This window comes from Scomber japonicus, chromosome 18, assembly GCF_027409825.1.
Source record: "Scomber japonicus isolate fScoJap1 chromosome 18, fScoJap1.pri, whole genome shotgun sequence".
NCBI classification, from domain to species: Eukaryota; Metazoa; Chordata; class Actinopteri; order Scombriformes; family Scombridae; genus Scomber; species Scomber japonicus.
This window is the reverse complement of record NC_070595.1, coordinates 24,135,974-24,280,152: the sequence shown is the minus strand read 5'-3', so window position 1 is coordinate 24,280,152 and position 144,179 is coordinate 24,135,974. Positions and strand designations below refer to the sequence as shown.

The window sequence follows — 144,179 nt, the reverse complement described above, 5'->3', positions numbered from 1 at the left end:
ATGTTTTTGGACAGCCCAGGCAACCTTTAAAAACTAAAACTGAAACAACTTGCAGCAAAAACTCCCCAAAATGGAAGCAAATCTTTATATCTTCATTGTAATTAAATAGCAGTTTTTCATATTCATATAGGATTCAGGGGTGCTGGCCTCGGCTAATTGAGAACCAGCAATACTAAGCTACTTTCCCTTGGTGATGACATGTCAGTCACCCTGATTCAATTTTAGCCTTTTTGACAACAGATCAGAGGCTCTGTGCTGTAGCTGACTGTGTCTGTGCATGGTGCTAATCTCAGGATAATACTGCAATGCTGTTTTCTCTGGTCAGTAACACGGACCCTGATGGGTGTTTATAGGGGTATGAGGGTACGCATTGAAAAAGACAGAGTATTATGGAAGAGGAAGGGAGGGAGGGGGGAGGTGTTGCATTATATTTCTACAGCTTCAAACGTTCCTCCTCCTTCTTCATTCCCATAAACACATGTATTTATAGTTAATTTATAACAGAGAAGTTGTACATTTGCATAGAGTATGTATGCAATGTGTTTAAAGAGTGATGCAATATTTTTTTACAACCATCTTATGGGGGAATTACCTAAGATCACATGTTAAGGCACAAACCAGTTTTCAATTATGCAGTAAATTAATCCACATTAACCCATGGGAATAATTTCAGTGCTGTAACATCATATAACATATTACAACATTCATTCAAATTATTACTCTTCATAAAGCTAACAGCAGGTGTACCGATGTGTGTTTCAGGTTATAGACAGGCTGGAGACAGTCTGCTGCTCATAAACATTGAATGCCTTGGCTGGTACACTAATTGGAGAATTTGATCCACTTCACCAACAATCATTTTAACAGCTTATAAATGATCCTGTAATATATGAATTGTACACAAGAGATTTAGGTTTTATACTGTGCCACTCTGTGCACTGCGTATGTTTGCTACACACTGTCTTTCTACACTTGTGTGTGTAAATGTGTGTATGCATGTGCACAGTTCTTGTGCATATAAAAAATGGATGACAAAATGAACTGCGCAAATGTTGTTTTTTTCCTTTTTTCCTTTTAATCCTCTGTAAATAAAAACAATCCACCACAATCACAGCGCTGTGAGGCAATGTCCCTGTAGCCAGACAAGTCCTCTAAAATAGTCTTGCTTTTATGGAGCAGCCTCCCATTTCCCGTAAAGTCAAGGGGTGGGCTCTCTGTTCTCTCACCGCCCCTGAGCCCTGTCCTAAACGTCTACATGTCCCGCACCATCTAATTCACAGGCAAATTAGGGAGATGATTTATGAGAATCAAGGATCAAAAAAGTAGACAATGTGGAAGACTGAGTACACCACAAGTTTATTCAGAACATATGTTGTGAAGATGAGAGGGAAGAAAGATGGGGGAGGGGGGGCAGTTGATCAGAAAGTGTAAAAAAAAAACCCAAAGAAACCTCTTACACCCACGCTTCTCTTGGGATAACTCTGTGACAAGATAAACCATGGGAAGTGTCATTCCTGTTGAACATCTTTGCATTTATGCATTTATGCTGCCATGTCAGAAGACAATAACTAGAAATGGACAGCACATGGAACATTACAAGGAAGTTTGTGGATCAGTTCTCTGATAATCAACTCTGAGCTTCACCTTTAGGCAACGTTCAAACAGAAACTGTTGTGTCAACAGCCAAAGCCATTATGCACTTCACACATGCAGGCACAAAGTGTTTCTGCATGTGTGCTCTTGGGAGTCACTGCACAACATGCATATGAGATTCCTACTGACAGTTTGCAGATCAAAGATTTACAGCAAAGCCTGAGGGAAACTAGGGAATGAGGAACAACCTTAACGTAATCCTTACTGACCTGCTACTACAACAGCTTCCAAAACCTCGTTGTCCATACACTGTAATTCATATGAACATACATAAGTATCACAAGTAAAACTGCTGCCTCACAAAACAATTATGTGTCGGGGAGAAAACACAGCAAATAATCTGGAAACACTTGAGCTCTTTTTATACTCCTGACATTAAAAAACGAGTGTGGCCGAAGGCCAAACACACCCTGAGACGTTTTGGACTAATTGTTTCCTTCAGTCCCAAACACTCCGCCTTCAATCTATTCAAACCTCTCTTCCGTCCCTCCACAGTATGCAACCACTCCCCTCCACCTCTCTGCGTCTACTAATAGGTTTAAATAAAACCTGCAATTGGTTCAGTAAACCCCTCATTATGGTGTTTTAATAGAATGAATTTAGGATAGTGCAGGGTCAAGGGTCAATGGGAGGTCCATAACACACAGCAGCTGCCATGGGGGTTGGACTGTGATTAGAACCAGTGGAGTCAAACATCCCCAGGTCCTCGACCTCACTAAGTAGACAACCTGGAAAATACATTTGGCCACAGACCAAAATAGAAAACATCCAGCATCCAACTTCCAGAGGGGGTGGGATGAGAAGAGATGGGACAGAGAGGAGGAGTAGGTACATCCATCACTGAGAGTTCATTTTCATATATGTGTGAACCTTACTGGAAAAATCTTTTTTTTAAACCTAAAATGTAACAATACTGTTGCCAGGGCTGTAAAATATACCTTTTTTGTCGGAGTAGGATTTGTCTAATCTGTCTTATTTATTCATATTCCAACCTGTATCCATTCCTTACAGTTTCATTTGTTTTAGCTGTAAATTTTGCACTAATTACCTTCTTTCAGAGTGTGTGAAACCAAAGATAGAAGTGGTCTGGTTGATGTGGTGCAGGGGTGAAATATGGCTTGTTAGCAGCCCAGGAGCTTATTCCACATGTGGTTTAGCAGTGGTTGGGATAGTCTGGGTGAGAGGGAGGACATGCCAGTCTCCACAGTTCACCAAGTTTACACTGACTCAGAGTGCAATCAGTGAGATTATTTAACAGAATAAAGGCCTGCTGTTTGGGTTAGGGTTAGTGTGCTGTGGTGACTTTAGAGACATGGGCTTCCACAGTTGTTCCTCATGTGGAAAATTTTAAATAAATTCTATCAGGATTGTTGTGGTGCAGAATGTATACATCATGCACAAAAAAGGAGCGTTTGCATATGTAATAATTTCTTAACTTAAACTATTTTTTGGGGTGCAGAGCAGATCTTTTATGAACTCGACCTTGATCAACTTTTCATCAGGTTCACATTACTTTACCACACCTAAAACCATTTTCTACACTGTAAAACGCTGTGGTAATCTATGCCAATTTAAGTGAAGAAATGTGCCTGAGTGTATTAAAACACAGAAGCAGAGACCAAAGGGGGCAGGATTCCTGCGGGTGACTGTGTAATTTAATTTTGTATGCACATTAGAAGCCAGAAAGTATAATTTACATGTGGGGTAGAAGCGACTATGGCCCAGGAGAAATGGGCTAACAAACTCTGTTAAGGCCCTGCAAAAGAAAAGAAAATCTGAAATCTTTACCCTGGTCTTTCCTTTGAGATGCATTTTGCAAAAATAGGAAAATTAAAACCTTCCTTCATTCTTTGGGACACTTTAGGTTCATGCGCGGTTACCTCTCCTCTGTTGCTCCTTCCTTTTCTAATCAAGAGCCCAGAGCCCACAAACTCTGGCCAGAGTTCTCCCCACAATACAGGGAGGCATGAAGGGGGGAAGGCTGGAGTCTGTTTAAGTCTGTCTCCTCTCTCTGTCTCTTCCTCTTTACCAAGAAACCAAGACTGTCTCACAGCTTAGCAGAGCTTGACGGCAGCTGTCACTAATGTTGGGTTGATTTACCTTTGGTGCCATTCTAACTGAGATGAGATTATTGGTGAGAAGTAACTGCTGTAAGATATAACTTGTTGCTTATTTTGCCAATAAATTAAAACCAAATGAAGCACTTTTTAAAATTAAAACACGCTGGTTTGATTAATATTGATTTGTTTGTTTGTTTGTTTGTTCGTCTGTCGGCAAGATACCTCAACCCTGACGAAAGGATTTCCATAAAATTTGTTGGGGAGACAGGACGTGAGCCAGGAACAGTTGATTCAGGTTCAATTGAAAGCAGGGCTCTCCAGAATTAGATGGTTGTTTGGTGACATTAACAACAAAATATTTAATTGCAAATACAAAAATAACCTTAACTTTGTATGAGGAAAAACAACAGGTAAATGTTGTCAATCCAAAGCTATCTAATTAACAAAGTTGTTTAGGTTTCTTGTTGTAAACAGAATGTAATATAGTCATTTCACACATTGCGAAAAAGCTGTACAACTCTTCACATCCGATTCTTACATGCTGACACATGCCATAGACACACACATGCATACATGCTGTAAATACTTTTCCATGTGTGGAGTGCTAGAATGAAGCCGGTCCTGTCTGTTCACACACATACTCTCTCTCTCTCACACACACACACACACACGCACACACACACACACACACACACACACACACACACACACACACGCACAAACACGCATGCACACACACACACACAAATGCACTGAACTTGACCCAAGTGAGCGCGCTTTGACTGCAGCTGCTCAAAAGGAAGATGGCTCAGGACTGACCAAGGGAGCATTTTCATTTTTTTCATTTCTTCCTCTCTGATAAAAGGTAATATTTAAAAAATCATCAACATGAAGAGTCACTCAAATATCACTAAATAAAAACCACATTCTCTCACAGCCGCTTATTTTGTATTATATATTCATATGGACTGACACATGATCCTTTTACAGACATCACATACTGTAAAATATGATTTCATCCCGGCCCTTTAGCTTTTAATGTATTATTCATATCCCAATAAAAAAACACCAAAGAAAAACCAATGCAAGAGTCTTACCTTGCTGTGCAAACCATTACCTCTTTTGCAGAAAACTTTGTATGTACAAGCCACAGTTTCTATTATTTCCACATACTGCAAGCTCTCCTCTTCTCTCAGCCACCTGCAGTGTGCATCGAGCAAAGCAAACTGCCGTCCAGCACAAACATACCTTGTCTTTTCATAGGGAGGCCAGTGATAAAAATCATCCCACAATACATGGACACAAAGACACCTTTAACAAAGGCAGTGATTCAATCTACCCTCTTATCTCGTCTGCTTTTTATATCTTCGGTGTAATAAAAAGCCTGCTTCACTGATGGTGAGAAGTGATTTATAGATCACAAACAGACTGTTGGGACAAATTAATTTCCTCCTCTAAATTTGGAACCTTTATCAGAGCTATAATTGGGCCTGTGGAGTTTCATGGCTTTTTTTTTTTAATCGAAGTAAACACAACTTGTTGTCAGACACCTATACAACAGGAGTGAGATGAGATGACTACGGAGACATCATTATTTGTTTAGATTCAAATTCAGTGATTTACAGAAATCCACAGAGAGAGGAAGTATAAAATGTAGACAGCCATGATATGTTTAATATCACATGCTGGAATATGCTCAAAAATAGCATTGCTCGTGTTATTAGCAATATTTAATAAGGTTTCATACCCTCAAATAGAAAGGATTTTCTTATATGATATTGAGCACCATCAGTCCTGAAATGTGTGTTGTAATTTGCAGCCCCTACAGCAAATTTGTATGTAACAAACTTTGACACATTTGTCATTTTAAGGTGTACTGAATTAACATACATTGTTCAAATTTCATCTTGACTTACATTATATCTAGTTATCTGCGAGGCAGCTAAAATATCAATCTTCATTTAACTGCCTGCATGCCACAACTTTCTCTGTGGGTCTCTCGGGTAGCCTCAGATGTTTAACTGTAATCTTCATTGCAGTAAATCATACTCCTTTAAACAAATCAAAGAGATTATTGACATCTGGAAATTCTGCCTCTATATTAGACATTCAAGTGTCACATTAAAAAATGTTTCATAAAGAGTATAATTGTTTTAAATAGTCACGTTTTATCTCCTATAAAACACAACCCACTTTATGCTGCTATTTTGATCAGGTCTGCCTTGTAAAATATGTGTCTCAAGGGACTTCCTGGTTTAACAGGTTAAATAAAACATCTTATATAATTTGAAAAAACAATATGTACGACTTAACATGACAATAAACATTATTTTCTGTCATTAAAGATGCATAATATCAAAATGATTTCATATAGAAATAGAATTCTGTATATTCACAGGGCAGCAACACAGTGTTAAATATTACTAGTCATTACATTAGGTTATCATTTCACTTAATGTTATTAATTTAGGTAACTTTTGCATAGTACATTTTAGAGATTAAAGATGTCAACATTTGCTAATAATAATAATAATAATAATAATAATGATAATACATATTCATTAACATAAAATACGCTTTTTTCTGTTACATTTAAGTTTTCATGTCATTACATTTGCTAAAATGTGGCAGAATGTGTGTTTACCATCCAACGTGTGCAACCTTAGTAGAAACAGAACTGTGTCACCGGTGGAAAAAAAGAAAATCATTATAATAATGAAGCCCACATTAAAAACCTGAACCAATGGAGGGAAAGTGGTGATTTGTTCCAGCCAATCGCAGGCGGAAGGTGGAGTAACAATTTTAAAACTCCACTCAAGTTGCTGTAACGTGTAGTTTACAGCTCACATTGAGGACCACAACTTTGACGAACGCACCTCCCATGACAGCCTAGGAAAACAAGACAGACGAAGACAAACAAACAGGGAAGCAGAAAGAAAACAACGGAGTCTTACTGACTGAAATTGTTGGAGGAATTTACTGTGGCGCAACGTGCGTAAAGTGCGCACTGGCCACTTTGCTGCGCGCTTGACTTTATTGGTAACGTTTCATTTTTGTCTTTAATTGAAGATAACAGCTTTCTTCCCGGATTTTCATCTCCAAGGGACTGAACCAATAATGTTAAAAATGACAGAGGAGCATGACAAATGTGTCAACGACCAACCGTGCAGCCCATCGGGCACAAACAGCTCCATGTCCCAGGACGAGTCCGACTCCGATGCTCCGTCCTCACCTACAGGCTCCGACGGCCAAGTGTCTCTGCTCAGAGGTTTGGGCAAGAAGCTGGACTCCGAGGATGACGACCGGTTTCCAGCTTGCATACGGGACGCCGTCTCTCAGGTCCTTAAGGGATACGACTGGTCCTTGGTGCCCATGCCCGTAAGAGGAAACGGATCATTGAAGAATAAACCTCACGTCAAGAGACCCATGAATGCCTTCATGGTCTGGGCGCAAGCGGCCCGCAGGAAGCTGGCGGATCAGTATCCACACCTGCACAACGCCGAGCTGAGCAAGACGCTGGGGAAACTGTGGCGGTAAGGAAACATTTAATAGTATATAGAGAGAAATGCAAGGATAAAGACTGGGTAAATTCATTATATAGAGAAAATAATTATCAGGACACTAAGAGGTCATGTCCGTTGATAAATAATATTTAATGTTAACAGCTTTAGTAATAAATCAAATATCAATTTAATTCAATAAAAAAAGTTGTGGAATTAGTGGCTTTATAAGAAATACTATAAGAAACCATAAGAAATATTGTCATTTGCTTCTTACCTCTTTAAATAAGGGTCTAATAACTTGGCCAATAATCATTTATATGCATTTGTTTGGTTTTAATGTTTTTTTGTTTTTTTTTACTGTAGTTTGCTTTCAGAGAGTGAAAAGAGGCCATTTGTAGACGAAGCAGAGAGGCTTCGGGTTCAGCACAAGAAAGATCATCCAGACTACAAGTACCAGCCTCGGCGAAGGAAGAATGTAAAGCCGGGCCAGAGTGACTCAGACTCAGGAGCAGAGCTGGCTCATCACATCTATAAAGCCGAACCAGGGATGGGAGGACTTGCAGGCATGACTGATGGACACCACCACCCTGAGCATGCAGGTGTGTTATCACATTTTATATAAAAAATTATGTATCAAAGACAACTGTGTGGAAATGTGGGATATTTTTGAGCAATATTTTAGGAATGCATTTCTTTTAGGTTGTTGTGAGTTTTGTATTTGGAAAGATGAACACCCAAGCTCTATTTCTGACCCTTTTCAGGGCAGCCCCATGGTCCCCCTACACCTCCCACGACCCCCAAAACAGACCTACACCATGGGGTGAAGCAGGATCTGAAACACGAAGGCCGTCGCCTCGTTGACAGCAGCAGGCAAAACATTGACTTCAGCAACGTTGACATCTCTGAGCTCAGCACTGATGTCATCAGCAACATGGAGACCTTTGATGTGCATGAGTTTGACCAGTACCTCCCGCTTAATGGCCACGCCTCAGGCTCCTCTACCCTGCCCTCAGACCATAGCCATGGGCAGGCTCCAGCGGCTGGTGGCTCTTACACTTCCTCATACAGCCATGCAGGGGCCAATGGATCAGCGTGGAGCCGCAAGAACACCATGTCCACCTCCTCACCCTCCACCAGTGAGGCGGGCCAGCACCGGCTCCACATTAAAACAGAGCAACTGAGCCCCAGCCACTACAGCGAGCACTCCCACGGGTCACCCTCCCACTCTGATTACGGCTCCTACAATAGCCAGGCCTGTGTCACCTCAGCCACATCAGCTGCCTCGGCCGCAGCCTCTTTCTCCACCTCCCAGTGTGACTATACTGACCTCCAGAGCTCCAACTATTACAACCCTTACTCTGGCTATCCCTCCAGCCTCTACCAGTACCCTTACTTCCACTCATCCAGGCGGCCCTATGGCAGCCCGATCCTCAACAGCCTGTCCATGGCTCCTGCCCACAGCCCTACTGCTTCCAGCTGGGACCAGCCCGTCTACACCACACTGTCTAGACCTTGAGGGCACAAGAAACAGTCAGTTCGCACCAGAGACATATTCAGATTCATGCACTACTAATGATGGAAGTAAAGAGCAGGTGGAGAAGTGTGTAGAGGGTAGTAGGCTACCTGTGACCATTTGAACGTGAAACAAAACAAATGAAAAAAGTGCCTGCTGATTTTATACAAAGTTATATCGTTGCAATGAAAACACACTTGTACAGACTTTTTACATAGAGAGAAATTGTGTTGCTGGTGAGCCAAACTCCTCCATGAGGACATATCGCCTAAGCCTACATTCTGTACATCCCCCTTCTTGTCAGCTTAAGATTGCACGCGTGTGCACACTTGAGATAAAGCAAGGGCCCGTCGCTGAGTTGTGTAGGAGAGAAACAGTTCGGCCCACTTCAGTGGTGAAGCAGATAGAAAAGCAGATACATTGGAGAATGTACATGGGACCAATTGTGTGAATTTGCAGTAGAATTTACATTAATGGCCGCAGCTATATCACAGCACATTTGGCCATTTGCATCAGTGGCCCAGTCTTAAAGGAATGGCGCATATGAATCTTATAGTGTCATTTTGGCATATATGTATTTATGTTCATGCATTATTTGTTTCTTTTTTTGTTGTTGTTCTTAAGTAGATAAACACATGTAATGTGGGTTTGATTTTTTACAGTACTGTTTTGGCTTTTAATGAAAACAAGGTAAATGAAGTGAAGGACAGTACATTGCATCTGATATCATTCCGTTGAAGACCAATTTTCCTGAAACATCTCCATTCCAAGTTGCGAGCAAACAGTGCAACAGACTTGCACAGGACAGAACAGGTGTCTGAGAGCTATGCTTGGCAAATTGCGATTAGTCATGATCTAGGGTTAAAGGAAATGGGGTAAAATAACACCACACTCTCTGAGTGACATGTCAGCTGGACCTCCTGTATACGTCGTGGATGGACAACACATGGATGTGTGTACGCACACGCATCCGTGTGTGTGTGTCAGGGAGACAAAGTGTATACTGTATGTGAGACACTTCCTGTGGCAAGAGATACATATTCCATGACTTAATACATACCAAATAATACTTAAAAAAACTCTTCACTGATAATTACCTTTGAACATCATCCCTTACTCAATGAAGACTGTTAAGGTTTTAAAGAGGAAAGGAGTCAGTGTGTGAGTATTTGCCCGTATTTATCTCATCAGCCATCAAGTGCCAACTCACTGCTGCAGTCTCGCGCAAAATGTTTTTGTGCCTTCTAATGCTTATTGTCAGTATTTCAATATGAAATTGAATTATTAACAAAGTTAAGGCAGCACACAATCAGTAATCCATACCAGAAACTCTGACAGTTAACTTGCTCTTGATTATATCCTTAATTTGACATCAATCCTTAAAGTTGTGGTTTGTAATGTTCTGTGAGATGCTGTGCGAGGAACGTACAGAGCATTGTGCTCCAAGTTTTGTACACAGAACTGTGTTTTGTATATAACTATGGTGTATAATTTTCAGAAAGGCTGTGAAAATTATTGTTGTTCTATTAACTAGTTTCATTCACACATGCACAGCTAACCCATTCGCTGGCCGTTTAAAAAAAATAAAAGATACTTTTTCTTGATATTTGTCATTGTCATTCTTATTTACATCCACATTTAGATTCAACTTTGATTTTTCTTAAACACATTGGGAAATAACTGTGAAATGATAAATACATAGAATTAACTGAAGTGAGTGATGTCTTTTGCACTGGAGACAAGCTTTTCATATTAGCATCCTTGTACATCTGTACGGTGTGTTACAGCTGTGAGAGGAGACCAATGACACCTTTAGGGATTTATTCTCAGCTCTCGTCAGTCTCAACAGTTTTAAAGCAATTAAAGCTTCACAGTAACTTTATTTAGATACTGTTAAAATCAGGTGGTTGTGTAAGTCCATCAATTAATTTTACAAAATGCAAAATACATTTTAAATATTTGTTTGCTGTGGAGCTCATAATCTTTTCTTCTTGTCAGTGTTCTGAGAAATATTCAGCTGTTCAAAAGAAAATTTCATAGTTTTTACTACAGTCCTGGCACCTCTCTCAGAACATTTTGACCTTACAGAGCCTTGTATTGACACTTCATCTGTGGCTATAGTTGTATACCGAAAGGGGAGAGTTCAACTTTTTTCGTTAAACCACTGACAAGAGAGGAATGAGGAGAGATCTCCTCTGGTCCAGTGAGTAGAATGTTCAAGTTGGCCCTGGCATGCATGCCAAGCAGCCGTCCCTAACCAGCCCAGGGAGAAGCCAAGTGCCAGGGCCGCGCTGCTGAATTTTAATGATTCATTATGCTGTGGAGGGGCCCCATTGTGTCCCTTTATCCGGAGAGCTAGAAAGGAATTAATTGGACAGAAAATGGAAGGGCAAGGGGAACTGACAAGCCATTAAGAGGGTCCTGAATGGACGATTAGATGCACATGGGGGAGGATTCCCCCCCTCGCTGTCTCATATCACAGTGCTCCACAAACAAAAAACAACAAGAACAACAACCACAATAACCAGCAGACCAAACTGTAGAAATCATATCAGCGCACATAATCTGTAGATAATAAAAGAAGATAATACCATGGCAGATGGGATGTGGGTGGCTCAAGAACGACTTGTTTTTCTTCCCTCAAAGTCTTTTTTTTCACCAGTGTTTGCCAAATACTTTCAGGAGGAACTCTTGAGAAAGAACAGGAGTGAATAAAAGTGAGGCAAAAAGGCTCTTCAGGGTGCTTGGGTCCTGTTTCCCTGGAACTTGTCCACAGTTTCTGATTGGGCCTCTTGAAAGCCCTACTGTAAATAGCTAAAAAAAATGAACTGGAATGGTGGGATTTCAATGTGAGTTACATCAGCAGATTAAACTGAATGAAAGAACGAATGAATGAACGAAAGAAGGAACATTTTACTCTGCAGTTGCAAGTTAGACTATTACATGCAAATCAACAAAAACAGTTTTAAGATGTCCTGTGATTGCAGCATACAGCATCTACAGTATATTATTATGTAGATGCTTAGACACACATACACCCTCTCCCTCCACTCACACAAAAATGCTAAAAATGGAAATTTAATTTAACTTACAGTGATTCTAACACTGCCGTGCTGAGGCTATGCTACATTCCAGCTGTCACGCTTATTGTTGATGGAGGAAGGGCGCTATGGCCAAAAAGGGAGACGCGGTCTTGGACCCAGAGGACAGGAGGGGGAAACGAGATGAATCCGGTGAAACTGGTGCTTCCACCACCTGACCACATCCCATTGTTAGGACCAGGATAACTCGCCTGGTAATAGTCTCATCCTGTCTAATGAGCCTGGCTGACTCAGGGCATGTTTCGGGGAAAAAAAGAGGGAGCTGGGAACTGCGAAAACTCTGAGAATGCGAGGCTGATTTGCAAGGGAAATGAAGTGGACATAAAACATGGTTATTGCCTGCCACTGAAGCTGCCCAGCTCGATTCCACTTGATGCTCAAAATCTCCATAGTTCTCAGAATAAAGCTATGTAAAATGTAATTGACAGCATTTTACTTCGTCTACAAAAACAAAATGATAAAAATGAATAGAGGTTAAGCAGACCAAATGATATAGTTGTGTATTTTTTGGGTATTTTTTCTTTGATTGCTGTATGTTTATTCAATTTTCAGCAGGAGCAATTTTATTCAAGTTTATTTCACTGTGAAATATTTACATATAACTTTATGACTTGGACATTTTCATTGTTATTTATAAGTTAAATCAAAATGTCATGGATAAAAAAAAAGCTGTCTGACCCTCTTGTTTGCTACAGTATGTTACACTGCATCCAAAGCAAACATCTTCAACGTAATTTTAGTTGCTCCGCCCAAGCAAATGACTTCCTGAGGCTTATTTTGCCTGGTATCCCTGTTCTTCTTACTAAATAAAAGGAGTCTATTTTATTATTTGTGTCTCCTGTGTTTTCTAGCATGACCAGGCCAAGCAAAACAGGGTGGCAGACAGAACCAACATTCCCTTTTCCCAGTTCCACACGGATGGGCCTGCACAGAGAAGGAGGGAGGAAGCCACAGCGCCAACACTACGGCTGTTGAAATGCCACTAAATTGATGCTGGCTCCACCAAGGTCACCTATGTATGGCCCACCATTTACACTTCCTGTCAGGGCCTTATGCTAACTTCAACCAGTTTAGCTACTTTATGAAAAAAATTGAGGAAAATAAAGAAGGGAGCTTTATTCAACCGTGTCTGGCGGTAGAAATCCAAACCATAATGGTTTGGATTAAAATGTCTGTGAAGTTGCAGTTTGTTGTACTTCAAGGATTGCAATGTTTCATGGTAAATCAATAAATAAAGCTCTATGTGATCATAAAATCAAAAATTTGGTGCTTCAATCAGGCTGGAAAACAAATTCATTTAGAAGTAAATCTGTCCCAGTGGAGTAACTGATTATGTTTGTTTGCCAAAAAGATAATCAGACCTAGGTCTAAAACTATTTGCAAATAATTCTTAGTGTCTGTTTCAGCTTGCTTGGAGTGCCAGATGGGGAGGGATTACTGCACCAGGGGAAGTCAGACGGTGTCAGGTTACTTTTTCTACTTTTCTGATTAATGAAACTTTTCTGGTACTCATTATAAATTTCACATTTTGTGAAAACCACATTTTTAATACTCTAAAACTACAAACAAAAGACTGGATATCAATTTAAGATAATTTAAAATCTTCTATATATTCAATATATTATCAGAGCAAAGAATGAGGACTTTAAGCTCATCATTTTAAAGGACAGGAATACACAGTACGTGAACAACAAAGATTGGGTGTTTTTTTTTTAAGTAAAAAGGAAATAAAGAAAGAAAAACAGCAACAATTTGACATCTGGTCATGTTCTGTTCTCTGAACAGTTGTCGACAGTCTTTCACTTTCTTTTTTCATTTGTTCTCTCCTTTTCACTTTTTCTTGGCACATCTCAATTGTGAATAGGGTGGCAGCATAGCTGCTCATCTTCTTTCCACAGATTTAAGACTTGTTGATTAGTAACTATGGCTGTGTTTTCATTGTCACAGCTTTCTGCTTTTGTTGAACTGTGGCACACTTCCATCATCATGTACTTTCTTTGATCTTTACTTAAAGTTATCTCGTCTGAACTCTTTTCCTTTAAAACTTTGTGTCTCCCCTGTGTTTTAGTCACACTGAAAGGACTTTTAATGAGTGACATTGGTTATCAATATACTTTTCTATGATATGACATATTAAATATAAAGGATTTCTTGCCTTGCATGTAGGTTGAATACAATGTAAAAAAGCCATCAAACATTTTAAGTGCTCATTATCTATATCTATATCTATATCTATATAGACAAGTGGGGACTCGAAGGTTATTGAGACCCACAATCATTAATTTGAAAATGTTATGTCAATGAAGGACCTCTCCTCTGGCAGATGTAATTAATGATGAATTTGCATAATAGCCCCCACTGCAGCACCACCATACACACACTCATATTGTTACCCTGCCCCACAGCCCCACGCACCCACACAAGTTGCACTCCTCTGTCACTGATGAGACAGAGGAGAGCGAGACTCAGCCACCAGCATGTGGGATCCTGTAAGACCCTGGAATGTGGAGTGTGGGAGGAACATTTGCCACAAATTTTTCATGCTACTGATGCACAGAAGTAGTAAAGGTAGAGACAAAGCGAAAGAGAAGAATGAAAGAGAAAAAACAAAAAAATGAGGAAGAGTGAGAAAAGAAAGAGGATGAGGAAGACAGAAGGCTGGAAGAATTCAGGTAGGAAGTTATTAAGAAAAAAATAATCTTATTTCTCTTGTGTGTTGTGGAGCTGCTTGGCAGAAAGTGCGGCAGGGACAGCAGGACCATGAGTTTTAAATGTAGCTCACTGTTGGCAGAGTCGTGTGTGAGTGCACTCTGTGGGAGCACCAAATCTTGTCGCCCAGCACAACATGGCGACTCAGACAATAACAGCAGAGCCCATCAAAACCCATTTACCCTGGTGATGCGTATATACCCCACAAGCCTGCGGTTGGATTTTCTATACTCACTAGCTGAATTCTCACAATCCTATACTGTAGTACCATGAGGAATGCATTTTAAAACCATGTCTGGGATGCCACACTTTCTCTGGTTTCTGTGCTATACTAAAATGGACAGTACACCGCAACATATTAGGTGACCATTGCAATATTTGTTTAATACGCATATGATCAGCAACACATGTCCATCCTCTCACACTTGATATCTTTTGTGGTATGACAAAGAGCAGGGTAGATGGGGAAGGAGAAAAAATAGGGAAGAGTTTGTTCTCCCATGTGGTTTTGGCCTGTTCTGAGGGGCTTGGAGTCACGCCAGTCTATCCCTGGTCCAGCCTTTGATATGGATGGGGTTCATTATGTAACTGAATCTATTGTAAAAGAATAAAACAATGTGGGGCCAGAAGGAGAGGTGTGTTGTGTTGTGTGTTTGTGAGGACCACAGAGGACATAAAATTCAAGTGGCTGAAGAGGCATTAACACAACCCACTCTCACCTTATCACAGTCCTGACACTGTGAAACACTCTCAGAGCTGCACACTGTATCAACAGCAAAGATCTTTTAACAGGTTTCTCACTTTGCAGTTGCAGTGAAATGTGTTAAAGCATTTAGCAACAAATCTTTCAAGAATTCATTCACTTGTTTTTTTTCCTTTTTTTAGGTTTTCACTTATTTTTTGCATTAACACAATGGCAAATAATGAGTATAAAGAGTTTGAAGCCTGAGTTGAATTACAGGTATTGTTATCACCTCCCAAACTGCAAATGGATATCATCAAACAGATCCTGTCTGATGTATAAACCTGCTTACCGCCTCCCTGCTGTTTCCTCTTACACAACGCATATGTTTCAATATTTTAGACTCAACACTGACCCAAAGAACTTAATCAGTTGGGGTAAGTCAATAAGCAATCTCATCATCGCTGCAACAGACACAAACAGGAGTCAGACAACCATGACAATGTCATCTACCCCTGTCTTTCATACTGTCTTGCCCTTCTTTTTGTTGGTACTGCAGTCTCAGGGAGGGTGGGGAGCTGTCTGGTACTGAGCATGGATAGTGAAAGGAAGCTTTAGCCGTTTAGTGGTCTGCTGGGTTCATTATGGCTGAGCTATGGTGGGAGTAACAAACCTCAGCGTGGTTGCAGAGGTCACCCACTGCACAAAACTCTGGCGCCTCCAACCCAAAACTGGGTCCCTGACCGTCACTTGCTCCCACAGACATGGAGACAGAATGGGACATGTAGGCCCTGAACTGTGGCTTAAATGCATTGGAACAGTCTGATAACTGTCACTGCTGTGCTGGAGACCTGCAGTTTGATTTGACTGCAGCAGCTCAGTGCTGCTAAATGCAAATGCGTGCAGCAAGTTATATCTGGACGCTAAGGATGATTTGAATGAATGAAAATTAGAGCAGCGTGTTTGCTGTTTGAAGGCAAGATATTAGAGGGTAAAAGATAAAGCATACACAAACATTAAGGTCGCACAAGCTTGCTGTCAGTGTGCCATTCCAAATTTGGTGCTTTGCAATGTCAATGACGCAAGATGGAAGGGATGACTCAGCGTAGGTAAATGGTCAGAGGTGGAGTTTGTGTTTGGGAGGGTTAACCTTGACCACAAACAGCCAGTAATACAAGAGTGGGTAAAGACTGGAGTCTGTGGTTTACAACCCTCCTCTCTTTACTACCCTATTCCTTAAGGTAATGTTTGGCTTGGTCCTGCGCCATCATTTTCTTCCATGTTGAGAATCAACATGACAACAGTCAGTGCTCAGTGGCAATTATATTCATGATATTTTATAGAGAAACAACAACGATGTTTGACAGCACAATGTTGACTTTTCAGGAAGGCCAGGAATAAGCATTATGCTAGCACTCAGTAAGGACACCCACAGCCAGAACCCCAAAAAATAAACGCCTTGGTTTGGGTTCAAAGTCAACATAAACCGGAGATCAAATGTCTGCCTGTTTAAATAGTCATTAAGTAGCTTACTGGTTGTGTATTCATAAAAAAAATACTCAACAAAAAGATTCAATAAAGCAATTTAAATCTCACATCTGATGTATTATATGCTGGATGCTAAAATTCCCACATGACCAAAGATAAAAGTCTCCCTCATAAGTCAATTCTCAGTTCTTCAGCCAAGAGTCAAAAAGACCTGCTTTTCCCCCCAATGCTCTATTGTTCAAGTTGTCCTACAACTGACTTCCAGTGACATGCTGCAATCCAGCTAGCTGTATCACACTTCAGTGGATGAAAACACAAAGAAATCTTCATTTGTCTTAATGACACAGCCATGATGTCACGTGGTATGAAGTAATGGCAAAATTTAAAGGTCTGAGACAAACACACAAGAAAAAAGGACAAGAGAGAAGACCGAGCGGAGTCCTTTCATGCTGCAGGAAGGGTGACGTAGTGAACTCTTGCTTTTGCCAGTAAGACGAACCATTCACTGTAGCAGCTAATGAGCTTGAACTTTGGCCCCTTAGCTAAGGCAGGGAGCCTGCTGCTAGACTGCCCCTGGTACTGCCTAACTGTTCTTTATGATTTCATGAAGGAGGAGTGGGCTGGAGGGAAATGATGCAGAACTCTGTAGAGCAAGAGAGTATGTTGATACAGAGATGGATTTCATACTTTATTTCAGTGCATGACTTGCAGCCTGAAATCAAACAGAACTCCAACTATTTCTGTGCTGTTTCAGTAATCTGTGTAGAAAGAACATTTTGCACTAAGTTTGATGACTGAGCAAGCTTCTGTGTAACTAATTACCTGTGGATTTCTTTATTGTGTAAGAATCATTTCTCCTCTTTTCTTACATTAAATCACAGATGCCTAAGATTTTGCTCAAAGGAATGCATAGAAAACACACACACACAGCTAGACAGGTAGCTAGCATTTCACTTCCTGGCAGTGTTGAAAATGGGTAGGATGGTGTGCAGGGATTATATGATTGAACATGTAAAGTGATCTGTAGTTTGGGAGGATGGCGTTTTTTAATAAAACAGACCTTTCACTGCTTTGTGGTGTGATATCCCTGAGAAGAGGTGCTCTCATTGCTGCAGGTTACTGGAGGTTAGGAATCCGTAAAATAATGAATGAAATGCCTGGAACGGCCAGATTTTTAAAAAGCAAGTCTGAATGACGTTCTCTCATACAAACTTGTTCATAAAAAAACGAAAAAAGATCTTCAAACACTGGTATAACAATTGGGAAAAAATGAATAATTGCTACATTCTATTTAAAAAAAAAAAATCTGGGGTCCCATTATGGTGCTAAATGGCATACGTAACATGAACTGAATAGAGCTATGACTGGTGCTACAAAATGTCTACACTGAGAAATGTCCCTAGGAGAGATACACAAGCAGAGAAATGTTTGAAAAATAAGATGTTTCAACCTGAATTTGATAGATTGCTTTGACAGCAACACTTTTATTAAATATTACATAAATGGCAGCCATCCATTGGCCAACATACTCTCTACACCACCCCCCACACTCTAAAATAAAAACTTTCATAGCAATAAAGTTGATTGAATCTAATTTTAGTCGTCATTGTTTTTGTTTTGTAAGGTTCAGTGCCTTCATAAGCAGTTTGAGTTTTTTTAAGCTGACGTGTACAATCATTTTTAACAAATAAATCAGTTTTATGTTATTTTTCTGTTTTCTTATATATCTGAAAAAAGTGACTAACTCACCAGTGATCCTAGTTGTGCCCTGCATACTTGACTTTATTTATGCTGCTAGCTGCGGTCACTAAGGAATGTTAGGTTTCTCATTTTTCCATTAATGTTGACACTTACCTCTCTTTCTCGGCTTTGCTTTCTATCCCTCTTTACAATTAGATGGTGCATACACGTGTAAAGTATGTGTGTGTGCGTACATGCCTGCCTGCGCACATGTAGATGTAGCTGCTCTCCCAGGATGGGACTAATCCCGGGGTGGCAGGAGTTGAGGCGGGGGGACTGCACATGTGCAAATCTTTCAACTGCGGTTTGCGATGTTTAGTCTTGCTTCGTCAGCACTTCTTGAACGCAGTCCAGAAAAGCTTTCAATTGCCCCATAATTCTAGACTCCCTCTGCACCCTGAAGTCCAATCACCATCTCTGCCCAGAGGACTTCCCCATCACAAGATGAAAAAATAACAAAATGAATATAACAAAATCATCATCAAAATGTGATGTTGATTTGCTCCGAGGTAAAGAAGGAGCGCCTTTGGTCTCTAAGGTTTTTTACCCTGCAGGGACTTTCCAAATATCACTCATGATCTTTCATCACAAGGCAGGTTGGCACTGCCATCACTAAGGTATCACTTGCTTTTCATCCCCACTTCTCTACCGCCTCCCTCTCCCTCGTGTCCCCAATTCGCCTCTGAAATATCTCCAGGGGTTTCCCCAGAATTTGTGGGCTACAGTACATGCCTGTAAAAATACAGCCCACAGCCATGTAATAACATCAAACTGCATGTGAGTGGATGGGAAGGTGCATGAATGTCACATGCTTGTTTAATCAAATAGTTAAAGTTAATACATTTAGTTTAGCAATACAAATCTAATTTCAGTGAAGTTGCATCAATATTCTGTGCGCACTGGTCTGTTTTGCGTGCTACTTATACTTGACAGAACTTATACTTAAGCAGTAATAGTATTAAAAATAGCACAAACATTAGTTATTTTTGTTGTTTGTGTCTTCTTATATGTGTCTATGTATATGTGAATGAGATCACAGTAACTGTCCTCACTTTAATTGCTTCATTCAGCTATAATAACACTCAGTGGCCAAACACAGGACAACTGCTCAGCACAGTAATAACTTTTGCTTTCTTGGCTGTTGCAGCTGTCCAGTCACCCAGGTCTTCAGTTCATAACAACAGCTGAAGCTCAACCTCTTTCCTTACAACAACCTCCATGTCACGACTGGCAGCACAACCTTACGATCCCTGCAAAGCTCTCCTAAAATAGTTTTTTAAAATATTTTTTTCACCTTTTTATTTACATATTTTAAACAACCCTTCTATTTAAACTTCACGTCCATTTGCACCACGATATAAAACATACTAAAATTAGACATGTTGAGGCTTTATAAGCTTTATCCCAATTCCCAACTTTACCATCAAACCAACCCACTCAGCCCATTCACTTGAGCAATAAAAGGAAGTAGAAGCAAAGCCTCTTGTAACAGTTAAAAACACACAACTCCCAGTGTATCTCTTACCCCTTGTGACCCTCCTCTCGCGCACACACACTTCCTCTCTCTGGACAGAATAAAAGTGGAATCAAACAGAAAAAAACAGATCAACTTACAGCTCAAAGTGGGGAATTTGCGTGTCATCTTCACTTTCTCCTGGATAATATAAGACCCGCAGGTGGCTAAAACCGCCCTGGAAAAGGAGATTTCCCCAAAGAAGAGGCCATTTTCCACCTGTTCTCCCAGTTACCACAGAAACCAGTCACAGCTGAGTAATACGACCCTCTTAAACATAAAGCAAAGCTGTAAATCGTTTTGGTTCATGTGAACTTGTGGGTTAACACTGACAAAAATATATATGCTCATGGGAGTACATAGAATACTATAGATGATAAATGTACTTCCATAAAGCTGTCTTGTGCCGTTCAATAGACGTGTGAATTGACCGTAGAAACACATTGGGGTCTTTACCACAAGATGGCACTGTAGCACTTCAAATCAACTCATTTTTATCCTGGGATCTGTTGCACCACCAAGTGTTCAAAAGGACACAGTACAACCAACACAAGTTCCATTTCTGCCCCTGATACATTTCAGTGCACCTTTTATTGTGTTTTAATTCTTAAGTCTTATATGAGCCCACCAGTGCTTGTATGGAAAGTCTTCCAATAAGCCTGCCTTGTTCCTGGTCCATCTTACCAACATTACTGAAAACTACCATCACTTTTGTCATAATACAGATTGCAACTGAAGACCCATTTCCACCAGACCTAATAGAGCAGAGCTCATCATAGTGATTTTTTTTTTAGTTATCGACACTGACCAGGTCAACAGAAAAGCAAAGAAAAAAAACAACTTTCCATCTAAATAGTAATTGTAAGCCTTGCGATTTTTCCAACCACTTTTACAATCTGGTAACACATCACAATTAGGTATACAAATGCCTTAGAACCCAGAGAAAGTATTAACTAAGAGGTAAGAAGTGGTGCACTAAGACACAAGGATATGAGCAGCATGGTATGTAAATGACTGCAATTCACTCTGTCTTGAGGAGCATGGATTTTGTTTTATTTGCATCAACTAATTCAAGTTGCATAGGAGCACAAAACTTTGCTTAAAGAATCAAACAGCACTAGACATAGCAGAGAAATTAAGATGTTAACCGTGTGATTCATTGCAGTGGAAAAATCCCAAACCTAGGTGCATTAACCAAACAAAAACGGCATCCTTTAATTTCCAAGGTTCTGTAAATTATGTCAGCGATGATAGATGATGCCTCATTAAACTTTTATCTCATTAAATTGCTTCTACAATGAGCCACTTTGGAACCTGGCGAACTGTCTTGTTCGCACATCACTGCTTGCCTTAGCAAAATACGGCCTGTTTTATTCCACTAGACAATCCAGTTTAGATTTGAAGGCGTGTGGAAAATACACTGAAGCCCTGAAGAAGACACAATGTGAATGCCCCAATATATGACATAATAGGGACTTGGGCTGATTGATGTATGCTAAATGATAATGTATTATTTATGTAGAGGGGACCAGGGTTGGTAGTAACACTTTTTATTTAAGCATCAGTAACTCAGTGGTGGTTTGTACTAACTTTGATACCAAGTAGCAACCTCTAGGGCTTGAATCGCCATTTGAGGCTGACTTAAAATGCGAGTCATAGAAAATGCCCAACTTTACAGCAGATTTGAGATTTGAGATTCATCTACTGAGGAAAGGTTTCAATTCGACACCTGTTAAAAATCAACAAGAAAACAGTTAACACAACAGCATAGCGGCCTGATACAGAGCACCTGTGCTGTTGGAGCATGTGAGCTAAGATCTCTGGGAATTGTAGTCTTTAAAGGCTAGTTCTTCAAACATAGACAGTTCATAGATATGGCAGTATAAAGTACAAAATACATGATGGCATAAAACACCATAACCTATATGTATAGGTACAATATAATACAAAATATAGAAATATAACATATATGAACTTTTCTTTTTTCTGACCAATATTAAACATGGATGTTCAAAAGGTCAAGAATGCTCTTTCATGTTCAGATCAAAAAACATACACATAGAGTAATTTCCAAATGGTTGAAAGAATAAAATAAAACTAGGTGATGATTTTAGTAATTTTGGCAACACAATAATAAATGTGTTTGACCATATTTACTACACTATGGTTTTCATATCACTTCTTCTTTTCCTTTCACTTCACCCACTACTGTGGTTAAATTTGGAAAGTTGAAAGTGGCATGTTGGCAATCTCAATGACCCATTCTCATATCTATGTAACAGCTCTGTCACCAAGCCCTGGCACTAGACTGTTTGTTAGGCATCCATTTACACATGCAAATGTCTTGTTCCCATTAGGTAATGCAGGATTATGGTTGAGATCCACCTTCATAAATGCTGCTTGCTGATAGCTCTTTTTTTGGCTTCCTCTGTCATTGTGATTACAGTGTCTGGGTTTTGAGAAAGTGGGTTAATTTGACACAAGTTGGACTGGTGTAGAAGAAATGGCATTTTGTGTCGATAATACAATCACAGGACTAATATGATTTTTCCCTGGCAGTCAGTCAGCCATTAGTGTACATATACCAGATACATGATTGTGATGGCTGAAAAAGAATCAATTTAGACCATTGATTTAAATGTTTAAAACACTGGTTCATATCAGCATGCACACTTTGAACTGAAAGTCCTGGTCAATTAGATCAAAAAAGTATTGCTAAATTATTTCAAGTACAATATTGCCCCTACAGTGTTTTCATTATTGATTTTTTTCTCTCAGTTTTTAGTGGAGACATACAGAATTGGTGATAAATTACCTACTCAGCAGTCAATCTTGGAGCATGTATAAATATTAATGTGTGCCAAATATAGACATGAGTCCGCATAAAACAATTAGGCCTGCCTATTACCCTCATAAGTAAACAGAGATTTCATTTCCAAATTCATGAGCATATTTTATTAATGCCATTTCAGGCGAGGAAATGAATGATTGAAGCCAGATTTGCTTGCAGCGTTGAGAAGCTCGTTCATTTTGTAAATAATGGTGAAGATAATGGGCAGACTTCTTGAGTGCGAGATGAGTCACAAGTGCAGCCATTGGTTGCTCCATAATAATGAGCTAACGATGCAAAACAGATGTCTGTTATTTAAGGAGTGGAGTTTTCTGAAACTTGAAAAGAAAGTTTCAAGATCACAGAAAGAGAAGGGAAGGAAAATGAAGTCAAAATAAACTGTTTAGTTATGTTTATGCAGATATACATGAATGCAAAATTCAGTTTAGCTTTAGTGTTTGCTCATGTTAATGTTTATTATTTCTCTGACTGATTTCCCAAAAAAACATTGTAGTTCATACTGATGGATGAGCCAGAGGCAGTCCATGCGCTGCCAACAAATCCAAACAAACATGAAGCTGGTGTTGTGACTACCAGAAGAGTAAGTTAAATTATTGGCCCTGTGATGATGTGTTCTGAGTTTCATTGTTAGAGAAAAGAAGAACTCAGGGGGGAAGAGCTGAGGAAGAAGAGAAAGGAATGAGAAAAACATGGGGAATAACAGTTTGATCCATCACTTAGGCCACTATATACTGAAGGTAGTGCTTAGCAACAGCCTCCATCTGAGTCCCTGTTGTCATGGAGACAAGCACAGGATGCAGAAATTTGTGTATTTACAGTACAAGTAATCTGAATTCAAAGTCAACATTTGCAAAGAGACACACGTTACTGATTTTATAGTATGTAAATTTCAAACAATGCAACACAGCTACACTAATTATACAGTATGATGCTTCAAAATACTAAACCACAGCCTGCAATTTGTTAAAAAGATGAAAACAGCTGAACAATATGTGATCTTTACGGTTTGATGTACTAGTTAATTTGTTTGCTTATCAATCGAATCCAGTCGTCCAGCTGTCAGTTTTTCATTTTTTAAATCTTCATGGATGGATCCATTTCAAATGATTAGGACTGTATTTTTATGAAGTACCAGTCTTTTATCATCATGCATGTATGTATATATGCAAGGAACAAATGAGTTGTCCTGTACAAAAAAATCAACTGAGGAATTACACAAGAATCATACAAATTACATTTAAATTAGTTTTTTCATTATCCATATTCTGTCATCTGTTATTGCAAGTCAAGAGCCAACTCTCCTTACCCTTGAATGCATGGGTGTTAGAGACCAGTTACTTTTGTGACACAAATTGAGCAACAGTTCAAATCAATATTTCTTGTGATCTCACTTAGAATTAATAATAAAGCCACTAACACATATTTATGTTTTATATTTTTCCATACACTTAAAAAATAGTGCTCCACTGTTTGCTGTCAAGCTCATTGTCCTCTAAGATAGCATTGCCCCATTATTAGATTTATCAGATTTTGCTTCAGGTACATTATCTTTTTACATCATAACCCCCCAATATGAAGGAACATAGTGTACCAGACACACTGGTGCTGTGTCATTGTGTGATTATGATTATTATACAGAAGTTAACATAAAGTTACATAAACACTACTTGTGTCTGATGCAAAATGAGGCAAACTAGGAAAATGTGACATTGCCTGCTATCTGCACACCATGAAGAACATAAAAAATACAACCCTACGTCTCTAAGACTTTTCCAAGAAAAGAAAAATGATAGACCAAAGGTGTGTATTTAAGGGTTAATCATTTTTATAGTAAAGTTGATTTAGTTTATTTCTTTTCTGTTTGGGGAATTTACAGCATGTGTTTGGTGTGATTCAGGTGAGTCACATGTCACGATTATTGTATAATAGATCACCATACATTCAATTTCCCATTTGGGGGATGTGATCAGTGCTGGGAAACCAGATGGCACTTATATAACAATGAGGTTATGTCAGAGTTCACAGTGCAACACAGCACATGACACTCCAGGTGAAGAAAAACACTTCTCTACTGCAGCTGCTTTCTGTGATAACATGATGATGCTCATATTATGTGTAGTATGGCTGCAAGAACCTGTGTGCAAAAAAAAAATAAAAAAAAAAAATAAAAAATTAACTCTCAGAACACTTACTGAACGTAAGTGTTCTGAGAGTTAATATATATATATATTTTAAAGACAATAGATTCATTTTAAGTGTATATCACAAGTGAAGTTTATTTTATTTATTTCTTAAATATGAACAGGGATTTAATCTAGTAAAGCCATCTGGCCTTTCTTTTTATCTGGCCAAAGCTCAGACAACCTCATGCATTCACTATTGCTGCCTGTTGGATATCACTGAAGTTGCTCGGTTTGCCACGCTCTGCTTTTCAAAGAGATCTTGAATGAAGCAGAACATGACCTACTCATGGATGTCAAGAGAATAAGAGGTACTCAAAATGTTTTAATCAACATGTGACTGCAGCCTCCTGTAATTCGGACACCTGCCTTCACATGTGCACATAGACACTTGAAAGTGAGAGAAACATCTCATCTGCACCCAAAGGTGCAGATGAGATGTTCAACTGAATAAAATTCAGTGGATTTTTTTTTATCTATCCTGAAGGTATTGCAAGTTGTGTCTTACTTTGCTTACTTGAATGATTAAAGCCGAGATCAGGTCAGTGCTTTGGCCCATATTAATACCTGAACTTTAAGAAGCATCATTAATCCCTGCACATCATTTGGTATTGCCTACCAGTTAATCATAAACCCGCAACATAAACCTGCCACTGATAAGGCCACTAGATGGCACATTAATACAACACAGATGAGCAGCTGCAATTTTTTGTTTTATGTGAAGAAGGTCCTTCCAAACAGCTTCAATGCAGCAAAACACAAATGCTTTAAAGCACTTTAAGGCTAATATAACTTTCCTTTGTACATATTATGTTTTTTGTTGCTTTGATGATCTAAAATCTGTGCTTTTCATTTTTAGTTTGTAAGTAGACTCAGCAGTTTATTTGATTTCTGGTTCTTTCTTTTTTTTGTGCAGATGACACTTGTAACAGATATAGCATGTGTGGTCATTATTATTATGTATGTATGTATTTATTCTAGATATATATTTGTTAACTTTTCATGTTTTGAGCCTGAGGACCCTCTTGAAATTGAGATGGTGCATCTCAAGGGGTTTATCCTGTTATGAGATGTTGATTCGATATGATGATATAAAAGGATTGTCATCAGAATTGCATATCAGATTATGAGACATGACTCATTTAACTGTTGCTGTTCAGTTTCTATAGCTTATGGGGTATTTTGTATTTAACTGTGATCTATGCATTATTAGATAGCATAGGCATATATTATTGTCAGGGGTTAACAAATGCAATCAACTATGTAAAGATTCAAAATAAGGAGAAAACAACATGTTGACTGGTAGTTGTTGTCCTTCATGTATACCGTTGTGACCTTCATACAACTCAGCTAAAATCTCTGATGCATCAAGTTTTTGCCTTTTCTTGTTTGATAGAGCACCTTTTAAGAGATATGAGTCAGCTTATTTTGCTTTCTTTTCCAAGCACAGGACAGCATTAAGAGTTCGACTTCAGTAGTTTTATTTGTCTTAATTGGGCCTGTAGCAAAGTGAGTCACAGTGATGGACAGACTCCTGATGCTCAAACCAGCGAAACATGGAGCAATTGATTTCATTTTAGTTGCATTTTTTAAAATTATTTCTCCTGAATGGGCACAATTAAGAAGCTGGTGGACTACTGACTCCTCAACCTTCATCTACACTATCAGACTTGTGAGACACAGATTTAAAAATAATAATAATGGTCAAAGCAGCAGAGTATATATTTACTTTTAGTAACTAGTATGAGGCAAACTCATAAATACTAGATCCTACATTTCCAATAATGCAACTCAACAGCATGTTTTCATTAAAACCCTCATCTTTCAAACTCCAGGACTCCAGTTTGAAAAGCAGACTTTCTCTTAAAAAAGTATTGTCCAAGCCGAGATAGCCCTCATGATATAACTGTTACATCATTATGACATTATTAGGGTTATTTTCTCAGACTTGACCAGGCCAGCTGCTCCAGTCTCACAGAGCACATAAAAGATGTTTTTGCAGGCTAAGGAGGACTTACTATGGTGTTGATGGCACTCTGTTTAAGTCAGAGAGAGATGTCAATCCTTTAGCAAAATTCCAACTTTATTAATGAAGCACAATAAATTAAAATTGTTACAGCATTTGATGCTAAATGGAAAAAAAAACTGCCAAGAAATGAATGATCTTCAAGAAAACACTGAATTCTTAGAAGAAAGTGTCTCAATTATACTGCATAATATTGCATTTGATGGCTACTGTGTACTTGCTTCACAAATTTAGTGGTCTGGGAAGCTATGGTATTTATAAATGGAGGTCACATAAAAATAACTGGAGTATATCTGGTTCGTGTGTGCAGGTCCTCATACATGAATGCAGAGCAGAATTTAGAAAAGTGGAGTGTACATACAATACAGCTGGTTGAGGCTGGGGTTTTGTTTTGTTCCTTATCTGTTGTCACCACAGCATTTCCAATGTTCTCTTTCCACTCTATAGTTTTTTAATTTGATTATGCTCCTTCCAAAATAGCTCATAGTGTTACCTGTACCCCGATGACTGTAGCTGCGGGCCAAAAACAACTTAGAGCAGTCATATAATTAACTGTCGCTAAAAACAGCCACAAACTGAACCCGAAGAGACTTAGCACAATTTCAAAAGGGAACATGATCTTTTGCAACAAATGCATCACGTGTATAATGCTGTTTGGGGTGACACTATTATGCCTACTGAAATTACCAAAACAGAGGAAGGAATGAAGACTATGTAAGTAAAGAAAGATGTGTTGTTGTACATCATACAAAGTACATGTCTTCCATACAAATGTACAAGGATTGTTTTTCATTTTATTGAGAGGCTTTTGGACCAACTTGTTTGTATGAATGTTGAATGAAAGCTTAATATATGCAACACTGAATAAAAACCCTCAGTCAATATGTGAGTGCTGTTTACTTCTTCACAAACACCTTTGTACTAATGAGAGACAGTCAGTAGTTGCATAACAGCTGTGCTCTTGACAGATCTCAAAAGAAAAGTTGCATTCAGTGTAAAACGCTACCCGAGGGTCTTTTCAGTAGTGAAGAGTAATTCCTTTCCATCTAATGCCTCAGCAAAACAACTATGGTGAGGTGTTTTTAATCAGTTAGCTCTGCCAGAAACAAACAAGTGTCAGCGTTGGGGAGTGGTAGTAGAGGGTGTATCAGGGTTTGTGTGCTCTGATGGGACAGGAAGAAAAATACTAATGGTTTTAAGTGTGTAATGGAGGGAAAGGCAAACAGTTTGGCTTCATGTCTTGGCCTGTAAGCAGTCAGCTGATAGCATTACGAAACAGTGTGCAAGCTAGTTGTTTTTTTTAGTTGTTTTGGTAGAGTTGGTAGTATGAAAACACTAATATATGACAGTTTCTATGTGGTTAACATGGGTATAATGTGCAACCTAAAGAGTCATAGTGAGGGTTTTGCCTGCTTTAGTCCATTACCTACAATTAACCAACATTTTAGATTCCAACAGGTCCAATCAAATCATATGTCAGTCTGCTTTGAAAAACTCCACCACCAAGAATTAAGCACACCATATTGACGAGAGGCTAAGAGAAGCTAATGACAGTTATTTTGTTAGTAGTCAAAATGCTAAAGCAACAGTATTTTTGTTTAGGCCAAACAAAAAAGCTGAGTAGTCGAAAATAGAATAGATCTGAATGCTTTTCAATGTGCAGTGTGATGAATTACTTCCTCTAACCTCAGTGTTCCCTGTTTGGCACGTGATTCCTTTAAAATGGCATGCACATGTATTAACACCTTCCTTGCACGTGCAAGTCTGATTAGGACTTTCATTATTTTGTCCCACCTAAACATTGATCTCTTTTTTTTTCTTTCTCTACTGTCAATTAGACAACTTCTGTTCTTGTCAATGGTCTGAAATGCAACTTTCCTTCCAACAAACAGCAGGTCTCAGGCAGTGGCTTTATTTTGAAAGAGCACATTCAAACATTGTAAGATTCATTATATGTGTTAATGAGACTAACCTCATGGTAGGATTTATCCTATAGACTGGGTTCTTTGACCACAATTTTAGTGATAAATATAATTAATTGTGTGCGCAGTCTACAGAAACTTACTGGTACACCTGCAAGAGCAATAACTCACCTTCACCGGCCTAAGCAGAAGATGCTCATGTGACAGGGATACACACCCACACATACGGAGAGAGAGAGAGAGATGTGGATTTATTAGATGATATGAGTGTGACAGGCTTATACACATACATTTATGGTATCGTATGCACACACACCTCCAGTCCTGTGATTGATGACCACCAGCTCTGCACGTGTCTTATCTGGTTCCTCACGTGACACAGCTGTACCTGATGTTTACTGACTGCCTGAGCTAGTGACTTGACCCACCTTTATCCACTCACTGTGTTTGTGTGTGAGTGTCAGTGAATGCAGAACAATCAGTGATGCCTTCACGTGCTAATGTGTTTTACATGTACTGTACAGTACTGAGTGTGTCTTTGATTGAGAGTGATTTTTGAGTTCAGTTGTATTAGTATGTCACTGAGATCAGCATCCTCACGTGCCTGTGATGAATAGAACAGTCCCCACCACAGCTATATGATAACTTAGCACTATGCTAACAAGCTCTGAGAAAGACCCATTCATCCTAAGCCTTTAAGTAAGCACATTTTTGCCACATACGTCAAATTGCTGTAGAAAAGAATGTAGTCAAACAAAAAGGATTTCACCCCAGTTTTAGGTGCCTCAGAGCATTTAAATAGGCTACATGTTTTGCATATTTTCACCTTATAATAAGATGATTAAATAGACTATAAATACATTGTGGAAGGACTCAACGCAGTATATGGAGGAGATTTTGTTTTTAAAATACTGAAAAGAGATCTGAAACAAATCTTTTTTCTTTTTTTAATTACCTAGATTTTATGTCCTCACACACCCAAAAGATGTTTCCTCGCATGTCATGAACAACAGAAAATACAGATGATCGCATACAGACTACTTGTATTGTATGTAATGACCTGAGGCCCAATGAAAGAGTTTATTGTGATCATACATCACCCTACATGATCAGTCACGTTAATCTAAACAGAGCAGATTTTTTTTAAAGTAACATACCAGTTTAATCCAGTTTTTACCCACATTTTATATCCCCATGCATCCAAAATTTGTTACATAAACAAAGTCTTCTTGCTATGTTGACCACCCAGAAAAAGCTCTGGATAGTAGAATTGGATGAGAAACTGGTGGGAAAGTGCTAAGAAGCGGAAAGATGAAGATATAAGTATAGCAGTTCATTGTCATCATAATCCTCTGGCTGCCTGGATGATCACTTTAAACTCTTATGGTAAACAAGCAGGGTTTAAATCCAGGAACTAGTGCAGCAAAATGCTCAACGCCAACATTTTGACAGGAAGTATTCTCTCATGTCTCTCTATCTAAGTAATTAACTTTTCAATCACCTGTCAAAGGTGACAGCCTAAGGAGGAGCTGTTTTGTGACAGCTCTGAATCACCCGCTGAGAGCATGGATGCTGGGGATCTTAATGGGGACTTGGAGTGGAGGGGTTTGTTGTCAGCAAGTATTCTTCTTTCTCCATGTGGTTTCTCAACAAAGGCAGCAACAGTGAATTTCATTGTAAATTATGGCGACAAATTAAATTGGAAAACAGCACAAAGCTTACCAATTATAACTCACAAAATATGTCAATATGTTAAAATATGTTATCATATATATAAATATGTTTGAAAACTAATACATTCTGCCATTCTTGATGGGCATCTGGTTGTTATGAGCATTTTGTGTTTTCATGGGTTTTGTGAGATGTAATTTGTTTTCAGTGGTACAACTTGGAAAATACCATAATTATGAATCTGGGAAACAGGGTTCCTAACATTACCATTGAGCAAGTGGCACTGTACATGTGATACTGATGTATAAATAGCTAGTTATATAAAGAAATATTTAATGAGCAGGTAGCCTGCATGAGCAAGTGTGATTGAAATAATTTGTTCTATGACAACTGATGGGTTGTTTGATATCTATCTCCAAGTCCATGTGGTCTCCTCCTGGCGATGTTCCTAATTGGCTCTCGTCTGGAGAGGTTTCACTCTACCAGTTACCATGGATAATTTGCAGATATTGAGCACTGCATCAGGAGAAAAAACATGTGATGTTAGAGTCACTTTGAACTTAAATTTAGAAAAGACACACAATTATTTCAGGTATCATTTATTTTAAAAGGTTGTTGAGTTGTGGGTGCCAGCAGAACACAGACAGACTTTGTCTCTTTGTTTAAATTGTCAAATTAATTTCGCTTAATGATTTAAAAAAAATCTATTCTGTCAGCGGGTATGCTGTCTTTGAGAGTCAAATGTTTATTGTGTGAAATGGAGATCTGGGAGGTAATATAATTAACCTTAGGATGCAAGTTACCTGGAAATATAGGATGCTTCAGCAATGATTTGTGCCAAAAAAGCTTGTGTGATCAAAGTTCCGGACCCCTCACATTATAATTACAGTCACCAGACATCCCCTGGTAATACTGATGCTGCTGGGACAAGTATTAAGTCTAATTATCAGGTCTTATTCCTTAAAGAGGATAAGCATGAGCTTTGTTTCCTCCCAGTACAGGTGCACATGGCTTTGAGGGCATCTTGCTAGATTATCCATAGCATTTCCACCTTGAGTGCATGGAGCTGTTGTTACACCAAGATAAATAATCTTCAGACGGCTTTGAAATAATTAAATCAACTGAATATGACAATGCACTGCAACCACCCTCATCCTTTGCATCAATAAAAGCATTTTCTTTTTTTCTTTTGTAATCGGAGGGGCTTTTTGCTTCTGGTTTCTCTCATTCTGACTCTCTTTGGAAGATATATTATTATTCATGCATCATAGTAAGCAGTCACATGTCTTGTGGTTTAGCATAATTCATTCACTAAAAGCTCCAATAACTGGTTGATGTTTTTACATTTGTTAAAAAATTTGCCACTAAAGAGAGAACAATGGCTGAATGTAATTTCGCTATTTGATTAAATTGATAAAAGGTTTTTTAGACATTTTTTTGAAGATATCACAGAGACAAATGTGTAAATCTCATGTTTTTATGTCACTACTGTATGCCCATTATTATGTCTGTAAGTGTATTTGTGTGTATAACCAGCAAGTGTGTGCCTGTGTGTTAGTGTTTCTGTGTGTATCTCCATGTGGATGTCTCAATGTACCAGGCACGTGTCCCTGTGTGTGAGCTGGATCGACGTCAGCAGCTCAGTAGGCTGGTTACAATGTTTCTTCATGTGCTCAACAGTATGTTTTTACTGTGTGTGTGTGTGTGTGTGTGTGTGTGTGTATGTGAAGAACCCAGCCTGCTTCAAGGTCTCTCCTCCGGTTTTGTATTCCTCCACCTTGGGATGATGATGATTCAACAGCGCTACTACAAGCAAACCACCTATTGTAAATGCTGCAGGGGTGACTGAGAGTGGGTGTGTCACTAGAGGTTACATTTCCATGTGGTCAGCAATTATTGGGTTTTCAGCCAAGCTGGGTGGTGCAGATCCTCTTTCGGAACTGTCTCTAAATCAATATGACAAAGCATATAGTTTAAACCTGTGAACTTATAATACTGCTAAATGAACAAAAGTACAAACCAATGCACCATTATATATTTCTACATAAAATATGTATGTGGCCTATTGTGTGACAAATGGACAGCCTGTGTCGCAGATTGAGAGGATGAAAATTCAACATCTCTCTATAACCTACTTGCGATAACATGTGGAGTAGTCTGTGTATATTTGGTGTTGAATGTTCACAAACTAGGTTTAATGCTGCAATCCATTGCAATTCGGAAGTCGAAAGTTCCGAGTCAGTATTCACAACTAGCAATCAAAATGCGTCCCAGTGCATCTGCTCAGGAAAACATGGACACCCACAGCAAACTGACATTTGCCTAGCAAGTCTCTGAACTTCAGAAGCATTAACTGAGGAAAAAGGGTAGTACTGCATGCTTGCAAAGACTTCTGATAAGTAAAAATCAACTGAATGGAAATGGCAACTACAACATTGTTACAGCACGTTTTACAGCACACACACTACTTAAAATACAAACTGATGAAACAGTAATTCTGCTTGTACACAGTGTGTCATATTGCTGCGGTCAGGTTGGTGTCTGTCAGTAAACTCAGGCTAGATGGATGTTAAACTCAGGCTAGATGGATGTTAAACTCCAGCTAGATGGATGTTAAACTCAGGCTAGATGGATCTTAAACTCAGGCTAGATGGATCTTAAACTCAGGCTAGATGGATCTTGCCTAAGTTTTCAACTTGGAATTCCGACATGAATGACCGTTTCATTGAACTTTTTCAATGGAGTTTTTTTCTCTCCCCCAAGTACAATGGATTGCAGCATCAGTAGGCACATGACATCATATCCCCATTTGCACACACAGTGTATTTTCTTCAATTTCACTCAATGGTGCACATAATAAGTTAACAGCAGCAACAACAACATTCTTGACTTGAGTCTCAAAGTTTGTATGTTTTTAGAAGCTCTATGTTTAAGAAACTAGCATCAAAAATACAAACAGTTTCATAGTCACTCATAACTAGCTCAGCATAGATTGAATTGTTTTTCTATCACAAATAATTCACAGCACAATGGAAACTATATATAATCCATAATGGATAAACTATCCCAAGAACACTGATGAAACCTTTCTTAGAAATGCTTTGAACTCAAGCTATTGTATGTGAATCAATGTATTCATCAGTTGTCCCATCACTAAATGTTGCTCTGGTCTTGAGTTGAGTTTGATATGGTAATGACCTATTTAACAGATATAAATGAAGATGGAATTTTACAGAAGCAAAAAGGTAAACTAGACAAGCTGTGCCTTCATATTTTCTGACTAATGCTGACTTATTAGCAACAGTGACACAATGTGACAATACAGTGTGCTGTGTTGTTTAGGATGAAAGCATATCATATCTTTGTCTAATATATTTCTTCAGCCAAAACCTCTAAAACCAAATCTGCATGCTTGATTTTGTCTCATTAGAAAAAGTAGTCACTTGTTATTCTGTTATGTTTATTGGTTTATAGCAAACAACATCCAGTACCCATTGATAACAATTAGTCTCAAATTAAAGGAACATTGAATTCAGATATTGTTCCTGTTCTCCCCAGACCACATTTCTCCAATTTGTCAAGGGATTTGAACCAGCATCTTCCAACTCATTATTTGTTTGGGGTATTAGCTTCAATGCAATCCCATTCAGTCTGAGTAAGAGATGCACTGATTATGTGCTGTCATGTTCACAGAATTTCCTCACAGCTAAAGGAACATCCTGTCTGTTGTTCGCATGCTTCAGTCATTGTTTTTCTGTGGCCGTGCTCACTGTTTGCTCTGAGGGTCAAACTCATGAAAGAAAGAAGTTGGGAGAATTTGCTTCATGTTGTTCTCCATTGAGTCAGCTACACTCTTTTAGAGACCACAGGCAGAAATTGCTGTGGACTTTGAATTAAGCAGTTTGAACTCCCAATGTAAGTCCATCAATATTACAATGAATTGGGCAGCTCCTTCAGGGTACCAATGAGGTTTTAAAATTGGTGTATATCACTGTTCTAAACATAGTCTAAAATTAATGTTGAACTGTGGCCACAGAGACTTGTTGATGATGTTGCTTTAGTGCTGTAATATTTCAATATTTCACTACATGATCTTACTACTATTTACAACCTATGAGCATTGTTTGTGACATCACAACCAGGTTGAAGCCAATCATGATCCAGTATACAACTAACACAAGTGTGATGTGGAAACCTGAAGCCTCCGGTGCATAAACACTAAGAATGGAAACATTCTTGTTTTTGTATATCTCAAAACATGTCATAACTGGGTCCTTAAGTTTAAAAAAGTTTTGAAAATATCAACAGTAAGTACATATTTAAAACCTTAAAATCTATAATCAAGTCTCTGGCTCCAGCACCAACTGGACCACCTGGAGTGCCACCTAGTGGTACAGGTGGACCACCCACTTTGACTTGAATAAACTTTTGTTTGCATGGCTTTTACTTCACTTGGCAATTACTATAATTATGCCAGGGATACGATTACTATAATTATTATCATTGTACAAGTAAGGACTTCTGACACCACTGTTACCAATGTGATGATAAGCGAACATATTTAAACAAAGTAATCACATGTAATGAGACCAATAAACAATAACTGTTTTTATTACTACTAGCAATGAAAGGGAAATGAATTGAATGATGCCTGGGAACCAATGCATCAGCTTACTCTGCTAGGAAGATAATAATTATGAGGTATAATGAATGAATTAAAATATATATTTGAAAAGAATACCCAGCTGTGGGAGGAATAATGTCTGTGTATTTTCTGAAATTAGCTGTTTTTCTATTCCATGCCACCCACCACTAACTCATCTACACTTCAATAGGATTAGCCAGTGGGTATGAACACTGAAGCAGAGGAATAGCATGTTCTCATACAAAGATGTAAGGTTGTATTATCTGCACCATCAAACCCTCTTCCTCTTTCCTAATGGGAATGACAGAAACATCATTGTTCAAGATGTTACCTGTCCTTGCATATTGTTGATGGGGATTAAAAAGGGTCTTACTGTGCGGATAGGGGAAGTGGGTGCCCAAAGCAGTGAGTGGGAAAGAGAACATAGTTTTCCTGTCTAAATAAGGGAAAAAAGGATTCCGCCTGTGCTAAATGCAAACAAGAACAGTATGTGTGTGTGTGTGTGTGTGTGTGTGTGTTTGTATGTGTGTTTGTGTGTGCGTGTGTATCTCAGCTGTCCTGATAGGGAGACAGAAGAGGGAGAAAATACTCTGTTGGAAACAGGAATCAGCAAGGTGTAAAGATGTGTATAACTAGTATGCACGCACACATAGTCTGGCTGTATTTCACTTGCTGAGTCAGGAGAGAGAACAGATTGTTCAGTGTGTGTGTGTGTGTATGTGTGTGTGTGTGTGTGTGTGTGTGTGTCTGTGTGTGTGAGTGTTGGCCAGATCTAGGCGTCCTCTCCTCTTAACCTTTTCCACTACAGGTTCTACTTTTGGTTCAAGCTGTGCTAAGCGCCTGGGATAATGTTCTTCTCTTTTAATTATGCTTTGGCAGAGATGGCCTTAACATGAAGGTCTTGTGATACTTACGAAAGTCAGCACTTTTCTCATTCCCCGCTCTCTTTAGAGAACAAAATGTGATAGTTAAGGAGACAGTCACTGGGAACAATACATTCTGGTTTGATCTGAATAAAGAGATTTTTAGAGATTAGGCTTTATGTTTGTTATTTTTAATTTAATTTGTGTTTATTTCATTATTATTATTATTTGTGTTACAGTGCACACTGGTAATATTTGTTGGATAAATATTCTTTGACACCCCTATTGGGGAGGGGGACTTCACAGAATATGTTGGACATTCATGCCATACAGGGAATTTAAATTTGTTTCTTCACTTCTCTTCCACTTTGGCAGACACATGCAAGCAGTCATGCATATATACAGTACACTATCAATAATCTTATGCTTCTGATCTCTTTTTATTGGATCTGAAGAGTTCATGTTAAATGTTGAATGGATCTGAGTCAGCTGTTATATGCACTGTTATTATGCACTTTTCTAACAGAGTGGAGAACAAGGTGCATGATGCAAACAAACATTTCTGGCTTTAATCTAGAATATGCATACGACTACTAATCCTCTTCCACTTTGGTAAACTTTTCTGCATGCAGTTATTATGGGTCACTGGGTCCATCAACAACAAGTGCACCAGTGGAGGTCTCTATGAGGGCAGGTGCGTCCTTGTCTCTTGCTGTGCTGAGGGAATACATGTCTTGGATAATGGCCCTACCTCCCAGCTGCTGCCACTGTGGCTGAAACTCTGTGTTCAGGTCTGTCCAGTTCCAACCACTGCATTGTCCTATTTAGTCCTTGTTAATGTTAACAACAATACTAAACTGTTGTGTTCTTTTTAATATGAATAGCTTGGATGGTGAGTATTGTTTCTTGATGTGATGAGATAAAATGAGAACCTGGGACATGCTAGGAGGGGCTCAGAGTTCTTATCTTTTCTAATAAATTGCTAATAAATTGAGAAAAATGAAACACACAGAGTGCACATAGAGTTGTGACTTTAATCTTAAAGGGACATTTTCAACCAGTGTTGTATCATTACAATTTGGGTTGTATGTGTAAATGAACAATGTTTAATTTCCCTCCATGTTGCCTACACCCAAAGCTCCTCACTTATTTGCTTATTTATTCAGTTAATTTTGGAGATCAGCTTAAGACAAACTATGTCCATTTTCTGTAGCTGTGCCTTCAAGGACAGTAAAATACGGGTCTCCCAAAACACTCCCATCTACCATGTTATGCTAGTAATAGGGAAAGCAGACACTAAAATACCACACTACTAAATACTTTCAAATATCAGTATATATTTGACTGGCGCATTGCATTCTGGTTGTTGTAGGATTCCCCTTTAAGTATGATATGTGAAATCTACAGCCGTTCACTCACATTTTCTTTGCTCATAGGTCACCAATTACAGAAATAATTGTACATTTCTAATACATACGTGACCTAGTTTTAAGAAATCATATTCACAGTGGTAATTTTCCCTTTAAATCTAGAATACAAAAATCTCAAGATACCACCTTAATCCCTGGATTCAGATGTTTAATTCATATATTCACATATTCAAGAATACATCAGTACAGGTAAGTGTCTTCAATCAAGGCTTCTGTGGATTCAAGTGCTCACATGATCTGCAGATGTGCTAAAAACACAGTTTGTTTCTGGGGAGTGATAATACATATCATTATGATGATTAAAACAAGATAGCATTGCACGTATAGTGCTTAATTACAGCTCATTATAAACCCAGCGAGATAATTGTTATGGTACATCTTGTACGTACAAAAAAGAACACGTTTTGACTTCTGTCACATGCACACGGTGGACAGGCAGCGGGTAGATGGAAGACTGGTTAAATTAATTGATGCGTGTTCTGCCGTGAACATGAATGTGAATGAGTATACAGTAGAATTTGTAACACTTTGAAAATATTTCTCGCACCCTTTTTCTTTGTACATTGCCGCCAGCAAATAATATGTTTATATTTAGCCATGCTGTTGGTCAATTGGTCTGCCATTTTGTAGCCTACAGAAAGTAATGCATTGTGGGTATGCTGCCATGCTGACATTAGAATTTAGCTCAAAGCACAAGCCAGAGAGTCACTGGCATGGCTCTAGACTATTGTTATTGATTATTTTGGTTAACACGTGGTACAGATGTGCACAAAGTAATATATCAAAAGTGCACACATGCATAGATATAATGAAAAGTCACAGCTGTAATTTTCATTTCAAGTCTCATAGCTGTTTCAATTACAGCTGCTTTTACTCCATACAGTGGGATTTTTCCAGTAGGTGGCAACAGTTCCAGCGTGTAGAACTGGTCTGACAATAACAGAACAGCTCCCTTGTGGAGAACCTGCAGCCTGCTCTGTGTTAAAAAACATGACCGTATCATTCATTTGACGTGGGCTATGAGGGATATCCCACTAGTGCCCCCTTACAATCCACTAGTGCTCTCATTCAAACCAAAGGAATGCTGCCACATCCTTCATCCTATTGTATAGGGATGACAATAAACTTGACTTGGACTTGTATAGGTACAGTACATACAGAAGTGTCCATACACTCACCACACTCAGTAGCACACACACCAGCAGACCTTATTGACCTGTGTAGCCAATGCTCAAAATAAGAATATTTTCATATTGTCGCTGAGAGTGCTATTGAATTCTACAGTATAATGGTTGTTCTTGTATTGAATGGTTATGTAATCTTCATTACACCATGTCACCAATAAACAGACAAACAGAATGCCACAGCCTCTGGTCTTCTTTGATCTTCAAAGGCTCCGAGAAAATCTATGAAAAATGAAAGCGGGTGGAGGCATGCCACAGCTAGTTTTGATTAACCATTACAAGATAGCCACATTAATCCTGTTTAAGTGCAACATCAAACACTCTCTCTTTCTGTGTTTCACTGCATCCTGCCTGATCCACAAATATGCTTTTTCTGGCATTTCCAAGCAACACAAACGGTTGCCAATATCACACAAAAATGCCATATGTAGTTTTTGCCATGTCTTCTCCAGTTAGATTATATAACATCTGACACATTGTAAGTGGTAGCATGTGTCATTAAACCTTTACATCTATGAGCAGGGCCCACAGTGATTGTGGGAGGGAAATTCATTGCTGGATATGTTTATCTTCCTGTCCATTTATGTCTGACATACTAAGTGCTCTTAACCATAAACTTAACCATCTGATCATGCATATACATATACACATATGCATGTGAATGTGTCAACAAGGTGGTCACACTCAAATTTGAATCTGATTTCAAAATTCACCACCTGCCTTACAACATCAGGCCGCTTGTCAGCTTCTGTATCCAGTATGCTTTTAACAGAGGGTGTGCATTGTGTAAATTCACATAACATATTGAAGAAAGTTTTTCATGAAAAATGATTTTCCCATGCAGGAACATCTCAATTCAAAAAGAGAGGACAAGGTACTGTATCTCAGTAATGGATTCTTTAAGCATTATTTCACCAGAAAAACATTTCACAAATTACTTGACAGAGTATTGCGCAAGTACAATAGATATTCAGCTAAGGAGGAGATTGCTGCAAGTGTACATGAAACATATGCTAAATGTTCTGATTTTGTACACTTCTTAATTTCTGTTTCACAACTCAGATGTCAGATGGTTGACTTTGAGATACAACAATATTGCTAGTGGTGGCTGGCAATAGTATGCTTTATAGTTCTTAATAGAACATCTGAGAGAGTTAGTGAGAATTGAGCAACTGTGTAAATGCCTTCAATTCAAGACACCATGATTTGGGTACCCAAGGAGATGCTGACAAGAACATTTACATGGTTAAATAATAGAATAAGAATAAGAATAAGAATAAAAGTTATTGAATGCTTCATATATTTATAAATGACAGAACAACACCAGTGGGAGTAATACGAGTGCTGTAAGTGGCACACACTGCCTCCGAGCAATCAGCCCTCCAAACACTCAGTATCAGTATTACTGTATGTGAAATCAATACTTTCTCTGTTTGTCCTTATCTGGTTCTTGTCAAGACCCTGAATAAAAATAATCAAAACAAGATCTACTCATCTTTGCTTTCTACTTTATCTCGAAGATGCTTCAATCTGCTGGGGTTAAGAGAGCTTTGGATACTAAAATGGTTGAGCAGCGGTTAATTTTTCTTGTCTTTAAAGTATAAGCAGTTAAATCCTCCCCTTGGCAGCAACAACAAGATATTCTCAACGGTGTGGTTGGATACAGATCAGTACCTTTTGTATGCAGTAGCTAAGGCTTAAGTAGCCAGGTTCCTTGAGGTCAGAGAATCACTGGGTGCACAGAATTATTAGTCGAGCGGGGATGTTGATCACTATCATGATCCATAAACATGCTTGGTCAAATTAAGATATGAAGCATAGTCTGAACACAAAAGCTGCCATGACGCAGAGTGAACTGAGATGACTCATGGGTTCAGGTGAGAACTCAGGTAAGAGAGTGCACCGGAGTTCAGTATTTGCATGTTTGTATGAGTTCATACAGATCCATGTGTGCATGTGTACGTGTATTATCTACATTGCCTATATATGTTTGCACCAGTTCACCTCTGCATCCATTCTCACATTACAGAACATCAGTTCCTCCAGGTTCATCCCTGGAGTCATGGACTCTGACACACCACACTCAGAGCAGCTTGGACCAATTATACATAATTAGCACGGTGCAGTCGCTAGGCTAACAGGCAGCCATTATTGACCCATTTTGTCATTTAGTAAGCACACTGTGTGCTATGGCTGTTAGTAATGGTTGTTAGAGGTCCAAGAGTTCCAGTTACACAGTGAAACACAGATAGTAGCACACAGCCTTGTGTTCCCTCACTTTGTCACATGGTCCAACAACTTACTGAAATTACCGCAAGCCACATTTAGCAAGAACATAAGAAGACATTTTATCAATGATTTACAATCCCTTCCACGTTTTCCCTAAATTTGATTTTATGTGAACATACCTTCATTGGTGTTTATCTTGAGTCGTCCTTGAATTTAGATGCAAAACAAGGGCAGAGAAGCAGACAGGGATGGCCTTGTATTCTTATCACTTAGCTCACTGCCACTCACTCTTATCTTCATCCTGCCTTAAATATCGTGCAAACCCTTAAAACAATATCATCATTAGACTAAACAACTAGTTCCTAGATTAATAGTCTCTAAGTTTACTGTTAAAACCCTCAAATTACACTGCAAAGTATCACTTATCAGTAAAATCAGGCATACAAAGGGACCTATGTCTCCAGGAAAAAAACAATTGAAAATGATCTTACAGGGTATTTAAGAGCATTCATAATGATTGAGACTTTCACCTGAATTCAGCCAAAGAGACAATTTTGTGGAAACAGTTGGTTATGTACATCTATGTATGTGACATCTAAGTGTTGTTTTGATTAGAAAAAATATATCAAGGATAATTTGATAGAGAGTAGAAGTGAAAATCAACATCAGAAATGTCAAAAATTCAATATCACTGGCATGGTGGCATTATGATGTTACATAGTCATGTGAACCAATCAGGATTTCAGCAAGATCTTAATTGACAAAAGCTGTGGGATTGTTTGTTTATGTTTCCAGCCCACTGTCATTTTTAAAAATGTAATCTTTATTTAATCAGGTAGCCTCATTAAGACTGATATTTCTTTTTCAAGAGAGACCTGAGAACAAGCAATATTCATAATCAGGCAAGCACACAACCAAAAAACAATCAACAAGGAATTAATAAGAACAGTTGAAAGAGTCATAAAAACATCAGATAATACAGGTTTAAAATCTTCAAAGGGAATGAAAGACTCCAGTGTGAGGTCAGTTTGCAGTTCCCTACATAATACCTGAAACCAGTTCTGCTAAGATTAGTGCATATGAGATCTCCTGTATTGTGTACTGTACAACATTTAAATGAGAGAAGAGATGAGAGTTAGTTTGGAAGCTTCAACAGTAAAGCTATAAAGAAAATAGCAATGATGGGAGGGTTTAGCTGCTGAATTGGACAACATGACAGTATGTAGTATCTCCATAATCAACTACAGACATTAAAGCCAACTATACAGTAATTTTACAGTTTGAAAAATACAACTAAATCTGATTTAACCACATCTATGCACTCCTGATGAAGTTGGTTAGCAGAATTCCTGAGGGTTTGTGAGTTTTCATGTCCTTTGAGCTTGTATTCTCATTGTGAATATCACTTCATAAATTTTATATTTATCAAATTATCACCCTGCTGCCCCCTCAGGTACCTGTCCACACACTCCCATTGTTTGGTTTAATCATCTTTCTGCACAGCTCTTCTTAGTTTAGTCATTAGTTCTTTCCTATGAATATATAACTGATCACCCCTCCTTGTTTGTTTCTTAATGTTATTCTGTTGCTGCAGCAGCTTTGCCCTTTCTGTTCCAGTACAGTATGCCACCTCACCATCCATTCACAGTGGATGGTGAGGTGGCATACTGTACTGGAACAGTTTCTTTTCACTTTAAAATGTGAAAAACATGGGCATATTTTAGACAACACACACACATAAAGGCATAATGTCTTCTAAAAATAGACATCCCAAAGGATTGACTGTTTCTCTAACTAACTGAAGGTAAATTGAGAATTTGAGGACTGTTAAAATAAAGTGGAGTGCAGGACCTGCAGACAGATTTACACTTCGTAGAAGACTTTGCAGATTTTTGTGAATGCAGTCTGCAAATTTCAATCCCAGCTACTATTTACTCTGTATTCTAAGAACCTTTTAGTTTAGGTCATTATGTATCTTTAACGCTGACCTTAATGGAAAATATGAGCTTTTCTATAAACCAACCTTTATGCAGGCAGTGCAACCAAAATGAATGAATATAAAATGATTTATTGAATGACATTTGGCAGGACACCATTTGGATGGGGAAGGACAGCATGGGATAAGGAAGCAGTATTGCCTCACCGGAGACCTTACACTGCTGGTGGTACAAACGGGGGTACAAAGGTGAGGAAACATGCTGTGAACAGCAGGAGACAAGCTTTTCTTGCTGTGGACTAATTAGCTGAATAGCAACCAAGAGCCAAGAGGAAGTCTTACTGCAAGCATATACACACCTACCCGCAACAGTCACTGTGATAATCTTATAATGCTGAAAATATTTCAACATGTAATGTTGATTCGGTTCTTGACAAAAAGAATAAAGGTTTAACCACTTAACGCACGCTGTTCCTCCTACGGGACGGGACGGATGTTAGGAGGTAGCCACAAGTTCTTCTGGATGTTTTAAACAGCAACCCTTAAACATATATATTCATGCCGTACATCGTTGGAAAGCTTAGATTGTCCTGATTCATTCAAGACCACTCACGACTTATATGGTTGCTCACAGCCGTAATAGTATTAGCGATTAGCTCGGCTAGCCCCTGAGCTAAGTAAGAAAAGCTATAATGCTACATACCTTCAAAGCCTTCCCTTTATCCACAACGATCATCTTATGACTCAGCACTTTCTGTACAGCTCGCCAAGTATCCATTCTTGTGAAATATGAAATCCGTTTCCATAAAACCGGAATACTTTCCTCAATATGTCAACATGTATTTAGTCCAACACGTAATGTAATAACACAAATAACAAACCATATACGGTCCGTTTACGTCATTTCCTGACCTGCGCGTCCATCTCAGAGTACACGTGACTAGATGTTTACGACCGTGAGCCTCTTCTGCTTCTGACGACACCACACACAAACCAATCGGTGTTTAGTTAGAGTGTTTCCTTTCCAATGATACCAGACACATCTCTGAGTCTCAAACTATGTGGGATCTGTGCTGCTCACAACTTGAGCATGTCGTTTAGGCTAACAGCATAAAAAACAGGGGCGTGTGTTAAGTGGTTAAAGCTAACTTTGGTTTTCCCAATTGAAATTGATCTCCAATAGTATGTTACCTACTTCATCTAAGATTTGACTCAGATTTGAAACATGCAGCACCAAGGGCGCTGGATTTATTTCAGCCAAAACATTTTTATATGTTGCACGTAGGCAGACAGCTGTAGACTAAAGGCTGATTTATGCTCAATGTTAAATATGTAAATGGATATAGATGGAGCCATTTGTCCATCCCTTATGTTCATTTTGTCTGTATTTATACACATTTTCTGAAAGCTTGCAGATACAAACAAATCAGAGCAGTACCACTGGAAAACATGGTGGTAGTGTAGCTAATAATTCAAGGGAAGGGAGACATGACAAAGATATTGATCGTCCATTTCTCTCACCAGTAATATTAGGGAAAAGAATTCTCCATCTACATGTTGCCATGTATGTAATGGACACACAGACCATTGCCACCTACAGGGCTTCCTCCACTTTGGCCTCTTTCTTAACAGGTACATTAATGACCTCTTCCATCGTGGTCATGTTTGTTGTCAGACACTTTGAACTCTGAACTGCCCTCTAGTGGATACCAAGGTATAGGACACATGGAAGTATGTGGGTTGTAATGGTTACATTTTTTTTAAATGGATGTATTTATTTATGTATGTAAAATGAGTATAAATTAAGCCTTATGCAGCCTACAGACGTGCTATTCATGTTTTTTAGGGGGAGCAAAGGGGTATGAGGTTTTAGGCTAATCCTCGACTTTATCTACTTGAAATAAAAATGTCTTGACAGCTGTGATGGAGCTCGGGAATCATCCATGAGGGTTGCCCTTATTACAAACAATTCCACTTTATAACTCATCTATGTGTGACATCTATGTGTAACAGCTGACCTTCATGTACAGTCATTGGTGTAGATGAGACAGACCACATAAGGTTAATTACCATCAGACCCTGACCGATCCAGTGTTAATTACTTACGGCTGCTGTACCACATGCTCTCAATTTAAAGACACTTATCGTCTTAACTGATGTGTAATGCTGCAGGTATTCAATAAAGTTAAAAGGAAGAATCTGACACAAAGCTGGCTGTGGCAGACCTGCATGAGTCACAATAATAGCTGTTTGCCTATTTTGAAGGATATTTCAGTAGATTATGCCATAGATGCAAAATACTAGAGAAGTGCAAAAAACAAAATACATGGATGTTGGTTTTATCATGGCCCATTGGCTCAACTATTACAAGCGACCAGTGTACAGCACACTAATGTGCTGCTATCAAGCTGCATGAAATATGAAAGGTCATATAATTTACAAGATTTTGCTACATGAATTGCTTCAAAGTATTGAAAGGTTCAATAATAAACATGAATGTTGGCCCTTCTTCTTGTGGTCTATATATATGAAAAATGCTCCCCACATATGAAGAAAGTGCAAAAGCCTCTGGAAATGCACTATTACCACCATTAGAGAGCCTTTGTAACCTTGCAGGATGAGTTTGTTGTGCCAATTAAATGAACACTGAAGCATACAGTATGTGGAAGTAGAATTAGGCGAGACAGTGTATTTTATCCATCAATTTTTTATTAGCTCACTAAGGTAAAAACCTCCTTAGGGGATTTACGAAATCAAGCTAATACACTGTGGATTGTTCAAGTTTAGGATTATCTATAGCTCAAGCTTCTCAATCAGTGTTCATGACTCAATATTTTTGAAGAATAGTGATTCAAAAAAGTAAGTAAATAATGGAGTGAAAACACCACGGGATCCATGAGGCACCTTCCTGTTTAGTCTAATCAAACTTTAAAAGAGGACATGAATTGTCTAACCAGATCAACATGGAGAAAGACATACACAGATCAGAGCTCGTTATGAAGGCTGATTCATGTGTCCAACTTGATGGCCACTGTACCGGTGTAGTGAGCATGCCTGTGCATGCAGTCTATGTAATTATTTGAAAAGAACGTGCATGTATCCCTTGTTAGCTGAACAGTAAGAATGTCCGTGCTGGCCACTGAGCGCTAACCCTCTCAGCAGTTGGTGGGATTGGTATCACACTGAGTCAGAACGAGTGTTGGTTACACAGCGAGGATGTAAACAAAAACAGAGAGAAAATGGGCAGTACAGGCCATCTGTGCAGTGTGTGTGTGCATATGATTTGCTGTAGCTCATCTTGTGTTATGAAATATTTCTTTGTTGATCTTAGTCACAGCACCTGGAGAGATGTTCCCTCTTGCAAGAATTGAAAGTGAAATCATTTCCCTGAGTTGCCATTGTGTATGAAATGCACTATGTAAATAAAACTGCCTTGCCTTAATGCTGTGTCATTTCTGAGTATTAAAGGCATTTTTTCAAATCAAGAGACATATTTGATAGATCTCAGACTTCTGGGGATTTTGAAAATAAGAAGAATAAGAAGACTAGGACAAATAAAGCTTATCCTGTAATTATTTTATACTGGCTAGTATACAAATTATGATGCAAAATAAAAGAATGGCACTTGCCCTGCCTCCAAGTATGTAGGACCTCCACAGATCACCTGCTTTCACTTGAAATCTGCAACCATTTTTGCAACTTATTCAAAGATTTTGTTTCTTTGTTAATTTTCATTTTATTAGCACATAAATACTGTAATCATAATTATTATCATTGTTAAATATTTCATCATGACCTATGTTGACCTATGCTTCATACTGTGTAGATGTAATGTGGGATACAGTAAGTGATGAGTAGGATTTAAGTAGGATTAATCACAACAAGGTGTGCATTAAACTATAAGGAAATGTGTGATGTAGCCTTCACACACAACCTTAGAGGGCCTGCCTTTAGCTAATTAAGCATTTTGGGTGTCACTTAGGCATCATTGCAGTCAGCACTTGAGAGCCACCTTTGGCTTTATGAAATTTAAATTTGTACAACTATATCTGTACTACTTTTTTACTAAGAATATTTGAGTCTTATTATCATTTAACTTCTTTATCTTAGATACTTCATACATCAGCTCAGTCACTGAGAGATGTAATATTTGTTGGAGGGAGGGCAGGGTGGCTGGTAGGGTAGAGTTTAAATGTTCACATAACTGCCTGGAGGGTGGTGCAACTGATGTTTTTAATATTTGATATTGTGTGTGTGTGTGTGTGTGTGTGTGTGTGTGTGTGTGTGTGTGTGTGTATGTGTGTGTGTGTGTGTGTGCGTGTGTGTTAGGTGGAATTAAGAATATCAATCCTCACCAAAGACTTGTTACCTTACTCTCTTTCCTTTCTTACCCCCTCCCTCTCTGTTTTGTCTCTGCGTGAAGCTATTAGGGTTACGTAAACAGTACTGCAAAGGGCAGCAGCTCATTGACGTCTAAGGTTAAGCATTTATAAGATCACTCAGTGGTGGTCACATTTACCAGTAAAGTAACACAGATTTGGAATTGACCATTACCTTTCATACAAGTCAGCAAAATGCCTCATGGAAACAGTAAATCAACTAAAGCCAATTTTCCAGGAGTTCTTTTCACTGAGCTCCTTTGTCTACAGACTCATAAGGAAACAAATGAGATTGTGTTATGTCTATGTAGTTCTGAATAAAAGGCCAAAGAACTACCTTAAAAACCAACAGGTACTGTGTATTGTATGTAGAGGCCTTATATGACCCTTATTTGTTTTCATCTCCCAGGCTATAACATTTTAAGGATTCTTATTTTTTCTGAATACTATAAATATAAATTGCATTTCTTTATAGGTATGAAACAAGAATATTCATACAGAATATTAAATGTTGTTCATAATTCATTTAAATGTTTGGACAATTTATAGTTTGACAAAGGGGAACACGGTTAATGAAATAATTGAATTTGTGACTTTGTGTAAACTTTGATGGGATAAATGTATCTGGATATTATACCTTACTGCCATAGTTATTATCTTGCCTGCCTTACATAATAAGATATTTGTAAAGATATATTATGTTTTAAAATATTTTTTTAAAGCCATTCCCTGAATTTGTTAGTGCTCAATGATGCCACCAAATCCCCACATATTCACCTGCCTGTCCTTCAGTTTGCTTCATTATGAGTTTTTATGGATCTGATTGATTCCAGCCAATATTGTGAGGTGAGATCAGATCTTCGGGTCACACAGTCAGTTGTTTTTGCCTGTATGTTGTCTTCTCTTTCATAGTTCATTAGGGAAATAATCACTTGGCCAGTGGAATACTTCTGAACTACAATTGATTTAATGTATATGAGGTTATTAATTAATGCCACAACTCACAAACACCAGTTGAACAAGAAGACAGAACAACCTGTATAGTCGTCATCTCTTAAAATGCTAAAATTGCATTGGTGTATCAAACATTAAAATATTCTGTTCTGTTTCCCAGCAGAGGGGGAAGGAATTATTGATGAACACTCACCAAAACAGGTCAGGCACAACAAATCCTAAAAACACAGATGTCGCCCTTCTTGTGCACGGCTGGCAAATAATTATACCGAGTGATGTTTTTTTCACATAACCTCATGTTCTATACGTCATGCAGAGGGTCTGACATCAGTTTGCATGCCACAGATAAAAGCAGAGTTGACAGATTGTTGGTTTATCAAAACATGCAGGTGGTCGGCAAACTAAAGCTGGACTGAAGCCAGAAATCTGATTGGCTCTGAAACCTGAAGCCTTTGTATTGGAAACCACAGGCTCATGCTTCATTCAACACTATCCTTGCAAGATGGCCCAGCCTGACACGCAACAGCCCTGAGTCTCACGCCATCTAAACAACACAGTATGACCCTTCCTTACCCTCAATACACAAGATCAGAAGGCCTCTCCTGCATCCAGAAGACAAAATTCATCAAGATTAACCTCTCCACTGTGGCAGATTTGATCTCACTGAATTAAACTGAACATTGCACTGATTATGTAGAAAGAAGCCTGATTGTTTGCACAAATTCTTGGTTGTTATGGATGAGGTATCTGGCCCTTTAACCCCATCCAACCTGGTAAAGTTGCTGGGGCATCTACACAATTACGTTTCTCAAACACATATCATTTATTGGAGTTTTGTGGAAATCATTCTCAAAGAGCAGAGACTGTGTCATACTGTACTACCTAGTCTAGTGTTCTTACCAAGGAATAACACATACTGCACAGTAAATGTACTTTAACCAAAAAGCCCTTAGGGAGTACAAAAATTCTAAATTTAAAAATAGTACAAACACATTGGAGGAAACTGAATTTGAGTTCTTATCACTTATGTCAGCTTTTACGGCACGTTTGACGTAACCGACGTAATCTGGCACTCACACCTGTGCTAAATCAAGAGAAGTCTAAGTATAGTGTTTGCTACTACACCTGGCAGAACAGAGATGTGCATATTTTGTGGCTAAAAATTCAAAATTCTCATTCATATCTGGATGTGCATTACAGTTCACACAGTGACAGACAGGACTGTCACTCGGGGATTTCAAAGAATTCCAATATCCTTTCTAGGGTTTTTGTGTGCTAACCCTAACCCTAACCCCAACCCCAACCCATGCAGTGTTTCAGAATCATAATCACCTAGTTGTGGTTATTTCAATTGGTAATACCTGTGAACCACATGGAGTTAATTTATGTCACCAAATTTAATTGGAACTGCACAAATGTGTTCAAAACGTATCTAAAATGTTACCTATAATTATAAAAACAACAATATTTAAGATTTTAAAGTGTCTTCATATGTGTTGTGTATGACATTTTGTAAACCCTTCCAGAAGAAAATGCTTTGCACAAAAAAAGAAAATGGAGCAACAGTTATTAAGGTATAAGTGAATAAATTTGGGGGATATTTTAGGGAAAATGACATTCTTTGCTCTCTCACAGTCACATGTCCAGTTCATAGTTATTAATAGTTAATGTGGAAAACAAGTCAACTCTACAGTGTGTCATGGTCTTGGAGAAAGGGCATACCACATAACAACTTACTTACACATGCACACATGCACATATACTCTTACCAACTGTTAATTAGACTTCTCACTAACTGCTGATGTGTCAAACATATTATGCATATGTGCGTCACCTTCACAAGGAGGGTGATGACACGATGCGTAAAATGTCACTGTTCTGTCTCCGATCGAATTTCTAGCATATGCACTTTTAAAGCAACTACGTCACTGGTATCTATGAAATCATGTCAGAATCAGCCAGTGTGTTTTTCTGCTGTTTTTCATACTTCAGCCATGCAATGTTTCATCCAGAAAACCAAAAATGAGGGAAAAACCGCAAACACAAAAAACATCATAAAAAATCTCTGAAGCTTCTCTCACCAAAAAGACATTCAGTCATTTCTCTCAGACTGCATTTACACAGTCTGCTGCAGTAGTGTCATCAACCTTTACAATATTTTCATTGACAAAAATAAAGAAACAACCTTTTTACAGTGTCATCTTTTTATAAACTGGATTGGTTCCTAGACAATAAAACGTGGGTGTTTTGGTGTGCCTATACAGAAACCTAAAACCAAATCTAAGATGCAAGTTTTTTTTGGCCCTGGGTCAATCTCTGGTTTAATAAAAAAAACAGTTTTGTTTTCACATCAGCTGTGAAGCGCTATGTTCTCACAGGCGGCAGCAACTCATTTTTTTCCAGGCTTTTGTGTCCTCTTCACTAATTGATGAAGGCAAACATGGCTGAGAAGGAAATTAGTCTAATGTGTATGATTGGCCATAGCCTGAGTGGACTGCAGCTGGTGTGTTTACTCTGCTTGAGGGCCACGTTGCCAGGACAGTGCATGTGTTGAGGTCCAGCTATGTAACAGAACAGGCTGGGACACAAACACAGTTAAAGACATGAATGGAGAAGCACACAGACATTGTGTATGGATATTGTGTCTATGAGACGCATTATATTGTGCCTGCCCTGCGTGTGTGTTTTCTTGGACTGACCCTGTATATTTGCCCCTGAGGTTCAAGATAACTGACAGAGAAAATGTTGATGTTTTTCTTCCTCTGACCAAAAAAAAAAAAAAAAAGTCTTTGCTGGATAAGATCTTACCATGACCTATTATATGTGAGTTGTTATCTAAAAATGGAATAATGTGTTAAATTTCTAAAAAAACAAACCTCTCCAGGCACATAGGTATAACGTTAAATACTGTCACTACTTAATGCATGCAACATCCTCAATTACCTCATAACAATAATAAAAAGTACTTTTGATTAATTGATTAATCTTGATCACAATGATCTGAAATACACAGACCTATGGGAGGAGACGTTCCCTTATGGCCGAGGACATTTATGTTTTTGTGCAGGCAGTGTTATAGCAGTGCATTGTAGGACAAACCATTCTGCACGTGTCTTTTTATACACATCGCTGGGAACACACTGGCTTAATTACTGACCAATAGTCAAGGGTGTAGTGGTGGTCCACTCCACCCTGGTTACACAAACCCATCGCCCAAGCCTTGAACAGCCAGGCTTAAGTATACCTATCTGATTTCATCCCTGATGCCCTACAGAGGTCTAAAAAAGGTCATCAGTGTTGGCAAGTTTTAAGTTTCAACAGAAATCACAGTAAATAAATACTAAGACATAGGACTAAGTTTTTTTCAGAGTTGTTGTTGATATCGTGCAATATATAGATATAATACTTTACCTTAATCCAATGATGATACAAGTTAAAATCAGGGATTGTGACACACTGATAAATGAGAGCCAACTGCTGAATTATCTCAACTCTCTAAAACAATAGGATACTGTTTTTTGATATAATAGCTTTTCAATGTTTGTTGCCTTTGTACTATCTCTCTTCATTTACCTGTTTTCACCTGTAAAAACTTGTTGATTATTCACCTGTAAAAAGAATACACTTTCTACGTATATACATGTTCAATTTTGCTGTGAGACTGGGTTGGTACACATTACTTTCTCCTTCTGGAGTCCTCTTCTTCCTCTCCACATATTTCCAGGTGATAAATTAAAGGTGACAAGTGGTTAAGGTGGCAAAGTGGATGAGTCTTGTTTGAGTCACAAACAGCAGGTTCTATCTTTAGACAGTGTGTAGATTACTTCGATTAACACATTTGCGAAAGTCAATACAAATTGGATTGGACAGCATCAGGCAGCAGTTACAGCCAGCTGTTCTCCAGTAGTGCTTCGTTTTTATTGATTGTGACGTTCGGACATTATTACTTGCATTTATGATGATCTGACAGTAATATGTGGACTGACCTGGCAGAGATGAAGATCTTAAATAAATAAAGCCATTAAATGCATTAAAAATCTTATTGAACTCTAAAATTAACTTCAGTTTTCCTGTGGACTGTGCCATAAGGTTGGAGTGACAATGAATAACTGCAATGATAAGGAATATGCACATAATATATCAATTAAATCTGAATAGGCTGACACATAAAGTCAAGCATGCAGTAAAGCATGTATCTAGAATACTTGATATGAGGACTGTAAGAGCCAAAAACACATTGTGGCCCCTTTGTGCGTGTGTGAACCGCCACCGTTCTCCTAACCTCATATCCCAGAAGCTTTTTCCTCTGGGAGCGACTGTTTACTGATGTTTGAAAAAAAACCGAAAAGAAGGTAATGTGACTATACCTATAGGCTACTTCTTCAGTGACAATCCCCCCAAGAACAAGTTAGTGCACGGTTCTGTCCTTTTAATACTGTTCGGTTTGATGTAACGCACAAAATACCTCAGTCGTGCGCACACTGTCAAATTTCAAATGACATTATCGCCATTTCATAGGCAGTTGATTGTGGTAATTACGCATGGAAATATGATGGTAAAAATTAAGAATTATATTGAAAACAAGTCCATATTTCCCCGTTTACTGTTGGTGAGGGGTGAACAGAGCTGACGCACAAAACCAGCCATAGTAACATTATAATTTCGGGGCAGTCTGCTCCAACTCCCCAAGCTGGAAGGTGATGCATGACGCATGGGGGAGGCGCGGCAAACTTCCCCCATAAATACCCCAGCCGTCTCCATTCTGGCTTCAGAGACAGAACTGAGGTTAGACCCCTCACATCACAGGAAGGATTTAAATCCCATCTCTTGCTACACACAGCACCACTCAATATCAGGTGCAACTGCTGCAAGCATGATTAAGAAAATGTCACCGCCAGAGAATGAATTCGACATACCGGCCAAGAACTGCTACAGGATGGTGATTCTGGGCTCCACTAAAGTTGGGAAGACAGCCATCATTTCTCGGTTTCTGAACGAGAGGTTTGATGACCAGTACACACCCACCATTGAGGACTTTCATAGGAAATTCTACAGCATCAAGGGAGACGTTTACCAGCTGGACATTTTGGACACATCTGGGAACCATCCCTTCCCTGCAATGAGGAGACTCTCAATTCTTACCGGTGAGTTGAGCTTTGAAACCACTTATTTCTACAACACGCAGAGTTTACTGGCAACTGCTGAAATATTAGAAGTACTTGGCATCTAACGTGTCTATCCTTTTGTTTTTCCAGGTGATGTGTTCATCTTGGTATTCAGCTTAGACAACAGAGACTCCTTCGAGGAGGTGCAGCGCCTGAAACGCCAGATATTTGAGACCAAGTCCTGCCTGCGAAACAAAACCAAGGAGAACGTGAACGTCCCGCTGGTCATCTGTGGCAACAAGTGCGACAATGACTTTTACCGTGAAGTACAGGAGGACGAGATCGAGCAGCTGGTTGGTGGAGAGGAGCACTGTGCGTACTTTGAAATCTCAGCAAAGAAGAACACCAACGTAGACCAAATGTTTCAGACTCTCTTTACTATGGCCAAGCTGCCAAACGAAATGAGCCCCGACCGTCACTGCAAAGTTTCGCTGCAGTACTGTGAGGTTCTGCACAGAAAGTCCTTCAGAAACAAGAAGTGCAAGGACAGGAACGCGTATGGGATTGTTGCGCCGTTTGCGCGGAGACCGAGCGTGCACAGTGACTTGATGTACATAAAGGAGAAAGCTGTGGGAGGCAGTCAAACGAAAGAGAAAGGCTGCATCATATGCTGACCATTTTTTTGACCAGTTTGCAAAGACTTTCTGTGAGACTTTCCAGAGCTGAAGCGATGGCCAGTCATTCTGCATACACTGTAGACTTCAGTGCCTCAAGCGACATAGGTTGAGATCCAACAGGCTGGTGGCTCGCAGCTCATACGCCTCCCCCTGTAGATGCTCTGAAAATGTTGTAAAATCTGCTACTAAAGCTTGCCAAAATGGCACTTTAGAAAAATATGTTTACATTTTGATTTTTTCCAAAATTGGTGGAACTTGAATGTATGTTGCATTATGAACAAATATGAACCTGAATGTGTATTTATTATGTTTACTGTATATGTCATGTCAACTTTTGCATAAAGACAGAATAAAAATACTTGTTACTTTCATAATCTGTCTCCCTCTTCTCTTTCCTCTTAGAGATCCCTTCCAATCGTGCTTTTAAGACACATACATATCCTGATTGGAATAATAAATTGTGTCTAATATGATTTTCCCAACAAATTTTTTTTACCTTGTTAAAAATCCTTTAAACGAATTATTCACCTTCTCCCTCATTAAAAAAAAAAAAAATCAAAATTCTAAGAATATATACATTAATTTCAAAAGTTTCACTTCTGTAGATAACTGACACCAAACTTGCTATGTCATGAATCATGATTGTAGGTACATCCCTTAAACTGAGGGCGACCAAGGAGAAACTTCCCAAACTCCAGCATAAAAACATGTGAAATGTGAAACAAGCTTTCTAGTGTCAAACATTGCACATATATCAGTCTGCACAGTGAAGATCAAACATCCAATTAGTTAATAAGAAAAACTTTTTTGTGTTTTAAATACTACACATCACATTGTGCATCTGTCACTCTTCTAATAAAGCCCTCCCTTTGTCCAGTATGCTGAAATAGAGTAGATTTCATTATGTTGGTTGTCCAGCAGTCCACACGCAGATAAACGAGAATATTGCATGTTAGAATTGCAACATATGAAGGCTCCTCAGAGTCCCTCAAACATCCCACACACACTGTATGTCCATAGTTTTAGCAAAACACCCTTCAGACTGAGTTGAAAATATTGTATCAGTCTTCTACTGACAGCACTGAGCGTGTTTGCATTTCTTCCACTGAATCAACACATATCTTTTTTCAGTCTATAGTAACAAAAATAATGAGTACAAATGGAGGTTGTGTCTTACGTGGATTGACGATTTTCACTAATGACAAAGACCAATTGCCTCAGTCATTTTTATTACTGCACATTTTATTACAAAATATAAAGCTGAGAAATCTAAGTGAAACATTGGAAAAACACACTGCAGTTGCCACAAATAATACATAACAAGATATACAACAGAATCAAAAATAAGAACATATCTGGCATTCGAAAAGACCTTCCAATGCAGTGGAGGAAATCAAATAACTCTTGTTTTTAATGTCCATTTTCTTGAGTCCCACATTTATCTGCTCCACAGCTGAGGGTGTAAACAAAAGTCCCTACTGCACCTTGGGTGTCTCTAAACTCCCTGCAGCCAGTGCAGTAATTTAGCCTGCAGTTTCACGATGCTTTTGGCACGTCAAACATACACAGGCTCTTGTATTTTTGCAGCAACTGGTTCTTGGTGCGGACCTGCTCCCGAAGCGTGGCCAGCTGCTGCTGCTGCTCCGACGGACTGCTATCTACCCCGGGCATGTTGGAGATCTGCTCCCGAGCCTCCTGGATCTTCACTTTCAGCTTGGCCAGTTCTTGGTGGACATCCTGGCTGTCCTTGTCCATGCTATAAAAAAGGTAAAGACAAAGATCAGTTTATAATATGCTATTCGTACATGTTGCTATTAAGGAGATTTAGCATTTCCTTTCCAGTTAAGTTAGTCAAACTTAGCTGCAATAGCTAATGTTAGCTGAAGCTAACAAAAAGATTAGCATTTCCAACTGTTCACGACAGGAAAGGCGAGTAACAGCTCTGCGAATGCACATGAAACATACATGAATCTGTCAGTACTCTCACCATTTGATAATGTCATGGACTAAAGGCAGCAGAGAGCAATCATCGCCCTCTTTCTCCAGCTTTGGTTGAGCCACCGCCATCACGCTCCCTGCTTCGAGGCGCAGACAGTTGACGTCACGCATGATTAGATGACGTCACACCGCCACAATTAATACACAGGCCAAATAGTATTGATTGTTGATCATTATACCCTCACTTCTTATTACTTTGGGAAAATGTATTGTTTGGATTAACTTGATGTGGCATAATCTCTGTTTCTAATTTCTGTTTCTTTTTTTTCTTACATTACAAACTTTAGTCCCCCTGGCATGCTGGTGAGACATATCTTGTATACACAGGTGCTGTAAACGTGTGGTATTTAAAATAAATGACAAATAAACAAAATAGTTCAATGAATTTTGGGCTACACTGAAAACATGATTAATCACTTCCTAAATAGTCAAGTAGGATTACTTCTCCATTTTGTACAAGAATATGTAAACTTTAAATGGCACTGCTTAAATAGGCTTCATTAGCGTTAAGTTCTCATAAGAAACATTTGGGGAACTACAATATGACAGCATGTCAACATTGCTGTTTCAAAGTCTGTTGAATTGAATTCCATGATCACACTTTGTTCTATGCCTAAGTAAATATTTTGGAAAATAAAGCAGGTAAAATATGATAAAACACCGTAGCCTTGTCTTTTTTATTACTGGCTGAGAGATCAGAAAAATACTAAAGAAACTGAAGTGCTGGATTCTTTAATTTCTTTTGATTTTAATTTATTTTAATTTAATGTAAAACTGTGCCAAAATATGGTGATCCCAGGAAGATCTCAGAATCTTGCTGAGGATTTTATCCTTTGACCAACTTATCACATTCACAAATCATATATTACCCATCACAGGACACCAGAGGAAATATTTAAACTCTGACCCATTACGTCATAAAGGGGCAATCATAACTTCTTTTCCAGTTAAAGAAGTTATAGTCATCGTGTGATTAATCTAAGACTGGTCCCAAGTGGACTCCCCTTTAAATGGAACCCATGATAGCCCATATTTCCCACAAAATATAGGCCACAGACAATCTGTTAATACACAGAGCAAGCAAACCTGACCTGTGATGGCTAGGAGTAAATACTTCACATCCCACTACCTAGCAACCTTTAACATCTTTTTCTAAATTCAACCTATGTCTACAATTATACCCCAGCATGTCATATGCATGTTAAGTGAATGTGTGGCAACCTGTGCAAACAATAATGTGCGTGATAGACACAAGTATGGTCTAATGGACTCATAATATATGCCTATTCTATAGCAATAAAGAGTTGCATTCAGGTCATGCTTTTCTAGTTGGATAGTCCTCGTCCTTGCACACATGACTGCTTCATTTGAAATTAGATTAATAGGTTAAAAGGAGAAAGCATATAATCAGCTGTAAGCAGTACTGCTTCTTTTATACCATCTACCACATATTCTGAGCAAGAGACTACTTTTTGTCAAATGCACCTGCACTCATGTGGTAGCATATCCCTCCTTGCAATGGGTAACAGCATAATGCAAATAGCAACAGGTAAGCGTGACTTACATAGAGCAATACTGTGGCTCAGCAAATACAGTACAAACCCATTCTCCCCCACACCCCCCTTCATTGACCCATATTTCTGTGCTATCAGGTCTCAGTCACCCACCTCATTAGTTTGGCAACTTGACCTATTTTGCAGTAGGCTTACTTGATATTTGACCACTGATACATTTGAGTGAGTTAATATTGGTAATAACCAGTGTAGTGTTTATTCAGTAGATTATCATCTCCCTACAAATGGAGGTCTGATGTAGACACCCATGTTGAACAGCATTGCTGATTATGTATTGTGTTCATGATGTACAGCAGTTGATTTATCTGCAAAGAATCAGAGGTTTATTTTATTGTACAAGCACAAAGCACACATCAGGTTTGTTTTATGCTTGTCTGTTGATGTAGCTGTCAGAAAGTCTTTTTTCTCATAAGGGGAATTGATTTTATTTCATAATCTTCTGAATTGGGTGGTAGTACATTATCAGTACAGTATATTTTCATAGCTATATATTCTTATCATAAGATATATTCAATGATTGGTCCTCTCTGCTTCCTTTCACACCTGGTAAATACTGTAGGGACAATTCTCATTCTCCCGTGAAGACCTAATTAAGTCTAGCTTTAGTGATCAACTTCACAGTTAGGTGTAAGGCTTATTGAACATTTTGAGTTGTAGTGTTGGTGATCTTTCCAGACATTAAAACAATCATTCAGTACTCCTAATTTCTAGAATGACTTTGAGCATCACTGTTGAAACATACAGAGTTAGCTGATGTGACCCAGATTTGATTTTGTAGGGCAATATGTAGGCCAAGTGGTTTCCATTTGGATTATTGGGGAAGGTTCTGACACCTTACATTTCATTAAGTTCTTCAAAGTGAGTCATTTCATGACCTAACAATATCATCACACACAAATATATCCTTCTGTCTGTTTTACTGTGCATTGTCCCCTCGACCCTTATTGAAAAGCCAGCAACCAATTCAAAATAACTTGTTTTTTAATTTACATTCAGTCAATGCACATCCTCACACTCCCTGCTCTTCTGTAGACAACAACAGGTAGAAGATGGGAGAAATAAATGCTTTCTTTTATAGGGTTGACTTCAGTTTTTATGTTTCCCATTATGCTCTGTGAGATAGACAGTTTTTATCCTCCCCAATTTTTCTTTTATATTGAAGTACCAGTTAATGCATTTTGAATCTACTGGTACTGTATATCTCCATCTGTACAGTGTCATGATGAGCCATTCACAAACTGTGCAAAATAGACTGGTATGTGCTATTTCCAGTCACTGTCTGAATTGGCTCTTTGGTTCTTTGGAAGCATTCAAGTTCTTAAGAACCTTCTCTGTTTCATATGATATTCTGCAGAAAAGAAGTAGAATCAGTGAGAAAGGCCATCCCGGCTCCTATGTAACTGAAATTCCTGTGTATGAAGTCCAGAGGAGAAACACTAGCGTGTGTCTGGAAAGGATCACATCTGCAGTTCAGGCAAAACTTGTGTTTTATCACTGACAAGGGACATCTGCATGAACTTTAGGTCTGGGTGACTTCAGGCCACTTTTAGGCCAAGTCCACACGTACCAAAACAATCTTTTCCCCCTCCGTTTTCAACCTTTCCACAGTACTCCCCAAGTGGCTTGCCCTACCCCACCCTGCCTCTGTGATGACGTAAAAGGGCCGCTGACAGCTTGTAAAAGATGTGACACCTCCCAGGCTAGCTTCTCTGGCAGAGAGCTGGCAGGATGCAGATGTCCTGCCTGCTGATCTGTGGTCTAATCTTAGCATGCTTCTCTATATGACAGATAATCTAACACAGAGTCAGTCATTGAGGCTGATCATCATTAAATCTGATTTTCCTACAGAGCAAACCTTTTTTGTTAGGCCTGCTAAATACAAAGCACACATTAAGGTCAGTTATCATAAGATTGCCTGAGACTAGAAATGTTTTCTCATCATGTGAGTCTTGATTCCTGAGAAGCTCCTTAGAAAAAAAAACAGCTTTCAACTTTATAAAAAATAACAAGAAAGTAGTTTGTCAGCTGCTGATCATGATTCATTCCAAAGTTGCATTTAATTGAATCAACAATGCTTCTCAGTCAAGCATATTAAGGGTCATTCAGTCACGAAATCCTCTGTGTGGGAAAAATGAGTTTAAGAGTCACCACAGGGTCCACTGAACTATATGAACTCCTCTGCAGTGTACTTGACCTGCACTATGCACGGTCAGTGACTAACATCTGCTTCCTTCCATCCATCTTTTCCCATCCTTTTGGACAGCTGATGGACACAGAAAGGAATAAAGTCATGCAAAACTAAATGATTGAGTGTTTGTCATTTTACTCAGAAGTGGCTGCTATTACTAGACTATTACGATAGAACAAGCTCCTATTTGTCAGTGTCTGTTTTGGGCACTCAGATTTCCTAGAAAGCCAAAGCCCTCTTCCATGGAGACTTGTTAATCTCCTGGTTTTTAACAGGCCTCTTTCGTACCATAATTACGTTACAGCTGGTGTTATTGCTGCAAAGAAGTCGTGCAAAGGAGTCAAGCTTTGAACAAACAGTAAAGTTGCTGCCTGTTCAAATCAATCAGTTAGGCACTGCAGGCAAAAGGCTGCAACTGTTTGCAGAATTAGCACTTAATTTGTTGTGTGAGTGTGCATCCTTTTGTGTTATAAAATAAAAATAAAAATTTCGCTCCAGATCAGGTACACTGATATTATTGTTGAAAGCTAAAAGCTCTGATTCACAATAATAAAGCTCTGATGGTTATGCAAAAGTGGAAATAATGAATCATTTGTCATTTACATTTTTATGCATGGTTTTCTTTTTATGCATACATTCTGACATTTCCTGCAAAAATGGAAAATAAGTTCTATCATTTTGAGATTTCCTTTACTTAATCATTGAATGTTGATTAATACCCAACTGTGAGGTGGCTCCATGGAAATAGACAAAATGTGAACGTGCTGTTCCCTTGCTGAGAGGATCTTGTTTGTGAGATATCCACCAATATGCTGAGGGCCTTTCCTTAAAACCTCTCCAATTGTATCTGACAAGAACAACTTTTAACTCCATTTAGCCCAACAGCATAATCTGAGACACATTCATTTTTCTAAGACGGGAGCTGACTGAACCTTAAACTCAGAGACACGTTGACATGTTGTGCCAGTCTCTCTGCAATGCATAGATAAGTGACAAATACTAAAGCTTAAAACTAACTAAAATTATTGGTCTCTTGGTTTTATGGACTTTGGTTTTTAATCTATGATAAAGAATAATATCATATACTCCTGTCTTAATAATGATTTTATTTTTGCTTTTGTGTTAATACCAAGCACTAATAACAGTGCAAACAACCCAAGCACATTCCATGCTAGAAGCAGAATGGAAAAGATTGTAAAAACAAGTAGTGGAAGTGTACAAGCGTATAAAGACCTCTCAAAAAAGCATACAAATATTATAGGACATAAATTAAAATAATTGTGTATTAATAATAAGGTTAGTGGTAATAATAATCAATGTTCAAATACCTTTATACAGGGCTAAAAGTAATGAAAAGGTTCCAACCTGTGAGCTACACTCAACCGTTGACACAAAGACCTGCACTGCCCCCATGTGGGATATTAAGGAAAGTAACATTTTTAATTTATCCCATAAATATGGTGAAATAGTTTGGGTTTTTTTTAAAACCCAAAATTAGGGCTGCAAATCATGCTAACAGGTCCAGTTAGCTGGAAGGCAACTTTTTGTTCACATGTAACAGTGGTTATGGTGGTTATGAAGGTTGTGTTATAATGGAGTGGGGCTACACCTGAAAGAAAAATCAGGTCAGCTCCTTGTTGTCAGGTATGTGGGTTATCCTCTTCTCAAGTGCAACGACCCCCACTCCTTTCCCACCACTACCCATGGATGATGAGGATGAGGATTTCCCCCAGGACACTGTAACATATATTTCAGATTGTTACCACTAGTTCAAACCCACCTGAAAGGCAAGTCTGGCCAATATAAAACTAGCATTTAACATCCCTACCTGAATATATAGTCAATCATTTTTAAAGACAGTGTAACATTATGGTTGTGTGCACACGGTTGGCATTAGAGTGAAATGTTTATAGTTACTGTATCTGCTGCATTTAATAAAACATGAATAAACCATCAAAAATCATGTAAGTTAGTACAAAGTAGTCACTGAACTGAATGGATGTAAATTCTACTAAAGTGGCAACTCAGTTTGGTATCATTTTAAACTGTCGACATGACCCGTTGGCATCCAGTGGAAAATGTTCTTCATATGCTATGATTTATTTCTTATTGTGCTATAATTTATTCACTGTTATTTAGATTTGTTATATCTATCTTTCTTCTCTGTGGATTCTAAACATCAATCTTACTCTGAGGTCAGTCAAGGATAAGGCCTCAACAGATTCATGTGAGACGCCTATGGACAGAAGCACCTGCTTTACAACCGAGATCCACTGCCCTGCTTCGTATCCACCTATGTTATCACATCATCATATAAATTGTGAGTAACTGAGATTTGTATGCTTGATTTCAGTGTAATCGTTCAGCATATTACTAATGGTTGCACACATACACAATGTAACCACTAGGTGGTAGGCTTTAATTGATGATACTAAAATAGTTGAATTTTGAGGAGTTATACAGTTAAATAAGTACATGCGATTTTTGCTGATGTTCACATTAAAATTATCTGTTTATAGTCTTTCACATACTCACTAAATTGATATCATAAAATGGCATGTCATAATTGATTAGTTAGCACTTTTATGAGACAATGAAAAGGCATCTCTCTAGAATAACATTCACCAATGACTGTCTTAAGGTTAGAGCAGTAGTTTTTTAATTGAAACAACAATGGAATACACAACACAGGCAAACATCAGATCATGCATACAGTCTATACAGTTCAGAAGTCAGTTACACATATGAAAGAGAAAATAAAGAATATTTCATAAAGATTACAAGTAAAGATAATAAAAAACTAAACTAAACTAAAATAAAAGTTTAAAAAAAGTATATACATAACAATTAGATAGGTTACATTAGGTTCATATATATTTTAGTCAGAGGTTTCAGAGAATAATGTTTCATAGTGGTTGATTAATGTATTGCTTTTCTTGTTATTTAGAAGCTTGATTCATTTAAATAAATAGTTCATTTCTAGGAGGAAAGGTGCATTTTAAAGTAATAAGGTTAAATCTTTTTTTATTTATTAATTCTTTATTGAACAGAGTATAGAGTAGAATAAACAAATAATATACAAGCAATTTATCATTCCAATTCATAAGTAAAAAAAATAACAATAAGATAGAAAGAAAGAAAAAGTAAAAAAAAAAAAAAAAAAGTAAAGGCATAAGTGACAAGTAGCATAATTCTTCAATTAAAAATAACTCTGAATACATTTCAATAATTGATCAACTTTCCTCATTTTTCTTATACAATATACGGATTCAAAATAATATTTTATTTCAATTAAGAATAATTTAAATTATGGGGTTAAGGATAGAGAAGTGCCAACTGACTTCCTGACGGCAATGACGCTTATTACAGAAAAAGCACTGCTTTGCACCATTCAGAATAACACTGTTGCAAAGTTTTGGATCGGTTTTACACTCAGGACTCCCCTGAATGGGAGGTGTTTCTGTCAGGACAACGTCATCGATGCAACGCATGGTTAAAATCCACATTATCCTCATGCGGCACACCCCGGGTTACAAAACAAGCGCACCCAACGTGCTCCGATACGAACGTGATGACGTAAACTTTTTGTGTTGGCAAATCACGGAGCACGCTGGGCGGGCATTGTGAAGCAGGAGTTGAGTGTTAGCAGGCTAACTAGAGAAAGAAAGCTAACTAATCGTGAGAGTGGAAGTGGAGCTAACCTTAAAGGAAAACCCAACTGTCAAAACAGCAGCGGGAACAGCAATTTTAGTGAAGTGATAATTCTCTTAGATGTCTACATGAACAGATTTGTTGCTTAGTTAATCAAAGACCGTGTTTGTCAGATGCCCGAGGAGCATTTTTTTGGATACTACATCGATTGTCCCATTTCCAAACGGAAACCATTTCTGGACAAGATAGTTCGTGCTAGCTAGCTAGCTTAAGTGAATCATCCAGGAGACTTTTCATTGTCACCTAAAAACCTAAACTGAATGTTTTGTCTGTCATGAGTCCGGCCGGGTGCTCCCATGTGAACGGTTATAAGGTGGATAATTGGAAACAAAATCTTCGAGTCATATACCAATGCTTTGTTTGGAGTGGTACAGCTGAGACCAGGAGACGCAAGGTAAAAACACAGGAACTGCACCGCTAGCTTAGGAGACAAAAAAAGTGAAGTAATGTTATAATGTGGCACAGACTTGACACAGAACTGGAGTGCAAATGATGTCCTACATAAAGCACAACCACTTAACAAAAAAGGGGCTTAATGAAACCACTCTCTTGCAGCAATAGTGTTGCTAGTACTCATGTTAGCCAGCTAGGGTTATCACCGGTAAGTTAGCTATAGCAACACTGCTTGGCGAAACTGCGGAGAATGGTTGCTTCTTTGCAAACCTCGATTTCTCTTTTTATAAGCTCAAGCAATGATCATTCATGGTGTATCTTGAGCGAGCCAGCCAGCTAGGTATGCCGAGCGGTTTTTGTTTGGTTGGTGCAGAACAGTTAGCCGGACGACTAAACTTAGATTTGAGGAGAGTTGTGGCCATGGGCTAACATTACCACACCAAATGGACCTATTGTGTCTTTCCACACGCACACACGGGGTCCACAGATTAGTAGGTTTCTCCCGGGCATCCCAGGTTAAGTGTTTGCTCTGCGGTGCTCATTCACTCACGAGTTTTGATGCTGGGACGTCAGCTCATGACTTTAGTGCCAATTTCTTTTTGGGCTCATACCACACCTGCTCGGCCTACACAGCTCCGAATAGCTCTGTACAATGTGATGTCATCACTGGACTGTGTTGCAGTTTTCACTTACTTTCCCTCCATTTCTGTTCCTTTTTTGTCAACTTAAACTTGTTTCTTTCTCTCGGTGCTTTGATGTTCATTCTTTAAACAAAAAACAAAAAAAAAACAAAGCTTAATTTTCACAGTGGATAAGCAGCATTATATAGATTGATTGACTGACTGTTGTCTCTAGAAATCCATGCGTCTCTTGTATATGTCATACATTTTTATTTTGTTGTGATAAAATAGGTGCTTCAGGGTGATGCGGGATGGACAGAGCTGGTGAGTTGATGCTTATCCCCTTCTCATCTTGCATTGACATGCTGTTGGTAGTTCAGATTTAATAAGAGCTGGCTTGCTTTCTCTCCTCTTGCTCCTCTCTACCTGTGCGCCTCAAAGCCCTTTCATCTAATGGACTGAATATTAAATGTAAATCTACTTTACTTGTATGTAGTGGAAGGAATCAGCCCAATCCTTGTGTCTGCTGCGATGCACTGTTACAGCTAGTAAGATTACCTAGTGGGAGGGTGGACCATGAGCAAAACAGGCAGAAGCATAGCTCAGTTACATTGCAGGCATTTCAAAGCAAATAGCTAAAACAGAATGGTCGATGACCCTTTTGTTTATACTGTGTGGTAGTGTCATGCTTTGCTTTTAGCACAGTGCTTACCTTGTCTTTATTAATGCTATCTTTTTACAGCCTGAAGTATATCAGAATTTAAAAAAGTGCAGGAGAGCATCCGGAAATGTGTGTTACAGTTGGAAAAGGTTATCAGACATTGTCGCAGGTGACCTAGCGACAATAATTATTGTTGAATGTTAATTTCATCTGCCTTACCTTACATGAATGCAGTCATCCGTTCTCAGTCTGTCTCAGAAATAAAAACAAAAGTATCTTTGTATCACTCACTTCTTAGTAATTCAACATTATTCAGCTCTTACAAATCTAGCATGTAAAATTTTTGGAGAACATTTCTCATAGCAGGTTTGAGACTTTCACTTTCTTCTCCTGCCATCCTTGCACCTCTATCATGTTTGTCATGATGATTTTCTCCGCAACCATTACATCATCAGCTCTAGCCACTGTACACTGTACAAAAACTCGTCATGACTGTGGAACTGTGAAAATATTCGAACATGGTGGATTTTCTCTTCCCTGTTGTTATTCTACCATGTGGACGTCCAGATTTTAAGCGTGCTGGTTTATGTAGACCTCAGCTTAGATCACATTCACATGCACATCTCTATGATCATCACTCAGGTTGTGCTGTCTTGAGTAGGTTTTTCACTCTTTGAGGCTGTCATTTGTATTTTCAGACTGGATTGCATTGTATTTTTACACTCTGTCCCCCACCAGCCCAGTCATCTATCAGTGCACCACCTAGTCCAGCTCATATGCCACTTCACTGCAGAACAGCTGTGGCCTTGAAATCTTGAAGTAATCTAACATAACTGATAACTGGCCTTGTATTGTTTCTATCATTGTATTTTTCTTTTTGTGTAATACTTCTACTGCATCTAATATGATACATAGTGGCCCTAAAGTCTCTGTATTTGCTCATTTATATAAGAAATGCAGCTATGGACAGTGCCTTGATAGTGGTTATGATGTTGTGTTTTGGTATCCCACCCATTTTTGACAAATGGGTTGTTTGGCAAATAGCATTTAATGTCATTTTTGCTTGCGAGTGCTATTCTTTTAGCTGTGTGTATGATTCTGTTGTCTGACATCTGTAATTGTGTTTATGTAGTTGTTCTGCTCTGGCCTGCTTTCCCCAGATGGTACACTAGTGATGGTACAGGGGACAGAGAGAAAGGACACAAATGGGGCGTCTGACTCAAGATTACCTACTTACCACTGCCTAGTTGTAGTCCAGGATGGCTGTATTTGAGTCAGACTATTGTGCTTCACCCCCATTTCACTGAGACTTTTTACCACCTAACTAATCTGACATGCAGAGCAGGTGTAGTGCTGCTTCAGTGGTACACAGGCAGCGTATTCTCTTGAGGTGAGGGAGTCTTCATTTTTGCTCATCTGTCCCTGCTATGATGGAATGGTTACTGGAATAGAAGACATTAACGCTGTTAATGGTTGCATGGTTGATGAAACAAGAGCTTATCACTGCTCTGCTTACTGCACATTTTCCTTTATGGTGCTACAATAGTGGCAAATACACAACAAGGACTGTAGTAAAAGATGCCACTCAGTGACTGAGGGAGAGAAAAGATGCATCTTGACATTGTGTTCAGATTTGGTCTCATTAGACAATGCTTTTTATCCCAAATTGCTGTTTTTCATCTTCCCCTTTTTTCCCCATTTGTTTTTTTTTTCTTTTTTTCTTGTCCTTTTCAGTAGTCTGTCCTCAGCAGCCTCCCTGCAAGCTGTCATCCTCTCTATCCTCTCAAGCTAAAATCAATTCCCAGGCGATGTGCAGGAACATTGGTGGAAAATCTGTCACCTGCTCTGCATTCACAATCTAAAGCCCACATGGGGGTAACAAATAGCAGAATTAATACCAGAGTGAGGGGTTTCTGGAGATGACACTGCATCCTATTGTGTCTAAGGACGCGCCGTCTTTATCAGACGACAATAGTATAATAATTCTTTTTGTTATGTTGGCCCGAGATGCAATGCTCCATTAGCTCGGGATGAGCTTGTAGGTTTACACTGACAGACTGTGTGTGAAAGTGTACTGTAAAACTGGCACACAAGTGTCAGCTGTAAATTATGGATTCAACTCGGTGACAAATGTGATTTATGTGGACACCTTTAGGCCTGCAGTCTAATGTGTTTGTCCATAACAATGTGCCCAAACACTAGATATAAATAAATATAGTTTTATAATTTAATATGATACAAACACTCTTTGGAAATGACTGAAATACAATTCAAGAAGTGTATTAAATGAGGACAATGGTACGAATAAGCGAGTATGCAATGGTGTAACTATGTAGTATAACAAGATGCTACCCATTTCTTCTGTGCTTCTGTGTTTTATTGTATTCAGTTCTGGTTGAGGTGTGAACCATATCAAGGGCTGTCAGTAAATAGAGAGGCTGTGATTGGCCATAACATGTAGGCAGAGGAGCTACACCTCATGTCGACTCTCGGTTTGTCTCGTGTAACAGAAACTGGCTCCATTTCAGAAATGCAGAGGAGGAACTATTGTTCTGATCTACTTCCCCTTCCATCTTCCTGAGTCCGTTCTTTAACTCCTGTCTCTTTATCTGTACTGTACAAACTGTATTTGTGTGTGTGTGTGTGTGTGTGTGTGTGTGTGTGTGTGTGTGTGTTAAGTGAGGGAACACAAATATCAAAATAGCACATGAGCCTTACAATGCCTTTGTCTAAACAGTTTCCGATGCTTTCTTTCTTTAATTGAGATTTATGCTCCACCAGATTGCCAAGTACTATTGAAACAGACTTGCACAGAAGGATGAAAGCACAGGTCATCGATAGAAAAACCTGCCCTTGCTTTTAAATGCTAAATTAATTCTTCCTGTCCACCCAACTCCACCCATATTCATAATTTATAGTTTGTGAATGGCTGCGATGGTGGAGGGATAGTGTGAATATTCATGAAGGTCATGGTTATTTATTTTGTGTGCGCGCCTCCAACCAGCATATTGGACTGAATTTACCGGCTTGTCTACAAAAACATTGCCACCATGAAGGAATCTGCCATGCAGTTAAACCAGACCTATTATCTTAGGTTGAGTGTTGACAGGATGAAAAGCAGGGTGGGTGGGGTTAGCAGAATTTTACAGCGATAACTGCTTTGAAGAATCTGCTGTCACTTTTGATTAAAGGGGTAAAGGTTGTGATTAGAGAGCCGTCTGAACTCAACTTTCCCCCCCCCCGTCTAGTTTTGATAAATCATATATGATCAGAGGAACCATAACACCCCACCCCCCTCCTCGTCCTGCAAGTGAAAAAAAAAAAAAACCTCTCTGCTTGTGGTAAGGAAAGATGAGAGATATCATTTGCTAGATGTTGCTGGGAATTTCAGAGGTAGGAAAATGGGTAGATTTTCATGATGACACATTTCCTTCCTTCTGTCACCCCCTTCCCCCTCTTCCCCTTGTTCTTTTACTACACGCACAAACACACACATACACACACACACACACAATGCACTGAGGCACAGCCCATCCCAGAGAGCGGCTGATTCCTGTGCTGTGAGCAGATCTCTTTGTCAGATCAGTCTCCATCACATCACAGGCCTGCTCTCTGACTCATCAGCATACGTTTGTAGCATCAGTATCTATTCCTCCAGCCTCTTCATAGCCTTTTGCTTGTTCCTCTTCTGCGCACACTCTCTCCCATGCTTTTTCTTCCTCCTTTTCCACGTTTTTGCTTTTTGCTTCTTTTTTTTTTCTTCTATTTGCAAACCTAGTTCAGCCCACGGTTCTTGTTGCCTCAAGATTATCCCATTAAATCTCTGGGAAAAAAAGCTTGTATTGTTTTGAGAATTATGATACTGTAGTTGTTGCAGTTTTAAAACGACACAAAGAATTTACTGCGTTGTTTAGCAGTGTACTAAAATATCACCGCATGATTTTTTTTTTCTTTAGCATCCTGAGAAATTCATAGCCAATCCTCTAATCCTCTCATTCTTTTATTCTCCCCTCTTCCCATCCTCTCCTTTCTCCTCATCCCACTGCCTCATAGGCAACACTCAGTGGGTTTGGTGATGTCAGACGATGGTTTCTGGCCCTCATCCAGGCCTATTTCTTCCATGTCTGTGCACTCTTCGTCACTCCCAGGTCTTGTCTAATGTGGCTTTCAGTCTGTCAGTCACTGTGGCTGTGGCTCAGTGACTCAGACTAAACAAATGGCACAAGGTTTGTAACCTCCTCCCAGAGAAAGCTTGGGCCTGGTGTGTCACTGTGTGGCGTCCCTCTGGCACGCTACTCCATCCCCATTTTTTGAAGAATAACAGAGCTTAGCCTCCTACAGACACTCCGAACCTTATTCAATAGCATGAAGAGGCTGTAATTTAGTTGATGCCTTTGCACTCCTTCTACTGGGAGTGTAGAGCCACAGTGCTTTCAACCTAGCCTAGCTTTTTTTTGTTGACTGAAAGCTTGCTCCCTTACAATGCTTAAGCAATCTGACAGGTAAGAAATCTGGTCAAGTAGATATGATGTTGATTTAGGCACATAAAGTAATGGAGAGAGATGGGATACTGAATTAAGCTTGTTAATTTGCCTCTAAAACAGTAAGTAAAGAAACAATGCAGTGACATGATTTACAAAAAAACATGTTTTGTGGTGTTCTTTTATGTAGTGTAATGTGTGCATTCATTGACCATGTAAGCTTATTTGACATGCTATTTTTGCGAGGTGTCGAGGTACTCTGGGTCTGGTAAGAGTTCATCACATGAGCTTGGATTTAAATATGGTCGTTTGTGTGACAGAAGGAGAGCATGAGCGTTTTGATGCTCATCTCTGCTCTCAGCCTCTCCCCACCAGACAAGTTCACTCTGACTGATTTTACCCTCTCCCATGTCTCCCTCCCACGGACCATATCTTCTCCAACTAAAGACGGTAGTTCTCATTTGTCTGGCCATCAGGCACTGGAAAGACATCACTGCCACAAAGCATGCTGGTCATTGCCTGAGCCAACCAATGAGGCTGCTGTCCAGCCCTCCCTTAGTACCACCATCTGGCTAATGAGCTGTCAATCACTCTCCAGGGGCTGACCAAGCCCAAAACCAAGAGGCAATCAATCTTTTCTAGTGTGGACACTCAATTATTCCGCATTGTTAAAACCATGGGACCCAACTGACCGCTTTTTTTGGATCCAGGCATTTTGTCTTAATGGTTCTCTGTCCTTTAGAAAAAGGCAAAGATTGTGGTAATAGACGGTTACAAGATAATTCATTACCTGCTCTATATATACTGACTTTTAAAGATTCTGTAGTGCACTAATAGCCCCACTGTGCCTGTGCTCTGTAGGTAGTGCTTATAGATTTTCTTCTTTGAGGTGATTTGTTCCCGTTCAAGGCTCTGTGGACCCTGATTGGTGGCATGAGGACAACAAAAAAGAAACCAACTTCTGATAGGATGAGATTTGCATCCAAGAGGACCGTTAAGAAGCTCTGCGTTGTGGGTGTCAGTTACATGAGCGGCCCCTCTTGATTGTCTGTGAGTGAGCGTGCGTTGTGCTGGTGAAGTGATGTGGCTGTGGACACCTGGTAGCTGCAAGGTTTGACAAATGATCATGTAAGCTTTAGTTGAGCTGGAGCTGGACCGTCAACCATCTGTGCAAATAAATATAAACACACTGCTGTCTGCATCATGGGCAATCTTTCTGTTCACATTTGTCAGTGTTTTTCTTGGTGTTCTTTTTTTTTGTGGCATTAGTCGGTCGGATTTGGAGCACTTGTGCGATGGGGCTTTCTTCGACTATGTCTGATTCCATTATAAGGCAGTGTAGCTGTTGACTCTGAATGTGTGTATAGACACAGATAGCCAGTCTAGCACTAAATGATACTGTCACACCACATTACTAGTACAATACCAATATGTAGCAGAAACCATCATTTTAAACAGTACTTCTGTGATACAACACCATAGTTGTTCAAGTTGAAATGCCTCTGCTATTGCTTTTTCTTTTTTACCTACACCCTCTGATCTCTGCAAATACAGCACAAGCGCAGCCTTTCTCTCCATAATCAAGAGGTCTTAATCAGACACATGCACACCTATATACCCTTTTATATGTGCTGCAAACCCTGCCTTATCATACCAACCCACATAACTTTCACAAACCCATGAGAAGCATCAGACAGCATTTTTGATCATGACGTTGAAGCAATTCCACTGTGAGTATCTCAACATAGTTCCCCTCCATCCACATTTTACTCAGCTTTATTTCTTTCCCATAGATGGCTACAAGCTAGACTCCATAGGCTGATGCTCAGGGTTTCGCTGTAATGTCCTTATAGCGGTGTGACAGTTTGAGGCCAAACTACACACACCAACAATCCCTCATCTCTCCCACAAGTGGAATTCATCTGAATGAAGTGGGAATAGAGTCGCACGCAAAGACCGAACGGCACGTCATTGTCAACAAAGGTTACAGTGAGCTGATGGAGGACGGAAGTGAAAGGAGAACAGAGTGAGATTCATATTGTGTTGCGTCTCTCAGGCTGTTTAGTGAGACTGCATATTGCAGGGCAGGCATTGTCATGTGGAGACAGTGGGGGGAGGAGGGGAGGCCGAACGGGGGTAATAACATCATCCTGCCAAAGCACTGACAGGCTGCAGCCCCACGGGGTCAGTCGGCAGCACGGCTCCGGAGCATCACCATCAGTCTCCATCCCCATCTTCCCTGGGATTGTTGATAATAAATGTAGAATCAGAGAGGACTGTGTGTTTGAGTACACACAGCAAATGTCTTACAATGTCAGTGTGTGTATTAGCTTGTGGAAAGATTGTCTTTTTTATCTGTATTTATCATGTGCAGTATGCATATACCGGATGTTAATTTTGTGTCCGTGTGTGTGTGTGTGTGTGTATTAAGTATGTCCAGGCGTGTAGAGTGTGAGGTGGTATGGTGAGCCACTGCTCTCATATAGCAGCGCTCCACACTGTATTGACTCTCCCCTCCCCGGTCTGTTCTTTGCAGCAGCTTGAGCGTGCTTAGTTGAGCCAGACCTTTTGTCCACATCATAATTGTCATAGTCATTCTCTCTCCTCCTCAGTTATAACTCATCACATTACTGGCTCCGTTTGAATATATGAATGCATTAACCTAAATGCTGAGAAAGGCATAAACGCAGTCAGATTGAAAAAACGCAGAAGGAGATAGAGAGTGTGACGCAAGGATTCTTACTTTATTTGGATATGTGTTACGCTGCTTGATTTAAAAACACTGGAGGATTAATAGCTGTTGGACTTGGGTCATAGTTATCTGAAGGCCATTCACAGACTCATCTGACCCACAAAGCAAGTAATGTTATCTTCACGCTAAAGATGTATTGGAGATCTATTCATCCAGCTAATGCCTTCCTAGATCTGCTCTTCCATCAATCAACAGCTTTGTACATTAGTGGGTCATTCCCCTGGACACAGAGCCCATCCTAACGTGCCTCAAAGAGTGCATCCCAGATGGGAGATGCAGTCTAGCGCAGCACGAACGTGAGCTTGCTACCTGTCCGACACTTGTCCCAGTCATCTGAGCCAGCGGCTGATCAATAGCTGATCTAATAGAACATTAAAAACCCTGGGTGCAGAGAGACGCAGGACTGCTGACACTGAGGAATAGACAGTCTGTGAACCATGGTGAGAGGGAGTGAAGTTGAAGGGGGGCGGGGGGCTGGGGGGGCGCTGGAGGTGCAGAGATAGATTTTCTGCCCGCAAAAGGGGTGTTGAGGGTAGTGAGGGTGAGGAGGAGGGCAAGGCGTGGCATTGGCATGGTTTCTTGTTTTTGACTTGGAATCCTGGTGCAAAGGAGGAGGGGGAGCAGTAGGGATTAACAGCATCACTGCTTAGGTAGGATAGACTTGAATTTAGGATTTTAGTCGAACTCTGCTGTGTTTCCACATTATGTGGCTGTCTTTACCTTTTAGGTAGTGCCGTGGAGGTTTTTATGCAGACTCCTACTTCACTCTCAATCCCTTTTTTATCTCCTCTGTGCCGTTTAATTCTCCGCCAATCAGACATGGTCTACACTACGAGTTTAAAGACTCTACTTGATATCAGTCTTTATCTTGGTTTGTTCTTGTTTCTTCCCTCTGTCGATCACTAACTATTCATCCCACATGGAAAAGCCTCCTCCCGCCTTTGGTGCTGCCCCCTTCTCTCACACATCCTTTTAGAGCTGCCTAGCTAATGTACCAATTTGAATAAAAACAGAGCTTACTGTCTGCTACCCTGCATATCCCCTGTACTGCAATGTCATCACAATCTAACCCACGCCTACTAATGCTCAGCCAAAATACAGACCTGTCTGTGAGTTTTGCTGCCTATCTCTGTGACAGTGCATAGTAGCGTGTGTCTAGTGTTGCATGCAACGCTCATCCCCAGTGACCCAGACCCCAGCAAATGAAGTGAATATTAAATTACTTATGTACATTCTGTCCACTGATGCTCTGGAAGATCTGCATGGGACTGTTATTTCAATCTTGCACCCACCCGCTCGGGCAGGATTTCCAACAGTTTCCGCCCACTCCCACGGATGAGCCATCCCAGTTCTGCAGATATTCAGATCTCTACCATCTGATTTTATTTTTGTTATTTATTTTTTGTTCAAAACTTCTGTGTCATTCGACAGGGAAAATAATACAAAGCTAGAATCTTATGGATATTTGTTTTTATTGCTACTTCAGGCCTTTAAGCACCTTTTTTAAGTATTAAAAAAATAGGACCATTGACAGAAAATACCTATTTTTTATGTAGCATACATGTATGTTATTTTGTTAAAGCTATCAGACATTACACTACTTCAGAGAGCACTGAATAGTCAGAGGACTTTACTTATTATTTAAAAACATATTGGTTCATCTATTGAACAATTCATTACATTGACACAGACTGATGTGCATTGTTTATGGGAATGTCATGCATGGTTTATCATCTCTGGAAGTGTATGATTCAACTTGTTTGTTTCTTAAGAAGGAAAAGAAAATTTCAATTGTTGATTATCGCAATAGTGTTATAGAATCGAATCGAATCGGCACCTTAGAATCGTGATACAATCGAAACGTGACCAAAGCATATCGTCCCACCCCAAATATGAATGGCAAAGTTAACTTTATTTCACCATCGTTGTATTACAATAATTAACCTTACACAGCCACAGTTACGTTACCTCATCACTATGTATCCTGTAAACAGCTGTGTCTAAAAAAAGAAAAATAGTATTAAAAGTTAAGTTGCGTCTTTCTTTCACTCGCTTCCAAAACAAACGCACATGCTAGCCAACTCAAAATCTTTACGACATGAGTCGGTGGTACTCATGGAAAATGTAGTCTTATTTCTAACTTCTAAACACAGTTGTTAATTTACGCATTGTTAATCGCAATAGACTAATAATAGCTGTTCAGTTTCAATCCATGAAATTTCATCCTGCAATTATTCCACACTGATAATGATTACTGCCTAACCATATACTGTATAAGTCTCCTTATAAAATCAGCCGTTGATGAGATGAGATCTTGGAAGTTTTTAGTCATTCTCTAGGTTATTTAGTATACTAGTTATTGCTTTATTATACCATATATAGTGGCAACAGTTTTAGTTGTATTGTCATTGCATTCCACAGACTGCTTTGTGTTAGATGTTGTCTAGGGAGAAGGAAAATGACACTGACTTACAGAACCTCTTATTTCTGCACTACAATACGTTTTAATGTTGTTTAGATGGTATCAGGTTATACTATTGTGTCTCTAGTCAAAAGATGGCAATAGGCAGCCAATGCAGTACAGGGTTGTTGAGTTCATGTCCAGTAGCTTAGGTGTGTGGGAGTACATGAGTCTGTCGTACGAGCTTCTTTTACACAGTGTACCAAAACCTGAAACCTGGTAAATATCTGCAGCCAATAGTTTCTTTTCATTTAGTCTCTCTTCACCTTTGCTACACGCCTCCCTTTTCTCTGTCTCCTCTTCATGAGTGGGCGAGTCATTGCCGCAGGTCTGCACCCTGAAAAGCTTTGATTAGATCGCACTGTCTTTCCTCTCTCTCCACCTCTGCTGGTATTATTCAATTTTCTCCTTCTCAAAGCAGGCATGGTGACGGGTTTCTGTTTTACTTTCACATTACCAATAGAACCTTTCAAGGCAAAGTACTGCAGCGCGGATGAAAAGTTTTGCATTTGTTTTAAAAAACAAAAAAAAAAACAGATCCAAGGTGTTTTAGTTGGCAGTCAACATACTGTACATTTTAGAGGTTTCATCCATTTTCATTACCGCTTGTCCTCTAGAGGATGGCGAGGGAGCTGGAGCCAATATCAGCTGGCATTGGGCTAGAGGAGGGGTACACCATAGATAGGTCATCAGTTAATCATAGGGCTAACATATAGTATAGAGCCCCGGTTGATTGGGGGGTTGAAACCCAGAACCCTCTTGCGGTGGGTTTTTTAGAAGTTCTGCATATGAAATGGATTCAGGAGTATTTCTTAAAAACGACCTTAGCGCATCTTCCAGTGCTTTTTTTTATGGCTCCACACTAGCCATAGCTGGAGGCATTATGTTTTCGGGTTGTCTGTCTGACCATCTGTCCCATACCCGTGAGGACGATGTCTCAGGAATGCCTTGGGGGAATTTCTTCAAATTTGACACAAACGTCTTCTTGGACTCAAGAATGAACTGAATAGATTTTGGTGGTCAATGTTCAAGGTCACATTTCACATTTGGTCGGATACTGAATTGATGACTCTAATCTTGGGTGCCCACCTTGAAACTGTTGTAATTGTATAGATCTTCTGTGCTGCCAGGTTAAAGATGTGTACGAAGCATCCACATACAGTTTGTAGCTTCTTTGAAGCAACATCCATATCCGAAGCATTGTCTGCTGTCATGGTTACAACTTTGTGTTCGATCTCAATCTTTATTGGCCTAACATGAACACATACAAGGAAAAAAAAAAAAAAAGTTTCTTCAAGGTCTTAAGTACAAACACAGTCCAGACAGATATAAAGCAACCTGACTGGTGGAGGCATACAACCATCAGGTGTTATTTCTAGTTTTCATCAGTGGAGCAGCTGTTGAAGTTTTCTATAATAGTGTCTATCACAGTGAACCAGCAGTACCAACTCAAACCACCCCAGTGTGATTTAGGCTTAATTATTCTGTCATCACAGCAGACATATAGCCTGTATGTCTGTATGGCCTCTGTTGCTGTGTTCATTACCTCAAATGTTGTTGGATGTTGTATGATGGGAATCTGTGCTCATGTGCGGCCCCTGTGACGCTCATTTTTTTGCAGGTTTGTTGAATATGTCAGGCAATCTACTGCAAAATTTCTCTGGTCACCAATGAATGCTGTAGTCAAACCAATCACACACACTCCAGCCGCTGTAAGTGTGTGCTTCAGACAGATTCTGCTTGCCTTCTCCAGTGTGCCTGCCAAGCATTAAATCCCATCATGCCCTGCATGTGTTAGAGAGTGAAAGATTCAGCGTGGAAATATGTTGTTATTCAACAGTATTAGATTTGTCAACAGGCCCAGTAATCTTTAGTCTGTCTTCATATCAGGCCTATTCAAGCACCGCGTCCTCCGAAGTGTTTGTGTGACTGACTGGCAGATAGAAATCTACTTTAGCTGACAGAGAGTTCCACTCTGTCTGCCTTCGCCTCTCTACACCTCAGCTCAGGGCTCTGTCCTGCTGCAGTGGATTTTCTGACCATCCTCCTTCCTTGCTCTCAATTCCTCTTCCCTGTGTCCCAAACCCATCCCCCTTCCTCCCTTGTGTCTTTCTCTCCAGGCCAAGTCGTGTATCTGTCACATGTGTGGCGCCCACCTGAACCGACTCCACTCTTGTCTCTACTGCGTCTTTTTCGGCTGTTTTACGAAGAAACACATCCACGAGCACGCAAAAAACAAGAGACACAATCTAGGTAAGCCACACACTCGCTTGCTCACTCACTCTCAACAGTATCAGAAACCATTAACAAAGACATTTGATAACGTAATTGCTTTGTAATGTTAGTTTGAACAATACAAATCACAATAGAGCTAAAATGATAACATCAATATATTATCCCTCCTTACACTCAAGGCTCAGTCCCGTCATGTCAGTCTTCACATTCACATGCACCCCTGTGGCCCACTGCAGCATCAGCTATTACCAGCAAAGGATTACAGCATTACTTTGGGCTACTTCCTTCTCTGAGCTTACAGGGAGCCGAGCCTCACTCTAACCGCAGCACATTACCATTCTGGTGGGAGCGCCAGTCAAGTCATGGGTTTAAGCTACTACACTCCCCTCCATACAGCAGCAAGGGAGTGCTACACATTGCTAATCCACAGCTACCAGAAAGCTTAGCTTCAACCTCACATGCTAATTATGCTAAATAAGGCAATGGCGCTAATGAGCAAGATTTTGATGACTTGTTATCCTGACGAGGATGGCTAAATATGGAAACAGGGGACACAGTTGGGAGGTTTGGTAGCTGACTTGAATGGCTTTAATTGATTTAATGCATTCCAACAGTTTGGTTACACTCACATACCCCAAGTGCAGGGCTACAGTGTTAATTAGGTTTGAGCTTTCCACAGGAGCCTCTCTGACATTGGCACTCTGTTCTTCTCCACCTCTAATCAAATTAATCCAAACTCCCCAGTCTGTTAAACTGCTAGATAGCGAGCTCCTTTCTTGGGATTGCTTTAACAAGCAAGATGTATGAATTCCTGCTCATGTTTTGTGCAATACTCATGGTCTGTATTTTCTTCATCTTGCTGCCACTTGTATTGCTCTCATTTTTCTCTCTTTACCAGGTTGCTGTTGTCCAAAAAGAAGCATCCTGTTTGTTTTTTTGAGCCGTTAACAAATGTGTTCCTGGTTAAGCTGTAAAAAGAAAGATATGGATAGGCAGACAGAAGATAGATCGACAAGACAGACACAAACACACACACACACACAAAAAGAAACACACACACTATGGCACCATGACCACAACATCACATGCATCAATCAGGGTTTTTTTTTTTTTTTTTTTTCTTACATGAAGTGTTCACTCACCTAGTCAGTGTGGGTTGCACCAAAACCAGAAAAATGTCCGGTTAGGCTAAAAATAGGTTGTCACGGCAACAGAGCCAAGGTATTGTTGCCGTGGAGTTTGAGAATGGGAGAGGATAGTGTGTTAGTTGAAAGCACAGGTGGGGGTTGGAGACAAATACATCTATTCCATCACTGCTCCCCTCACATTTCCTTATAATTGTTCAGTTCAAGCAATGAGATGGAAACATATTGCAGTGAGTACAAAATGCAGGTCAAAGAAAGAAAGCACTTATCTTGAGGCTGGCTGCACCAGCGAGGTTGAACAGTAAAATAAAACCCAATTTGTATTACTGTGCTGGGGAAAAAAAAAATCTATTAGTAATTATGGTGCAATCTCTCTTTCTCCCTCTCTTTCTCTCTTTCCCTCCTTCCTGCTCACAGCAATAGACTTATTATACGGTGGAATATACTGTTTTGTGTGTCAAGACTACATATACGACAAAGACATGGAGCAGATTGCCAAAGAGGAACAGAGGAAAGCCTGGAAATTGCAAGGTATAGTGCTGTCCTCTCTGTCACTGAACTTACTGTTGTTTTTTTTTTTTGTACAAGGCTGTTTGCTTTTTCAATGCCGTCACGTTTCTGTTTCTTTGTATCCACAGGCATAGGGGAGAAGTACACAACATGGGAGCCTACCAAGAGGGAGCTAGAATTATTACGACACAATCCAAAGCGGAGGAAAATCACTACGAACTGTACCATAGGTGGGCAATAGACTGCACTGTTAACAATCGGTGTGTGTGCGCTGTGGGGATTCTCTGTAACTGTTTGTGTACATGTGCCTATGGCGCAAGTGTACTTTGGGTCACTCATGCATTTAAGTGTGATACCCAAGGTCAACAGGACCGGGCAGCCCCACAGGCAGTGCACACATACAGGCAGAACACAGTGTTCTCTCTCTGATAGATGCACAACACAACAGGCCCGAGTTTGTCTCTGTGTCTCCCCAGAACTTGTTTTCTGTTCTGTTCTGTCAGAGCAGAACAGAACAGACTCTCTCAGTGATCTGTTGTTTGGTTTCTTCCTGCTATAGTCAATGTGTCTCTGATTTTGTAGATCTATTTTTGCTGTTTTTATCTTTTCCTCCCTGCGCACACTGTCATTGCCATCCTTCACGCCCTTCTATCTTTTAAAGAGCTGAGTGGCGCTTTAGGCTTTTTGTTGCGTGCACACCAGGACCAGTCTACAGTGTTTAAGCCCTCGCTGAGCGCTCTCTTCCAGAACCAAACCTTGCTCAATTGGATTACACCCAAGACCTCATTGTGTCTCACCTGTTCTACTGGCCATCACTGGAGGACTGTAGCTTTCTCGCTCTAAATGAATCCATTCACAGCTTCGGGGTCTGCTCCAGGATACACACTGTTTTGCTGGCGCACCTGACCCAACACCATATTGTTGACTTTACAGCCACACACACATACAACAAAATGAATCTAAAAAGTGCCAGAGGGTTTTATGCTTAGTGACAAGGCAGACATATTGAGACTGCAATTTTGTTGGTAGGTGATAAGGAAGTGGGCCACAGATAAAACTCAGTCAGCCCAGAGAAATGGAGAATAATCAGGGCTTTATTGGCTATTCAAATTCCCCACATTGCCAGCTGTATGAATCAAATGCAATGTCGTGTTTAATATTAATTTCCTTGTTGTTCTCACACATCTCTTTCTTTCTTCTTCTCCGCAGGTTTACGAGGGTTAATAAACCTGGGCAACACATGTTTCATGAACTGTATTGTTCAGGCCCTAACACACACACCGCTGCTGCGAGACTTCTTTCTCTCCGACAGACACAAGTGCGAGATGCAATCAAACTCCTGTCTGGTGTGTGAGATGTCGCAGCTCTTTCAGGAGGTACGATGTGCAGTTTTTTTTTTATGTGCGTAGGAATATAAGTTTGCCAAGAAAAAAAGAAGGAAAGTGTTTTATTTTGGTTAACACTGAGCCATAAATTGGGAGTTTTTAACAACCATATAATACAGAATGTTCTCTTGCTTTGAAACCCACTGCAGAAGGCTGAGTCACTGTTGCACTCTTTTGTCAAGTCCAAAGAGAGAGAGACACAGAGAGAGAGAGAGAGAGAGAGAGGGAGGAGAGAAAAAATCCTGCCTGAAAGGAATGTACAGAACCACATACAAATGAACGAACAGAATTCAGTAATTGCACCTTTTTATTGAATTATTTTGCCATTTATAGCCTTTTAATCCCAACTCTTCGATACAAAAGTTTGGCATTTTACATCTGACAAACTCATTGGCCTTGAATGTTATGTAATGGCTTCCTGCTCCGCTCCCACACTGCCTCGCTTTTTTCTTACACCCTCTCACTTCCCGGTATATATGGGCCCACAGATGGCAAGTGGTGCTATAATGATTTGAGTCATCACCCACCTCCCCCCGCCCCCCTTCACAACACACACACACACACACAGACACACACACACACACACACACACACACAGCTCTGCCTTGTCTCAGTTGGCTGAACCGATCAGCTACATAACACATAAAAGAGGTAATCGCTCACCTCCATCACCCAGGGAGGCAGACATTGATTGAGTATTCAACAGTGTCTGCAAAAGGAAATATACCATAGAAATTAATCTATTTAAACACTCCCAAACACTCACAGTTATCATTCCCACCACCATACTCTGTCGCCAGCTCTCTAATTTCATTGCTTACTTCCAACACACCTCCTTATCGTCATCAAGAGCGTGACTCAAACGCACACAAGTGTGTACACACACACACACACACGTACACACGTGTGCTCAGAGCTTTTTAGATGTGGAGGTGAGAGACACGAGCTGCTTTGATCAGGCTCTCTATTTCCTCTGCTCCCCTTCCCTCTCGTTTCCTCTTCTTGTTGCGTCTTTTCGTTTGTCAACCACCTTCAAACTGCTGAAAAGGAGCAGACTGTAAGATTGCAAGATTCAAAAGGGACGTCAGCGTGGCATGTTTTCCTCTCTCACAGCTCAATCAGACTTCAGAGGGAGCAGCGAAAAAATAAAGTGAGGTGTGTGCGACATCTACGTGTCGAGAAATGAGAGCCCTCTCAGTCATTAATGAGCTCCGGTTGGAACTTCATCGTAGTGTTTACACCTTGCCAACTCCTGCACTCTGCTCGTTTCTGTAACTTTCTTATTCACGTCTTTTGACCCTGACCTGGATTGTCACTCACTGTAATTCCCATGGCAACTCAAAGACTCTGCTAGCTTTAGAGACAGATTTCTTTTTTTTTTTTAAACAAACGTTCCCATTTTACAGCCACTTTGTCTTCTTTGCCTTGTATCTCACACCTCCAGTCTCTATGGATGTGCTGGTAGGTGACATGTGGTGGAATTCATATCTGGCAAGGCCTGTAAGAAAAATAAAAAAAGAGAAAAGAAAATGAGCTGTTGAGATTGATAATCACCATGACTGACTGACATTTGTGGTATGGTTGCACCATGAATTATAAATGGTAATGAGAAATGTAGCTATGCAGTTGGAAAAGAGGTGATCAAATATGATACACCTAGTAACACCTGAAAAAATAGGCTAACCACCTCTATCATCTTTCTCACCTGCTCTCAGTTCTACTCGGGCCACCGTTCGCCCCACATTCCCTTCCGGCTGCTGCACCTGGTGTGGACTCACGCACGTCACCTCGCAGGCTACGAGCAGCAAGACGCCCACGAGTTCCTCATCGCAGCCTTGGATGTACTACACAGGCACTGCAAAGGGGACACCATCAGTAAGCTTCATTTGACTCCATGTGACAAATCATACTGTTATTAATACCAAATTTCAGACACAAAAAACATAGCGTGCTGTACTCTAGATGTTCTTGAAGAGTTTTTGTCAGACCAGGAGCAGCAAAGAGCAGCATCAGTCGACTGTGTCTGATCCTGCATGTGGACTTGTACCCTTAGATCTACCTTCAGTGCACATTGCCTTTCTGAAGGAAACCTACTGAAGGAGACTGACAATGTTGTGTACCAAAGGGAGGGCAAGCAAGCAATGTGAGAAATGTCAATATGCCCTGCTGCAGTGCAATGAATAGTTCACAGACCCTACAGTAAGGCTTGCTCTGATTGGCTGTGGAGAGTCCATAGAGTTTTGAAATGCCATAAAGAGTTAGCAGCAGGGGAATGGTGAAGTGAGAAAATAGAGGCCGACAGTCCTTCAGAGGTGCTAAAGAGGTTGTTGGTGTTATCTGTGTGTGTGTATTTATACTTCCTGCTCTCTTTGCTCTGTAGGAGATGACAATGGGAAGAAGGCCAACAATCCAAACCACTGTAACTGCATCATTGACCAAATCTTCACTGGGGGCCTGCAATCAGATGTTACCTGTCAAGTTTGCCAGTAAGTGTGTGTCCAGTGTGACTCTAAAGTGTAAAGCAGCAACGGGAGAGGTCACTGAAATATGGTTCCACTGGAGACGTTTGCCGTTGATTCATTCTGATAGAGCATTGCGTCAGTTCCTATGCCCCTCCTCCGCCACTGTCTACATTTACTCATTCATCCATCATCCATCTATCCCTGTTGTTCTCTGAAGCCAGTCACCTTTCACCGCTGTGCTGATCGATGTGGACACCACCCGTCCTCCCAGAGTGGGCGAACCACTGGTTGTGTCCTCTCCACTGCTCTTATTTAAAGGCCTGGTCCCTGCAGAGCTGCTGTAAGGGGGGTTGTCTAGACAGCAGCACAACTCAAGCGTTGCCTGCCTGCCCCCTAGAGCTGTCCTGTCACATTAACACTAACACGCTGCACTGAACTGCAAAGCACCTCGCCCTGTCTAGCAGGCAAGCCGGGCCCAGCTACATGCAACATTACCTGCCTCCACAGTTAAAAGAGACAGTGCTGATGTTATACTGATGATTGTTTATCATTCATCATAAATTAAGCCTCTCCATAATTATCTAGTGATTTTCATGTTGACTACCAACCAACCACAGGTAAGGCCTTCAGCAACACAAAATGATTTCCTCAGGAGTTTTTGAGCAAAAGTCGTACCTTGTTGATGGGATGTTACTGCAGGGTTGATTTTCTTCCCACAAATTCAGTGGGAATTTGTGAGGTGCCTCAATAGCCACCTGCTGGTACCTCTGGGTATTACAGAACCATGACTCATCTAATCAACAGTGATAATGTAGAGCACACCCCCTATGCATATACAGTATATTTGTCTATACTGCATATATTGTATATCAGAGCCTCCATTTTGTCTGAGCTGCAGTCCATCACAGTCACTGGGTTGTAATAATACAAATTTCTTATGTAAAGCCAATTTTCTCTGATGTAACACTTCATTGAATTGCAAATGGAGCTGGAAGAACAGTGTGGATATTATGCACATGCACACACTCAGTCTCCCAGCAGGCCTGAACAAAAACATGATCAGAATCTACAGAAGCTGTGTGAATTTAAGCGTACGTATTGCCCACTATGTCATCATCTTTTCACCATGGCTTGTAATGTGTGACACACAAACCTAAATACAACTACGCATTATTTATTGAATGTGAAAATCAGACTGAAGGACGCCCTCTCTTATCTCTTTTTTTTTTTTTCTCCAGCGGGGTTTCCACGACGATAGATCCATTCTGGGATATCAGTCTGGACCTGCCTGGCTCATCCACGCCTTTCTGGCCCCTGAGTCCTGGAGGGGATGGCAGCACAGTCAATGGAGAGAGCCACCTGTCAGGGTCCACCACGCTTACAGACTGCCTACGCAGGTACAGCTTCAGTCTCAGATGACACCGGACAGGTTGTCTTTTTATTGCCTGTCACTATTTTTGTACATATTTAAACTCATTTTGTAGTAAAAGAAAGTAGCAAAATGTAATCAAATTTCTAGTTGTGTTCCTCTTTACTGAAGCACAATGGCACTGACTTGGACTTGGACGCGGATTGAAATGAATCATATTCAATAGATTTGGAAAGGAGAGGCAGTATTCCCAGTCCCCAACAATTTTCTTTCAAGATGCTTTTTTCCCCTGTATCTCTCCTTCAAATTCATGGGTATCAACCATCTCCATTCATGGACAAATAGATTTCATTCATTCCTCCACTTGTACAAGGGGTCACATATGGTGTGTGCTCAGGCACAACAAACGTGTTATCAGTGGATCTAATCTTCTAAGATCACCAGGTTGGCAGAGCAGGTGTGACCTTTCATGTCTCCTCCACTGCCTCTTCATTCTTGCAATTTCTTTTCCTCCTCTTATTTCATTCCCTCCCCTCTCCACCTAATTCTTTTTCCCCCGTGCCCTCTCACTCTCTACCTCTCGCATTTGTCTCATCCTCCCCCTCTCTTTCCCTCGCCTCCTTTCCCTCTGACTTTTTTTCCTACTGCAGCTCCTCACACACCCCTAGTTGCTGCAGCAAGTCTCTTAAAGGTACAGAACTGGTTGCTGTTGCCGTGGTGACAGAGGCGTTGGCAATACCAGCAGGGCTCTGGGTTGTGTGTGCTGACATACAGAGTGACTGCACCAAAACTCTGCAGGCACAGGCCTTCAGATATCTCCAGATTAATCTTGCACCTGGAGGCTTATGACTAGACATGTGTGGCGAGGTGCAAAATGAACAATCAAAGAACACGTTTGACATAACCAAAGAAACCACAACAGTTTTCCTCCTCTGTCTTTTTTTCTTTTCTTTTCTTTTTTTGTCCCACGTGTTCACTGCTCTTACACATTATCTTCCTTCCCTTTCGTTTTATTCCTCACTCTGCAGGTTTACACGGCCCGAGCATCTAGGAAGCAGTGCCAAAATCAAGTGTGGCGGTTGCCATAGTTACCAGGAGTCCACCAAACAGCTGACAATGAAGAAGCTCCCCATCGTAGCATGTTTCCATCTCAAAGTGAGTCAGCCAGTGACAACGTGCTGCCAATTATCACTTGTTACAATACCTTTCACTATCTGACAATTTGCTTATTTAAGGGAACATTGAACCTTATTCACAAATTTTGATCAGTCATTACTACAAACTAGAAGATACAATAGAGTTTTTAAAAAGGGCAATGTTATTACTTTCATCCATACCGTATTGCAATATATAAATACATGTCTATGCAATATTTGATTCATTTTGCCCTGAGTGTATGCAGCCTTACATCTGATGGAAACAAAGTTCAGATTTTTCAGTGACGTAGCTGTCTGCTACATTGCTTGTGCGTAGGTGTGTTCATAATTCGATTCAGTTGTTGGTGCATTACCTCCTGCTGTGTAGCCCTCGCACACAGTGTCCCAGGACACCTGTGATTTTAATGACTCGTACAGTCCGCCATTGTCCATGTTTTATTTATCATACAGTATTAGGAGCCTATAATGTATTTATGATATTCATAGGAACAGGCTAGGAGAAGATTGTCTTGGATCAATCCAAACCTGTTATTGTCTTGTAATGTAATGAATGTGTGAATGTGTGACAGCCAAGTTAGAAAACATGCATTTCCACTTTCCACTGTGTTGTATTTTGTATGTTGTAATGGTGATGCTTGTTATTTCTAAATATGTTCCCTCTCCCCCTCCCCCCCCACACTCTCTCTCCCTCTGTCTCTCGCTTGCCATTTTTCTGCCCCTTCCCCCCTCTATTCTCTCATCCTCCCTCTTTGGCCATGTCCAGCGGTTTGAGCACTCTGCAAAACTGCGGAGGAAGATCACTACATATGTTTCCTTTCCTCTAGAGCTGGACATGACACCCTTCATGGCATCCAGGTATCCAATAGCAGTTCATTTTTTAACCTGGCTGCCCCTCAGGTTCTTTACCTATACGTTTTAAATGCTGTTTCATGCTGCCAGTGTGAATATAAAATAACAAAACAAAACACTGAAGCCTCTCTAACTAGCTTAATATATTTTAATGTTTACACATGTACATTGATGTACTATACATGTATGTACTGTATGCTCACAGTTATTCCACATGACTGCATTTATGCTAAAACAGTTTAATTAAATGCTCCCTGTAAATATATATTAGTGTCAGTGGAGCATGCAGCAGTGGTCTTGCCCCACCCCTGGTTGTAGCATCCATTCAGTTCTGTTCAGAGAGACACAGAGAGAGCATTAAAGTTACAGGCAGCAAAGATATCTGCTTACGTAGATGGGATAACCCTGCCACCTAGTGGATATTTCTGACACTGCAGCATGTTTACACAGCACTTAAGAATGCAAATGTCTTATTTTTCTGTCTCCTACAGTAAAGAGAGCAGAATGAACGGGCAGTATCAACAGACGGTAGATGTTTTAAACAACGACAATAAGTGAGTATCTTGGGAAACATGTTTTACAACAAACTGATTTATTAACACTCCACTGCCAGCAGCACCGACATCATAGCAGAAATCTCTACTTTAGCACAGCAGCACAAGCTAATGACTTGAAGCAGCCAACTGTGACTTCCCCAAATTAAATCAATTTGAAGCCTATTAAAAGCTGCTTGCTTTTCTTCATCCATGGCAGTTACAATGGCTTTCATTTTCCAGGACATTTACTGAGAATGTAATGTTTTAATACAGTTGGCAGGCTGTTTGTGTTAAAGGCAAGAGTCACTCTACAAAGTGCTCTTTAAAATGTGAAAAATTACCTGAAAGAGCCAATTTAATGAGGATTTAAGAACCTGTGTGTGCGGAGGATAATGGAGCAGGTGAAGTCAGACAGCAGAACAAAGGCAAGCAAATAAAAGTCTGCTCACACACTTTTTTTAAATGTCTTTTTTATTTTTCAGGTATTCCTTGTTTGCGGTGGTCAACCACCAAGGCACATTAGAGAGTGGCCACTACACCAGCTTCATCCGCCAGCACAAAGACCAGTGGTTCAAATGTGATGATGCCATAATCACCAAGGCCAGCATTAAGGATGTACTTGATAGTGAAGGGTAAGGAAAGGAATAATACCCCAAAATATTATACAATATACAAGCTGAATCCAATGTAGAGCTGCAATGATTAGTCTGTTAGTTGAAATCTATTAAATTTATCATTTCATTCGTCATTTTTAAGGAACAAAATTCTGTGATTTAAGCTTCTCAAATGTGAATGTTTTCTGGTTTCTTTAGTATTCTATGACAGTAAACTGAATAGTTTGCTTTGTGACCAGACATTTGAAGACTACACCTTGAGCTTTGAAAACACTTACTGACTTTTACCATTTTCTGACATTTCATGGACCACATAACTAATTGATAATGAAAATAATCATTAGTTGCAGCCCCACCTAATTTTTTTTTTTCTCCCCCTCAGGTATCTCTTATTCTATCATAAACAGTTCCTTGAGTATGAGTAGTCTTCGTGACCACTGACCATGAAGAACCACTTCTAATGAGAGAGAGTCAAGTGACTGGGGACAGTATGAAACACAAACACACAAACCTACCTGAAACTCTTTGACTACCAGTCTGCTCCTTCAGCTCTGGAGGACAAAAAAAAAGACGTGTGAAATCATGCAACCTTTCAAAAGAAAAAAAAAAACAAGCACTGAGCTACTTCTTGGCATCTACTTGACAAAACTGAATGAAGAGGAGAGAAGGAGGAAGAGTTAGACGTTGTCAGTTCCAGGCTTGGGCAGAGAGAAGAGGCCCCACCACCTCACTCTCTCTCCCTTCCCCTTCCTGCTACAGGGGCAGAGTCTGAGAGTGACTGACTTGTCATGTCGATTGGGCACATCTGGATTCTTATTACAGTATTCTGACACCCCTCACCCACTGACCCACCCACCCACCCACCCCCTCCATTTCTCTCCCATGGTGCTCTCGTTTCAACTGACCAAGCATTTAACTTGATGGAAGACAGTTTGTTGTCATATGCATACGGGACTGAACGCAAAAAATAAAAAAAAATAAAAATAAAATCAACGTATTATGAACTTTGCAAGAACATTTTTAAAGGTATGGTTATGATTCTTATCACTTGTGATTTTAGTTATGAAATACTGTATGAATCTACAGTAGTATACATCTATTTTTTAAGAGCAAAGAAAACATGGGAGAGTGTAGAGACGCTGCCTTTGCCAGTTGCTGGGTAAGCGCTGCCATGGAAACTAAACAGATTTGGACCTGAGTGTGCTCATGTTCCATTATTTACTGTGTTGATTGTTTTATTTTTAAGTCTGGTTGAGGGCAGGGAATATCTATTTTTTTTAGCAACTCATTGAATTTTGAGATTTTGTTTACCGTTCTTTTCAGTGTCTTTTTAAAAAAAAAAAAAAAATGTCAGTACAGTCATATGTCCCTCGCTGTCCTGGTACTGGAAATGTTTTTGGACGTATTATACTTTCATTCTTGTGGAATTGTTGGTATAATGATGGTGATAATTAAATCAGCTCACCTTTGCTGTTTATGAATTGTATGTTGAATGTGAGCTTTGGGTTTCGTATGGCATTCTAAAGAGAAGACTCCAATACATGAACTCCAGTTGAGGTCCTGTATTATGCGAGAATGCTGTGGTCTCTGCTCATTGAACACCTTGAATGCTCTGTGCAAAAAAAGAAAAGAAAAAAAAGCCCAATTTAACAACACTGCATGCAACTGGGCTCTAATAATTTTATGTGCCCTCAGTAATGCCTCAAGGCCTGCTGCCCATCATGATATTTGTTCTGTAGTTTGGGGATGGGAAAGCGATCGTATAGGATATATAGAGGGTAAAACACATTGCACGTATATGGGCACTGTGTGGCCACAGCCTGGCTCTGAATCCATCAGTGTTATCTTCTCCATGGCAACTGTGTGGCTGGTGTAGACTGCTGTGGTTCGTGGTGTGTCTTGCCCCTGCAGTGCAGTAAACCCAGTGCTCTATTCAATCAGTATGCTGTCGAAGTCAGACTTTAGATAATGCACATACACATCAGGGTGTTGTGGTCTGTTTTGTTTCAATATCACTTGATTGTGTATGTATTAAAAAACAAGTAAAAAAATCCACTCATGTATAAGATGAGGGCCCTAACCTATCACAAAGTAATGCCACATACAAACCACAACCCCTGTTTAGCTGCTCTGTAATAGAAAATAAACATGCATATCCTTTGGTCTGCTGCAGAACCTCAGCTAGAGGGCAACGGTGGGTTTCTGAACAGTCAAACTTGTGAAATGGTCGCACTATGGTTTTGATGTATCATGGAGCAGTTAAGGCCACCCAAGGACATTCAGGGACGCAGCTGAAACGAAAAGGAAGAGGAGAGCTTCATTATACGTTTCAGTAATTAAACTCAGAACAAAACTGGAATGTGTATGTGCTGTCTTTTGCTTAATATTCTTTCCACACTTTCTCTGCACCAATTCCTCTATTTCTGTTCAAAGCGGTCTGTTGTACAGTCCCTGTGTTAAAGGTGTTCTCATGGACAGTTAAAGGAGAAATGAGCTTCTATTTACCCAGAGTTGGACTGAAAACAGTGAAACACACTTGCAGACACACTCTCATCTTTAGATTTTCTACTAAAACTCACTGTTGTATCTCTGAGCACAGAGCAGCTATACTTTTACATTTGATTATGCTGCCACTCTGTGGCCGAACCAAGAAGCACAATGAGGTCTGACAAAAAAAAATCAAAACCTGCACTCATTATTGTGCACTATGCGGGTATGCAAATGCCTTACAGACTGAAATCAATGTGAAGAAAATGAATTTATAATCCCCAATTAAAAGGCCTCAAAGAAAACATTTTTGTCATAAAATGCACATTTGTACACTGTTAAGCAGACATTAAACATACCTGCAAGATTACATGTGACAAGCTTGTTCTACATTCATTTGTGATTTGTGTTAACTTGTAATTATTTTAAAAACAATTGTGATGTGGAAGATACAGACATTAAAATAATGTGAACATATTTTGCCACGAATTAAAAAGATTTTGAATTAAGTAAATTTTCCATTTATTAAAATATTTATCCTCTATAAATGTCTCACCAATAGGGGCGCTGCAGTATTGCACCAAAATGAATCTCACTATGTGTTACTTATTCTTTATTTAATTTCAACACAACTGTACACAATTCTTGTTTTCGCCATCAAACTTGGTGTAGCTGTATAATTGAACAGAAATTGGATGAGTACACACAATGTAAACTTTCTATGGAGACAGTAAAAATCTTAATGGTGATAACATTTTGCAAACCACATAAAACATTTGAACAATTAAAATAAAGCTCACTGCACTTGGCTAAAACACAATGGAACAAATAGAAAATCAGAAATGCAGTTGTAAAAAAGCTGACAAATACTAAGCATTTGCAACAATTGCACTCGATTGACAGTTTTGTACAACATATGCATGCTCTGCATCAACTAACAGTACACAAAGTCACGTTGTCTGTAATATCTGATACTATGAAACACTAAGCAAGGTGTTTGCTTTGCTCTGGCTCACATTTTGTACAAATACCACAAAAAAAAATACATTTTTTTCTTGTTTTATGTAATGCAGGGATTTGGTTTTGTAGCTGGATGGTGAATGGTGGTCCTAAAATAGCCTTTTTTTGTTCAGTCATCTGAGCAATGCCTACATTCATAATTCATGTCGAGTCATATCTCTATTGTTATTACGCTAATGAAGGCTTTCATGGGACAAACACTCTTGGTCACTGTTGCTATGGAAAAATAGGACACTAGAGGTGCGCTGTGTCTTATAGTGGTAATAAGATGTTAAGAGTCCAGATAACGAATTCAACAATACTGAGGAGACACAGAGTGGATATGGAATTTGATTAGTCATGGCTGGGGGCTAACAATGTGTGTGTGTGTGTTTGCACTCCCGTGTGTCATGCCTGACTCACACATGAAGAAGCTCTACGTAACTAAAACAACATGCTTTTGAATTTAATTTTATTCATCTGACTGTGGGACATAATTTACCTCACAATTTTGCCAAAGACTGACAAGCTTATTCGTTGCACATTAATCATAATCTGTCCCTGGTTCTGGTTTGTGTGAGGGAGCCTGCACATGTAGGTTTCATAACTCATACAGATAGTAATCTGACTACAGTGTGAGAGGGAGTCACAGGATGGCAGGATGAACTGTGGACTCCCAGAGCAGCACAGCAGTGATGATGATAAAGGAACACCAGAGCCTCTCGAGGATAAGTGTTCTAGCCCTTCTCAAAATTCACATCTCTCAGACACCCAGAGACAAAAACAACACTTGAAATGTGGCCTTCCAAGTGTCAAGGATTATAAAAGAAGGATGGGTCAGTGTCAGCATACAAATTCTGGAAAGAAGCTTGCAGTGAGAGGCTGCAGGGGACAAACTAGAGGACAGAGCCTTATTCTCAAAGTCAAAGAAAGTAGAGAAATGTCGGAGTCACCAAAAGACCCAGACATGTGCAATCTATTATATTTTTAAACCCTTTTAAAAACTCTCTCCCACTGCTTCCAAAACAGAACAGTAACCCATCCTCTTCTCATAACTCTACCCAAATGCGGGGAAATGGTGGCGAGTCAACAGATGACCTGTAACACACTACAGCCCCTGGAGAGGTGAGTAAAATAATACTTTGTAAAATATCATCTGAGCTACTGTTATACTCTCAGATGACATAAAATACATGATGCTGAGACACTACTCAGATTTCATGTTGAATAATTTAGAATCATGCAGTCTGGCCTTTTTGACACTAGTAGTAACTGTAACAATTGCAAACAATTAAAAGTTACATAATACACTTAAATGATGGAAAACAGAAATTCAGTCCAATAAAAACAGGCATACAGTGACATTTATGTAATTATGTACAAAATTGTAGTATAATCAATTCTATACATGATAGCAGCACTTTGATTCGAGGCTGGCTTGGAGTATCAACCATAGCCATTACCGTTAACAAAATATAAATTATGTATGTAACTATAATGAAGCAGAATAAAAGCAACACAGACCTACATTTTGGTTGGCCACAGACTTAACATTGTTATTCACATTTGCATTTTAATACATTCATATTAAATGTAAGACGTGCACACTGCCATCACATTAAATTACACTGCTGTACAACAGAATAAATGACACTGACATTCATTTAACTGAAAAGAAATCATTACTTATTTACACGCCAGCCAAACTGAATGACTCTAAATATAAAATAATCTGACACCTCTATTATCTGTACAGTTATACAGTCAAAACATTCCCCAGAAAGAAACTGGAGAAGCTATAGAGCTATAGAAACTTGGCACAGGCCTTCTGCTATAAAGTATGTATATAATCCTCGGTCTCCAAGTGACATTCATATCGCCCAGGGGACCAGTAAGTGGGCGTCAGTGTCTGTTCTACCACGTCACAGTCAATACACTGAGGTCCAGATTTCATTATCATTTCATTTACAGCACAGAGCAAACATTTGACCTTCTGATTATGTTATAATGGATTTGTTTACGGTCAGGGAAACCCAACAATGAATGAAGGTGGATAGAGGAACAGTGCAGTTTAACATCTTTGTCATTTCTGTCTGCGTTCCCTTTTGATTAGTAATTGAAAAGAGCAGATAGTGTTCAGTTTCACAGAGATGGCTGTCCTATGAATTTCCCTTCAGATACTGGTCTGCAGGTCACCATTCAGCAGAGTACTTTGGGTCTCCGTGGGGTCATTCATCATGCGAGACTTATCCTGTCGGCTGTCACTGCGCTCAACCTCATCTAGCCCACCCACCTTCTTAAGACAGAGAACATTCTGGAAACTCTTTTTGAAGTTCTCTGACAGGAAAGCGTAGAGGATAGGGTTGGCACAGCTGTTGGCATATCCTAGAACCACCACAAAAGCGAAGGTGCTCCTGAGGATGGGAGTGGTGCTAATGGTGCCTGTTACTGAGGTGACATTGAAGACGTAGAAAGGCAGCCAGCAGAAGACAAACACTGCCACCACAATGGACACCATCCGTGTCACCTTTCTCTCTGAACGCTTCCTCTTGGAAGAGCTCACCCGAATGCCTGAGGACTTCACCTTGATAATGATGAACAAGTAGCAAAGGCAGATGACCATGAGGGGAAGAAAGAAGCCGAGAATGAAAGTGTAGAACATGAAGGCTGTTTGGTAGGCCTCTTGAGGCTCAGGCCAGACGATGGTGCAGAAGCATCCATCATGCTTTGTGATCACACCGCTGTAGATAACGATGGGCAGGTTCACCATCAGAGACACTCCCCATACTGTCAGGTTGATTGTCTTGGCCATGCGAGGCTTGCGCCACTTTGTGGACTTAATTGGATGCACTACAGCCAGGTAGCGGTCGATGCTCATGACCATCAGGCAGAAGATGGAAGTGAACTGGTTCAGGGAGTCAACGGTCATCACTACCCTGCAGAGCACTGGTCCAAATGGCCAATGGACCAGCGCAAGCTGGATAGCAATGAAAGGCAGGCTCAGCATAAAGAGCACGTCAGCTACTGCCAGGTTGAGGATATAGATGTTGGTGACTGTTTTCATCTTGGCATAGCGCAGGATGACGTATATGACAAGGGCATTTCCACAGAGTCCCACTGTACAGACCAGAAAGTACATGCAGGTGATAACCACCGTACTGGTTCTGTTGAAGCTGTGGTCTGTGTAGTTCCCAGGGAGGTCTGACTCATTGCCCTGCATGAAGCTGTCATACATGAGATGCTCCGACAGGTTGGGAGGGGATGATGGAAATATCCAGGAGTCCATTATGCCTCTGTCTCTCGGTCTCACATAGATTATGGCATTCCACCTACACATGAAGACACGTCAACATGTCAATGACAGAGTAAAATACTTAAAAATGACGTAAGCCATTTTCACAATCTTGAGACTTATGGTCTATAGTTTACAGAGCATAAAATAATGATTACATTTGATATTGATACTAATTTTGATTTTATGCCTTCTAGAGGATGGAAGTGAGAACCTGGAACATCTTCTTCATCAGATATTAAATGTGATCTCTCTGCCTTCCTCCCCAGACAACTTGCAGATAGATGTAAGTGTGTTGACCCAATTGATCTGAATGTAATGAGTGTAATGTAATGAGTTCAAATGATCGACAAAACATGGTCCAATAATGTTGGTCACGAGTTCTTTTCTAATAACCCTTATGACCCAGGGGATTTTATGAATTTTGCATTTAAATCCTCTTTCCTGAGAACACACTGATTGCACATATATTATACATATTGCGCATATGTAGAGAAGAGCACCCCAGAAGCTTAAAGGCAGTGCTTACCCCCTAAAACAAAACCTTCATTGTGTGTTTGTTTGGTCAGGCACTGCCACCAAGGGAAATCACTTCACACCCTGCAGTCATAAGATCTTCCTGTGGAAGGGCTTGCCCTTCACATGCTGCTAAATGATCAGCTATGACTGGTTACACTGAATTCTTTGCTGACACATTTTTTCAATTTATTAGGGGGTGGGCATGGGATGTAAATTAATCCCAGCCTAAGTAATTGAATGAGGGCAATCACTGTACTACCAATCGCCTTGCTGCAGTTAGATTGAAGTGCTTGTCACTGCCAATGCACAGGAGGCAAAGCTAGTCTGACAACTTAGTTTGGGGCCAATAACATAAGAGGTTTTCTTATGCCGGGTTATCATTTTCTCCATGGCAGCAGGATAAGATGGGCGCTGCCTGGAGTCTTATATGTCTGGCAAACAGCCGGACAATTGTTGGTAAGGGGTGTTGGTTAATGTGTCTGTCTGAGTCAGGTGAACGGACAAAATATTGCATAAGGTAACTGATGGAAAAATGCTGGGAGAAACATGTTTTGTTTGTCTTGTATAAGATAAACAAGCATGTGATCATTTCTTATTCCTACAGAAAACAGAGCACAACAGACCACCGAAATCAAGCATTATGTCCTCTATAGCACTTGGATTATCAAATCTATCAGAAGTCACTGTTTTTACTCTCATGTGTTTTCAAATCTGTTATGAGATGATGAATATTACTTTATGAGTTCCTTTAGAAAAATGTTTTATTTTAGCTACTCGACATACTGTGCAACAAGTATCCTCTCAATAAAAAAGAGCCAGTACCTACAGTCAAGATAAAGTTAAAAAGTGAAAGTGAAATGACATCAGAACAACTAGAAAGATACTATTTCAATAAAGTGGTTTCTTAAAGTTTTTTCTTGCAGTGTTTATTTTTCTTCCTCTGCTCAAGGCCACTAATTGTGTCTCTCACCTTTGCTTTTAGCAGGATAGAAAATGGAGGGTCAGCTGAATAAATCATTACATGCTGAGAATTAATCATGCAAAAGCCAGTTTATGGAAAATGAGAAGGAATTGAAATAATGCTGACAAATTCTGAACAGACTCAGGTGAGGATAATGTTTTTGATTTTGTGATATGAAGTAAAATCAATTTGTTGCCAGAAAATAATGATTTTACCGAAGACAAAACTGCCTGCTAGAACAATGAAACATTAGGAACTGCAAAGACATTTAGATGAGTGAATTAATTGAGCAGGTTGAATATTTTGCTTCACTAAATCTACCTGAAATTATCACTGGTGATATACATCTACTGACATATGTGCATCTCATGTGACAGTTCGCAAAATGCAACTGGACAATAACAAAGTCAAAGTCTTACCTGTGGTTGGATTTAATGTTAGTGTTGACAAAATGCTTCTTCTGTATAAGAATTGAAGTATTTCAGTGCTTTCGGTACATTGATCTTCTCCATGAATGCATATTCCTCAAGTTTTTTTCTCAGCAGCATCGAAGTGGAAAATCTCTCTGCGGTGTGAATTTTACTTTTAATAATCCCATAATGTAGCCTGCATTTCGAACGAGGAGCAAATGACACGCACAGAAAATAAAAACGCCACTTGCTTGCCTGTGAAAAAAAGAAGCTCCAATGCGCTCCTGCTGTGATGCGCACCGTGAGTGTCTCCAGCTGGAGAGCGCGTAGATGTTAAAGGACGCACAGACAGTAAACAGCGCCGAGGAGGTGCTGGAGACACTCACTCAAAGCGAGGCTGCCTCCTGTGATACTGATTTCCAGTCCTGCATACTGATGGTACTGATTTAAATAGAGCATAATGCATGCACTGAATTTTGATACGTGGTAAGTGGACACCAAGATTAAAAATATGTAGATGTAAACTGACATCAATTGACAAAATGAAATCTTATTCGGTCATTCGGGCGCATCACAACTTTCCTTCTAGGCGTAATGCCTTTTCCATATTATGATGATTGATTGACACTGTGTTGTAGGCTACTACCCAGAAAGGGCTCTCAAGAAAATGTCTTTGATCACGTTGGCCATCAAAATACTTCCCACTTCACAATTACAACCAATTTAAAAAGCCACTGGTGAGTAAAACTAGCAGGGAGAATAATATTTTTCAGTTATCACACTGATTTAAATGTTAGAACTGAGCAAATTGGCTACTAAACCCCACCTGGTCAGATGCTGTATTGCAAGTCCATGCTCCAACACCCCTTTTAATTTCTTTCAAGCCATCAGAGGCAGCACTAAACACAAAGATGCAAAACGGCTTTTGAAATTACCAAATGGGTGGTGGTCTGAAAAGTGAAGCCAATGTGGAACAAAAGAACTCCAATGAGAAAATGACCCTACTTCTAACTGGTTTCATTACAGTAAACCCCTTCCTAATGGGTTTTTGGTCTCAATCACTAGTTTCAAGTTTTCCTCAATACAACATGGTGTTCATTTAGTAAATGATGCTCCCATTTAAAGTAAAATAAACGATGAAGCAGGGTATGCTATAGGGCATGGCTACCTTGATACCTACTACCAGCGAAAGCGTTGATGAAGTAACCATGGTAACCCACATATTAACAGTGTCCATGTATTAAATCTGTTCATCTGTTTAGCTATAAGTGAAGCGCGCTGTAATAAGTAATAATAATAATAATAATACATTTTATTTGAAGGCGCCTCCCTGGGCGCTCGAGGACACCGTACAAAACAGTAAATAATAAACAAAACAATAAGAAACAAAACAGAGTAAGGTGAGGTAGTGCAGTTAATTTACCCTGGAATAAAGTAAAGTCGGCAGACTCTGATGACTTTGTTTCTCACCAGGGAAATTACAGCACTTTCCACCACAGTCGGCTGTTAAGTTTTCCCAGTACATTTTGTTTTAATTGCTTAAAGTCTGTTTTTTTGCCAGCAAAAAAAAATCAACATTAGCACCGTTAGCCATACTGTAATGCACCATGCTAACCAAGCTAGCAGCTAGCGAGGGTCAGCTCCACCCACTCATCACTTTTGGCTCCTTAAATCAAGATGCTGACAATAATATCGCTTACCTTGAGGGCACAAAGCACTTTACGTCCTTTTTTTTACAGTCTATGGAAAGTACTCACTGTCCATCAGAGAAAGTCATGTTTTAGATGAGTGATTAATCAACCAGATAAAAGTGTCAACACAATGTTTGGAAGGATTGCCTCAATTTTGGGGTCTATCACTCTCTCCACATCAGCTCCTTCAAAGAATTGGGGTTTCCTGATTTTCTACAAACAACAAACATCTGGTTATGATGGTGAGTAAACAACCTACATCCAAAAAATACCCTAACAAACTTGTGAGTGATGTCACTAGGTGTCTATATTTTTCTATATCCCAGCCCCTCAGCTTCTAATGGGGATCCATCCCAGTGAGTGCTGTTAACCTTAATGTTATGTTATTTTCATTATGCAAATGTAAAGTTGTATGGACGGGATTAATCTGTTGATAGAAAGACAGGTTTTGATGTATATTTGTGACTGTCATTTCATGTTGTGTTTGGCCTCCCTGATGTCAGTGTGAGTGTGTGTTTTCAGCAGTAATCATGTGTCAAAAGATTGTAAATGTTTTTGCAGATTTGTAACGCAGCTAGAAAGTGCAGAATTGTCTCTTTGTCAAAAGTAGCTTTAAAAGCCTTAGTACAAGCTGTCCTCTAAGTGGTATTTGTGGCAATATGCCAGTGGTAAGAAAACCAAATTATAGCCTTCAGGCATGTCTGGGGCATTGGTCAGTGTGATGGAAAACCATCACAGTGCTGTTCAACTTCCCCTTACAGCTACTTAGGCTATTGTACTTGTGGAGGGTGTTATCAAAAGTGCAACAAGTCCTGCTGCCCTCACACTTTTCTACCTGCTCATGGACCTGCAATGTGACGTTTTCTGATCATCCCCTGTAAACTCAGATCATGGTTTCTGGATTTCTGTAGTTTCGTAAGTGATATACAATATGTATGAACTGTGTTTAGGTTGGTTACCTTTAGCTTAGGTTGGTTTACCTTGTATTTTTGTAGTGTGATAATGATGACATGACTCACACATGTAAGTTGAATTTTCAGGCCTGCTTGCCAGTTGCAGTGATCTTTCTACTTAATAAGATGACTGAATGTCAAATCATTCAACTTAGAAGTCTCATCATCTGCTCAGCTGTCCTGAGATATGAAAAGGTCCTTGACAGAGCTCATCACCTCAAGTTATAACATTTGGAGGAAAATTTGTTTTCAGCACCTTCCAAAGAGCCTGTTTGATTCCTCCTTTGTCACTGCAGAGTGGGATGAGTCATGCACAGCTCTTTTTGAAGTGTTTTTGACAAACAGAAAATGTTTTCGCTGATCTGTAGTTCCTTATTAATTTGAATCAAGTGATGAAATAGAATATGTCACTCCTTTAACTTTCTGTGTTGCCTGACTATTGACAAGTGGGTGCTTAGTTGATATCAGAGTTATTATCAGTTATTGTCATAATGCAGTGAGCATCTAGAGCTACCTGGTGTTACTTTATGTTTCGGAGGAGATGTGGCAGTCCAGACAAAAAAGAAGTTATATTGAACTCATCTCTCTGATATGTTGGCAGACAAGCAACATTTGCAATTTCTATGATTACATGAGTACTGTATTATCTCTAGCTTTTTGGTTGTCAACACATACTTTTCTGAGCTCACCTTATGATTTCACATTACTTGGCCAAAAAGTAATTAAATGAGGCCCTGAAAACCAGCACTGATTGTCAAAGAGAGACAATTGTAAGACACAACCGCAGCCTGTTTTAGGTTCTCTGAGTCTCTGTGAAGTCTTTGTGCCGACATAAACCTTGCATGGAGCTGGCAAAAAGGTCATGGGGGAAATGAAACAGATTAAGTATAGGGAAAGCAGTGATTTGTTAGTTACCTTGCCACAAGGAACAATCAATGACTCATTAACGTGACTTGTGAAATACAACATGGGTAATCTAAAGCGATGTAATCATTCTCCTTTGAATGTTAGGGCTGTTTACGATTTTTCTAAAATTAATGGTACACACACACAAACCAAAAGTGTTCTCCAAGTAGCGTTGTTTATCAGTATTTTCCCAGAGTGAAACAGGCATGCTGATACATAGTGTCACTGACGGTCACTGCTGCCTTGATGGCTCCCTGGTTTAAATGTTTCTGTGTTTCTTTCCCTGATATTGGTTATATAATGCAGGAGAGAGCTTGAAGTCACCGTCTTTATTTTGCTTTCTAATTACTGAGGCATGATCAAGCACCTCTCTGGTTCAGACCCCGAATTGAAAGGATAGATTATTCTTCAGGCTGGGGTAAACTGACAAACAATTAATTGCCTGAGGCAGCTGCAGAATATTCAACGGATACCACTGATGCTTGGGCATTTCGACTTTGCTGTGAGAGAAATACATTATTTAGGCATATTGGAAGGTATTGTTGCAATATGTTGGCAGTGGCACAGAACAAAGGTGTTATGTTCTGCAGTGGCTTTAAGCCAACCTTCTCTCATTTTCAGGTTTAAAACAGAATAAGATTGTTAGATTTGGTAATAATGAGTCTGATGAAGTTGCTGTAAGGTGCAGTGTGAGCTTGGTGCTATAAACTGTGATGTTCTTCCATCTACAACGGTTACCATACCTGTCTTTTGAAAATGCTGGATGTTCATTCTTTGCCAGAGAGTCTCTTAGTTAGGGGCTAATTCGTTCAATTTCACATACTATTTCTTGGATTGCTCAGTGAGTCACTTCATAGATTTTGTCCATTCAATTTATTTTAATGATACTTTTGGGGCTGATTGACTGAAAAAATAATCAACTGCAGTTTTATTATCCATTATTTATTATCCATCAAATCTGTGTCATACACCTTTGATTATGTTACTGTACTCATCTCAACACCCCAAAAATCTTCAAACATTTTTCAAAACTGTCACCAGTAATAATGAATCAATCTGAAGCATATGTTAGTAGGTTTATCTGCATTTTTTTGTCCCCAGATTTAGAAATCAGAAGTGTAGAAATGTGTTTTCTGTGGTCTTAGCATAAAAACAACAATCCATGATGTTGCTTCACTTTCACTGTGACTCTTATCTAAAAAAACAGTCTCAGTCACAAGCCTCAGACAAGCTGTACAGTCTGCCCTATGTGTACTCTTTACACATTGCTGTTTATTTACATAAAATGAGTCTGGCTGCTGTGATAACTGTGTAACTCTAGCTCCAAGGAGACACAATTGTGGTGACTGGGTGAGCCTGAAGGGTGTTGTTCTATCCACTATTTGTGTTTTTCCAATTAAATTTGCCATATACATCCTTATATTTAGTGAGCCCTATTCTAAATTGGTAGACTGTCACTGTCCTTTGAAACACTCTCTTACCACACATACCTTTTCCTTGAGTCTTTATTGAATTTATTTTAAAACTTCCATGAAAAAGAGGCTTTTGAAGCCCCTGACTCCATTATTATGGTCTCTCTTGCTAAATTTGAGCTCCCTAATAAGATTTGAAGACATTCGGTAGATTTCAGTAAGTTAAATGTTTTTTGATAATGATACCTGCCCTGTTAGCACAATTTAGCCAAAGTAGTTATCTGTAGTACATGAGTGCACCACTTTGTGTTCTCAGTAATCTAGTGTTCACTTTAGTTTGAGGTAATGGGGTTACAGAGTGTGAAAGGCAACACCTCGCTCTCCTTATTTGGAAGGTCCTGATTTGAAATGGAAAAGATGATCATAAGCTGCAATATTTGTAAATGGTTTATTTTGGTTGTTGATTTGCCCGCTGCTGTAGATTTGAGGTTGTGGGAACTTGAGTTGTGGTGACTTGAGTTCAAATGAAAATGTTCCAATCTATCAGCGTGACATTTTCAGTTTTGAATGTTTTCATGAACCACAGGTATGATATCATTGTGCTGTTCATCTCTCCAGCTGGTCTTGACAGAGAATATGAATACTAACTAATTCTACATTTCCCACAATAGACATATCCATGACGTTTGACAAATTGTCATGCTAATCCAAATTAATTACACATTAATCTGTATGGTTGAACTGCTTCATCTAAAATTGGATTATAAATGAGTTTGTGATTGAATTTGTGGGTCATGTTGAGATGAGACGGCAGTAGGAGTGTTGGAGAAAGAGCAAATGAATACCTCTGTCTTTTATGTGTTGTTGAAACTGATAACTAGCTTATTTTCAATATGAATAACCTGTCAATCAAACACAGGTATTTATTATGAATATATTACAATAGAAAATTTAAATACAGTTATGTCTTTGTTGTAAAGTAACATACTCCATCATAAAGGAGACACTTAACAGTCACAACCGCACAGCTGCTGCTCTACATCTTGTCACCTGTTTGTATATAATAGCTGACAGCTGGTCAGCTCTGGTGTGGCTGTAGTCGAGTGCTCAGAGGCTTGTCACAACCCATTATCTGGCATACAAAGCAGCCGTTGCTTACTTTTTTTTTGTTGTTGTTATTGTTTACGGTGCAGAGGAGAGAAAGAACTACTGGTCTCAAAACTGTTAAGTGTGATTGATTGTGTTTGCTGCAGATTGTGCCACCAGACTTCTTAAGGCTCTCAGGTTCAATCCTAAACTCTGCTTTAATCCTCTTTCGGGAACAATTGCAGGCGTTAAATCTCTTTTATCACATCCATTCTCAAAGCATTAGAGATCAAACTGAAGACATATACTTTGTGAATTAGATGAGACATTAAAGAACATCTAGAGACAGGACTTGCAATCATTCCTTGTGGAGTCCTTGTTGCTATTTTGGTCAGAACGTTGTGTTTTTCTTTTTTAGAAAGAAGAAATACATTTTCATTTTTGTTTTATTTCCTGTTGAACATGCTAATTAAAATGCAAATGAAGCTTTTGAATGCTCAACATTATTTTTAGGCTTCATGATCAGTACCGTATCTGAGCTTGGCAGCCTACTCACAACCTTTAGATGTATGTAGGTTTGCATCTGAACGTCTTTATAGCAGCATGTCTTCAGGGTGAGTGAGACTATAGAGTACTGAACATTAGTCCACAAGTACTCCACATTTACTCTTCTTCTTGGTACAGATTTTAAGGGACTTGAAATAATTTTCATCTACTTTTCATCCCAGACTTCAGAGAGAGTTTTTGAATTTGGTAGTTATGTACCAGTATGAATTAAGACTTTAATTATCAAGTAACACTGAAACAAATGATCATACACCCTTTTTCTGTTTGGCTGCAGCTAGTAACCATCCATTTGAGCCTTGATGTTCCTATTTTCAAAGTCGCCCTGCAGTGAATAATGTGTTTTTCTATTGTCACCTGACTATGATGCAGAATGATGCATCGGGTGACAGTAGAAGGCTGTTTTCAAATTAATGTGCCAAAGGAGGAAAGTTTCTCTTTGGTCATTAAAAATATGAATTTAAAGCCTATATCTGTAGATATAGGAAGACCCAGGACACGTTGGAGAGACTATGTCTCTTGGCTGGCCTGGGAACGCTCCGGGATTCCCCAGGAAAAGCTGGACGAAGTGGCTGGGGCTTAGGCTGCTGCCCCCGTGCCCCGACCCCAGATAAGAGGCAGAAGATGGATGGATGGATAGATGGAAATATTTAATATAAATATTAAATATATTTCCTTCAGGCCTTTTACACAGGTGACACAAATGCTACACATGAACGAGACCTGCTTCAAACATGTGAACAGTTATTGACATTGAGGTATGGCTATTCATTCAATTATGATAATATAACTGATGATACATATACCTCAGATAATCCTTTTCAGCACACTTGTTTGCTTCACATCTGTATCTGAAAGTACAACCTGAACAGTGGACCTCCTAGTCACTATGAGCAACTTCCTAATCTCATGAAACCAGAATTGGTTTTCACTCTGCTTTTCAGAGCCCAGAGTTGATAGATAATGCAGTTCATGGAGGGAGGCAGGCGTCGGCTCAGATTTCTCAGGTGGGCTCTGCCTGAATGAGCATTCAGTGGCAATGATCACCTTGCTTGGTTGTCCGTGACTCATCACAGACGGCGACATAACCTCTCAGGAGTTGTAGATTTAACACTCACTATAGATAAACAAAGCATTCTTCTTTTATACAGTTGCTTTGCTTTATTTCACTTGCCAGTGAAATAAAACAGGAGCTTGAGCTCCTCTTGAGGAATAGAAAATTGCCAACCCAGCTTTATACCTACACCTGCCGTCCTTTCACATCCAAAACAGACTATTAGATGTCTATTCTTGTGTGATTTTAGCATACAGTGAAGGTTGGAAAGTTACTTACTCTTTGTCACCTTGAATGCCATACATCTTTGTCAGTGTCCTGCTGGGCTCCTTACAAAGCTCAGCACCGTGATGAGTTTGCTTGTACTGCAGATTATCCTCTAATAAATGTGTATATTAGCTTGGAGTTTGTTTATGGACAGCCAAACCTGATAGCTTAGTGTCATACACATAGACTGTAAAAAGATATCTACTTCATTTCACCGAATATTTCTATAGGCTGGAACAGCTGTCAATCAAAGCCATGTCGTCATTGTCGTCGGTCACATGTCCTCATTGGCTTTGGAGACATGTATTTCAAGTCAGTTTCCTCTGCTAATAACAAGAAAGCTATCAAAACTATACATCTGTGCTCCCAATTTAATATCTTTAATTCAAGTTAATTTCCATTGCTCATATCCCCTGGTGTATTTTACTTTTTTTCTTCTCTTTTTTTTATTTTATTTTAGTTATTTATTTTACTATTATTTATTTCTATTTATGTATGTTTTTATTTTATTGTCACATCTATTTGTTATCCAATTGTTACTAATATGATGCTCATATGGTTGTATGCACTGTTATTTTGTAAAGCAAAAATAAAGTTGTTAAAAAAAAAAAAAAAAAAAAAAAATTGGCTTTGGAGACCATAGACATATAAAGAATGATTTATTTTATTATTTATTATTGATTTAATTAGAATTTATATGTCTATGTTGGAGACATGTATGTACTGCCTAATCCGAAGCACCGATTGGTTTGTGTGTGGTGTCGTCAGAAGCAGAAGAGGCTCACGGTCGTAAACATAGACATATAAAGATATGTTATATGTCTATGGTCGTAAACATCTAGTCACGTGTACTCTGAGATGGACGCGCAGGTCAGGAAATGACGTAAACGGACCGTATATGGTTTGTTATTTGTGTTATTACGTTACGTGTTGGACTAAATACATGGACATATTGAGGAATGTATTTCGGTTTTATGGAAACGGATTTCATATTTCACAAGAATGGATACTTGGCGAGCTGTACAGAAAGTCCTGAGTCATAAGATGATCGTTGTGGATAAATGGAAGACTTTGAAGGTATGTAGGCATAATAGCTTTTCTCACTTAGCTGAGTGGCTCGCCGAGCTAACCGCTAATACTATTACGGCTGTGAGCAACCATATAAGTCGTGAGTGGTCTTGAATGAATCAGGACAATCTAAGCTTTCCAACGATGTACGGCATGAATATATATGTTTAAGGGTTGGTGTTTAAAACATCCAGAAGAACTTGTGGCTACCTCCTAACATCCGTCCCGTCCCGTAGACGGAACAGCGTGCGTTAAGAGGTTAATCTAACCTTAAAATAAGTGTGATTACAAACTAGAAAAAGGTGATCGCAGTAAGGGAGGGATCAGTGATGGGGTTTTTTTAAGACATCATTAGGTTTTGTGAATTATTTCCTTCAAAAGGCCATCTGTGTTGATGTGTGTTTCTATGTGTGAGTGTGCATGTGTGTGTGGAGACTGTGTGCTACACTTAATTCAGAATCATTCAGACTGGAGCAGGGGAGGCAGATATAGCTGGAGCACTACTCTCAAGGAGAAGTGTAAACAGAATGCACAGCCATCTGCACAACACAGACATCTCATCTACCAACTGAAACACATGCCACCATTCACATTGCATGTAAAAGTAAATTACCATCTCAAGTTGCCTTAACTCACTGGCGCTTTTGTATGACTGAGTATGCATGTGTATGGTTGCGTGTGTAATATTTGTATTTTATCTTGCCCTACTATTTTACTATTTATTATTTTTGAATTTAGCTCTGTTCTCTGCCTTGGGTTTTGAATTTTGTTGTATTCTATACAATGACAATAAAGGTATCTATCTCTCTATCTATCAATCTGTCTATCTATCTGTCTATCTATCTGTCTATCAATCTGTCTATCTATCTATCTATCTATCTATCTATCTATCTGTCTATCAATCTGTCTATCTATCTGTCTATCAATCTGTCTATCTATCTGTCTGTCTATCTATCTATCTATCAATCTGTCTATCTATCTATCTATCTATCTATCTATCTATCTATCTATCTATCTATCTGTCTATCTATCTATCTATCTATCTATCTATCTATCTTTCTTTCTTCAATATGCTTTAAGGAAGATATCTTTGTATTTGTCTATGTTTGGGTTCATATGTAGTTAGTTCATTTGCAAAAAGCCTTAATACTCATATTTCTAACAATTCTGATGACACTTTATTTGACAACACTTTCTCTGAAGTACTTCCAATAATTTCCTAAATTATTATCTAACTGTTTATTCTTAGGACATTTATTTTACAGTGTTATGTAATTTGGTAGCACATGGGAAAGGCATGTTGTAGTGCCACCATCCCATATGAAGGGTAGAAGATGTCATGTGGCACTGAAACCTTTAAAGGGATATTAAAGGGAATTTTCTGACCATGTACTGTATAAGGAACAGTTCAACTTACATGTGTGACATCCTATATAAAGGTCAGAGTGTCTGAAGAGATCCAGAGGATCAAATTCAACTCTACTCATCACTTTTCTGTCGTAGATGAGTGACTGCAACATCTTTTCCATATGTTGTGTAACCTGCTTGCTGGCAATTGAATCATGACAAATGGCATTACTTTTCAGAAAGCTGTCCCTCAGTTAGAAATTGCTATTAATAAACCACATCAGCATTCTGGTTTTCAATACCGAGCCGGGTGCGACTGGGATTTGTTGCGACACAAAACTAACTAACAGGTGTGAGATGCCATGTATGATCTACATCTACAGACTTTTGTTCAGATAAATGATGATTCTGACGGCTTCCTCTGTCTTTCTTCTCTTTCATATGTATAGCCAAATGCTGCAAGAATTCTCATTGTCATTCTCTGGTGCTAATATAAAGAGATGATGAGCTTTTTTGTAATGATTCAGTCCACTTCTTGTGAAACCTTTTATATTTATTCTGTGGTTTGAACTCATTAGGCATTCAGTAGTTTGATACATTTCAAATAATATGACAACAATCTCTTTAAAATCTAATCGGGTACTATCAGGGTGAATCAGTGTTTCAAAGGCTCATCTGTAAGTTTTATTATAGACTGTTAACAAGAACAAGGTCTGATACATATGTGTTTGTGTCATATTCAGTTGTAGTATAACACAAAGTCACTTCCAACACATTATATATTTTTGAAACTTGTTGTAGATCATGTTTCATATACACATATACAGAGTTGGAGCAGACTAGTGGAGAAAGAGTTGGTCAGCACAACAAAAGGCTTAATAATATGGTTTAATAAAGTAGATGAAAAGAGTCTGCAAGCTAGGGTCTCTGTTGTCCACCTGTCTGTCTGTCTGTCTGTCAGGAATCTGTCATTTTCGGCTCTGGCTTTATTCATATATACAATGTGCACCCTGTGGCTCTGTGAGGATTATCTCTCGTGCCATGGATGTGCATATTTATGCTGCTTAAATGCCACTGCGTCAAATCTGTCAAATGAACACACACACACACACACACCTCAGATCACAACAGGACCTAAAATTCTGGACCTAAAATATCAAACCTTGGATTTGCTTCTGTTTATTTCCATATGTTTTTCTTCTCTTCTTCTTTAAAGCAAACCACTATTGTGGTGGTCACTTGATTTGATGTCATTTCTGTTTGAAGAAACTAGTGCAGTGAGCCAGTTCAAAACATTGCTTTTCAGAACGGGCTGATTGCTCGGCATCTGGCAGCTACTTTTACACATAGAAAAATGAGTAGAGATGATATGAGATGTGTATGACTATATACACCAATAACATGAAAGAAACAAACCTTCTATTGCACACAGATGATATAATAGGCTAAATACTCTAATAATATACATGTTCTTTTCTCATTTTGAATGAAATAGGGGCGGCAAAAAACGATCCGATCATATTGGGCTTTTAGATGATAAGTGTAGTGGCACTTCACATTTGCTATGGTGTCAGAGATATGAGATAAACTAGTTTTGAACTGCCTGTGGAAGTATTTGCTCTGTTTTACACACTTCACTACATTTATTCTTTACCAGGTGCTGAGTGCTTCCAAAAATTAAGTGACCTACACTCAACAATGTTGCTGAACACCTCCTGTAGTCACTTGCTGCTGGTCTGCTAAACATGCTTTCCTCTCACTTGAGTCATGCCTTGTTTCTGGTCACTCCCTGACATGCTGGAGTCAGTTGGCAGGGCCCTGAAGCTCAGCCCTGCCTCTGCACAGGGCAGAGCGGCTTGTTGATCGCTGGTGTATTCAGAATTTATTAATATTAAACATATTGTGTGTCCAAATGGCCTTTTGCCTATTTTTTTCACACCTGTGTACTCACCAAGAGTGAGGTCACTCAGATGAAGGCTTCAAGAGATATGCGGAAAACAAACACATACAGGCAGACAGACAGAGAGGTTGGAGAATTAGTTAGACTAAGTGTTAAAGCTGTTTAATTGTTATATCCTTTTTATGTCTTTTTGTATGTTACTGTAGCACAAACAATATACAGAATTGATTGGAAATGTTCATCCAGTTATGCCGTTGCTTGCTGAGTTATGTGGAGAGTTGGGCTATTTGTTGCTTTGACCATAAGTGAAGCCTACAGAGAGTCATTATTTGTCTACAGGGAGAGTAGCGAAACATTGGGCCAAACCGCTTGGTACAGTAGATGCACAGTGTTTATTGTCAGTCTCGCATGAGTGTCTGTGTTTAACTCACAGCTTACAATGAGAAGCAATAGTTGTTTCATACAAATTGCAGAACCTCGACTCTGACAGAGCTGACACTTCCCCCATTGTTAAGTGACCGTGGATTCATTTTTCTGAGACACAGAAGTATTGAGAGTTGAACGTTTTGCATTGATTAAAAATGGCCTCATTCAAAACTGTCAGCATTGAATTGAATTCAGTTTTATTTATACAGTGCTCTTACCTCAAGGCACTTTTCACATAGAGCAAGTCTAGACTGTTCTCTTTAAAGTGACCCAATATTCCCCCATGGGCAAGTAATTGACAGCAAGAAACCTCAAGCAGAACCAGGCTCTATACTGTAGGTGGGCAGATCTGCCTTGACCGGTTCAGACAGCACTAAAATAAATCTATACAGATAAGACTGTCTCTTCATCTTGGTTTCATTCAGTTACAATTATTTTCACTTTCTTTTACTGTTTTCAGTGTCATTGCTTGTTTTTGGATTTCTGTGTGTGCAATAGCTAAGCCAAGAAAAACCTATATCTAATAGGCAGATTGGTGTAATCTTATAAACAGTCTGGTGTATATGCCCACCGGCTGTCACCTGCAGAAAAGTCCACCGTTAGCTTTTCTTACTTGGAAGTGAACCACATGCTTTGTGAGTACTTCACAAAGTAAAGAATGTGATGATTTTTCCGTGTGTGAGTGATGACCGAGGATGGAGCTGTTTTAAATTTGTATTGACCTCAATGCAATGACTATAAAGACAATTCAATTCAATTCAATTTTTCCCTGTGGGACTGGGTATGATTTTAGCTACCCTTTGAAAACTGTATCTATTAGGCCTGCACAATGTTTGTTCAGTAACATTCATCACAAAACACAAAAGAGCAGGGACAGATGGCAGTGTAATACCAAGAGCTACAGTAACACGGCAAGACTTAAAGATGGAGAAAGCAGGAGGGTTGCTTTCCCGCAGCAGCAGAGAGAGCCTGGCTGCCTTCAGCTGCAGCAACAAACCCTATTTCAATAAAGCTTTGTCAACCTCTTAATGAATCTTTAATACAGAACTAACCAGGAGCATTGTTGTTATTAGAACCTAGTAATGAAATATAAATAACCCAGAATTAAATTATACAAAACTGATTACAAACAATAAGCTGTCAGCCATTGTAGCTAATAGTGCTTAGAATTTTGTATAGTGACACATTCTTTACTTTCATACCCCTTAAACGTGTATTTTGTGCATACACATACACATTCATATATATATAGATATTCATATATGTGTATATATATTGCAGCCCCTGCATCACTCTTGTGTTGTTGCTGTAGAGTGGCTAACAACTGTGTATGAATGTGAGCAAATAGAGATAAATCAGTACAGAAAACTGAAATGTATGATGCAGTGGTCACTGAAATCTATGGTATGTACATATATATATCGTCAGCCTGCTTTCTGGCTCACATTGTCTTTAAACACTACCGTTGTTTGTCTCATCACAAATGGAGATGAATTAGCATACAGGGATGAGGTGGAGACCCTGATGACTTGGTGCAATTTACACAACCTCTCTCTCAACACAGGAAAAACAAAGGAGATGATAATTGACTTTAGGAAGGCTCAGCCAGCCCACTATCCTCCATTAATCACCAGTGGCTCTGCTGTTGAGAGAGTCCAGAGCACCAAATTCCCTGGGATCCATCTCAGGGAAGACTTGACCCCCAGAGACGATGCCACAGCTGTAATCAGGACAGCACAACAGCGTCTTCATCTACTCCAGAGGCTGAAGAGAACAGGCCTCTCCAAGTCAGCCCTGACTGTGCTCTACCGCGGGACCATCGAGAGCATCCTCACCTACTGTATCACTTCCTGGTACGGGAACAGCAGAGCAGAAGAGAGACAGAGACTGAGCAGAATGATTAAAACAGCAGAGAGGATTATCGGTGTCCCGCTGTTACCATTGCTGGAAATCTACAATAAGAGATCCACACGCAAAGGGAAATGCATCATCCAGGACTCCTCTCATCCCTCTCACAGACACTTTTCTCTTCTGAAGTCAGGAAGGAGATACAGGAGCATTCGGACAAGGACATCTCAATTACATAACAGCTTTTTCCCATCTGCTGTCAGACTACTAAATACACAACAATAATCACAATAATCACTGGCTGTCTGTCCCCTCCACTATGCACTATGCACTTAATTTTAAAACTAATTTAGCACTTATTTATTAACTATGTAGTGTATTAATTTTAACTGACAATTTGAATGTTAGTTATTGCACTGTTTTCTTTTTTAAAAGTGTTTTTAACAGTATGTGAAACAGTATTTCGTTTTTATGTACCTGCATAAGAATGACAGTTAAAGTGAATTGAATAAAGTGAATTGAAAGGATCCTTGAGAGAACAGTCTGCCCCCTCTTCTTCACACCAAATGTTACCCAATAAGCATCCCTTCAAACCACTGTCACATAACACTGCTGAGAGTACTGCACCACGTCTCATTGCTTATATTCACATAACTCCCAGCGACAGTTTTGCGCTCTGGCACTCGTACCTGCCTCTGCTGAAGTGAATTGATGTGGATGGATAGTCCTTTAGGAGAGTAAATTGATGGAAGAAAACAAGTGACGTGACTCTGTTACATTCATTAGGGCCCGCCATAGCACAGAAGACCTCACCGTTTCCAGAGTAAACAGCGTCCATTGGGTTGAGGGTGCCTGTGACGTGTTTACACACTGTGCAGATACAGTATTTAGATTGAAGTGAGGGGGATGCTGTTGAGCACTGTGTTGCAGTAAAGGACAAATTAGACTTTCTGTAGATTTTAAAATATTAGATTAACTCTGGTTTCATGCTGTAATAAAGGTTAGAAACTAGTCTTTATAAGCCAACCAAATCCAAAGGCTGCAATACAATGACCTGCATCTCATCATATAATTTTCTTTTGGATTACATTTAAGGTCACTTTAACTTGGACCTGTGGTCAGTCTTTTGTATGATTGCTTCACTGTAATTGTCCATGGATTACATTCAAGCTGAGCACAGCACATACAAAAAAACTAGACAGATTTTGGATGAATAGATAAATGTTGGTTTTATACCCCCATCCCTAACAATCTGAATACCATATCTGCTTTGTTTTTGCATGCAAACACTTTGGATATAGATTTTTCAGTTTGCATTTAGTTATTTTGAAAGTTATAGCTGTTCACTGTTTCCTAAACCCCTCCTCCTGCCTCTATCCCTATAAAAGTGTTCTAATGTTTAGCCAAGATGTAGATGTTTCTTTACACCTTGAAAAAATGTGAAGAAATTCACAGGCTGTGTTAGAACATTTGTCTGCATTAAAGCGATGGTTCAGCGTAATATGGACCTAGCGTCATATGCACCGTTACATCTATCTAAACACTGCCTCAGCCCTTGTTTTTCATTTGGTCGCAAATTAGTGGAGTTAGAGCTATCAGCTGAATGGCTTAGTACAGAAGCTAATGGAACAGTGTATCTCGTAAATGACCCCACTAATAATGCCTGGATTGTTATCAAACTTCTACAGTAGTACAAATAGGGTCTTTACTCCTAAATCCATGCATTGGAAAGTTTGTAAGGGGATATTAGTGCTGAGCGGGTTAAGATGATGATAGTTCATACATCATATCCTGGATTTTAATAATTAGTCAGCATCGTCTGACGCAGGCTGGAAACTGTGCACTTTTATTTACAGTTAAAACATTTCGCTGTGTTTCAGCTTCTGTCAAACTAACGGAGCTGCAGAGGCTTCAGGTGGCTTCCGGTCTAAGCTTTTCAAAATAAAACCTTTGTTATTGTGCGCTGTCTCATTATTATTAAAAATCGTTTCCCCCCGATTTTATTAGTTTTGAGATCGTTTGGCTCCTAAATCGTAATCACGATCAAATTTCGATTAATTGAGCAGCCTTACAATCCAGGCATTATTAGTGGAGATCTGGAACATTTAACTGTGTCAGTGTGGACCTGACATCACAGCCGATAACTGGTCCATGACCAAGCTAATCACAGCAGGTGTTAAGAGTCATTTAGGTCTTAGTGTGAGCACACACATATATCCCAACTCACCCGTTTAATTTTTTCCAATGAGTCTGACTCGCCAGAAAGTAATGCAGCACATATGATGTTAAATGGATTAAGTGCAGCTCTGGAACGCACTAAGTGTTGAATCTCTTCTAAATGAAACACACAAAGCTGTGATTGTGATTGTTGACATGAATGACTGCAATGCTCATAGAACCACATGGCTGCATAAAACGAAAACAAAATGAAAATCACAAGGATTAGTTTCTTAGCAGCCAAAATGAGAGTGCATGCTGTGTTCAGGAGTGCTATTGTTCTCAGTGAGGCACATAAACAGACCCAGGAGAAAATACATATTGGTATTTTGGTGGGTTGTAGATGTCACAGGAGGCACAGCTTCATCCCCCACCATTTCAAAGTAGAATTGGAATTGCTTTATTGCCAAGAGAGTTGCTGTGGTGAAGGTTTGAAAGGTTTAGTGAACATTTTTGCCTTCAGTAAAGGCCTGTGTACATCACCAGTGTTTATATTGCGTCATGTAATTAAATGTAGTTTCCTCTCCATTAGTATTGGCAGGAATTATTATTTTGGTTTCGATGGGTTTGGCCACAGTTTTGGTGAAAAATAAGTCAAGCTGTGACACATAGAGTCATGGTGGGTGATGAATTGTTGGTGATCTCCGCCACAGATGGCTCATAATTGAGGTTAGGAGTGCAATCAAATATAGTCACAGGCATTAATGGCTGTTCTCACTTAAGGTTACATCTTACCCAACATGACTTAAGCACACTTTATTAGTTTTAATTAATGGTTAAAAACATTTTTTACTAAGCATTTAACACCAGATATTAACTTTTTAATTAGAACACTGTTTTTCACTTGCCAGGCTGTGGTCCAGAGAAGTGCTGCCCATGATCTGGAAAATCCATTTCTATTTAACACAACTAAAGGCATAATGATTGGAACCTTTCATTAATTACTTACATCTTTTTGAGCCCACTATGTAATTTACAACTGAAGATAGCTAATAGGACTGTGAGAAGCCCATGAGAATCTATTAAATAATTCCTAACATTTATATTGCCAAACAGAAAGGGTAAACACTGCCATTGGGATTTTTTGCAACCTAGCAACACAAATGTTTTTTTCTCATTAATGATTTATAAGTGATCAATGAAGCATTATTAAATTATTCATTAACCATCAACAACGCCATTTGTTACAATTATGCCGAAAAGGTTCCCTAGTGGAAAGTGCTGAAAGACTTCAATGTATCATCCTTGTGGTCACCTTCATTCATTTCATCTCATTGTGCTCTAAAATGACTGTAAATGGATAATACATGCACTGTGCCATTCTGCAAAGTAAAGCTGCTGTTTCAATAAACATCAGACATGGATGGACTCTTTACTAACTGCACACTACACGAACTGAGGTGCAAAAAGCCACAGTCTATTACTTCAACTTCAGCAGGCATTTTTGGTGTTGTTAGGCATGACATGGTGTGAGTTAAAGCTTATTCTACAGGCTGTTGTTGACACTCTGAAAGCTGCTAAAAATGTATTATTTTGATGTTCATCCCGGGAAACACGGTCATCCACATACTGTATCTGTAAAGCATATTAAGTTGACATTAGCCTAATTTGTACTTACAAAAGGTGACATGGTGTAAAATTGTCAAGCTCACTATGAAACATCCATCCTGAGTATTGAGTAGAAAACCTTTAATTTGCAGACATTTGTTAGTGTTTGAAAATAATGTCAACTAAAGTGGGATAAAATCAATTCACACTTACTCATAACCTGTTATCTGCTTTGAGAACTGAGGAGACTCCAGACTGATGCTCTACTTTTCTGTGAGTGACTCCTTTGGTGGCATGTCTTGACAACTCACAAGGTAACATGTAGGTTGTCTCTACTGGGGTAAAAAATCCCATGTGTCATGACATGTGTCTATATGTTTTTGTGTCACACATAAGGATATTAAGGTGTCAGTGGAAATAGGCTTCATCTCAGGGGAAAGAATCATATGCTTGGCATCATTAATCAAAGGCCCAGCAGACTGATTATCAAAAGGACAGACTTTTCCCTGCAAGTAAAATAAAATATCTTCATGAATCATCTGGTGATACTAATGATTTTGTGGAGTTTATGTTGTTAAAAAAAAAATAAATAAAAAAAAATGAATGTGTGTCTTGACAGACACCTATGTTATGTGTTCACTCCTCAGCCCAAGCATCACTGTACCAGATTGTGTATCCTTTTATGGAACACCGCTACCCTTTCTCTCACATTTAGGCCCACTGCATATTGGTTAAACAATCCACATATTACCATTTTAAATTATATTGGACCATCCACCCTTTCTCGATTAAAGATATGTTAGAAACCTCCTGGACTGCCTTTTATTCAGAAATCCGATTAATCCAAAGTCAAATATTATTTTTATGGAGTGATATTTGCTCTGAACAGAGGTGCAAGCAGCAAACCAAAGAATGACATGTTATTGATTATTCTCTTATAATTAAAATGTAAAATAAAATGCTTATTTGTAAGCATACAGCTACAATAACTTAGTGAGCAATCGTCAGTCTAGCTGTAATAATGTTTGAGTCTGTTTTTAAAAAGTGTGGCTATTGTAAAAGTCTTGATGACTCTTGAAATTTACTGTTGTTAAATACTTGCAGTGCCACAAATGTGATATCCTTACCAGAGTCCATTGTAATAAGAAAAAATATAAGATCATTACTATCTTTCGAATGGTTTGCTATATTTTATATTTGATGCAGACATTTTTCAGGTGGTGCCCTCCGTGACCGTATTCAATTTCTCTGGTTGCCTGAGGCACAATTTAGTTGTAAATGAGTCAGAGGGCTCATCCACAACATACCTGATGAGATAGAGATAGATAGATTGAAAGACAGAAATCATTAAACCCCAAATGGGACTTTTGTATAGTGGTCAGGCTTGTTCTGGGAGGGTTTCTGACTTTAATATTGCTCATTGCTGCAATGAGTGTTCTCAGGACTTGTAGTGTGTGGTGCAGGCAGATTGACATGTGACGGGCCTGTCATTGTCTAACATTGAAAAGGTACATGTATGTGCTAGCCAATCTAAATAATTTACAATAATCAATATATATCTGCCAATATTATGCTCACATGGACAAAAGTCATACTTACTATAATGGAAACCATTGACTTAAAAATAACTTAACTTGTCATTTCATCCTTTTCTTCTCACTGTTCTCATAAACACAATGCTAAATTGGTCTTCTTATTTATTATCCTAAAAGATAACACGTTTCATGACTTAGATGTCCAAGAAACCAGCATGACTGTGGGTAAAAAAGAATGTTACTTAAAAGGGGGGGGTTTGTCTATGAAAGCGTTCCTCACCTGTAGGTACCTCACTGTGAGGTATTAATGGAAACCAGTACTGCGTGCTCAATATGTTAGTCTGATAAGTTGGGGACAGCAAAATTAGTTTTCTTTGCTTGTCTGAATGGTTTTATGGTGCTTTTCAATCTATGAAGCTTTAGAGGATTAGCAATAATACTTTCACATTGAACTGGGATAACAGATTAGAGCGTCTTAATAGGTATGTGGTTTATGCTGGCAGTTTGTGCCTCATATAAATTGATTTTATGTGATTCTATCAGCACAATCAAACTTTTACTTTGGTTTTGCTCTTCAGTTTTAAATTGCTGAAAACTTCAGACATCCTTAGAGTTGTATTTTGTCACAAAAATTGTTTGCCTGACATATCCAAGTCAAGTCAATTTTATTTTGAATAACCCATCAGGGGGTTTTCTGTACAACAATACAACATCCTCTATCCTTAAACCCCCAATTTGAATAAGGAAAAACTCCACAAACCAAATCCTTTAACATATAAATACAATGGAATAAACTTCAGGAAGAGCAGCAGAGGAGGGGTCCCTCTTACAGGACAGACAGACATGCTGTAGATGTTGTGTGTAAAGAACAGACCAAGAGAGCAAAATTACAGAAAAACAATATGAACACAGGATGACAAATCTGATACATATATACAATATAAAGAAACTTATCAGGAGGACATCAAGCAACTTCCACCAGTCCCTTAATATAGTATCAGACTAATTTTGGATTCGGTAAGACTAAATAAAATGATAAATAACTACATTATAGCCTCTGTCTGGTTATATTTCCTTCCTTATATAAATCAGCTTCATTATAGAGTGAACATCTGTGACACAGTATAAACTATACTGCACTCTCACCACTCACTGCACATTATCTTAGCATGTGTCACAATATTGCAATAGTATCACCAAAATCGTATCGTTCCATCTGTGTTTGGTTCAGTTACAACAAAACTATAGCATTGGACCAACACCTGATGTGCTATCACACATTCAAGATCATAGAACATAAGGAAAAGATATTGCCCAACCCTAAGCAGCAGCCATCCTGTGTCTAATACGGATGTTGAATGGGTCCCGGCCTAACAAAGACAGGCTTTGTTTGCTAGAGAAATGGTGACAGTTTCCCTTTCTGTCTGTCTGAAAGGTTAAGGGTTAACTGTGTGTTTTTTGACATTCATTATGAGAGCAGCCTTGATGAGAATCACTTTTATTAAGGCTTCCAGTCATCTGTGTCCTCCACAATCAGTATATGAGCAGCTGATCACAGAAATACACAAACATGTTCATGGCTGACAGTGTAACAATAGGCTTTGATTTGCAGGCTGTGAAAGATAAGGGATTTTGAAAGTGGCATTGAGAACATTTAGATTTTTTCTAACCTGTAATTATTTTCTTTTACATGATAAATTATCTGTAAGCAGCATGCCAAAACATTTTTTGTGGAGCAATGGAATATAAAATTAAAATTAGGTGAATGGAAATGAGTTATTTCTATTGTTCTTTGTGTTTTTATCTCTGGTGTTTATCTTCCTTCTTGACAATATCCATTATATAGATGTTGTTGTTTCCAGGCAGATTACAAGCAGGTTTTTCCACACTTAGGAGGCATTCAACTTCCAATTTATCCACAGCACTATCGTCATGACTACCTACAAAGGATGCATATATGTTAAAGGCTCCATCGTAACTATCGTAACTGAAGGGCATACAAATTGGTTAGCATGTGCAACTACAAAAGGTAGGCACATTGTCATTAGACATAATAGACCTGCTGCTTCACACACTGTCTCCAACTGTCAGCACAAACCACTTTTTCATAGCAGTCCACCAACTCTGTCTCTAAAATGCAAGATCTAAATGTATATTATGAAAATAAATGCAACAAATATATACAGATACATCAAATTATTTTCTCTATCACATAATTGCGCCAATTAATGCTTTTTTAAAGCGATGGTTCGGCGTAATTTCGACCTAGCGTTATTTGCACCATGAGGTCTATCTAAACACCACCTCAGCCGTTTATTTTCATTTGGTCGGAAAAATTGTGGAGTTAGAGCCATCAGCCAAATGGCTTAGTACAGGCGCTAACAGGACCACCAGTGTATCTCGTAAATGACCCCACTAATAATGCCTGGATTGTTATCAAACTTCTACAGTAGTAAAAATAGGGTCTTTACTCATAAATCGATGCATTGGAAAGTTTGTAAGTACACCAGGAGTTTATTAAAATAACACTTACCTGATGGCTTTTACTCTGTAGCTACTGCTAAAGCTGTAAACATCGTCGAAATATCGATCTTTAGATGTGCTGTGCGGGTGCCTCGCGAGCCCACATGGTATTTCAGTGATCGAGCGATATTTCAACGATATCATGTTCACGTTAAGCCATATATCCATGTTAGTGAGGAACACTGGTTGTACTCACATTATCACATATCTATCAATATTCACACACATTTAGCATACATAATCTCGGCGAACATTTATGATAAAATCATAAAGAGGAGGGACTATGTAGAGACAGATATGTGTGCATCATAAGTGAAATGTGAAAACAACAAGAAAGGCAAAAGGGCAATAGTTGTACCAGTTTGGGGATGTCATAACAAGCCTTGTAAGGAGTTGTTTTTACCATATTGATATCCCCAAAGAGATCAGGACGCCAACACTTGGGAGAAAAGTTGTTTAGAATTCCAGGAAACCGAATCTTGGCTGGAACACGCCAGGTCAAGTTGACCTGATACGCACACAATAGCAAATGACACCCACACGCCGACACTAGTATAAAGAGTCTGAAGGGGCGTAAGTGGGGGGGCTGTTTTACTGTTTTACTATTCTGATGTTGATGTTTCATTGATGTCTGCAGTGTTCCGCTGTGTCATCAATAAAGATCCCAGTTGGCTGTTCGACGACTTCTGTTCTCAGTCTCTTACTTTAAAGGTTACTGAAGTTAAGTAATCCAGTAGTTCTCTTATAATATGATGCTAGGTCAAAATTACGCCGAACCATCGCTTTAAATTAGACAGTAGAGGTGAGGTTTCACTGCTGTAGATGTTAAAATAAAGTCTAAAAGCTAAGGCTCAGTGCGTCTGTATGCCTCCCCTCTTAGCCCGCCTGTTTGTTTTGGTGGAAAGAAGCCTAGTCTGGCACATTAAAAGCTGGTGATAACAACTATTTAGAAAAAAATGAGATTAGCTCTTCTGTGGCCATATCAGTACTTTTGACTTTAATGATCTACAGCTTTAGCAGCCAAGTAAATCACTATGGGATGAACCTACTTGAGGTCACATTAATTACAAACTGTCGTCTTGGTGCCAACAGTTGTGCTGCTGTCGTGAGTTGAATCACAAGTCTCCCTTTCAGTCACAGAACAGATCTGACAGCATTATGTAACATTGCTCTCAGTTTTAAATCAATAAATTTGGAAGATGAAAACAACACAGAGTTGTCTAATTTCATTTAGGAGACACTACTTTAGTTTTGCTTAATACATTTTGTTGATAAAATGGAGACTCATTAGATGGTGATGTCAGGAATAAAGCTCCTAGACCAATTATCACTCTGGTTTGAGATGGTCCCATGGCAGGACAGGTGGATGTTGGATGTCAGCCTGTGCAGCCAGTTGGACTGATAAGGAGGATAGAAATAAATGATTGGCTCATTGTTAGGTTAGTCAGAAAAATGCCAGGCCTACTTAATTTTGATGAAGTGCAACAGGAAAGAGTTACTTATTATTGATAGGATAATGGAGAGAAGCAAAGAAATGCGTAAATGAATAAGAGTCAAGAGGCATGGTGTGAGTGATCACAAAAATCTTGTTTTTGAAAACTCTGTCTGGCTGTTGGCTAAATACATATTGGGGTTTTATCACAACCTCCCTTTGACATTTTTCTTCCTTTACTTTTGGCTTTCTGGCAGTAGATATTTTCTAGAACAATATTTATATAATCTTTATAATATGTGGAACAAGCTGCAGTTTGATACCAACACTGCTGCCTTCTCATAAGTGTTAGCTTTTGGGTTGGTGTGCATTCAGAAACTCCTGTAGGCTACTACCATTCACAACTGTGTGCTGCTCTGATCTGTGAGTGATCTGAGAGATTCAGATCATACTAGATGAAGTCAGACTGTCTTTAAGAACATCAAACATTTTGTCATCATTTTGGCAGTATCATTTTTAACAACCATTAGTCAGTAGATCAATTCTCATAGATCTCTGAATTCATTTTGACCTCAAGAGGTGTCAATTCAAAAGCCAGAACCTCCTGAGAAGCATGAATGTCTGTGGCCTTGCACCAATTGTTGCATTTTTCCCCTCTCTATTTCACGCATTATATGATAGTCTCACACTTTTTCCTGAATCACAGCTGCAGACAGCTCACCTTCAGAGAAACTATATCAAGCTTGTGGGAATGCAATTATCACTTTAATTCGATTCTTACAAATCCATTTTAGCTGCATACAGCATTACTCAATCCTAATACCTGTTGCCCCTTAGAAATACAAAGACTGTACCTCACTTGTCTTTAAAGCACGGAGTCAGAAAGGTGAGAAGTGTTGGCATCAACTGAATGAAGGTTAAAAAACCCTGCTGCAGCAAATATAAAAAACAGGCTAGATATTGGTCTGCAATTTCCTGGTAATATCCTGTGATATCTGCGTTGCATTCAGGCAGACTGGTGAGATATTAAGCTGAATGGCACCATGCAGACTGTTTGATCTATGTTTATTGTCCTTATGACACTATAATATGTCTGTGTATGCCATTAGACACAATGTTACCTCATAAATTGAATGATTGAATCAAGTATAATTCTACAACTATAATAACTGTAATCAGTCTATGTGCTGTAGATGGCAGTACTGTATACAGTAGGCTTGTGTGCCAACTGGAGCAAGACACATTATATATTTTACTGCATTTACTTCATAGGAGTGAGTTAGTGGACAGACTATAGCAATATTCTGTAACATAAAACAATTATATATTGTATGTCTTCCTCTTAGATGATAAAATCATTTTCTTTTCTTTATAATGATGAAAATGTCCATATGAAGAGTACATCTGATAGCCACATTGCACCCTGTAGCTAAAAGTATTAGCTTAAAACAGTGATCATGTGTGGAACTTGTTTACTTTGTCCTGAGCAAGAAATCAGTCATCTGAAGTTACTTCCCACCAGACATTTTCTGTAGGTGTGGAGCTATGTGTGGACCGTGCAACCCTATCTAGGTTTCATCACAAGTCTTAGTGACCCATCTGGCAGTCTCCCTTTGTGGCCAATAAATCCTCACCCACAGCTCTCACACTGTATTCATTTCTCAGTAGCCATCCTGGCCTTAGGACAGCTTGACAGCAAATAAACTATCCCATCAGAGACCAGAGAAAATCAATATTTTTAAAGAGCAAGTTAAAGCTCAATGATTGTAGTCCAACAGGAATCTGAGAATGGGGATCATCATTTTCTCTCTTGATTTTTAGATATGCCAAATTTTTTAAGAAAGAAAGAAAACATACTTCAGTCCATATTGTCTTTATTCAGATAGTACAATCAGTTCAGTGGCTACTGGTAAATGACACATTTCGTAGCTTCTGCAGTTATTTAAAAAAATTTAACTGTAGGTTTGAAAGTTTTGGTGACTGGTTTTCTGCTGATGTTTTTCTGACCTTTTTGACATTTTAGCAATTCTACAAATATGTGCACTAGTCAGCACTAGTCATAAATCTGTGATAAACATTGTGTTTTGGGTAGGCACCTGTTCAAATTTAAAAGCCCCCATGCTTATGTCTCATAAGTGTTTGCAGCAATTTTTGAGTTGACATTTGGTGTAAATGTAACTATTTTTGACCTCATGAGAATTGCTAAAAATGGTCAAAAGCACATTAGGACACCAAGACCTTGAGCATTCATACTGTAATTTGGTATCAAAAACTTTTGATATTTGGAGATGTTTGATTTTGGTATAAGTGCATTAGTGTATTTTTCATAGCGAGCATTTCTGTTCTGGAAATTGCTCAAAAACATCTTTATCATCAATATACACAGGAAAACCATACATCCTGGATGTTCTAGTTGTCTAGTCTGTTGGTGTAGAGTTTCATGAAGCTGTGATTATCTTCATTTTGTCATTTTATACAGTGTGATCAAGTTTCAAAAATGGTCTCACAACAATGAAATGGCTACTGGGGACTAACTGCAGCACACATGAATACAACAGGGCTCAGTGAATCCACAAGAGTCTCAACTCTCCAGTCACATCCAAGTAATGCATTTCCAAGACAGTTTAGGGACCCCACTATGCAGAAATAGTCAAATACATTTTTAGAATGGGCAGAAATAAGACATTTATACTGCAGGCAAAACACTGCATGTGATTAGCATAAAGTGGCATGTTTGTAAAGGGGAGACTTGTTGATACCCATATAACCCACTTTCATTTGGATATCTTGAGGTGAGAGGTCAAGGGACCCCCCTTTAGCCTACTTTTGGAGTGTTATCTTGGTACCAATGGATGTCTTAGGTCATTTAGTTTCTTATGATACCAGTATATTCATTCTAACTTTAAATCTGAGCCTGCTACAGTCTCTGAAATACATCTGATCATCAGCCTCCCATTTTTGTTGCTCCTAAACGATGTCTGTCATTCTATTTTACTGTGCTGTCTTTGCAGACACGTTAAAGTTACTCAAGGTCAGTGCATAGCTTGAACTCTGAAATTACTGATGTAATGGCACAATCTCTGACACCAAGAATGACTCACCACAATAATGTATTCTGCAACTTTTTATGCTTCAGTTTTGGGAGGTTGATTTTAGAGGACAGCATAGCGAGCAGAAACATAGAGGAAGGGAACCCAGAATGGATTAGTTAGTCTGTGGCTTAACCAACTAAGCTCCCTGATGCTCCCTTTGCTGTAGATTGCTGTGTTCAAATGTGTGCCAAAATCCTTTCACCAGTCTCCTGCCATCACAGGGTCATTACTATGGTTACACCTTGACATTTATGACAGCCAGGGACTCAATCCTACTTGGGGTTTTACAAGGACAAGTTGGCAAGTGCCAGAAACTTCTCACCTCCCTCTCTCTCTGACAGGCCAGCTGCCGCTCAGGGAAAACATACTGTACTTTGTTACCCAAGTCAGTCAAAGAGGAACATTCTGCACAAACTGCCACACAGCGTGAAGCAATCCACTGTCATCCTCTTAACTTAACCCTAAATTTATCCTGAAAGTTATTCATTTTAAACCAATAAATTGTCTACAATTATTCCTAAAGTTGTCTGTTCCATTCTCCATTCTAATTAGGTGCATTTAGTTTGGATCTGTACCAAAAGATCCAGACAGAGCATCATTTATCATATGTGAGTCATTTGCCTGTAAACTGGTCTGAATTTGGAGATTCTGTTACCGCAAATAGTGTATGATGGGATAAAATAGTCCCAGCAGTATTTCATCTATGTCTTCATATTCAAGAATAAGCCTGTAATCATTGTTTCCTCCCCCAAAAAAGGCCTCCAGGCAAGCTGGAGCAAGGAGACAATAACATATTTTTGAGCACTCACATACACATGTATGCACTTTCTAACTTTGTGGGTGGACAGTCATCTTGGAAGCAGCTTTATGTTGTGTTTAGTTCTGCTCTGATAGTATCCTCACACTGACCTCATTAGCTTTTTGGTTTACAATGCCCTAAGCAAGTTCAAGCAGAAATAAAGAACTGTTGCTGTCTTATGGAAATTGTATATGTAACATTTATAAGAAAATCCTGCATGGTGCTCAGCTGGCTACCAGTGTTAATGCTTTTTGTGAAACATCTCAACATAGATTTAATGGATTGCCATGAAATTTGGTGCAGAAATCCATGTCCCACACAGATTGACATCTAATAATGAAAATTAAGCTAATGTGACATTATACCTGCCAAACGTCAGTATGTTAGTATCGCCTTTGTGAGCATGTTTGGATGCTGATGTTTGCATTTGGTTTAAAACATTGCTGTACCCAAACACAGTCTCACAGAGCTGTACTCTTATTTCTACTTTATCCATTTATACCGGCCTTGTTGCATGATCATCAGCAGATACTATGTGTAGGTGTAACCTGCTGTTTTGGTACATATATTTTGTTTTACTTCTTAAAAAACTAATTTTGGGGAAAAAAATCAGACCTGGTGTGAATTGAGCCATGGGTGCATGACGGGTTCATATATGAGATTATTATAACCAGCAGCAGAGCATCTAAACACACAGCCTGCTGCTTGCTGCCCTGTTTGGGTGCTTTCAAACACAGATGTTTTTCCTCTCTATTGCCTGAGCGGATCTTATGCTACACTCCCACGACCAAATGAATCTTGTAGGAATTCCATTGCCTGTAGAGGCAAAATGATATGTAGGAAGGTGTCACTGTATTGGCGATCAGCAGCAAAAGCAATACCAGAGGAAAATATAATCAACCTGATGAATTTATCATATTTGACAACACAATGCACACAGTGCTACTGGAGGCACAGCTTCAAATATGATAAATGTGGTTTGTCTCTAATTTACTGAATTCCTGCAAACTGTAGATAAAAATGCCTTTAGAAAAGCCTTGCAGCTTATTTTTCACACGTTTTCCTGATTTCAGCAAGTACTTTAAATGCCCAGATACAACATTGTGACTTACTGCGCTAGTGTATCATTATTAAAGTCACATAAATTCCTCAATATGTTACTCCCTCTAGCTCAAAAGCAAATTTACAATGGTTTATTGTATTCTCTAATCCTGCATATTGTTGTTGTGTAGTTTTATTGTAGTTGACCTCTAGATCACTGAAATCATATTTTGCCCTTTACACACTGATTGCACTTTTTAAAGATGAAATTGTGAAATAAAATAGTTCATTTGAAATTGTGTAACTATTGCAACTGAAAAACAAACACATCTTCGTGGGGGTTCTCCATAGCAGCTGGTCAGTGATGTCCTCACTCAGTAATAATAATTTAACACCTTTCCTTATTGCTGATGAGGAGGAGAAATGGAGCTGAATTTATTTCCTGTGATGTTGTGTGCTCTTGTTTAGTAAGTGAGTGAGTGAGTAATTTATTTTCAACTCATGAAGCCAGTGCTATTATTGTAGACTAACCACTGATAATTGATCAGTTAATAGCTCCAGTATTTAGTTGTACGGTTTAATTTTGATATTTATTTATTTAATGAATTGGCCCTGTTGGGGTAGTGGAAAGAAGTAATTTTGCCAGTATAATGTAAAGTGTTTCAGTTGAATGAACATTATTTTGGGGATCATGCCTCTAACATTTACTCGTACTGTGAGTCTTTCATCCATGATATGAACAAATTAACTCCCTTCAGATACATTCCTGTGGGACTTAACCTTTCTACTCATCCACATGATTTTATTACAGTATGAGTTATTTCATTATATAAAAGACAAAAGACAAGACAGTGGCTCACATGCTCATGACAGTGTATGCTATGTCTGTGGGTATGTGACAGTTTTGCAATTACCTGGCTAGCTATAAAACTCAAATGCCAGGCATTAAGGGAGGCTATATAAAGGCAGGTCATTAAAACGAAACACTGCTCATTAGCTCCTGTTGAATACCATCGGTCTGGCCTGTTGCTCTTTCTTTCTTTTCTTTTTCATCTTCTTGTGGATGAATAATAAACAATGAAATCTTAATGAAATTCCATTCATTCTGGGTGTTGTGAGGGGTTGGGAAATTGTCTCAGCATGCGCTGGGTAAGACGCTGAGGACACCCTTGTCCAGTCATCAGTCCCTGCCTTGCTTGAACAAAGACATAACTCCTTTATGTTCCATTGAATGTTGCAATTGAAGAGCTGAAAAATGAAGTCTATCATGAACAGATGGGTGTGAAGTAATTTGAAAGAATTGACTGCTTGAAAATCAACATAGCTCACTTGGTGCTCCAGGCTTTATGGTTGAAATCAATGAAACAAATAGGAATTGGAATGGGAAAGGCAGATGGTGGTTTTGGCTGGAGGATAGTTTCTTAGATCAATCCCCAGAGGACTGCAAAGGCCTTAATGACACAAGCCTGAATCAATTACAGCTTGTTAAATCATGATCCTCTTGAAATGATTTCCTCTCTGTCACATTTAATTCAGTGTGGATCATAATGAACATGAACACTATTGCTATACAAATGCACTTTACTCTGCAATCAGAATCAGAAGCACAACATGTTCATGTGAAAGGTTATCTTTCTGAGTGTAGTGCGTCATTCAACAGTCAACAAGCATGGACTCCCTGCAGTTCCCCTTATATCTAAGAGGTGTTCATCACTTTTCTTTTCCAGAGATTTCACTCTTGTGTTGTGGAGTGCACTGAGGTGATGTCACAAATGATGTGTGATTGGTGCCCACACAACAACACTTCAGTGCCATCAAAATGCCACTATTTGAATTTACTCCACCGTTTTCCATCCAGTGCTCAAGTTGTGCACGCCGATAAACCGGCATAAAAATATTCATGACACATGAATTTTTCCCTAGATACCGCCCCAATCAGCTGAAGTATCTCATGATAAACACGGCAGTCTCCCCAGTCATGTTTGAAGATGGCAGTATTGATTTCAAGAATAAAAGATTTACAAGTATCACTTTTCAGTCCATTTCAACAGTGTTCTTTTCTAGTAGCAGAGGGCTTCGAGAGTCCTATAGACTTTAGTGAGGCTGGCACAGAGCTCATAGCATATCCTGAAAGATTTACGAGATTATCAACTGAATAACCCCCCCTCGTTTTTTAAACTCTGGTACAGCATCAGCTGAGAGTAGGATGTCTTAGCAGGGATAGATGAATGACTGTGATCTAATGCTTATCCGGTGAAGCCCTGTGAACATAAGATCATCTCACACACCTACCTCAGACTTCAGGCTTCAGCTTTAGGTTGAATTATTTGCGTTCTGTCTCTTTAAGCAAGGACTAGACAAATAAGGACTAGCACTGAGAAACTTACCGAACAATTTGGTGATTTTGGGCTTGGCAGGCAATTCTGATGCAGGAAAGCACAGATGGCTGCAGGCGGTAGTGGTGCTGATTTTGCTTGGTGTCAGGGCAGAGGTAGAGTGTCAGTGCAGACTAAGGTGAGGTTAGAAATGGAAGTATTAATTGTCTATGGCTGCCAAGGGATAACGGATGAAAACTGCTTTTACATTTTAACTTGAAATGTTCACGAATGTACACTGTCCCTTTTTTTTAAATAAACTAAACTAAACTTAAGTTATCATAAGTAGCTATTTGATTTGATTTGTATGCTCATATACATTCACCTTCATAAGTGAGCAGCTAAATGTCTCTTTTGAAATGCCAACCATGTCCCTTACATAATACAAATTCCTCTGTTGCAAGAAAATGTAGAAAGAAATGTGAATTCATGTAGCAATAAAAACATTCACCAAAAACATAGCATTAAAGCATCTGATACCTAAAGATACAAGTAGTGGTGTTTCTTTTACAGTTACTGCATCTTTTAGAGGAACCAAAGCTCTGTTGTCATGAGAAATAGTAAGTTGAAGCAGTCATTTCTAATGAATGAAGCAGGATGCTGGCAGGAGATTTCAGAGCTCTGACAGCCAGGGGCGAGTTATCAGAGTACAATGGGACAGTGACTCTGATGACATAGAACTAAAAAAATATTCAGAACACCGTCCAAGAGAGAGATGGAAGACTAAAGAAAGATGCAAGATTTATTATGGAGGCAGCATAGATCTGCTCCTGAGAGATTCAGTGCAGAGAAAGTGTTGGATCACATTATGCTGTGAAATAGGGCTGATAAATGTATCTGGTGATACAAATTACACATAGTGTTATAGCATTGATATAGTTTAATTTCTACTGATACAATCAATAAAAACGTTAAATCTTAGATAATATAATCCCATATGTCGACATTTATCTTAATGCATGAGTGCTGTGTTAACACACAAATGTAAGCTGTCCACAGGGGTCAATATCCTCTCTCTCTTAATGTGTTTGCTGTGTGTTAACAAGTATTAGTCCGTCTCTGCTGTGTGGTGATGCCACCTACTGGACAGGCCTTGGCCGTGCACCATTTTCTGATCAGAATATGAGACTGTGGTGTGCGTGACTCTTATCAACAGGATAATAAAGTCTGAAACTAGGAACACTTCTTTTCTTTTAATCTTTTCAGCCATAGAATTGTACAGTGGTGAAGATATTTGCTCAAGATGGTGTGTGTCCTGTGCAATGCACAAAGCGTCCCTTTGTTGGAATGATTTATAGAGCTTTCCCTCCTGTAGCTGCAACTGTGGAGCAACTGATAAAGACACAATACACCTTAGACTCTCAGACAAATGTACTGTAGAGTCATATCAGACAGCCTATTATGGCACGTTACATCAACCTTGAGTCAAGTTTATTTATATAGTCCAATATTAGGGCTTTACAGTCTGTTCAATATACGACAACTGCTACCTTTAGACCCATACGCTAAAGGAAAAAATCTTCCCCCTCTACCAAAATCACAAAACAAAATAAAGAAAAAAAGACAACTTTAACAGTGGGGATAAAAGAAGAAATCTCAGGAAGAGCAAAATGGAGAGGCATACAATAGATGTTGTTTCTGCAGTGTGCACTATGTGCAAAATGTAAAAAATATGGAACTTTCAGGTGCTGCCACACAGGTAGGACTGCACCACATGGTCACCACAAAGATCGTGGAAAGAGGACAGACTACACATACGAGGCAAAACTCAGTACACCTTTGAGAGAGGAGAAAGAAGAGACACTATACACACAGTGGAAGAGAGAGACAAAGACATCTGGAATAAGACAGTCAAACAGAGAATGTGAGGTCCCAGGATGAAAGCCTGAGTGAAAAGTGAGAGGACAGGAATTTTTCTTGATATTAGAGTAAAGTATGAATTCACTTGCCCACAAACTGGATTTCACTGAAATAGTTAGACTTGAGCCCTGATGAGCTGATAAGTCCAACAGGTGCTGGCTATCAGTCTCAAAGCTATACACCTGTCTTTGACTCAAATTCCTAATGAATCCCACCCCGTGTAATTCACCGGCGTCTGTGTCCATTCTTGGCTATTCTGCGTTTTTAAGAAGGAAAACCAAACATAGGGGGAACAAAGGGCTCACTGTGTCTGCTGCAGATATTCGTCACCTGTGGTAACACTATGATGTAGTGGAGCTGGGATTACATGAGTGTAGGAATGTGAAGGGTGACAGTTTGGACAAGATGACTATTGTTGAGAATAACACCTGAACTGGTAGCAGAGGTGAAAACTGATCAGGAAGAGATGGGAAATGGCTCATCTCCGGCCAAGGAGCAGTTCTGGCAAAGGTCCAAGAGCATGTGATCTTACTGTCTCAAATGGACAGCTGGAGATACATGTCCAACACATAAAGGCCAACACTGATAATACCATGATTACAGTAGGTCATTGTTAGTTGGACTGAAGAGTCCATCACACGTATTGCTTCGTTGCTGCATGTATTTCAGTAAGTCTTAAGTCTATGTTAAGTCTTTTAAGCCTTTCATTGAATTGTCTTTCACTATACTAAGCCAACAGTGACATTTTAATTTTCTTGCCTTTTTACTCAGATTGTTTCAACTTTGAGTCGTTGATAGTGGAAGATTTATGAAGACTCAGAAACTACTGCTTCATAGACAGACATTTACAAAGTTTAGTCAGTAGAACAGTGTTCTCACAGAGACTTTGGAGTTTCAACATGTTCACATCTGCAAGCTTCTTTGAACAGAGCACTGTTCTTAAGATCTCTGGATAGTCATATTTTTCAAATAAGAAACTCTTTTCAAACGTCTTTAAAGAAAAGCCCTGTGGCTGTCACAGCTGTTTCACTAGAATCAGCTGTAACAGATCCAGGTAGGACCTTTATGAACAGTGAACAGTATTACTTTATTTCCAGCCCAGATGGGATACATTAGGGAGTAGGCCTGCTAGAATTATTATAACCTCCTTATAGCAGGTTTGTGCCCTGTGCATTAGATGGCCAGCTGCTGGGAGTTTCAAATATTTCTTTTTAAAAACATGAAATGGTATTCGGGAGGGCTGGGAATTTTTTTCACACATATGTAAGGTGCATGTCATGCAGGGCGGTGAGGGGGATGTGAATAGAGCAATTGAGAGGTTTGGGACCCCGCGGAATGCATCGGAAACCACTATCCAGATGTGGAGTGGCAAGACAGGGCGGGGGATAAGGGTGGTGATGTGGTGGTGATTGTTGGGGGAATTCAAGGTTTGTGCAAGATGAACACATTGAAGTAAAGATTTTTCCCATATAAACTGTTTGTTGCATTTTAAAAAAGGACTGATTATGAGTAACTAGTCAGATGGCTTACATATTAAACCCAGTGTCTTTTTCTGTGTTATTATGAAATGTTTCAAGTCTGTTGTCCATCCATTATCCATTATGTCTGCCTTCAGGTCCCACATTTGTGTCCATCCACATGAAAGAGATGTGCAGAACAGCTCTCTGCTTAATCCAAATATCTCTGGTTCCTTTTAAAATGACCCTGGGAGAAAAGTGTTGAGAGGTTGTGAAAGTGTTTGTATGGACCGCGATTGGCCCAGAAGTCCATTTGACTAATGGACACTCTCAAAAGTCTTGAGGATCAAGCATCAATAGGCTGCTTTTAAGAGCTGTGTTTCTGTTAATGTCCCACATATCCACAGACACAGAAATACAAAATTGTTTGTTTGAAACCATTTGATGTATCAACCTTGCATCTATACAGTGTCATATGTCCACAGAAAGGTGAAAGCCTATATTCCCATTGTACACCATGGGTGTGTTTCCTATGTGTGTGCAAGGGACTATTGGCATGTCAGCCTGTATCCGTATTTTCTATAACAAGTGGCTACTTGTGTGTGGCTCCACGGCGTATTGTAGTTATTAAAGTCAGTAAGAAAGGAGTCTTTGTCACGGCCATCATCTAAACCCAGTCACACGGGCCATCTTGTGCCAGAGAGCCCAACTCATTTTTACCACTGCATTCCTAGGCTGTTTGGTAAGCCCATAGGGGTCCTTTTCCTCCTCTCCTCCTCCCTCCACCTCCTCTTGTCTGGATTCCTCATTCCATCTTCATTTGGGTCCTAATGGGAACATTAGTCTCACATACGCACACAAACACAAAGACCTCACAAACACTACTCCTTGTGCAAATGCTGTGTTGTGTCTACTAAAGTACATTTATATGTATTATCCACAGACTTTTGTACTTACAAACATCACCTCATTTATTTATTGTATCCACTAGCCCATAACTTAAACCATCAGTATAACAGTACATGCCTCAACCCTAACCCCTAATTTTAACCTTAACCCTAAAACCAAGTCTGAATCCTTAAACAGCTGTTTGTAGGATTACAATGTCTGATCGTTGTCTGTTCATTTCAAAAACACATCTGTATTCATATCTGTCTTCTGATTTATGATGGAAGCAGACCAGAATTTATAAAGGAATATCATCTATACCACTTTGTTTTCGTGTGCCATTTACACACATTATACATATTTATCAGTTAAGCTGCCAGCAAAATAAAGATTATACCATTGGTCAAATCATAAAACATGATTTGTATATATAAAGGAATCAGTTTAATTGAATTATAAAGTATGTAACCAACCCAACTGCTAGAATAAAAGGTTGGCATTTTACATTTCTGCAAACCATGGATACATTGAATATCTATGTAGGATATCTATGTTTCGTTGGATCTCTACATTTCAGTACTGGCTATTATCACTTTAATAATTATGTTTTATGATGTGACAATGCTGTTTGCTGGTTAGGTTTAGGCACAAAAACTGTCTTGATTAGGAATAGGAAAAGGTCACAGTTTTGGGTTAAAATAAAAAATTATAACAAAAATAGCTGAAAATGTCACGACGTCACATCTAGATTTGTTGGATGAAATGGGAAGCAGGCAGTGGTCTTGGAGTGGTCTCAAACAGTGCCCTCTGCTGCTTTGACACTTTTCCAACTTTCCACTAAGTTTCTAGCCAACCCCACCTCCAATTACTGTAATAAGAAAGTCAGCTCATATGAATCAAGCATGTATTAATCGTATTGAAGCGTAGAGATGGTTTGTCTGATAAAATAAACAAGAGATCCATTGATCAAATATTCAGTCTCAATGCATCATTTCAGTTTGCATGCACTTTTGAGATGGTCCCTAACTTCGCCTCTGTTAGTTCTCGTCTACTGTCAAGTTGAGCAAAGAGCCAGGTAAATATAATCTGTGAGACATCAATCAAGCTTCATTCTGCACTGCATGGATGACTGCAAATAATGTAGTTATTCTTCTAATTTGCTCATCAGTTCATTTACATCGCTAGTCTATCAAAGAATGAGGATGAGCCAAAATTACTCACTCACTTTGACAAAATGTCCTCACACTCAAAGACTGAAATATAAGAACACACACACACACACACACACACACATACTGTCTAGGCAGCTACTTTCCTAAGCAGTCCTGATTACCTCACTGAGTCCTGGTCTCAGCTGCCAGCCCTGTTCAGTGGGTTTTGGAAACAGGAGGTGACAAAGACCTTCCCTTTCATTTTCTCCAGCCAGACTGACCATTATGTGCTCTCCTACCTTTCTTCTTCTTTGTTCTCTTTCTTTGTTTCTGTAGGTTAGATAATAATATATAAATCCAGTGACACATTCAATGAAATGACCTCCAAGGACAGAATTTGTGTTGCCTGCTGTGCTATAAAGCCCAGGGGGAACATTTGAAACTGATGCCTTTTACTATATTCACTGGCTCTTTTCTCAACCACATTTTGCCATCTCTGTAACTGTCTCATGTGTTGCTTCCTACATTGTTTCAGTGGCTGACAAACAAACAATCCATTCATGGGATACCCAGACTTCCCAAGAAACTCAACCGTATGTTTATACATTCTTTCAGTGAAAGAGGCTATTTGCGGTTGAGCTATTCTAGTTTCCGATGTTTCACTCTCTGAAACATTTTCCAGAGTTTCTTCCACCTTCCTTCTTTTCTCTCTCTTCCCTTCCTTCTGTTTGCCTTTTTGTGTCTTTCCACAACTCCTTTCTCCTTGCTGATATAACGTGTCATGGGCAAAAATTTGCATTTTAACTTATTCTGGATTCTAAGACAAGTATGTGGCTGGTGTAACACAAGCTTATCTACAGGTGATTTCACCTGAAATTAATTGGTGAGGGTGATAGGGATATTGAGTATCCAGGCTATATAAAAACCCCTGCTAAAAATGCCAAACTTCTAATAAAATAAAAATTGAAAGTAGTGTACATCCCTGCACTTCACCTACCACGGTAACGCTGAGCTCGATCACCGTTTAACTGAATCTGAGTTCATTGGCAGTCATTGTCATTGTGCAACTGGGTGTGCACAATTGGTACTGTATTCTCATGTTTGTTTTGTCATACAGTCAACTATGATACCATGGTTACCATGCTGTCTTTGTTTGATTAAAATGGATGTTTTACAACTGGGCAAGTGTATTGAGTGTGTGTGTGTGTGTGTGTGTGTGTGTGTGTGTGTGTGTGTGTGTGTGTGTGTGGCCAGAGAGACAGAAATACATAAAGATGGTTCTAGACATGCACATTGATTGGATGATAATTATTGCTAATGATGACCACAACTATCTAATTCCAGATGTTCAAAGTTACTGCATACACTTTTGAGGTGCTTTTTCTTTACTTGAGTGTTTTCATTTTGAGAGAGTTTTGCTTTCATTCTTGTCACATAGTGGAAACATTGTAGTTGTTGCTTTCTTTTTGATGTCTTTGGACTTGTTAAATCCATGTGCACAGATGGAACACACTGACTTCCTGTATTTTTTTCATTCACCGTGCCTTTCAGTTTGTGTGATTTCATTATATATTGACTGGAATGATGACTATGAAATAACTGTCTGAAAAAAAACCTTTGTTGTTTTGTCAGTGCACCAACCTGGTTCAGGAAATGAGCAATACTTAATGTTTTTGTTAACATCTGTAATAGTGTTCATATATAAGCTACAAAGTGGTGAGTACTTTTACTACTATTTGAGTGCAGAACTTCTGATGAATTTTCTTCTAATTTAAGAAAAATTGTCTTTGTTGTTATATTGCAACCTTAACTGAAGTAATGACCTGAATTCTTCTTCATCCTCCACGGTGTAATTCCCTGAAATTTGACGAGACAATGACTAAGCTAGTAGTCTGAGTCATAATACTTGTTGGAGTATTATTCATGCACATCCTACATTACATCCTATTAATCTGGCTTTTTGTCTTGCCTTATATGTAGGTTTACAGTATCTTAATGGACCTCATTGTTCAGTGTGTGCCTTTAGTCACGTAAGCAGTGGGGAACCCACAGGGTCTTCTAACTGGTCTTTGAGGGAATGCAACACACACACACACACACACACATACACAGACACACACACACACACACACACACACACACACCATTGTGAGTAGTTTAAAAAAAAAGAATTGATAGTTCTTTATATAAACCCAATGACTCTTCTACTACTCTACTTGCATTGTGCATTTCAGCATTCAGAATCAACCAAGTGAATGGGGCGACAGTTATCAGGAGATTTTAAGATAGGATTGTGGAATAGTTATAGCTGTTTGTCTACAATGACAGCACTTGTTTTATTTTTCACCCATTGTGTTTTTCCATCAGTATATATGGTTTGTAATAACCAGATCTAGTAAAAGGATATTTATCAATAAACATTGAGAGATTATAATTGATATCCCACTTTCTGGAATTCTGTCTGACAGTGATTAGTTTTGCCATCTTTGCAGCCAGACCTAATCAGCAGATTTACCTTAATCTATTGGGTTTAACTCCTGTCTCGGCATGCCAATATTTTGGTCAGGCCCGGGCATACATGACGGGCAGCCTCATGATTTCCCAGCTCTCCGTTGTGTTTGTCTTGGCAGCATAATCCTCTCTGTATGATCTGGTTTGCCACCCTGCCCTTAAATATTGCATCAAGCCAGCTGCCCTTAAGTTGAATCCAACGCATGCCCCAAGTGCTAAAAAAAACAAATAGTCGTTGTTCCAAGTGTTGTTTGTGTTTCCACTGATGACCATCAGATAGACAAGTCATACCTTTTTGTTGGTTCAAACTTATTTTTGTCTCTATGGTGGCAACAGCACCTAATACGTGAGCTTGCAGTTCTCTCAGTACAATGGTGATCTGATTGCATACATAATGATACTGTTGTAGATAACAATGAGTGTGTTTGACCTGAGCTAAATTACCTCCTTTGGTCTGTTACCACAACCCCCTTTATAGCTTTTTGCATTTTGAAGTGGGTTGCTTTAGAGGTCAGCGAGGTCAAAAGTGGGAATCCCCGATTCGGTCCTTTGTTTAAGAATTGATTATGGAGACTATGACTATTTTGGAAGTGATTGCTATGAAAACAATCAAGATGATGAAATAGTGACTATATTCAGCTTCAAATGAGACATAAAAGCAACAGTATCACCCTTGTAAATTCACATCCTCTCAGATTTGAATTAGAGAAGAACCTATTCTGTTGCACTTCGATGTGTGTACAAGATAAGGTTTTTATTTTTGTGTCATGTCAGGTGTAACTTTCTTTTTCCAAGGAAGTAGGTGAGTCACATCTATTGACTCAACAGTTCCAAGAACATGACAGACTTAACTTTTCATTCATACAGTTTAGCTGAAAAAACGTCCCTTCCTTCCCCCCAGCTGACAAAGCTTGTTCACAGAAACCACAGAGAAAACCTTTCCTCCTCGGATACCTGGAACTTTATGCCTTCCTTAATTCTTCTTTGGAAACATCTCGGCAAACCTGGCCCCACAACTGCCAAGGCACATTCTGTACTACAACAAGAAATGCTTTGTGTCCTGTTCAACTTTGGAGACATGCAAACACATAGTGGCTCAGTTCCCTCGACTCTGCAGGTGCTGGGAGCACATTTCATAAACACCTGCTGGGAGTTTAGAGTGTGTAGAAATCCTGGCTGATCTGAACTGGACTGTGTTTGTCTGGGTTATAGACAATCTGGTTTGTCATCCTTTGTTGATCAGTTTCTTCAAGGTTCAGACTTTGATATTATATTCAAGAACATTTGCCATGACCAGAGAACCAATTTAATGAATATCAATCCAATTCTTTACTGTTTTACAGTATATTTCTATGTCTGTATTGGTCATGGGTGCTCACAGTCTGCTAGAATTCCCAAGTTAAAGACTCAAGCCAGAGCTCCATTCCCAACTCCAGCCACAGTCTTCCCTAAGCCCCAACCCTAACCTCAGCATCAACCCTTCAACAGTTTAGAGAGCAAGAGGACTGAGCGAGCTGACCCAAACTTCCCAGGATGAGAAAACTTTAAATCTAAATGTTATTCTTCTGGGTCCTCAAAGGATACATTGTGTGGGGATCCAGAAGGACATACCAGGCTGTGAAAGAGGCTCTTTCTTGTTTTTTGCCCATTGGCCCCCTCCCAGTCTCTCCGGGGCGGCCTGTCTCTCTCTGACAACAGCTGCTTGCTGCCTGTGGAGGCCGGGGGTGAGCGGCGCAGCTCCAGACATCTGTAGGCCCTGAGCCTGGGCCGCCTAGCTCTCTCTTTCTTTTTCTCACACACACACACACACACACACACACACACACACACACACACACACACACACACACACACACATACATTGGAGCCCACAGTCTGCCCAGCACAAAGGACTACATTCATCCCCCCTCATACAGTCTCTACTGGTGAAGAGGTCGTCTGAAGCTCCCAAGCTCTCACTCTTTTTCACCTCCTTTCTCTCATTCTGCATCTCCTGTCATTCTCTCAGATATTCCCTCCCTTCTCAAACTCTCAGCTCTATGTGTCTCCATTTTTCTCTCCATTGGAATGAATGTTCTTCCATTCACATCCATGACAATCACATAATCATTTAACATTATGAACCGTGGTTAACCAGAATGACAATGAGGGCCACAGTTCTCAATTAGAGGAGGCATAGTCTCCATTTTGGAAACACAGTGACCCGTCTTTGGCTTTCAGATATGTCTAACTATGAGTGTCTTTGAAAATATGTGGGAAAGTGTATGTGTGTTTGTGTGTCCCTCTGTGTGCGTTTTACCTCCTAACCCTGAGAACAGGCATTCCAGTGCGGAGGACTTGCCGACTAAGTTCACAAAGGGATACTGAGAGAGGCCAGAGTGAACAGAGATCCTTTGTACCGAGTGAATGTGGCCATGAGAAGTTTGGGAACGGCGTGGTTTGAGAAACATCACAAAGTTGCTTTTAAAAAGCCCCACTGGTAGGAAACCATCCACTTTCAACATAGGAGGCTCAAGGTTGGCCATATGTCCATCACCTTGCCTTTGACAGGCAGATCCAGCTTCTCCTCACTACAACCGCATAGTGTGGGAACTCAACTGCAAATGCTTGGAATGTCTTTAAGTCAGCTTTGACGCCACGTTTCTCTTTACAGTATGCCAGTATGTAACCCCTGTCCTAACCATGTGTCATCAAGCACCTGCCCTGCTGAAGTTCTCATGAGCAACACAGTAATGTCCCACATCATGGTGCACTGTTGAGCTGAGTTGTAGCTGATCGACTTTTAGCTGGAAAGCTTGAGCTTGAACCAGGTTACCTGCTTATCAGTGTGTTTTGTTACAGCCACTCAAATGTGCACTTTAGTTAATGTATCCTGTTGGACCTATTAACGGACTTATTTTATCATTGAAGTTTTTCATTGAACTTGGTTGTTGCACCTGTTTTATTGCATGTCTTTTCTTAGATTTATTACATTAGAATCTGACTTGATGGAATATATACCGCTTGTGTTGTGAAAATGTACTACAATTTTACAGCTTGCTGTTAGTTTTATTATAGTTGTATTTTGTCAAACTATCTGCAGCAGACCCTTCAGTTGACTGAAATTCTTAAAGTCGAGCCATCGTAATAAATAAGCCTATCCTGTTGAAGATGATAGGCAGCTGGTGCCGTGAATTTATTTTAAACTGTTTCATTTGTTTATTCATCTGCACATTGTTTTTAATGTGAAATTAAAATAAGTAAGTTATAAGAGCTTCATTTAAGCAGAAATACATGTGTGCTGCCTGTCTCATCATTCTGACAAATCCATATGGTAGTGCAACATTATACATAGGCAATTCAAGTAGGCTGCAATTCAAATCTTGCATCATATGCAGATGTCGTTTATTGATTCTTAAATGCTCAAAAATATGTTTCCATTCTTTTGTTGCATTTTATTACATGCTACATTATGTCAGTGTGGTCGAAATCATCACTGAAACTCATGCCAATGGATTCTCTGATTTTCAGACAGGAAAAGAATATGCAAATCTTTGTATTTAACAGCCAAATTCAGTTTTACTGAGTCGGTACAGCCCAGGTATTTTTTACACCTTCTGTAGAGTTCTTTGTGCACACAGAGGAGGAATAGTTCCTATTTGTAAGCACCTTTTAATTGTTATTTGATATTTATTTCCTTGTGTGCCAATAGTTAGTTTTTTTTGTGTTGTTTTTTAAATCAGTGAATCCATTAACATTGTGTTCATTGCTAATAATAACATGAGATAACAGGTGCAAGTGCAACAATGTCAATACAATTTTGTTTATAGAGTACATTGCTAAGCAAAATCATAGTGCAGAGTGTACTGTGCTCTCATGTCATCTTCATCCTTGTCCCGTGAGAAAATGGTTTGTGGCTGTTCCACGTCCGACCTATGGGTGGCAGATGGCTGTATTTCTTCCAGCCTCTCAGTGCTCTTCAACTGCAGCTCATCACTATTTATCATTAATGCAAAGAAAATGCACTTACTGTTGATACATACTGCACATACTTCTTACTCACTCAGTGGCTCATTCACAATTTAAACTATGCCAGTATATAGACATCTTTCAAACTCTACATCTGACAACATTAAGTTTTCATTTTTACTGTTGTCATTCTGAATATGAATAGTGAAGACAAGTAGAAATCCCTTTGCTTCCCCTATGCATTATTGTGTGAATAACATGCTGACAGTGATTATAAAATGTGATATGGACCAGAGTGCATGTTTCACATCAGGGTGTTCTGATCTCTCCATAAACCGTGTTTTTAACCCCAGTCATGTTCCGTCGCTCAGCAGTAAAACCCATCTAAGCTCTGCACGCTCGCTCACACACACACACACAGGCAGCGCAAAGCACAACTTGTCTGCTCATCTGCTTCTGATTAGTGACGACATGAGCGATGCCAAATGGGAGATATGGATCTCATTCCTCTGCAGACAAAGCCTCATTCATTGGCAGAAAGCTCAGATGTGGGAAGACGATTCCTGTGACTTGGACACTCCGGTCCACTCCTTCTGGGTCTCATGTTGTCCTGTGAACAGGGGGTTGTACCACATGTTGGGAAGGATAAAGGGATGGGTGACAAGTATACACTGTATACTTGTCTGTATACTTGGACCATGGGTTGTTTTCTATTTAATGTGACTGAAAATGACAGTTACATCAGTTTAAGTCAATTCAAACAAAGACAGAAGCAATCCCACTTTTTTCTTACTTTCCCCAAGGTGGAAAAATACAAAAGAGCAATACTGTATACTGTATTACAAGGAATAATTAGCTGCCTTTATGACATGCTGTTATACTTGCACATAATCGTGTCTATTAGCATGTCAAACAGATGTGTATGTTTTGGATCACATACAGGATACCAGTAACCTTTTTATTCATGTTCTTGTTTGCTATGTTGTGTTTGGCCAGACAGCGGGTATACTCTACCCTTAAGCTAGAAGTCAGTGGCCTGCAGTCATATCCCTGACAGCTGTAAAGGTGATGGCACACCTTTAGAGGACAGGCAACCTTTTGATGACAGCTTACCTACGAGCCCTCCTAACTGCTGTATGTGACTCATTGTTCAGGAAAAAAAGCAGGTGTCAACATTTGGGCGAAACTTAACCTTTGAGCTATACCAAATATGACTAATACTCTGAATAGGACTAATCCAAACATGAAAAAAGGTAAATCAACCATACCCTTCCAAAAGCACATATGTAGTTAAAACCATGACGCCAACAAGGAAATGCAAATCAATACCATCTCACAGGAGTCCAATTGAGGTCAGTTTAAACAAGGGTTATCACCTCAGCAGAACAATGGCTGTAAAGCTTAACTGCAGCTGCCTCTGGTTTATAGTGCCCCATTTAACTCTTGATACAGTTGCTACATTAAATAAAATAAAAGGTTCGTCAAGCACAGAACAACTTTGCTCATTAAATTTAGCAAAGCATTTTCTTTTAATTCAACATATTTCTCAATTCCTAAATACACAATGTGACTCGATCGAATGCTTGCGATTCAGTTTGCTGAGACAAGCAGTACATTCAGCAGGCTCAGAGGTTGTTGACCTATCATTCAACTATGTGCTGACGAAATACGTCATAGATAATAATGTGTGTGATTGTTCTGTCTCTTCACAGGTGTGCAGTGTCATCAGTCCCGCTAAGCTCCAAAACAATATCATCTCCATAGTTACACTACATCTGGACTCTATCGCTCCATCTCCCACCCTCCCATCTCTCTCTCTTGCCCTGAACCAGAGAGCAGGCAATACACTCGCCAAAAAGTTTGAGGGTAAAGTCATCATAAAGTCATTTCCCCCATCATATTAAGTGCACATTTCTGAGGGGATAAAAGGTCATTGGTGGATTTATTTCAGACCAGGGAGGCAGCTTGGGTGATTTTGGCTTGCGCTGTGAACCTCAACCACATTACACACTTGCCCAGAACCACCCTCATGGGACACGGGTTTGTTGTTTTTTGTGCGTTTGCCTGTTTGTGTAAGTCATGGCTATGTGTTTTTACTGCCTTGATAAGTCCTGATCAACAAAATCAATAAAAGCTGTCACACATGGCTGTTTTTTTATATGAAAATAAAAGAAAGGGTTTACTTTACTATTTTTAAACATATAATGTTATAATGTGTCATGTCATTTTAAGGTGTTAACTCAACTTTGACATTATTGTTGCCATGTAGGGTTGGGTGAGATGACATTATATACCATAAATTGACAGCAGTTTATCAGAAGTCAGATATGTTTCTGTAGTTTAGTCGAGTATTTGAACAAACTAATGCTCCTAAAACCTCTGATTTCTAAATTCAGGCAGCAGTGAAGCAGCAACCACACAAGGAAGTGTTGCAAACTGAATGCATGGAAAATGTTTATGCAGATTACCTGTTGTGAAAGATTGGCCATGATTGGCAGGTTTATAGAACATGTGGTGATAAAATGACTTACAGGAGGCTCCATTGAGTCACATATTTCCTTTTCAACATTAGTTGTTTTACTTGTATGTAGCCATTGTTCAGTGGGAAGAACTGCTTTTTGGGCATATAAACAATTATTTAATTGTAATTAAATGTATTGCCCCTTAGGGGATCAGTAGATTCATTCAGTCTTAATTCACTGGATTAGCAAAAAACAGATGTTCCCATCAGGCTATCTTATTTATAAATGCTTTCACAATTGTTCTCCAGAAAAATAAGTATTGACAATTAATTTCAGGATATAAAGTGTCCATATCATCATCATGTTATGTAAGCTCCTCAACTGCACTGCCCTGCCAGTTTGACAGTTCACTGTAACCATTTTATAGTGTCAATGATGAGCTGGAACAAAAATGTATGGTAGTTAATCCTGTCAGATTGAAACTATCCATACATCCTCCTATGTAAAGGTGAAATTAAAGGAAACTGGACGTTAATTGAATAGGTGTGAGTGTTTATGAGTTTCTGCAATTTGAGTGATGCAGTTACTAATAGGGATCCAAATAGATAGTCTAGTAATGGTTATGGTTGCAATAAATTTAAGATCAGGGTAAGATTGGGGAGTTTTAGAGTGTAGAACTATGGACTTATTATAATTCAATAGGATGTCCCCTCAATAAAAACCTATACCTGTTCGATGTGTGTGTGTGTGTGTGTGTCGGTGTGTGCATGCATGTGGACTTTTCCATCCATCCTTATTTTAGAGGCAACCTTCTGAGTCCAAGCAGGAACCTAATGTTGCAGCAGGTCAACTCGACTGGATCCGAGTACAGCACCACCAGGTTTTCTGTAATCTGCGAAAACAAGCAAATGTTTTGGGCTTTTCTCTCCTGGGCGCTCCCCTCCCTCTGCACCGCATGGAGCAGGGTTCATTTGAAAGGCGCTGTTTGTTAAGGCTTTAGCGGTTAGTAAGTGCTTCCTTTGTTTGGTGGGAGCACGGAGACGGGGGGTTAATATCTCCCAGGGAGTACATACAAAGAGGGCCTTCAGCTCCCCTGGCCGGAGAGGGGTGGTTAGATGAATGAGGCCGGGCCGTGGGGCAAAGGTGCCAGGGAGGGCACGGGAGGGTGGGGAAGCACAGGGGGCAGGAGGCAGGAGGCAGGGGAGAGTCCAGGAGGTCACGGGGGTATTAGAGCCCTGGAGGGGGTGGAAGAGACCGCAGGAGGCAAGACAGAAAGTAGTTAACTTTTGGGCAGTGGCTGAGAATAGAGAAGTGACTTTGGGGCATTGGGTCACCATCAGTGTAAATTTGTGCTAAAGAAAACACTGCATACTTTCGGAGAAGGCAAGCAGGAAATTTGTGATTACAGATTTTTGACATTCCTGCTGTATGTTTCCTGTGGAGAATAGCTTGATGCCCAGTGATGGGGGCTTGGGGACGTTGAGTGTTAGCACTGTTTGGAATAGCTCCCTTTGGACCCTGTGGTCTGTGTGTTTCCTTAGGCCAGGTGCCACAGGTGGAATACAGTGGGTAAAGTGGAAAGCAGCGATGCTATCACTGCTCCCCAATACAGACAAGCCCTTCATGACATGCGATAACAATCAAAACAGTGTGTAACGGCTGTCCACACATCCCCCGAGAGACAGAGACTGACAGATGAGACAGATGAACAGGGAATGATTTCAGTCTGGTATATGAGTAATAATGTGTGCACATGTAAAGAGAACATTTCTTGCTAAAATATGATTAAAACCGTAACAAAATAAATGTCACCATCTGTGAAAGGATTCAAGAAAGAGTCAGACTAATTGTGCTTATTCAACAAAGACAATAAAACACTGTCACAGGTCACAAGGTTGATAAGTCTGAACATAACAAATAATTACTCAAAAGCATCCCTTTCTCCCGCTATTATCACTCAACAAACAATCTATATAATATTCAGACCTCTTGATTATTCTCCTTCCACTATATTTATTGAGCTCCAAGTATCACCTACTCCACTGTCTATCACCCTTCACCCCACTACAGCTGTCTGAGACATCCAAAGTGCATGCATGTGTGCATTTCTGTATGGGAGTGTTTAACAGGAGTGCACTGTTTCCCAATAGAGCTTGATTATGGTGGGTCAGTGTTGTATGATGAAGAACAATGGGATTTCTGTAGTAGTGTTGGATCAGGTTGATGCTTTTATTTCATGGGAATCGGTGTGTGCTTTTGATTGCAACATGTGTTGGCTTGAGTTGCGATGCAGATAAAACGAGGGGGAACTTGGCCAAAGGGAATATTTTTTGGATCAGGATTTGGCAGAAAGAAACTTTTTCCAGGTATTGATATACAGAGGATCAATAACACAAGTCTCATTATTTTCCAGGGTGCTTAGTTCTTCTCTTATGTCCCTCCAACATTACAGATAATGAACGAAACCTCCTTTAAAAGTGAATGTTAATAATTACAGATAATTTGTTCCAGGGAGTTTCTTTTTAAATGGCATGTGTTCATTACTGAGTATTTCATTATTATTACTTCCCCACCAGCAACATTTTAATGGTGCATATCTCATGTGAGATTGAAATAATACCTCCACTGAATCAGTGCTGCTTATGAGGGCTTTTCTGATTTCTCCATCTAGTCTTCTCTGTCACATACTCATTGAGGAGAGGGCGAGAGGAAGAGAGGTCTGCCTCACTGAGCTCAACTCTTCCCACGGAACTACAACTGGATTCCTGCTGTGTCTCAGCCAAACCAATGGTCTCTTTGTGCCCGTCCATCAGAGTTCCTCTGTCCCACACACTGCCCTCTCTGTGCGCTGCAGCAGAACCAACTTTTAACTCTGTTTCTTACTATGGGACTCTGTGGATTGCATCACCCGCAGGCTCACGTCAGTGAAGTCTCAGCAGGTTCACTGTTCACCTGTCTGCAGGGTGCTTCATCTCAGGGGTAAATTAGAGCTTAGGCATTCAATAATGTACAGTTACTATTATAGACAACTACAT

General features: G+C 39.4%; 5 protein-coding genes across 7 annotated transcripts; 3 read left to right on the top strand and 2 right to left on the bottom strand.

The window, feature by feature from the left end:
- The first annotated feature begins 6,698 nt into the window (after window positions 1-6,698).
- On the top strand, window positions 6,699-8,854 carry LOC128378634 (transcription factor Sox-8). The gene is made up of 3 exons (XM_053338201.1): window positions 6,699-7,246; window positions 7,580-7,815; window positions 7,978-8,854. Exons 1-3 carry the CDS (start codon window positions 6,831-6,833, stop codon window positions 8,730-8,732), a joined length of 1,407 nt encoding a protein of 468 aa, XP_053194176.1. The 5' UTR covers window positions 6,699-6,830; the 3' UTR covers window positions 8,733-8,854.
- Window positions 8,855-53,032: 44,178 nt separating this feature from the next.
- LOC128379005 (dexamethasone-induced Ras-related protein 1-like) lies at window positions 53,033-54,125 on the top strand. Its single transcript, XM_053338607.1, has 2 exons — window positions 53,033-53,376; window positions 53,488-54,125. The coding sequence occupies exons 1-2, from the start codon at window positions 53,106-53,108 to the stop codon at window positions 54,009-54,011; spliced, it is 795 nt and encodes a 264-aa protein (XP_053194582.1). The 5' UTR covers window positions 53,033-53,105; the 3' UTR covers window positions 54,012-54,125.
- A 1,127-nt stretch (window positions 54,126-55,252) lies between these two features.
- On the bottom strand, window positions 55,253-56,098 carry med9 (mediator complex subunit 9). The gene is made up of 2 exons (XM_053338618.1): window positions 56,002-56,098; window positions 55,253-55,770 (listed from the first exon to the last, which is right to left on the bottom strand). Exons 1-2 carry the CDS (start codon window positions 56,079-56,081, stop codon window positions 55,551-55,553), a joined length of 300 nt encoding a protein of 99 aa, XP_053194593.1. The 5' UTR covers window positions 56,082-56,098; the 3' UTR covers window positions 55,253-55,550.
- Window positions 56,099-63,434: 7,336 nt separating this feature from the next.
- On the top strand, window positions 63,435-87,728 carry LOC128379060 (ubiquitin carboxyl-terminal hydrolase 22-like). Of its 2 annotated transcripts, XM_053338672.1 has the most exons (14): window positions 63,435-63,879; window positions 64,790-64,822; window positions 76,974-77,106; window positions 78,651-78,764; window positions 78,872-78,973; window positions 79,953-80,119; window positions 81,844-82,003; window positions 82,509-82,614; window positions 83,829-83,987; window positions 84,988-85,114; window positions 85,880-85,971; window positions 86,457-86,519; window positions 86,984-87,133; window positions 87,498-87,728. In XM_053338672.1, the coding sequence occupies exons 1-14, from the start codon at window positions 63,760-63,762 to the stop codon at window positions 87,538-87,540; spliced, it is 1,569 nt and encodes a 522-aa protein (XP_053194647.1). In that variant the 5' UTR covers window positions 63,435-63,759; the 3' UTR covers window positions 87,541-87,728. The 2 variants fall into 2 exon arrangements, with proteins under 2 accessions (XP_053194647.1, XP_053194648.1); XM_053338673.1 differs by lacking the exon at window positions 64,790-64,822.
- A 5,046-nt stretch (window positions 87,729-92,774) lies between these two features.
- Window positions 92,775-103,177, bottom strand: LOC128378644 (somatostatin receptor type 2-like). Of its 2 annotated transcripts, XM_053338210.1 has the most exons (2): window positions 103,130-103,177; window positions 92,775-93,815 (listed from the first exon to the last, which is right to left on the bottom strand). In XM_053338210.1, exon 2 carries the CDS (start codon window positions 93,738-93,740, stop codon window positions 92,775-92,777), a length of 966 nt encoding a protein of 321 aa, XP_053194185.1. In that variant the 5' UTR covers window positions 93,741-93,815; window positions 103,130-103,177. The 2 variants fall into 2 exon arrangements, with proteins under 2 accessions (XP_053194185.1, XP_053194184.1); XM_053338209.1 differs by lacking the exon at window positions 103,130-103,177 and having other exon boundaries at window positions 92,775-93,887.
- Window positions 103,178-144,179: the final 41,002 nt, after the last annotated feature.

Coding starts and splice junctions, on each gene's coding strand:
- LOC128378634 (XM_053338201.1), top strand. CDS start 6,831: ATGTTAAAAATGACAGAGGAGCATGACAAATGTGTCAACGACCAACCG. Junction 7,247..7,579: donor ACGCTGGGGAAACTGTGGCG/GTAAGGAAACAT, acceptor TTTTTACTGTAG/TTTGCTTTCAGAGAGTGAAA. Junction 7,816..7,977: donor CCACCACCCTGAGCATGCAG/GTGTGTTATCAC, acceptor GACCCTTTTCAG/GGCAGCCCCATGGTCCCCCT.
- LOC128379005 (XM_053338607.1), top strand. CDS start 53,106: ATGATTAAGAAAATGTCACCGCCAGAGAATGAATTCGACATACCGGCC. Junction 53,377..53,487: donor GAGACTCTCAATTCTTACCG/GTGAGTTGAGCT, acceptor TTGTTTTTCCAG/GTGATGTGTTCATCTTGGTA.
- med9 (XM_053338618.1), bottom strand. CDS start 56,081: ATGGCGGTGGCTCAACCAAAGCTGGAGAAAGAGGGCGATGATTGCTCT. Junction 55,771..56,001: donor GTCCATGACATTATCAAATG/GTGAGAGTACTG, acceptor CCTTTTTTATAG/CATGGACAAGGACAGCCAGG.
- LOC128379060 (XM_053338672.1), top strand. CDS start 63,760: ATGAGTCCGGCCGGGTGCTCCCATGTGAACGGTTATAAGGTGGATAAT. Junction 64,823..76,973: donor ATGCGGGATGGACAGAGCTG/GTGAGTTGATGC, acceptor CTTTCTCTCCAG/GCCAAGTCGTGTATCTGTCA. Junction 85,115..85,879: donor TAGCATGTTTCCATCTCAAA/GTGAGTCAGCCA, acceptor GGCCATGTCCAG/CGGTTTGAGCACTCTGCAAA.
- LOC128378644 (XM_053338209.1), bottom strand. CDS start 93,887: ATGGACTCCTGGATATTTCCATCATCCCCTCCCAACCTGTCGGAGCAT.